At 35.7% G+C, this 144,179-nt stretch overlaps 5 protein-coding genes across 5 annotated transcripts; 1 reads left to right on the top strand and 4 right to left on the bottom strand.

The window, feature by feature from the left end:
• Window positions 1-13,269: 13,269 nt before the first annotated feature.
• LOC144435195 (uncharacterized) lies at window positions 13,270-15,881 on the bottom strand. Its single transcript, XM_078123771.1, has 2 exons — window positions 15,701-15,881; window positions 13,270-14,983 (listed from the first exon to the last, which is right to left on the bottom strand). The coding sequence occupies exons 1-2, from the start codon at window positions 15,756-15,758 to the stop codon at window positions 14,535-14,537; spliced, it is 507 nt and encodes a 168-aa protein (XP_077979897.1). The 5' UTR covers window positions 15,759-15,881; the 3' UTR covers window positions 13,270-14,534.
• A 36,029-nt stretch (window positions 15,882-51,910) lies between these two features.
• Window positions 51,911-52,504, top strand: LOC144435877 (uncharacterized). The gene has a single exon (XM_078124516.1). The coding sequence runs from the start codon at window positions 51,911-51,913 to the stop codon at window positions 52,502-52,504; it is 594 nt and encodes a 197-aa protein (XP_077980642.1).
• Window positions 52,505-54,022: 1,518 nt separating this feature from the next.
• On the bottom strand, window positions 54,023-113,637 carry LOC144435031 (small G protein signaling modulator 3 homolog). Its single transcript, XM_078123570.1, has 21 exons — window positions 113,473-113,637; window positions 107,515-107,717; window positions 104,850-105,047; window positions 102,461-102,598; window positions 101,847-101,903; window positions 101,076-101,210; window positions 100,013-100,129; window positions 97,022-97,100; window positions 93,864-94,009; window positions 89,937-90,032; window positions 84,453-84,584; window positions 83,380-83,434; window positions 80,949-81,079; window positions 80,501-80,656; window positions 79,821-79,875; window positions 79,034-79,142; window positions 78,338-78,431; window positions 74,477-74,547; window positions 61,120-61,254; window positions 60,120-60,300; window positions 54,023-57,403 (listed from the first exon to the last, which is right to left on the bottom strand). The coding sequence occupies exons 1-21, from the start codon at window positions 113,558-113,560 to the stop codon at window positions 57,329-57,331; spliced, it is 2,451 nt and encodes an 816-aa protein (XP_077979696.1). The 5' UTR covers window positions 113,561-113,637; the 3' UTR covers window positions 54,023-57,328.
• Window positions 113,638-117,329: 3,692 nt separating this feature from the next.
• Window positions 117,330-126,207, bottom strand: LOC144435310 (cytochrome b-c1 complex subunit 2, mitochondrial-like). The gene is made up of 12 exons (XM_078123904.1): window positions 126,140-126,207; window positions 125,374-125,451; window positions 124,856-125,005; window positions 123,243-123,364; window positions 122,737-122,861; window positions 122,225-122,380; window positions 121,538-121,627; window positions 120,870-121,075; window positions 120,253-120,333; window positions 119,529-119,602; window positions 118,731-118,884; window positions 117,330-118,278 (listed from the first exon to the last, which is right to left on the bottom strand). Exons 1-12 carry the CDS (start codon window positions 126,185-126,187, stop codon window positions 118,192-118,194), a joined length of 1,371 nt encoding a protein of 456 aa, XP_077980030.1. The 5' UTR covers window positions 126,188-126,207; the 3' UTR covers window positions 117,330-118,191.
• A 1,194-nt stretch (window positions 126,208-127,401) lies between these two features.
• LOC144435052 (signal recognition particle subunit SRP68-like) lies at window positions 127,402-140,381 on the bottom strand. The gene is made up of 12 exons (XM_078123593.1): window positions 140,288-140,381; window positions 138,915-138,981; window positions 138,109-138,222; window positions 136,955-137,150; window positions 136,529-136,611; window positions 135,634-135,823; window positions 134,931-135,170; window positions 134,251-134,460; window positions 133,845-133,939; window positions 131,273-131,411; window positions 130,465-130,543; window positions 127,402-129,353 (listed from the first exon to the last, which is right to left on the bottom strand). Exons 1-12 carry the CDS (start codon window positions 140,376-140,378, stop codon window positions 129,064-129,066), a joined length of 1,794 nt encoding a protein of 597 aa, XP_077979719.1. The 5' UTR covers window positions 140,379-140,381; the 3' UTR covers window positions 127,402-129,063.
• Between the last annotated feature and the right edge of the window lie 3,798 nt (window positions 140,382-144,179).

The following is a 144,179-nucleotide window of genomic DNA, read 5'->3' as shown; positions in this document are numbered from 1 at the left end:
GACCGGTATGAGGGTATGAGTCACTGCACAGAGACATCGATGCATTCACACGGTTGGACTCGTTCTCAATTTTAAGCGTGAACACGAACACTTTTTGTCTTGTGAAAGCATTCTCAACATTGCCGTGGTTGTGTCAAGGAACGTTCCATCATTGCCACTGTGCATTGTAATCATTGTGCACAGTAGATCATGATGGATTTATTAGTTTCTAGATAACCAGACGTAATTGTGAAATGAAATATCCACAAAGTGTATCAAAATACATATCTACTAAATTAAAATACATAATAAAAAGTATGTACATCCTTTACAGTTTGGTTTAATTTGGTAACTTTTCTTGGTAAATAGTAAACAAATATAGTGCTAATTAGGTAATTTATTAGTAGGTGTGTGTGTGTGTGTGTGTGCGTGTGTGTGTGTGTGTGTGTGTGTGTGTATGTGTATGTGTATGTATATGTGTATGTGTATATGTATGGGGGGGGGTTGCAATATACCTAACATAAATATTGTTATTTACCTAATCTAATGTATGACTGAATGTGTTGTCGGAGAGGGGGGTGCGCGGTGCCAAACAAGATTACATTTTGTGAGAGATCGTTCTATAACCTGTACTTAGATATCAGCCATTCGCAACAAGACAATGGCAAGCAGAACAGTACGGAATGAGTTTATTTTAGGATAGGCGTAACCACCTCCAGAATATAACTTACATAAAAAACAAAAATGTTACTAAAAGTGGACAGGTATGGCAGAGATCATCAGGAGTGCAGTGCAACCTTAACCGGCTGCTTTATTTCACTGTCATTTTTCCTCTTGTCAAATTGTTAGCGTACTGTATCAGCACATATCAAAGCTAAGATACTTTGATGATGATCGATATCGGCTTGCGCGATGAAGTAAACACGCCAGGGGGCTGCTTTGTCAGGAGTCAAGGACACGCCGACCTTCACGAATTGACAACCACATATGTATGCCAAGAGATATATCGACCGCATCGTGAAAGTGTGTTGTCGGGTGTCAGTAATTCGTGACAAAAATAACATGTGTGAGAACTGGTAAACGCACTTGTCGAAATATGCAATGCACAGTCACTTATGAGCTATTATTAGAGTTCATTTGGATGGTCTTCGTTCGGGTCCTCGTACAAAATACGTGACAATGATTTGTCAGTGTTCTTGAAATCGCTGACTGCGGAGGAAAATTGTAATTTGTACTAGGCTCAGCCATGAACTGACACATGAACTCACAAGTGACTGTAATGCATAAATACCTCATGATGGACGTCCGGAATGGACGTTTAGGACAAGCTGAGAAATGTATGTGTACCTCAGGGACGCATATTGTAGATTGTTGTTTTCGTAAGGAAAATGTCACACGAATCTTGCTACTACAAATGTATCAATATACGCTCTATACTAGGAGATAACCATGAAGGTATTGGAAATATATTCAAGTCAAAACGTAATTATATTTAGCATGTAGACAAGGAAGAAAACAGCAATCTAAGAAATACTACGCGCCCCTGTGGCGCGTGCATGCATATTATGTATCCAACCATCCAGTAATATTGTGTGGTTTTGCTAAGGTTGTAGAACCCCGGTATTACAGAGAGGGGAAATCTGGTAGAATTTACTGACTGTCCTGTCAAGATTTCATGGGATCTTATGATAGTATCCTTCACTGAAAAAAGCTCTGAGATGTGTACATCAAATTGTCGTAGTGTAGGATACATCAGTTTACAATGACTATATTTAGTTTTATTTTTTTTCCCATGCAAATTGTTCAATTTTATGTTGCGATATAGAATGTAGAATGAAAGTAGACCAACACGACTCCGCGTAAATTTGACAGAGATACAAACAAAAACTGGCAGATTGACTTAGGCTTCAAGCTTGTATACCTGACTGTCATCCTTTTAGACGTAGAAGTCTCATTTGTACCAGTAGTTTATACTTTTTCTATCTTTATGCAAATGAGTAATTGTGATTCGTGCAAATAATGTACAGGTCAAATGTTACGAATATCTAATTTTCTCAACAGCTCAAAATATCCTCTGATAACCTTAAGGCAAAAAAAAAGAATTGTTTCTGGTCAGGGCATTTTGTCCAAAGTGGTGCGACGACACGATTTTTTTTTATTCTCAATAAACCTGTCACTCAATCTACTATTTATGGCAGCTTCTGTTCTTTTTATTTAGTACTTTAGAGCAAGTGCGTGTGCTTGTTCATGATTGACTCTGCAGTTGTCTTCACTGAAGTAGGGAGGGTTATTTTTGTGTTTCCCCTCGGATCTGCAGACTGCATGGGCTGGACAAACTTCTTTATACGTAAGAATGACGCTTATTGCCACTTTGTTGCTATTGTCCATTTCATCTTAAAGATTGTATAATTCATTCAAATTCAATTTCGGTCAACCATATCTACAATTTACAAACAATGATCACTTTATACAACACGTTGTTGCCACCCACTGTCAGACCTATTACAGACACTTTATTTAAATCTGATTAGTTTAAAGTGAATAGCATTGTAAATAACAATTAAAGACACACTTCAATTCTGCACAATTCCATTCCTTAGTGATTGTAGTGGTAATGCGTCATATTTTCAAATTTTCAATGTATCTAAACATTTTATTTTTGTTTGCTCCTGCAAATAAAGTATTCATATATATATATATATATATATATATATATATATATATATATATATATATATATATATATATATATATATATATATATATATATATCAGACAACTGATGATCGCACTATGCGTGAAACTCCGAGTTACAACCAAGAAAGAGTTCCAGTACTACCAAAACTATTAGTATTACGCTCTGCCACTGCGGTATAGAGCACTGTCTTAGCAGATTGCTACTCACCGAGTTATATATATATATATATATATATATATATATATATATATATATATATATATATATATATATATATATATATATATATATATATATATATATATATATATATGTATGTATGTATATTTGAAAACGTTATTTAATAGATAAAAAATCATATAAAGTGTGTGGTGAAATTGGAAGACTGCAATATCATTATTGACAACGCAGTATGGTTGGACAAGGTGTTAAACGTAACAACATTGTTAACGATCGTTGCTGTGCCTCTCGGGTACCTTACCAAACCATTTTTCACCCGAAGAGTATTGGGGGGATGGGGTCAAAGGTATATTGCCATAAATATTGGGGCCTGGGTGGAGATTGATTCGTTGATAGTAATCACGTGTAGATAAACACGTAGATTGACAAGTTATGAGACAATGATGGATCTGATATTGAGACGACGATGATGATAGGTTACTTAAGGTCGAAAGACCTGATACTTGTCCATTAGACTGGGACGAACAGCGAGACCTCTGACCTTCTTGCTGTGGGTTCATCAACAACAGTTTAAGTAACACCTCCTTTGCGTATTGTGTTGTTCATTTCGACCATGGTGTGGTATCATGAACTGTGACACGTCCGTGATGAGGCTAATGCCAGAACATTTACAGGGTGAAGACATTAAATCTACATTGGACACAATATTACCAAAGTTCCATGGCCAACAGTCACATTCTACATTATTGATTTTTCGTCAAAGACAGTGCATCAGTGAACTTGAAATTTCACACAAAGAAATTGTGACATTCATTATGAAATGCTTACTTTTCCAAGGTTAATTAAGTACTAGTAAATCTACAGGTTAGGCAGTTTGCCAGAACTTGTTTGGGACTCCTAAACTTTATATTAGAACACAACGTTGTTCAACGTAGACTTTATAAGAGTTTTAAGTAGACAGTGATGGATAGCTTTAGTCCAGTTGAATAGACTTGGTAGTAGAATAGAAGGGGGTAGAAAGTGGCTTGTTAAAACTCGCTGCAATATTTTACCTGATGTGAAATGGTGTTCGTTAGTCGTGCGTAGAATGACTCACACTCTCCGCCTACCATGCATGCACCAGTTTCTCCTGTACAAAGTACACCAGTAGTCGTAGTAACGCTCTGTGTGTCATGCATGAAGGGAGGGTGAGATCATTCATGAATCATATAGGGGTCGGTAGTTTTCTGAAATTGTTGCTGAAAATATTGTTGTGCGTGCATGCTATACTTTCTACTGGCGTGGACGACTTTTTCTTTATGACGTCACCTGAGGTTTCTGAATCCCAGTCACGTGTAGTCCGCTGATGATGGGCCAAGCACAAAATATTCGACGTCATTTACTCGGCATTTACGAATATTCATTCACAAAGCATCGTCACCGGTTACTCTCAAGACAACGATAGTGACCAGTGATGATGCTTCGTAAATATTCGCAAATGCGGCTGACGATGCTTCGTAAATACATATATAAATGACAGGAATGTTTACAGTGTAGCATCCTCTAAGTAAATCTTACGACTGTGTATTGAACGCCGAGAGTGAACCGTGACATGATGGGTTTATTTTACACCCAGTCGGACAAAAATTGAGTCAAAATCCTGGTTTCTGGGTTGTTGAGAACAATTCCTTTTGTAATCAGTAACATAACCTAAAACGTACGTCTTACCTATTAATTTTGTTTCTAGTTCTCCCCAAGAGCGCCCACCTTGTCTATACATCTTGTAATACATTAACATGTTATAAACTTACAGAACAATTTTTTTAGTATATCAAATTTGTATTTTTTTAAAAAAAATGTTCAAACCTTTTTAATGAAATAATTACGTGACGTCACATTATTATTTTAGGCATTGGCAGTATACGATAACAAAAGGAGCTAAATGTAAATAACAAAAATGCACTGCAATTTGTATTTGAGTTAATGATAATACACACCAATACAGGCACTTCATCAACCACCATTCTTATTATGGTATGTTTCTTCTTAACACAACAATTACAAGGTCGGTTTCTTCGTCAACAAAATCCTTGGTAAACACGATTCATGACATAGGCTCTGAATTTTCACCTGGGGGACATATGTAAGCTACAGGGAGTCTTTAGACTCGCCATAAATGTATGTGACAGCTATTCTTATGGATGAGACCCGTGCCCTCTGACAACAAAAGACTGTGAGCTTGAGTTTTATTTCACTCCATAAAACTTTTACTTCCCCTCAATACACAGTGTCCTTCAAGACAATGTTTGCAACCATTATCCAAGCAAAGTTATTTTTTTACAGCTTTGAGAAAATTTGTAGTAAGCCTGTTAAATTTACGTCTAGGGAGGCAATAATTTAGTTTGAGTGTTTTCAAAACTGGACTGGAGTCGTCTTCCTGCATAGGGAAAGACGCCCCCCGCCAAGCCCACTGAACAAAGTGGTATTATTATCAAATAATATCCCGTTACAGCGTCTAGTTATACAGTGCAGGTAATTCATTGACGTTCCACTAATAGGTATAATCAAATTCCACTTAAGTTTGACTTTTTGTGTATTAACTGTTACTATCGGAACCAAATCTCTACTACAAGCATCTTTTGTGTTTGAAGGGGGTTCGTCATAACTTGTAACGGCTGTGTTGTTGTACTCATCTCTTCATAAGTGGGAGTGTGTAACTCGGATTGTTCGGTCGTGTATACGTACGACAATCTCCGTCAGCAAAAAGCCATGAGTTATGCTATGAAATGCGATGAAATGTGCATATTTAGATTAACACCATTTTCTGTGAGTCAATTCATAAGTATATTTTATACCATGATGTATTGAAACACTCATTTGACATTTCTCGCCCACGCAATGCACATATAATACAACACAATGAGGTTACCTGTCACAAGGAGGTTAGGAATGTGTTCCTACCTCCATGCCTGTCCTAATTACAGACAATCGGAACATCCACCCACACCGATTTACATCGATAAACTCATTTTAATGAGGAAAAAAAACAATTTGTGACCATTTGTGTCATTCAACACAGTTTATAATACAGTCAATCGTTTTCATAGCCCTACTTGTCCAGTAAATCATGGAAATGATGCCTGAAAACCACGAGAACGTCAAATTTATATAAAAAAATCTCTGTCTCTATATCTCCACCCTTCTCCCTCTACCTCCATTATCTTCTTCTCTATAGCCCACCCTTCTCTCCATACCTCTATCCTTCCCGCTCTACCTCCATTATCTTTTTCTCTATAGTCCACCCTTCTCTCTATACCTATATCCTTCTCCCTCTACCTCCATTATCTTCCTCTCTTTTATCTTCCTCCAAGTATACCGGTCATCCTTTTCTCTACCCCCAGCATCCTTCTCTCTATAGCTCTATCATGCTCTCTCTCTATCTCCACAATTCCACCGTCCTCTCTCCCTCCATGATATTCTCACTATATCTCGCCCTTTTCTCTATATCCCCTCCCTTCTCTAACTATTCCCAGTACCCCCTTTCTATATCTCCATCCTTTTCTCCCCCTATCCGTACGTCATCTTCCTTCCTATAAGAGCGATAGCAATGTATTGAACTGCTGTCCATGCTGTTGATGACACTAGATGCTCATCTCCGATTGCATGAATATCGGATGACGAGTTGGACTCTTACAGACTTGTAATATTAAAACAAAACTGAAAGCAGGTACGGCTCTGTTATAAGGTATATTTATGGTTTCTGAGTTGATCTTCGTATCGATAATTAGTATCACGTAACTGTACCAAAAACGCAATACCTTATAAATCGTGCAGTCATCGGTCGGTAACGATTGTGGAAGGGTGAGTTTTGTTTGCTCTATTTACCAAGAATCTAGGCGGTGAGTTATTTTGAATATGTGATGCTATCATGGTATTACAAACCATGACAATATATATTCTTTAGTCAAGCTATAAACTTACGATAAATATGTTATATCTGATAGTTATAGTACGTGTCAGAGGACATTTACTGTTTTTATTCGGACAGTTTTGGTTAACCCGTCTGTTATTTTGTCCGAGGCGCAGCCGAGGACAAAATAACTGATGGGTTAACCAAAACTGTCCGAATAAAAACAGTAAATGTCCGAGGACACGTACTATAACGAAGTTATACTGCGAATTTGGCGAGTTTTGTAGTTTTCAAGCGACTTCCTCCCTGGCAATGAACGCAGCAGCACGTTATGTAAATTACAATTGATGGGACTGTTTTACAACACGTTGTCATTTGCTTGAATTGAGAACACTGAGTTTAGCCAATCAAAAATAGAACATTTTAGTTTAACAGGTGGTAGTATTATAATTAGACACACGTGTGTATTCGGGTGTGGCAGCATTGTGTCTCCTAGTCAGACACCACAGTCGAACCGTCGTCGAAGTGTTCGTTCCCTCGTCTCGTATTATGTCGCTCCAAAAGTCTGTAGTCAATTGGAATAGGGAATATTTTCTATCCCAGGTCGACGTAGATGATGCTGAAGATTTTAAGTTAACTGACATACAAAAAGAATTTCGGTTTCTACCTCCGGTTGACAACACCAAAGTGGAGGAATACCAGAAAGCACGTGTTCCACCAGCCACTCGCAAGGCGACACGATGGGGTGTTACTGTATGGAAAGAAGTGCAGGTAGGATCTACCCTACGTCTTTCTGAAAGCAGTTCCAGTGAGACTGTTGAATGTAACACTGCATCGAAGGATTCGATTGTTGAATCGTCACCAGTTACAATAAATGTAGTCAAAGAGAACACGAAGATTCAAATTACATTTTGAATTGTGTATTGCATTTTCATTATGACTGGAATTAAATGCACTTCACCTGGTTTCGAGCTTCTTTGTTTTCATTGGTTGTGTACACCTGTCAGATTGTTTCTTTTTGTATTACCTCGTTAACATTGATATATTCCCAATTGTTGAGAATAACTAAACTGCGGACTCTTTCTTTCTTTGGGTTAACTTGGTGTGGACTCTTTCTTTGTTTGAGTTAACTTGTAGCGGCCTTTTTCTTTGTTGAAAGCAGTCCGATTAACTTGAATTTATAATTAATAAGTGAAAAGTGTACGGTAACAGAAAAAGAGAGCATGCTTTGAACAATAGAGACGAGCCAAAAAGTTGTATAACTAAATTTAGAAGTAAAATACCATTACGGAAACTGAACATTACCGTTATGCATGCATACATACATACATACATACATACATACATACATACATACATACATACATACATACATACGTACATACGTACATACATACATACATACATACATACATACATACATACATACATACATACATACATACACACATAATCAAAAAATAGATATACAACATAAACAAACGTGTGTTTATGTCTAAGTATGTTGTATGCTACACATCGTACTGGGTATATCCCTATATCAAACCATGTATGCTACATATCACATATCGTATAGTCCTATATCAAACCATGTATGCTACATATCACATATCGTATAGTCCTATATCAAACCATGTATGTTACATATCGCAATGGGTATATCCCTATATCAAACCATGTGTGCTAGATATCACATATCGTATAGTCCTATATCAAACCATGTATGCTACATATCACATACTGCATAGTTCTATATCATACCGTGTATGCTACATATCGCAGTGGGCATATCCATATATCAAACCATGTATGCTACATATCAGAATGGGTATATTCCTATATCAAACCATGATTGCTATGTTAAACCATGTGTGCTAAATATCACACTGGATATGTTCCTATGTAAATAAGTGGTTTATTTACCCAAATGTATAATTGATTACAAAATAATGGTAACAAACAACAAAAGAGAGAAGGGTTCACTTGTACATGAAACAAACAAAAAAAGTTGATTGGGGAAAATATACTGGTGCGTGATTAATATTTTCCAAACTTCAGTGTATTACTAAATATAGTGTCAAATTGACGCTTCGTAGAATTTGATCGATTCATGACGTTGTCTTGGTTTATGACTTCATTTACTATTTCTGTTCAAAATGAAAGCCAATATATATTCACTTGTATCAGCTATCCGTAATAGAAACAGTCACGTGGTCTGCCAAGTATAGTGGGCGTGCGATTCATTGTTGGCTGTGGAAATGTAAAGGCAATTATATGTTTATACACAGTTCCAAGATTGTTGAAGACATTTAGGATATTTCACCGTGCACATGTGTTGATAAAATGCTTCACAATTGCATTTTTCTGCCAAGGGATGCTTACGATGGGGTTGTAGAGTAGTCTTTGTGCTGAAAGGTGGGAGATAGATTTTTTTCAATAAAATTAATGGCACCAGTTTTGAACCAAACTTTGTGGTGCCCCTATCTATTTTTCGACTTCCCTAAATTAAAGTTATTCACTTACAACGACCGTATCACCATTTTTGTACCACAAGTCCATCATCACTCTCTTGAAATAACAAATTGACGAAAACTGTTCACTCCAAGACGAGAGGTGTTGGTTGGTACAAACTCACAACAAAAGTTCACAGATGCTGTAATATATATTGTTATTAGCGAAGTGGAGTGACCATGCTATAAGTGTTCAATATAATTTATGACTCATGCGTGTAGTCAGATAATAATAAACCGTAGCCATGGGATTTGTAAACAATGTACTTGGATGAAGTTCGTGCATCTTTGTCCCTGATTGCCACTTGTAATGTTATGGGCGTTGTCGAAGGTAACGGAGGTAAGATTTTGAATAATATGACGACGAGATAGACTGGATGTACAGTCATAATTATGTGTGTCTATATGTAGGTGATGGCACGCCAAGGTGAAATCGATTGTAAATCTGTGTATGGTTCTTTGCACGTATTTTAAGCGTGGGTTCATACCCCGGTCTCTTCGCCTTCCTCTCTTTGTCGTGCACGTATTCAGAAACTAAAAATAATTGATATGTCCAATTACTACAAACTGTAATTCCACGAATATCATATTTATGAAACTTTTTGGGTTTAACAGGGAATTTCCGGGTGTGTACTTAAATCGTAGTCATGAATAAATCAAACTAAGTTTTGATTCTGTCATCGTTTGAGTTTCCATTGTGGAAATTCCCCACTATTTGTGACGCTTGATTGATACAAGTACAATATGTGATAAACCATAGACCCTCCACCAACGCCTATAGATAGTAAACCTGCCAACGTCCGGTTTGAAACATACGTAGGCGGACAAAAGCGAAAGAAGATTTTGCCACGTATAAAGTGCTGTCTCGCACCGTCTGAAAATTATGCCTCCAATTCACACCTTTCTTTTTGTCACTTTTACTGCTCACTTGATAACGTATCTTCCATTAGCAGTTTCCCAATTCAATGGTCTCGCGTGTATCCTGTGAAATTTCACTACACACTTTTGTGGCGATGCTACAATATTGTGATAATGAGCTTCACTTGATCAACTCTAGTGTTTCTTAAATCAGATTATAATTTGTCAAAAGGTGTGAAATACCAAAACCTTTTATTTTCACATCAAAAAACCCCACTGACTTGTTTTTCTAACAAGCTCCTTATACATGTAGAATGGAAACTGTTAGAAGTTCTTGATTAGCAAGATTCAATTCGAATAATTTCTAAAGTGTACACGACAGTAAAAGAGCGACCTTGCGGTGGACAGGTATTGTTAGAAACAAAGAGATCCCACAGTTTGGCACTGTTGTATTCGAACAACGTTTCCCCCATTACCTATTTTAATGCTCTTTGCTGACGAGCACTTTTGTGCTGATTAGCTAGTTAAAAGCTTTGCAGGTAAAAAAAAAAGACAACCGAGCTTCGTTGTTTTCTTAGCCTAGAGTCTATGCTATCATATTTGACCACAGACAAGTAACTCTTGTTACTTGTCTGTGATTTGACCATGCTGTTTCGTTTGTAACAGTGAACACGGCAGGTCCTTTAATAGGCTAATGATAATCTACAAATAACATGTATTAAAACCCCAACCTAATTAAGAAAGTTTGGATGAGATGTGTTTTTTTTTCGGCCAAAAAATGTTTTACAGACTATATGAAAAGTCTCGTGGTATGATTCATTGGATGTAACTCGTTCAGTAATAATAGTTTGTACTTCTCTGTCTGAATTTGCAGTCCGCAATTTACAAATGTAAGCACGGACTGCAAAACTAAGATAGTTACCTGTCGATGTGATTGCAATTTTAGTAGTAGTTCACTCATCATCAACATCATCATCATCATCATCATCACCATCATCACCATTATCACCAATCATCATATTTTATCTCTTAAAGGAAACAACAACATCATCATCATCATCATCATCATCATCATCATCATCTTCTTCTTCTTCTTCTTGTATAGCAACAACGACAAAACATCCCTGACGTCTTGCACTTTTTCATTCTTTAAAAATTATATTTCATCTCACTGATTATATAGACATGTTCTAGGACAGAGTAGTTCTATATACCACAATATACCGTAGACAAAGGTATAGAACGTTCACCGAGTATTCCTTCCACCTGCACGTGATAGTGGCATGATCGTTTTGTTTCTTCATCATACTGGCACGTGTTGGAGGTCACGACACATCAAATGGCGTGATTTGGGACAGTTTAACAGGAAAGACGAACCAACAACACAATACATGCAATACGAATAATACATGTATTGATTGTGTACCACCCACTCACGCTATCATAATATTTAGTCATAAAATTTTGTTGGTGGACTTGTTGCTTTTCCTTAAATAAATTGTCAACGGTGAAAAAAAAAACACTACATCTTTTCGTGACTTAGTGTTCTTTTCGTTGTTATGGAGACAACAGTTCCACGCAACTTGACACTATACATGGTCTTGTTTTGGGCCATGCGATGCACTTGAATGGGCGTGTACACATTGAATCTTGCTGCTACTGCTGAAGTGTATTTCAAGCAAATCTGAACATGTGCCAGCAATGCGCCTACTAAAACGTCCAATATTCCAGGGTAATCTAGTACCTGGTTTCCTTGTGTGCACAGTAGAAGTGAATAACTGAAATTCTGGTTTCTCCTATGTAATATGTGTTATGTAAGCCCCTTTGGAATCCCGTATTGGCGTGTGGTTGAGCTTTGAGAAAAGAGAAATTCTCACCATGTGTTCAGTAAAGCGATTTTTTGTCAAGTTTATGGTGATAATACAGTGCGTCACAATACAGACGTGCTTATTTCGCGACATTCCATATTCTGATGCTACACTACAAGGACAGCACGTTCACATACAACGAGATACGCTCTTTCTATAGATTTTTCTATTCAGTGTTTTAATAATTCATCTCCACTTACGTTTGCCTGTTATTATGTCTATACATAGAGCTTGGTAGTTGGCAATGGGCATTTGGGAAACACATGGGATGAACATAGGGGCGTGTAATATTTCTTAGATTGTTGTTTTCCTAGTCTACAGAATAAATATAACAACCTTTTGACTATATATTCCTACCTGTAAGGAAAAAAACACATTTCTACTAGTATAGAGATTGATACATTTGTAGCAGCAGGATTCGTACGATATGTTTAAGAAAACGGCAATCCAGGGCAATCTAAGCAATAATACGTGCCCCTGTGGGGATGCCGTGATGGGATGCCCTGATACACCATCCACAGACAACAGGCTACTAGTATCATGAGTATGCACCGTCTAAGCACGGGTGTCTCAGTCAAAGCAAGGAGGTATATAAAAGGGATCTCCCCTTCTTTTAATAGTACCTCCATAGTCAAAGGCGGGAAGGTTGTGTTCAAGCCAAATGACTAGCGATTCTAAACTTTGGAATTAAAGACAGTTTAATTGTGGCCAGTAGCCAATCTGGGATCCGATGTCAGTTATCGGATACGTCAACTTCAGTGTGTAAAAAATATAAACGGGTAGTTTAAAACTGATTGCCCTGGTCAAATTTGATATGAGGTTACGACAGTGGGGGAAAAGTCGCATGTGGTACGCACATGAAACAAATTAAGAAGCCCTCGAGTTTTCATCTTCAAGATGTATGTTCTGTTACCTAGGGTTAGTAATTGACAATGGTTTACTGAAATACAACAAGGCTTTCCACAGTGGCTGTAACTATAAACCGGAATTTGTAAGGAAAGACGAGCAGTACACAACTTGACTATGGGTATTGTAGATTTCACCTTGAACAAATGCCTCTGTCAATAGTGTTAACAATAGAAACAAACATGTGAAATATACACCACAGACACACATTAATCCAGTTAAAACATTTTAATGTACGAAATGCCTGAAATATTGTACAAAACTCTGAAAATAGATATCTGTACACGTATCTTAATAAATTTACACAAATTGGGCAGAGCAACTTCGCCTTTACAGACAAATACTTTCATTCTCCTTTTCTCACAACTTCCATCCCAACCCCCTCCCCTCCCTCCCTCCCCCTCCCTCAGCTGTTTGGTTTAGCACACCAAGTAGAGTACAAAGCATATAATGAACAGTTTTTATGCATTTACAAGTTGTAGGCCTAGCCTATCATGAAACATATTTCGTAGTACTAAAGCTGATTTTGTTGAACTAACAGTGGTCATGTGTAGCGAAAGACACGTCAAATGACAACGTTTCAACAAGTTTGCGGTTTGTATAACAAAAAGAAATCTAATTTACATAACAATGTATCTATTTGTATATATTCTCTTTGCAATTTAAAGAAAAACAAAACATCTAGGACCAGTCTGGAAGGTTGCCGTAGTGTAGAAAATGAGACACTCCTATATACTTTGGTTTTCTGTTTTTACTGTCATTGATTTTTCTTAACCTTCAATCGTAGCTTTCGATTCAAAACAACAATAGGTTTTTGACATTGTACTGGCCCACCACTGAAGTCTACAACAAGTATTACTTCTTCTCTTTCTTGGGCTTCACGGTTGAGTGTTTTGATGTGCAATCTACACTATTCGCAAAGGTTGCACGAACTGAGTCTGTTTTTAGCATGTACTTTTCAATTTACGAATACATGGCCCTGCTTTACAAAACAGAATAACTAACCCCTTCGCATAACGTCCCTGGCAGTGTGCCAAAAAAATAGTCAATACAGATGCGACTTATGTTTGAAACTTTCCTCTCCCCAAAATCGAAGAGGGTATTTACAAAAAAATAGTTTATTTATATTGACAAATAAATTTCATTGCAAAAGAAACAATCAGTTAGGGGTGCTCTTCTTCAGTATATGCATGTATGGCCACTCAATGTGGTATACTGCTTGGCGGGGAAATGTTCTACAGGTTCCATGTTTCAAAACAAGACTCACGTCAACGTCACAGTTCCAGTTTCTCGTAGCAGTTATATACATGAACATTGGCATTGAACTATACGTGCAAATTAAATACCCTTGAAAAAAAATCTTATTTTACACAAAAAAGTTACACGATTCATATTATTTGTCCATCAGATTTCACATGAGTGGACTAGAATAAAAACTTATACATTTAAGAGGATATTTAAATGTCAAATTGTTCTGACTTTGGAGAAGCCCAGTCCGTTCACAACAAACCACGTTTTACGAGTCTCTGTCGTTCTGTCACGTTTCAAAAACTTAACAGTAAGTTCCTGCCAGTTAAAAACTGGTCACGTGATGAAATAAGCACCAAAAGTTCGCACTTGCAGATTGTCACTTTTTGTTTCTTTTTTTATCTTTCACGGCTTTTGACCCTTCGTCGACATTCCCGCCTTTCTTCCCTATCGGTCAGTTTTTTGCAGGATTCCAAATTCCTCTCGATCTCTGCTTGCCATTCGCAGCATTTCGAAAACATGGACCTGCTGGCTTTGCTTGGGTAACACTTTTCCACCCTCATCATCAAGTTCTTGTACGTGGTTTCAAATACAGCTGCCGGGCCATGGAATTTCATTTTCTCCTTTTGTACTGTGTTATCTTTTTTCTCAACTTGAAACAAGTCAATATTGCAGAAGAGTTTCTTTGAAGCAACACGACGTCCGACTTTGCAGCACTTTTTCGGTGTAAATGTGCGTTCGACTTTTTCAACATGAGCTACGTCGACAAAAATTGCATGTTCCAATTCATCAAGGGTGTCATCAGACTCAGCATGCATAGGCATAAGTGCGGCTGGATCAACTGAAACTGTTCGAGAGATGGAGAGAGAAAGATATGCTAGAGGTTAGAGACCCGTTTTAGTATGGCTAAAAATAGCACTCAATCGTATCACTTGTAAGTTATAGCGTGTAAATATGTATGGTGTGGCTGTTTGGTAAGTACTATTCAAACTCAAACCTTCGGCTAACCTTATAAATAAGCACATCTACCATTGCTAAATTTACGACCAACTTGCAATAATAAACTGACCCGATTGTTTAACGTCAAGACATGACGATGACAGATTTACTCTAAGACATGACATTTATAGTATTATGAATGAGGCTAGTAGCTGGGTCCTTGACTGTGGGTTTTAAGCACACGATAGTGAGTGGTGACGCCCATTGTTGTGTTCACCGTAAACATGCGCACACACAGTTGACACGGAGAATATGATTGCCAACATCTGATCACTAACACCGGGAGGGAAAAAAATTAGCAACAGTCCATAGTACAGGTTGCAATAATTGAGCCGACTGAACTATTTCCCTAGTAGGGTTCGAAATGATAACAGCTGTTATTTGCTGTACGATAACAGATGAACGGAGTTGGCACGTCCACAAACCTAACTCGCAATGTTATTGAAACTTACAGGCTATTCGAACTGTGTATACTCAATACACTATAACCGCTATGATACTCGAGGTACGTACCGGATATATTTCGAATAAAAATGATGGGAAATACACATATGAAAATACTTACCCGCTGAAATTGCAGCTATAAGAGCAAATAAGAGGAATATTAGCAGTATCCTTGCCATGCTTGTACGCTGTGGTTGACGTTCGGGAACTTTAAGAGTTGGAGTTTACTAATACACGTATCGGACAACTTTCTCAAGAGAAACTTCTATTTGGTAACGCAGGTGTTGCTCGTGTTAGCTCTGATCAAGGGACTCTGATTTGTGTGTTGTTGTCCTACTCCTATTTATACCCAAGGTTGTTTATGAGGTTTGTGGGTGAATAGTTGCCCAACCCCCTTTATCGAAATTAACTAGAGCTGTCACTCAATGTTTAAACAACCAATCAGGCGTCGTCTCGAGCGATTTAAGATGTTTACATCGAAGTGGAACGGACCTGCAGGAAATTTGGTGAACTACTGTCGATTTTTACAAGGAGGTAAAAGGCGCGAAATAACCCAAATGTCGATCGTGTTACCAAAGTAAACTGTTAGTGGAAGACTCGGGAGCAATTTTGTGAAAACTGTCAGTGAATAATACAAACACCTAGTTAGATAGGGGACAGATATACAGCATTGTTACGGCACACGTTAGTTCGTCCGTGTTTACAATGTGTTGATGAATTCTAGCATAGCATAGCAGGGCTTCCTTAGCCAAAGTCATCAATATCTGTACATCTGCTCAGTTTATTAAAGTATTTCAATTAAAAAAAATGTAGCCTGGTTGTACACACGCAATTCCTGCTAAAAGATATCCAACGAAAACATCAAGTGGGGCACATCACGACTTGTGTAGGGGAAACGCCGGTAGAATTTGTCGTGTTGTGTGCCGTGCCGTGCCCATGTTCTCTTTGACCAATTTGATTGACACCTGTCACACAATACAGGCACGTGTTAATTAGAATAATTGATTAGTAGAAGTTGAAATTCAATCCATGACATGTTGTAAGGCGCTGTATACATGTGTGTCATGTGTTAAGAATTAAACTTCAACGCATTTTGGTGTACAATGCGTGCGAGTAGTACATGTAAAGTCACAATTCGTTCGGTCCTGAAATAGAAAAAAGTACAAGACGAAAATGTGAACTATGACAATACAAGTTAAGACCAACTATCTACGGAACGATCAGCTTTTATGACAAAATGATCAGTACACCGTGTATGCCGGTGTCAATTTAACCAACCCCCTGCATAGCAAAATACCGTAGGCTCTTCGTGTGTGACAGAGAGAAACCTGGCGGGGAATTTGTTTCATTATCAACGTACCTAATTATCAAACATATTTTTTTTGTCTCTGAGGTATTAATTAAATTAGTTTTGATAGTTTTTCAAAACGTACGATGCAACATGTGCATAATGACTGGGATACGTGCAAGTTTTCTCGTATCTCCATCGAAGTGAATGTAACGCATGTTGACAGTGAAAACGACAGTGAACGTTGTATTATGGTAATAACACCGGCCCGTTTCAATCGGTCTGTTTACTCGCCTATCACAAATACACAGACGGTGGTGTTATGCAAACTTTGCGGTTTTTCTATAACATACATTAGTACGTCTCTCACGTGCCAAAGTGCCTGGCAAAATTATAATGCAAGCTATCGTAAGTAGCGTTCCAAAAAAAAGTGTGTTATCTTATCAAGCGACAGGTACGCTGTTTGAATTAATACGAACGAATCGTTGGGATTACTTGTAGCGTATATCTCAGTCGATAAACAAATAAACCATGTTAAAATTCGATATGTAGTTGACAAGATACAACCTAGACATGTGTGATCGTTTTCACGAGTTTCTATTACTGTTTGCAAAGGAGCATTGGATACAAGATAGCTGTGGCTAAAATAAGCAACTGTGAATGACAAGTAACTCTGGAAGCCAATTCTGGGTCACCACTGCTATGCATTCCTTTAACAGCGCTTCAATACACACTGTGTTATTTTTTTCACTCGTACAGTTACAAGGTCGTTTCAGCGGTGACACAGTCATTTAATTTCAGTGTCGACAAGCCAGAACTTGACGACGAAATTCTAACCATTCTTGAACTATTTCCAGACTTGTACCTTGATATTAAAATGCAATAGTTATGACCCCCTGTAGATTGTTACTCAAAAAAGGGGAGGAGGAGGTGGGGTGGGGGAACTTGAATATACGGCGGAAACAGTGGCAACGACCGTAGGAAGTTATAGAATGCATTCATGTACATTGCTGGGGTACATTGTTGGCGTGACAAAATGTTGTGGTTTTATGTATGCATTTTTTTAATGCATCAATGGAAAACAAAATGTGAATTCCAGCGGTCAAGATACTTTCCATGAAGCCGTTCCGTATACATGAGATACAGATAAAACTACATTAGATGACGTAACTGAATCATTGACAGCGTGAATGTAACTCAACCTATGTTTTGACTGTCCTAGATTTCTCTCTCACAACATTGACATCGCATCATGTTGTAGGGACCCAGTCAATCAATAACAGTGTGAGAATTTTCCGTTGTTGTGTAACACCTTCATGTTTTATTACTATCCTGTGTGATTGTCCAGTCATGTTGACTTCTTCAGTTATAAGGTCTCATCTCATCTCATAGGTGTAATTTTATATACGTAACTATAACTTAGGCTTTCTACACACAGACACAGACATGAACACACGCATATATAATATAATATAATATAATATAATATAATATAATATAATATAATATAATATATATATATATATATATATATATATATATATATATATATAATGAAAATACAGAAAATACTTGCAAATACTTAATATACCATAAGCTAACAGCATTTCGACAAATCTTTTCAACAATGTTCAGTTCCGAATGTTTGACCTATATTTGGCGTAATTTAGCGGTGTGCGATTAGGGAGAATACAATCATATATGTATATATACGATGTATGTATTTTTACCCAAAAGAAGTTGATAACTAATACTACATTTTGACCGTTTTCAACCCCCCCCCTCCGCTGCCGGTAAGAGCTGCCGGTAAGAAGTTAGGAAATAGCTACGCCTCTCAGTGTGTCTGTCTGTGCGTGTCTGTCTGTCTGTCTGTCTGTCTGTCATCATTTTTTCTAAAACTGTAGCGTCAATTCATATGAAACTTAGCACACATCTTTCTTCTGAGAAGAACTGACTAGGTTTTGGTAAACATCTATGAATATTAATGATCTTTGGCATAATTAATGATTTTAAGATTTAGGCAATAACATTAGAATTCATGCTTCAAATCTCATATAATTTGGTGTACACATTAATGTTAACAAAGCGCATGTGCCCTGTAGAGCATAATGATGTAACTTTGGAAGTTAATGAATAATTTGCATTATTTACAAATTATATTGTGTATTACATGTATGGTAGTTGAGAATTTTGCATTCTGATAATGTGTATTGGAATTCATAAAAACACGTTTTGTCCTTATGATAGGCATTCAAGTTACACCGGGTCTGCATCTTACAGGAGGCATTCAGTTTACACCCGGTCTGTCCCTTTAATACGGGAGCATTCAATTTACATCTGGTAATCACTCGTCAGAAGGAGATGTGACTGTTCCTTGTGAACATGGTCACGTTTAGTGTCATAAATCTAGACAATCTAGGGCTGTTGTTGATCATTTAATTTGAGATATTACCCACCCTGTGCTGTGGGTGATAGCCCCAATCAACTACAAGCCTTGAGTCTAGGCTCTAGGCAAGTGTATCGTAGTGTGGGTAACAGTTTGTTGGGCACGAGTCATGTACAAATAATGACAGATGAAGAGAAAGGATTTTCATCGGAAAAACACGAATATCAGAACGATAACACCTGATCTGTTTTCTACAAGGAGAAATTCCATAATATGACAGTATAATAAGATATGTATTATGGTATTTATCAACAGTGCGTAAATCATTTGGAACGTCAACGCATTCCGAGGTCGGGGGCGTCATTTCACATATCTGTATTTACCATGTGTGGTAATTGGTGGTGAGTCCATACAAACATAGCATCATAACATTTGCAATGCGAACGCTAGAGAAAGTTTTTCAAGCACTTAAAATAGATGAGGTATCACCAGACTAGAAAATAAGATAGGGTCTAATGAAACATAACGAATGACGAAGAATAACACTGTTTCTCCCCCATTTTTTTAATGATTCCTTAACATGTTAGGTAATTGGGTGATTTTCAAGCAAAGTCGCATTGTGTTGTACATCCAAATGCGCAAATGTGAATGCTAGATTATCTCATTGTAATTGTCAGACTGGAAAAATAAGAAAGGATTGAAGAGGGGAAAAGAGACGGTGTAAAATAACACCACTCCCTCCCCATTTTTTGTTTATTTAGTATGTCTTTTAATTGGCGATTTTTAAGCAAAGTTCTATTGTGTTGTACCACCAAATACACTAGTATGAATGCTAGATAATCTTATTGTATTTCCAATTCAGTAAAGTACCAGACTGGAAGACAAGAAAAGAGTGCAGAGGGGAGAAAAGACGCTGTAAAATAACATCACTCCCTCTTCATTTTTTGTTTACTCAGCATTTTTAGTAATTGGCAAATATCCAAGTAAAAATCCTACTGTGTTGTACACAAAATGCACAAGTGTGAATGCTTCATAATCTTACCATGAATTCAATGTCGTAAAGTGGTAAACCGGGAGCCAAGAAAAGGACGCAGTGACATGAAATAAAAGATAACTTAAGACAGTTAGAACAGAAAGAAGTCATTGGTGAGTGACTAATCTGCTTAGAAACTAAACCAGAGTTCGATGCAACACACTGGAATCCCTTGATTTAGACAAGTTGAGTATAGTTAATTGCGAAGAAAAATGACTACAAGTTTATCATCACAATACAAAAATAGTACAACAGTCAAGTTAGAATTACAGACAGTGCCAACTTTGAAGTTATTTGTACTGAAAAAAGGCGCCATTTTTAGAGAACACACAACTCTAAGAGTAGACGGAAAGAAGTCATATAGTAGTTACGGATCACCGTAAACCATCCTAAATTGAATAAAGTGTCCAATATAAATTTTGTAGGTTAACGTTTTCATATGTTCATGCTTTTTGACGATTTTGACAACAAATCAATTTTCTTGTACAAAGTTTACGTAGAATTTTCAATTGACTTAGTCGACAGTAATCTCTTTATCGAAAAGGGCCTACGAGATACCAATTAGCACTAAATGCATTTTGAACTGTAATTAGAGTTACAATTAAAGTAACCCTTTATGACTAAATCGACCCATAGCTTCGATCCTTAGACAAAACAAAAGAAATTAGTAAACATCTTGATCACGCCGGAAGAAAACACACATGACGTCAGCAAACCTCAGCCTGGCTCTGGCTGTCAGTTTGCATTGAGTGGAATAGCTGCTGGACTAATAGCGAGTTGTGTTCAGTCGCTGTGTTGTCACCACTCAATACACCGTATGACGTACCGATCGACCTTGCTTTCTGAAAGAACCAAATGGCATCATCACCTCATTGTGTGTAGTACATGGAAAGTTACATTTAAATATCACTGCTTCCTTCTTTTGTGTTAGGATCATTTACAACCTGCCTGTTTTATGGAAAGTTTCTTTTAACCCATGTTTTTCTCACAGAATCAAACAACAAGTTATTCTTTCGTCATCGAAACATTGTTGTTGTTTTCGTAATAAGAAATAACAACAGCACATTTTTAGAAATACACCAATGGTATCGTTTATTGAATGCAGCAGCCAAATTATTCCCACACTTAATACGTTTTGTTTTTCACTGTGACCGTGACATGTAAAGAGGGATTTTCATTGTTATCAATAGTTTCAACTCGTGCAATTTCAATAAAGCAAAATGTAGTACAATATTTGTATTTGTTACCTTGCTACCTGGGCCTTGCTATTATCCTCAAATTTGCCGCGTAGATGGCATACAAATATTTTAATACCACTGAAGTTCGCTCTATCAGATTCCAAAAGAATACAAGTCATGTTAAACTTTTGTTTGAAAGTGGTCGACTTCCTCTTCCTGCTAACAGGTTACACTTTTTTTCATTGGGCGAGGACTCTTCATTCATGTCAAACATATTTACGGTAACATTCCGCTGGAAAAGCGAAGAGAGAGGTCATTGAACCCAGTCAGCGAATCGATGTAAACATGAACTTTTGACCCCAACATTTTGAAGTGGTAACCCAACCTAGCAATAACAGTTAGTTTAAAAAAATCTCAGCGGGAACACTTTTTGTGATTGGAAATGGTCAACCCCAAGGTCGAGCTGTCAGTCTTTGTCACTAGAAGGCTAGTCACATTCCGAACACTTCAATAGTTCTAGTGTCGTTTTTGTTTTAAAAATTGATACATAATTTGAATTCTAAGTACTTTGGTTCAAGGGAACAGTCTGCAACTATACTGTCTGGCCTTGGTTATTCGTTTTTAAAGAAAAGAAACCACCACTCATATTATTCACTGGATATTCGCTCAACGTAATACAATAAGCGGTTTAAACATTAGCTGAAGTGTACATATATTCGTATATATTATAATAAGAAGAAGAATGACGTAATACTCTACGATACAAAACATGACATACCTGTATTCAACAATGCTATATTCATGATATTCTAAGTTACAAAATTACGTCACCTACTATCAAAAGTATTACTGACATCATATTGAATGACGTCATATTCTATGATATAAATGATGTCATCGACTGTCAAGCGTAAAACAAAATCATATAATTTAATGACGTAATAGTCTGGGGTACAATATGAGGTCACCGATTGTCAAAAAAATGATAAAGCATATCTAGTTCAATGACGTAATAGTCTGGGGTACAATATGATGTCATCAATTGTCATAAATTATAAAACGCAATGACGTAATGGTCTGGGTAAGACATTACATCATCGATAGTGTAATGATGTAATATTCTTGTAATGTGTGTGTGTGTGTGTATATTTAATAATAATAATAATCTTTAATGTCCATTTGTTAAAAACATATGGAAAATTTCCTTTTGGCATCACAGGTCCTAAAAACACAAGCATCACAAAGACATATATACAAAAGCATACGTCAATTTAGCATTTAGCGTATATGTCTCATATTATGCGTACTCCACACTTATGCGGCGAGCCAGGTGGAGTGAAATATTACTCATGATGGGCTAAATTATACAGACAATGTATTTCAATTATAAACTAAGCAAATTGTCAATTTCTCAGCTGTATGTCAATAAAGATGGATCTCAGAAACTCCAATATTGGGTTGGCATAATCAGTGCTATTTTAGTGCATGTTACTTGAATGATTCTTTCAGCCAAGTATTTTTCGCTCGAAAAATAATTCCCTTTCCAAGTAGATTTGCAAAGCATATCGATATGTACATATAATCGCTGTAAGCTATATCACCCATATAAGTTAAGAAGATGTATCGAATTCATCTCGTCAGGAACGGATGAGGGACTTCGAACAAACGGCGCATTCATGTAACAATATCAAAATATCGCGTATTTGATATCATAGATAGGTGCCTGTAACCACAAAACCGTGTGTGAAGGCGGATCCTTTGTTGTGTCGTTGTCATCCAGTAAGATGATTTATTTTAACGTGTTAATCCGGTATATGCCAGCCTGTCTACGTCGCAGATCGGTCATCCTGCTCAGATTCTGAAGTAGATCACAGATCCGCGATGTAAACAGTCTCCTTTCTTACTTTATTACTTCAACGATAATTTTTTAATTAATTCAACTTAAAGTACGAGTGGGGAGGGATGGAAGGTAATGGCACATTGGCCATGAAATAGAACACCTCCCTTCGATGGTACACCGGTGATTTTCAGACCAACTGACGTCGATTGTGGTGACATTCCCGCACAGTACTCGCTGGTGGTTGCTTTATGTATTTCAACACTATAACATGCCTTCCCTTTACATTCCATTACACACAGACCCACCGAGAAACCATACTCTGAAAATATCACTTAATTGTAAATAAAAGAAGCGATTGTTACTTTTGATTTAATTAGGCCAATGGTCCCAGGGTAGTACTGCCAACTAATGTAATGAACTATAATGTAGAGGTGTTAACGAAAATTTCACCTAACCTTTCCATATAATGTATGTATGTATGTATGTATGTATGTATGTATGTATGTATGTATGTATGTATGTATGTATGTATGTATGTATGTATGTATGTCTGTCTGTCTCTGTGTGTGTGTGTATGTATGTATGTATGTATATGTATGTATGCATATAGGTAGGTAGGTAGGTAGGGAGGGAGGTAGGTAGGTAGGTAGGTAGGTGGGTATCACATACACTGTTATCAACCATGAATATCAAAATAATTCAAACATACTGAAAACCAAAATCTGAAATCCACTGTTTTGATGATAACAAAATGACTGTAGAAACGTACAGTTGACCACATGTCCAGGAACAGCTGATACGGTACACTAGAAAGGAAATGACCTCCAGTAATCTAATTAACTCTTTATATATAAGCAGGTCAAGTTCAGGGGTTGACGCAAGACTAAAGACAAAAGAAAGGTAATGAGACACTTCTCTAAAGAATAAATTGATATTAATAGGGTCCACGTCAGAGATATACAGGTACATGAAGCGGATGTGAGATTTAATTCAATCAGAAGTCATGAAATTACTCAAGGCATAATGTTTTAATTTAATTATGTATTTCAATATGTTTTGCAGCTGTTTTGTATATGTGGAAACGCCCAGTTTCCATGCTGTATATGTTACATTTCATGGTGCTAGTTCATCTTATGATATCTCCGCATCTCATTATCTCTTGGTAGAGGTGGGTTTTTAGTTCTCTCCATAAAGTCTGAAGCTGCTGTCTCATCTGATATCTGATTTAAGCTACGGAATAATGCTTACATCCTGTATCGTGTTGGTCAGTGCCCAGTTATTCCGAGTTTACCTTTCGACTATTAGTGAGTATGATTTCCTGAGTGAAGTTGTTACCGGTGAGTCGTAGAAGAGCTGCTGTAACATATGTATGTATGTGTGTATACATGTATGTATGTATGTATGTATGTATGTATGTATGTATGTATGTATGTATGTATGTATGTATGTATGATAACTAATAAAAGATTGATGTTGCGTACTGTGGATTTTGTAGTTGTTTCTTGGCTCACTGTTTTCTTCAAAATGATTACAAACAGCTACAATAAAGGTTGTAGTCAACGAGTTAAACTCTTCCACAACTTATACATACTTACGCGTGGGTAATATTTAGCGAAACGAAATGCGTGATAGAGGTGCTTCCGCCGTAATGTGCATAGCCGGTAACCCCAATCCAGGTTACACTGACCACAAAGTAACTTAAGTATTATGTGTTACGCCCATCTATTTCATTTGACCTTCTGATTATAGCCCTCTGCCTCAATAAAAAAGGTAACATAATCAATGGGATATGGGGTTATTGCAACTACTACAATTCCTTGAGTGAGTCAGATTCCACAATGACGAAAATAACACTACTTGGCAATGACCTTGACCGGTAAAACTATAAATAAACCTGGGAGATGGATATTTGAACCCTTCATCTTTCACAGGGTTTAATTACACACATGTGGGTTCATTTGTTTCAGTAAATCATGGTGTCATGGCAACGATAAACAAACATGGGTAATTCGATCGATATGAACAATAAATAAACTATACGTTAGATAACAGTACCACAATCATATAACTATATAGCTATACAGAAACTGTAGTGATAACTGAAGGTGTACATTTCAACTTATTTTCATCAATCTACCACCACAGTGTACGGTCATATTAACCTTTCCCCTACTTCACTTGGCTACTTGTATTACGCAATTCGTTTTCTCTAGATGGGGTCTCTGATCCACAGCCAGAAGGTATAGGACCTCATGTTGAAAAGTTCCCAGTCAAATTTCATAAATTCTACGTCATCACAGTCTCCTCTAAAAACAGCTAATACAACACGGGTAACTACTTTTTTGTTAAGAGTGTATGCTATTTGTGCTCCCCTTCCTAACGCCAAGTTAGCCCCCCCTCCCAACGGCCAAGTCAATAAATATGTATGCTGCGATAATTTAAAAAAAAAAATATGTACGCCTTTACTTTTCTCAGAAATGTGTACATGTACAGGATAAATAACAACAATTTATATGTTTAAGTTGTAAAATATGTTCCCTGATGGCTGCTGGTTTGTTTACAAGATCATTGTGATGTATCTGGTAAATTCGAAGAGTTTAGAATGTGTTGGCCGCAGAGTTTACCCTTTACTGGGTGCATTCTTCGAAGTATCTGACTGTGCTGTAGCTCGGAACCTGGGAATTCTAATTTTACTTAAAAGAAAGACTGCAGATCGATCATCTGAAACCGTAGCCCCTTCCACATCACTGGACCCCTGCCAATCGTATCATCGTGACAATGATTCGTGCTACCAGGTGGGTGACCCTAAAACGAATGACAACCTGAATGACGGAAAACGAATGACAGCATTTCTAGGTGGTAAACAGTGGAATGACACCCTTTTCTACATTCAGTTAGTTGAATGACACCCTCTACACTGTAGAACCAGTGGAATGACAGCCGCCACTCTATAAAATAAGTGGAATGACAGCATTTTCAATGCTTTAGAACTGGAATGACAGCATTTCTAGGTGGTAAACAGTGGAATGACACCCTTTTCTACATTCAGTTAGTTGAATGACACCCTCTACACTGTAGAACCACTGGAATGACAGCCGCCACTCTATAAAATAAGTGGAATGACAGCATTTTCAATGCTTTAGAACTGGAATGACAGCATTTCTAGGTGGTAAACAGTGGAATGACACCCTTTTCTACATTCAGTTAGTTGAATGACACCCTCTGCACTGTAGAACCACTGGAATGACAGCCGCCACTCTATAAAATAAGTGGAATGACAGCACTTTCAACGCTTTAGAACTGGAATGACAGCATTTCTAGGTGGTAAACAGTGGAATGACACCCTTTTCTACATTCAGTTAGTTGAATGACACCCTCTGCACTGTAGAACCACTGGAATGACAGCCGCCACTCTATAAAATAAGTGGAATGACAGCATTTTCAATGCTTTAGAACTGGAATGACAGCATTTCTAGGTGGTAAACAGTGGAATGACACCCTTTTCTACATTCCGTTAGTTGAATGACACACTCTGCACTGTAGAACCACTGGAATGACAGCCGCCACTCTATAAAATAAGTGGAATGACAGCATTTTTAATGCTTTGGAACTGGAATGACAGCATTTCTAGGTGGTAAACAGTGGAATGACACCCTTTTCTACATTCAGTTAGTTGAATGACACCCTCTACACTGTAGAACCAGTGGAATGACAGCCGCCACTCTATAAAATAAGTGGAATGACAGCATTTTCAATGCTTTAGAACTGGAATGACAGCATTTCTAGGTGGTAAACAGTGGAATGACACCCTTTTCTACATTCAATTAGTTGAATGACACCGTCTACACTGTAGAACCACTGGAATGACAGCCGCCACTCTATAAAATAAGTGGAATGACAGCATTTTCAATGCTTTAGAACTGGAATGACAGCATTTCTAGGTGGTAAACAGTGGAATGACACCCTTTTCTACATTCAGTTAGTTGAATGACACACTCTGCACTGTAGAACCACTGGAATGACAGCCGCCACTCTATAAAATAAGTGGAATGACAGCATTTTTAATGCTTTGGAACTGGAATGACAGCATTTCTAGGTGGTAAACAGTGGAATGACACCCTTTTCTACATTCAGTTAGTTGAATGACACCCTCTACACTGTAGAACCAGTGGAATGACAGCCGCCACTCTATAAAATAAGTGGAATGACAGCATTTTCAATGCTTTAGAACTGGAATGACAGCATTTCTAGGTGGTAAACAGTGGAATGACACCCTTTTCTACATTCAGTTAGTTGAATGACACCCTCTGCACTGTAGAACCACTGGAATGACAGCCGCCACTCTATAAAATAAGTGGAATGACAGCATTTTCAATGCTTTAGAACTGGAATGACAGCATTTCTAGGTGGTAAACAGTGGAATGACACCCTTTTCTACATTCCGTTAGTTGAATGACACACTCTGCACTGTAGAACCACTGGAATGACAGCCGCCACTCTATAAAATAAGTGGAATGACAGCATTTTTAATGCTTTGGAACTGGAATGACAGCATTTCTAGGTGGTAAACAGTGGAATGACACCCTTTTCTACATTCAGTTAGTTGAATGACACCCTCTACACTGTAGAACCAGTGGAATGACAGCCGCCACTCTATAAAATAAGTGGAATGACAGCATTTTCAATGCTTTAGAACTGGAATGACAGCATTTCTAGGTGGTAAACAGTGGAATGACACCCTTTTCTACATTCAATTAGTTGAATGACACCGTCTACACTGTAGAACCACTGGAATGACAGCCGCCACTCTATAAAATAAGTGGAATGACAGCATTTTCAATGCTTTAGAACTGGAATGACAGCATTTCTAGGTGGTAAACAGTGGAATGACACCCTTTTCTACATTCAGTTAGTTGAATGACACCCTCTGCACTGTAGAACCACTGGAATGACAGCCGCCACTCTATAAAATAAGTGGAATGACAGCATTTTCAATGCTTTAGAACTGGAATGACAGCATTTCTAGGTGGTAAACAGTGGAATGACACCCTTTTCTACATTCAGTTAGTTGAATGACACCCTCTACACTGTAGAACCACTGGAATGACAGCCGCCACTCTATAAAATAAGTGGAATGACAGCATTTTCAATGCTTTAGAACTGGAATGACAGCATTTCTAGGTGGTAAACAGTGGAATGACACCCTTTTCTACATTCAGTTAGTTGAATGACACACTCTGCACTGTAGAACCACTGGAATGACAGCCGCCACTCTATAAAATAAGTGGAATGACAGCATTTTTAATGCTTTGGAACTGGAATGACAGCATTTCTAGGTGGTAAACAGTGGAATGACACCCTTTTCTACATTCAGTTAGTTGAATGACACCCTCTACACTGTAGAACCAGTGGAATGACAGCCGCCACTCTATAAAATAAGTGGAATGACAGCATTTTCAATGCTTTAGAACTGGAATGACAGCATTTCTAGGTGGTAAACAGTGGAATGACACCCTTTTCTACATTCAGTTAGTTGAATGACACCCTCTACACTGTAGAACCACTGGAATGACAGCCGCCACTCTATAAAATAAGTGGAATGACAGCATTTTCAATGCTTTAGAACTGGAATGACAGCATTTCTAGGTGGTAAACAGTGGAATGACACCCTTTTCTACATTCAGTTAGTTGAATGACACCCTCTGCACTGTAGAACCACTGGAATGACAGCAGCCACTCTATAAAATAAGTGGAATGACAGCACTTTCAACGCTTTAGAACTGGAATGACAGCATTTCTAGGTGGTAAACAGTGGAATGACACCCTAACTGAATGTAGAAAAGGGTGTCATTCCACTGTTTACCACCTAGAAATGCTGTCATTCCAGTTCTAAAGCATTGAAAGTGCTGTCATTCCACTTATTTTATAGAGTGGCGGCTGTCATTCCACTGGTTCTACAGTGCAAAGGGTGTCATTCAACTAACTGAATGTAGAAAAGGGTGTCATTCCACTGTTTACCACCTAGAAATGCTGTCATTCCAGTTCTAAAGCATTGAAAGTGCTGTCATTCCACTTATTTTATAGAGTGGCGGCTGTCATTCCAGTGGTTCTACAGTGCAGAGGGTGTCATTCAACTAACTGAATGTTGAAAAGGGTGTCATTCCACTGTTTACCACCTAGAAATGCTGTCATTCCAGTTCTAAAGCATTGAAAATGCTGTCATTCCACTTATTTTATAGAGTGGCGGCTGTCATTCCAGTGGTTCTACAGTGCAGAGGGTGTCATTCAACTAACTGATTGTAGAAAAGGGTGTCATTCCACTGTTTACCACCTAGAAATGCTGTCATTCCAGTTCTAAAGCATTGAAAATGCTGTCATTCCACTTATTTTATAGAGTGGCGGCTGTCATTCCAGTGGTTCTAAACTGCAGAGTGTGTCATTCTACTAACTGATCGTAGAAAAGGGTGTCATTCCACTGTTTACCACCTAGAAATGCTGTCATTCCAGTTCTAAAGCATTGAAAATGCTGTCATTCCACTTATTTTATAGAGTGGCGGCTGTCATTCCAGTGGTTCTACAGTGCAGAGTGTGTCATTCAACTAACTGAATGTAGAAAAGGGTGTCATTCCACTGTTTACCACCTAGAAATGCTGTCATTCCAGTTCTAAAGCATTGAAAATGCTGTCATTCCACTTATTTTATAGAGTGGCGGCTGTCATTCCAGTGGTTCTACAGTGCAGAGGGTGTCATTCAACTAACTGAATGTAGAAAAGGGTGTCATTCCACTGTTTACCACCTAGAAATGCTGTCATTCCAGTTCTAAAGCATTGAAAGTGCTGTCATTCCACTTATTTTATAGAGTGGCGGCTGTCATTCCACTGGTTTTACAGTGCAGAGGGTGTCATTCAACTAACTGGATGTAGAAAAGGGTGTCATTCCACTGTTTACCACCTAGAAATGCTGTCATTCCAGTTCTAAAGCATTGAAAGTGCTGTCATTCCACTTATTTTATAGAGTGGCGGCTGTCATTCCACTGGTTCTACAGTGCAAAGGGTGTCATTCAACTAACTGAATGTAGAAAAGGGTGTCATTCCACTGTTTACCACCTAGAAATGCTGTCATTCCAGTTCTAAAGCATTGAAAGTGCTGTCATTCCACTTATTTTATAGAGTGGCGGCTGTCATTCCAGTGGTTCTACAGTGCAGAGGGTGTCATTCAACTAACTGAATGTTGAAAAGGGTGTCATTCCACTGTTTACCACCTAGAAATGCTGTCATTCCAGTTCTAAAGCATTGAAAATGCTGTCATTCCACTTATTTTATAGAGTGGCGGCTGTCATTCCAGTGGTTCTACAGTGCAGAGGGTGTCATTCAACTAACTGATTGTAGAAAAGGGTGTCATTCCACTGTTTACCACCTAGAAATGCTGTCATTCCAGTTCTAAAGCATTGAAAATGCTGTCATTCCACTTATTTTATAGAGTGGCGGCTGTCATTCCAGTGGTTCTAAACTGCAGAGTGTGTCATTCTACTAACTGATCGTAGAAAAGGGTGTCATTCCACTGTTTACCACCTAGAAATGCTGTCATTCCAGTTCTAAAGCATTGAAAATGCTGTCATTCCACTTATTTTATAGAGTGGCGGCTGTCATTCCAGTGGTTCTACAGTGCAGAGTGTGTCATTCAACTAACTGAATGTAGAAAAGGGTGTCATTCCACTGTTTACCACCTAGAAATGCTGTCATTCCAGTTCTAAAGCATTGAAAATGCTGTCATTCCACTTATTTTATAGAGTGGCGGCTGTCATTCCAGTGGTTCTACAGTGCAGAGGGTGTCATTCAACTAACTGAATGTAGAAAAGGGTGTCATTCCACTGTTTACCACCTAGAAATGCTGTCATTCCAGTTCTAAAGCATTGAAAGTGCTGTCATTCCACTTATTTTATAGAGTGGCGGCTGTCATTCCACTGGTTTTACAGTGCAGAGGGTGTCATTCAACTAACTGGATGTAGAAAAGGGTGTCATTCCACTGTTTACCACCTAGAAATGCTGTCATTCCAGTTCTAAAGCATTGAAAGTGCTGTCATTCCACTTATTTTATAGAGTGGCGGCTGTCATTCCACTGGTTCTACAGTGCAAAGGGTGTCATTCAACTAACTGAATGTAGAAAAGGGTGTCATTCCACTGTTTACCACCTAGAAATGCTGTCATTCCAGTTCTAAAGCATTGAAAGTGCTGTCATTCCACTTATTTTATAGAGTGGCGGCTGTCATTCCAGTGGTTCTACAGTGCAGAGGGTGTCATTCAACTAACTGAATGTTGAAAAGGGTGTCATTCCACTGTTTACCACCTAGAAATGCTGTCATTCCAGTTCTAAAGCATTGAAAATGCTGTCATTCCACTTATTTTATAGAGTGGCGGCTGTCATTCCAGTGGTTCTACAGTGCAGAGGGTGTCATTCAACTAACTGATTGTAGAAAAGGGTGTCATTCCACTGTTTACCACCTAGAAATGCTGTCATTCCAGTTCTAAAGCATTGAAAATGCTGTCATTCCACTTATTTTATAGAGTGGCGGCTGTCATTCCAGTGGTTCTAAACTGCAGAGTGTGTCATTCTACTAACTGATCGTAGAAAAGGGTGTCATTCCACTGTTTACCACCTAGAAATGCTGTCATTCCAGTTCTAAAGCATTGAAAATGCTGTCATTCCACTTATTTTATAGAGTGGCGGCTGTCATTCCAGTGGTTCTACAGTGCAGAGTGTGTCATTCAACTAACTGAATGTAGAAAAGGGTGTCATTCCACTGTTTACCACCTAGAAATGCTGTCATTCCAGTTCTAAAGCATTGAAAATGCTGTCATTCCACTTATTTTATAGAGTGGCGGCTGTCATTCCAGTGGTTCTACAGTGCAGAGGGTGTCATTCAACTAACTGAATGTAGAAAAGGGTGTCATTCCACTGTTTACCACCTAGAAATGCTGTCATTCCAGTTCTAAAGCATTGAAAGTGCTGTCATTCCACTTATTTTATAGAGTGGCGGCTGTCATTCCACTGGTTTTACAGTGCAGAGGGTGTCATTCAACTAACTGGATGTAGAAAAGGGTGTCATTCCACTGTTTACCACCTAGAAATGCTGTCATTCGTTTTCCGTCATTCAGGTTGTCATTCGTTTTAGGGTCACCCCTACCAGGTTCACATGCCATGTTCTCGCTTTGGGCAGTGTGGAAAACGGGGTCACTGAGTTCACCTTTGCGGTTGACGACTTTGAATAGGAGCAGGTCTCAACACTTCAACGGATCGATAATGGATAAGGCAGTTAAGTATCTTTACATTGGTGGATATTGATTACCATTAACGGTAGAAGATTACCTCATCGTACTAGTCTCAGTGTCATTTGCATAACAATAGTTCAGGTGGTGTTGTTTTGCACAGCTACCTTCTTAATACTAGGACATGACTTTCTACTCTACCGAAGACTGAAAACTTGTCATCAGTTGATATTGGTAAAGTTAAACTAGGATACAATACGTGTGTTCTTTGTGAGACGGTGTGTTTTTTTTTCTGAAAGAAAGGCACGGAGAGGGGTGGGGAGAAGCATACTATGCTGCATGGGACTACACTATGAATCTCGGAGGAAAGGGGGGAGGGGTACCCTCGTCATCAATATACTGTGACATTGATGTACCAATGGACCATTTTGTGAGGGGGGATACCTCTATCATCAACATACTTAATGATCTTTTTGAGGGGAGGGAGACTTTATCATCAATATACATTGATATACCTTGTTTTGAGATGATGTGTCTTTATGTTAGAACATATCAGTGTGGAGGGGCGTTATTACGTAATTATTACGCCAATCATAGGGGTATGAATGATGGGCTGGTTTTTATCTTCAATAAACCGATTTCAATACATAGGCGGATTATCATATCGAGTGATGTTTCATAAAGATTTTCTGAGTTTTCCGCGTCGATATTCCAATATTTTCTCATCACCACTTACAAAACAACCTGTGTTCATTATTTACAAAACAACAACAAACACACATCAGAAGATGAGGGGTGGAACCTAATTGCGCAATATGGGGTGATGTTATGCGTCATGAGTTTTTATGCAGGTGTCTCTTTTCATTCAATATCATACGATTTTACTCCGGAGGTGACTGACATGACTATTGAGTTGTGGTTTTAAGATTTTCAGTCGTCAAATCCTAATATTCATCACCTCCGCTTTTCATGAATATTTGATGACCATCACGGCGATTTGAAGGCTACCTGTGGACTTTTCTTTTGGTTGATATTGTCAAACTCAAGTTGAAATCGATAATTGAGGACGCGTGTCGTCCATTGTCAGAATCAACCTACCGGTATGGGTACATCCATTTCAACAGGTTTCTCACCAAAAAAGCCATTGTCAACGATTCTTCTTCCTTTATGGAGAGGTTATTGAAGTAAACAACAACCCGTGATGGTGTACAAAACTAGTATTTTCGTAGTAATGAATAAATAATATTAGGAACAATCAACTACAACAAAGGTTTCCAGATTACAGACCCTAAGTAAATTGAATTTTCGATTTTCCGGTACCACTATTATTTTTTCTATTGATTTGGGAGTTGATGTTAATCGAACGATGACGTCAAACTCCTCTATTTTTCTGACAGTTCTTTGTTCAAGGTGTCAGTTTGACTATGAGGGCCATTAAAAATGAAAGAAACTTGAAAAATGGAGCCAGCTGTAATTTTGAAAGATTACAAGATTTGTACTCGCTAAATGTCTTTACTTCTAAAGGCATGAAAGGTCTATGAACCAGTTATACTTTACAGTAGTACAAGGTCATCGAACTTTACTGTGTACCAGAAAATGTGATAGTTTGTACTCTATGTGAATATAACCGTAATTCCATATGTGTATCTAATGCCACTTCAGGAGAACTACGTGTGCTTTTTTCAAAAGCCCAAACTCTCTCCGAGTCTGTGCTATAGGCCTACTTAAGAACATTACTGCGAGTCAATGAACTGCATCTTATACGCAACTCAGTAACAACCAATATAAACGTCAATCTAAATCCAAGGATGTGTTACTGAAGTTCGGTTTTAGGACTTTTGGTTATTCAATTGCAAAATGTTCAGAACATACCAATTTCCCGCAAAATTATGTGAACCAAAAATTCTGGTTTTCAGTAAATTCTGGTAATGTCCCGACTAAATTTTAGACTCACAAGTTAAAAACAAGTACTCATTGTTTATTCATACACAGATGTGCAGGTTTTAGACGGTCTACAATGGTTAACACAATAACAAAAATCTTCAAAATTCTGTTTTTTTACTAGTTCACATTGGATAGGAACATTGTGGTAGGATAGAAGGGAAAGTTTGTTTTGCAAACCGAGTACTAGTCACCGACACACCTCTAACATATATTTCATTTAGTTCTTGATATGTATAAATAACTAAGTGAAGTAATTGAGCCATTTTGGTGTTGTTATCGCAGACCAAGAGGTCTCGTAGCTGTCTTTTATCACTCCAATGACCAGTTATGCGAAACGAAATACACGTGTATATATTTAGTACATATTTCCACGTTGGAATAACGCTAAACAATCGCCAAAGGTTTTCCGTTTTTTTTTTAATCTTAGAAAAGATCACGAGGTTGGAGTCAAAATAAAGTGCAATATTAGAGAGCAAATTGCAAGGAAAAATAATTTATGTCCTGGATACAGGCGTTTTGGAGTTATTTAGACCAAAGAAGTTTTTAATGTATTTATCACCTTGTTAATCAAGTTGTTGCTACTATTAGATGAGGGCTTAAAACGGCAGAGCAAACAACTTCTGAATGGTCGGCATCTACATATATTTAGTCAGTACCAAAACAAAACTTTGACAAATCTACTTAAGTAACTTTAGGTCTTTTCAAAAGAGTCGGCCTATACTACTTGAATTCTATTCTTGACACAGAGAGGTTGGAGAAACGGGGAACTGGTGGATTAAGAGGTAGAGACACGAAATATGAAGAGGAATCAATTCAAATGCATCGGTTCGAATTTTGTCATTGAAATCGAAACCATGCATGACCAGGACATAGAGAGATCAAAGGGCTCACCGAACAGTGAAATGTCAATAGTTGCACTACCTGATGAACTGTTATTTGTGAGTAAAGATGCGGTCCCAATAAAACAATACAACATAAAATATCCTTCCCTGTACACGCCACGCTAACAACACAAATACAACATTAGCTGTAAATGTTAATTAAATGGAAGACCTAACGTCTTTCACTTCCACTCAGTTGAAACAGTGAAACAAATGCATAGCATGTACTAACAACATTCTTGTCAAACGAACACTTTTGACACAAGCATACATACTTATATATATCACTCACATGAAAACCTTGTGTGCATGTATGTATGTATGTATGTATGTATGTATGTATGTATGTATGTATGTATGTATGTATGTATGTATGTATGTATGTATGTCTATGGGGATTCTTGTACGAGAAAGAAAGCTAAGCTGCAGCGCTATGAAAAGTTCTTTGGTGACAGCTAGCTACTATTCAAAGCAAAAGGATATGACACAATATTGCGAACCACGATTAGTACGATCAACATATTTAAAATATAAGAGCGGTGAACCTCTAAAACCCAGTTTGAATGTTCGCATCATACGATATTTGTCGATCTACACGAGGAAACTACAGAAAAACGATGGTGAGTTGGAACAAGACTTGCTTAAATCCGTAAACATACCGTATATTGCATTGTACTGACTTTCATTGTCACTAAAGGTCCATACCCCTTCAAGCAATAAGTAGATAAAAACACTTTCGCGTTTTTCTATTGTAAAGTTTGAAGCAATCGTGCCAACAAGTGGTTTTCGTAGAGACACTGAATACCGTTTTGGACAAAAATTTAAGGAATTTTATATGCGGTTTGTCGGGACAAATCACCTTCTTTAGTGGTCTATAATGTGTTTAAATCTGAATGATATGTTGTATTGAGTGCTCACAGCTGACTCATTATCGTCTTTTGTATCATCTACAAATGACAAATATGTCTGGAATCCCTTGACCACAATTGTCGAAAGGGACATTGGTTTGAGGCATACCGGTTTGTTTGTTTGTGTTCTTATATTTTGCATCGCGAGAACTTAGAGTGTGGTTATTTAGCAGGTCAGCGAAAGCCGGTTAGATCATAAGATTGGTTTGATTAAATACGTTGAATAAATACATGGCCTGTGTTCTTCTTTCATGTAGACGTTTACATGACCAGAAGATCTACACGGTAAAACATCATCATGTTCTTGGAGTATTGGTGGCAAAGAAGTTCACAAGGACCTTGACACTTGACTCATAGAATATAGAAATAGCTGATAAAACACGATCAAACAATGGTTCAAAGAATGCTATGCGACGTGTTAACTTGCACGAATTACTGTTCAAGATTAAAAGTCTCCGCATGAATCGGCCTCCTAAAGGCCGGTTTTGTTTGAGAACAATTTGCAGAGACGTGCCACATTACTCGTGTGAAATACGTGTTTCTACTCTTGTATATTATATTATATTACAGTCGATAAAAGAACGCCAATGTGATGACGTCATCGTCCTTGTTACGATATTCGATCAAGGGAAGAACTTCATGACGTCATATGGGTGTGTGTACTTCGTCCATTCCCACCCAAAGAGACAAATGTTCGGCCTATAATGCTTATTTTTTCTTTTTGTTCTCTAACAACAATATTGTTGATTTCTGTACACCTAGTTTTGCACACTACTTCATTTCTGAATAATTCACGGAATGAAAAATCGCTCCATTTACACTACAAAAATTAGCATAGCCAATCAACCAACCAACTTTACAGCAATCCAATATCTAACCAATAAATGAACAAACCCATAAACACACTAATAAAAAAACAGCACCCCCCCCCCCAAATCAGTCCACTAATTATCCTACCAGATGTCCTAAACAACCATCCAATTATCTAGTCTTGTTACAAGACCTCGGATTTGCGTTCGGAAGATTGGAGAACAAAAACCGAAGTTGACATTACCACTGGTGCACAGCTCACCATCCAGACCGAGAGTTACTCTGACAACCAACCGACAGCTGAATGAAATATGAAATAAGGGATGGTCTGGGAGATTATTGCCATATCAATCTTGTTGGAGACGACCAGTACAAACATTTGATATCATCACTATTTATAGCCTCGCTGAATTATCAAACCCACTGAACAACACTCATATTTGTAATGTACATCATTGTATTTATATGCTGTTTCAAGGGTGTCATTTTACTGCATATTAAACAGATATGTAGATTATTCTCTTAGTGGATCATATTATCAAACTTGCTATTGACGTAAATATGATATTTAGGGTTATAGCGAGCTGTTTGTTTTGAAAACGTCAAAAGTTGTACCGTCACCATCAAATTAAAGTGGCACAAGCTGAATATATATTATAATCTTTTTTACTCAACTGAAAATACTGACATAAAACCTTGATTCAACTATTCTAGTATAATGTTAATCTCAGTTCACGCCTTCTATGACATTACAATAATTTAGGATAGTTGATAGCTGAGTAGAGATTTCCTCGACTTTTTTTATACGTTTAAAATTTACGTTATTGGATCGTTTTGTAAATTATATCTTAATACCAGGTTTGAGTTCAGCCAATTGCATGCAACGGTTAAAGTATGCTTCGGTATGAAGTAGGAAAGTGTGAGTAACGTTTGCATATGCAGTGAAAATTACCCCAAAAAGTATAAACCCAGCTTTAAAATCATACCATACAGTACAATACATTATGTGCGGATAAAACAAAAGGCCAATAGAAGCATTACAGGTGACCCAACAGGTGTCCGATGGATATATTATGTATATGTGTCCATACTAAGCCTACTTGATTTGCCTCGTGACTGACACCACATAGCAAGTATGAATTACAACGTGCTCCTGGCAACAAGGCAATGTCCTCCATGAAACATATGGTAGATAGATTACCTTTAATGAGGAGTAAATATCTTTTGCGGTCACAAGTATAATGTATGGTATGTGCAAACACGATAATAACGACTAATATATAGGTTAGTAACAAAGATTATATCTACGAACAGTGTATCTTGATTCTGTGTTGAAATGTGTTGGTGAACCTTATGAAATCAGCTGGGCTGTCAAGTCATTTTAACCTTTTAAATACGGGTGACGATCCCATGGTTGGCAGTGATTCAAGGTTGTTATTACACTGATCGTTGCGTAGCAGGTGGGCGACCCATATATTTTATTTTAATCGGGTTGTTATATTCAAATATGATACCAATTTGATCTGCTTCTTTCGGTGACACAGTGGACAAGTATCACACACACGGGCATACATACATACATACATACATACATACATACATGCATGCATGCATGCATGCATGCATGCATACATACATACATACATACATACATACATACATACATACATACATACATACATACATACATACATACATACATACATACACGCATGCACACCCAGACACTGACAAACAGACATGCAGGCAGGCAGGCAGGCAGGCAGGCAGACAGACAGACAGACAGACAGACAGACAGACAGACAGACAGAGCCGGGGGACGGAAGGATGAATGGACAGACAGACAGACAGACAGACAGACAGACAGACAGACAGACAGACAGACAGACAGACAGACAGACAGACAGACAGACAGACGTGCATCATGCTTCTCTAACCTTTATTTTGTTGGATAGAACTTAAGCAGGCATAATATGCAAAGAATTTGATGACGTCATTACGTATAAGTATACTAAAATATCAAGTAACCCCCTTTTGTGTCCGAAACCATATAACAGTAACAAAGGACAGTTTTACTGGCAGGTAATTGTTATTCATAAAAAGTTGATAATGTCAGCTTGTGTCTCTTTAAAAAGTACCAAATTTATAATTCAGCAAGGTATTCAACAAGTGTGTCAACCAAATGATTATTCCAGTACATCAGCCAAGTTATCCAACCAGTACATCAGCCAAGTTATCCAACCAGTACACTAGCCAATTTATCCAACCACTGAGTACATCAGCCAAGTTATTCAACCAGTACACTAGCCAAATTATTCAACCAGTACATCAGCAAAGTTATCCAAACAGTGAAAAGCCAAGTTATTCAGCCAAGTTATCCAACCAGTACACAAGCCAAGTTATTCAACCAGTACACAAGCCAAGTTATTCAGCCAAGTTATCCAACCAGTACACAAGCCAAGTTATTCGACCAGTACATTAATGGTAAAGCATAAATTATCATACAACCAGTGGAACTGTCAAATATTCCCACCAGTTAATCCATCAAGTCTCTTCAACTACTGTTACCATGGTTACTGTACCAGGACAGTATACAGAGTAGACTAAACAAGTCGTTCAAAGCAGCTGACCAAGTGGACTTGTGGAGCCCCTTCCGAATAAACTTATGGACCAATCGTGTTGTGTTCAAATCAGAAGATGCATCGGGCAACTTTAACTGATGGATAACTACAGTTTCATCATCCCGTGGACAAATCGAGCCATTTAAAATGGTGGATGCTTTGAGCTGCTTCAAGTTTTGTTGACGAGTCGAGATATTCAAACTAGTAAAGTTATTGAAACTAATGGGCGTTTAGAGCCACTTATACACGTGGACCAGTCAAGTCATTTAAACCAGTGGCCAGTAAAGTTAGTGAAACTAGTAGAACCAGCTCAGTCAGTAAACCAATCTCGCCACTTCAACCAGTGCAGGCATACAACCACTTCAACCAATGGGCAAGTTAAGCACAACCATGCAACAAGTGATGATCAGTGAACCAGTTGAGATTTTAGAACGAGTGGGCATTAGTAAGGCCATACTACTTCAACCAGTAGACAAACTTGCAGCCAATGCAGCTAGTGGACCAGTAAATGAAAATAGTGGACTAGACTCACTCTCGTTCAACAAGCTTCGCTAAATATTTTGTTGTTGTCTTTTTGCATCTGACTATAATTACTTGACAAGTCTAACTAGTTGATACTTGAATGGTCAAATGGTCCACTCACTTTCAATATGCTAGCCCTTTCTTCTCAGTATTGTACATTGGTTTCACTGAAGTGTCACCAGTTTACATAAACTTAGACAAATTTAATAGACTGTGTAGATAATGCTGAATCGACTAATTATGATGTACTGTCAATGACAACATAAGGCTTACTACTTGCGGAGGCAGAGAATGCAAAATGCCAAGTTTTGCCAGGCTGTGCCACATCCACAGTTAGCAGTAAGTTGTATGATGGCATCATGTACAGAACATCATAAAAGTGAATTCCGATACAAGGACATTTTCTGAACTCCGGACAAGTAATTTCAACCAGTTAACCGGTCCAGGCAGTTAAACCAGCTATCAAATCAAGCCAGTAAAAACATGTTGAGCCAGTAGCGGATAGGTTAAGCCATGCATTTCATAGAACCACTCAGTTAGTGAACAGGTTAAAGGTCATGGCTTCAGTCCTCGGTTTTTACACTGGTGTTATCTTATCAGTTGAACCATAACATAAGGACTCCATTAAACTCATTCTTTTGTTCTAGACCAACTTTGCTATGGCCCTGTCTTTTCTCAGTCAGATTTTGTTAACCAGCATTTAAGAAATTACTAATTTCAACCCAAATACAAATATGACTTTTCAATCTATAGACCCAAGAGTAGTCTGAAGTAGTGAACACAATATACCCTTTTGGAGAGGAATGAGTCCGATTGGCCTAGTATTTACCCATTAAGTGACTTTGAGTAGTACATTTGGCATTATATTTAGATCCCATACTTGCTGACTTACACCAAAATAATACCAGGGCAGTAAATGACATGCTACAATCGACTCTTAACTGTACAATGCTGATTAGCGAAGTATCAACTTTTAGCAGAGATAAGGAACTCCATTACGACTGATTAACCAGAGGCATATTGGTAAATCAGTTGATCCCAGATGTGTTTTAAATCACCAAGAAAGCAATTACACAATTCTACTTAAGAAGGTCATGATGACCTACAATTCTTTTGTAAAGAGCTGAAATCTTTGCTGAGATGTTTTGTCTTTGTTGTATTTGTTTGAATCAAATTAATTCATCTGATCAGAGATGGTTTGATCATAATATACGACGTCAGTGTTCTATGGTGTAATTCAATATTGTCATAATACAACAGTAACATGTCACATGAAATGATTTCACTTCATCGTCTACAGAAATAAACATCTACTATACATTTTATTCTTCGCGAGTGTATTTTATCGGTGATAAGTTTCTAGGACATAAACTATCGTGATTTACTGTATGCCCACCCTAGCCAGGACCCTGGATCCACTAATGAGGTCCCTGGATGCTAGAGAATAAAACGAAAGACCCAAAATAAATTAACGTTTGGCTTGCACAAGGAACTCCTGATTGCTATCCGTAATCGTACATTCCATGTAATTTGTAGTTGTCAAACGCAACCATATTCCAAATGTTTGAATTATTGTGAAATTATATGTACTGGTCAAATAATTTTCTAAGATTAAAACGTTCACATATTCTAGTATTTCTTCCATTAGCTGTCATGACATACACGTGAGAATTCTCCATTACATTTGCTGTTTTGTAATTGGATACGATATTGTCCGGAGTTCATCATCAAATCAAGGTCACTTTCCACCTACATGGGTCTGTTCGGCAAGAGTTTGCATATCCAATCTTCAACTTCGATTTCGTATCTTCAATCAGCAGTGCAATCGATTGCAGAGATATATATAGTTACAACATGTATCTTTTTACTGCAATTTACATACTCAATTCATTTGTTTGATTACTGAATATCGAGATTCCAGTATAAAGTCAAAGTTATATAACACGTTAGCTATCATTTGTTGTGTTATAGTTTGGAAAGTTATATTATAATCCAATACTAGTAATTACTTTTTATGTAAGGTTTCCCATACTATGCTAGAAGGAAGCCCCTTTGCGATGACTAATATGGTGGCATGGACATAAAGCAGACCTAGGGCCTTTTAAACTTTTCTTAAAGGCGCATGGGATTGTAACACAAAAGTGTTCACATAGTAATCTTGATATTACCAGGTCCATTTGTCTACAGCTGAGTTGACTGGGGTACAGTCGTGGTTTGAATCTCGCTTTGGCCAAACTGAAACAAATGGCAGCGGCGAGGCTCGAACCTCCAACTTACAGATTACACAAGCCTACCACTCAAACCATGCAATATACAACCATCATGTGACTCCACTCCAAGTTGTAATATGGTGTACTTCTACAGAAAAGAAGTATTCACTGAACATAGCCAAAGAATACAGAAGACACATTTCTGAAAGCTGTGTCAGAAACTGGAAAAAAAGGTTTGGAACCAATACTGAGTGAGACCTGATTTCCCGAGCAATTAAAAGTCAATGAATTCTGTTTCTGGTGAAAAATGGCGACGGTGTCTTTCTTTTAATAGGTCGAAATATTTCTAAAATTTATTTGCAAACATAAAATTTGCACTGTTAAGACTCACTTGAATCAGAATAAAAAGTGTATAAAGAACACATATTATTCATTTTGGAGTGACAAAATGGTTGAATTATGTAAAAATGTATTACAACTGATGTTATTTCAAGACACACAAAAATTAACAACACAGCAGTTTCACAACACTAGTACTGCATCTTGTCTACTTTAATTTACAATCACAAATGTCGTTCGTAAATTAGTAATTTATCTTTGGTCTCATAAATTCTGATTTTTATTGTGGATCACCAGAGCAGAATGTGTTTTCCGTATGTTCGATACAAAGATAAGTACGACGTAAATAATGACGACTTCTTTTATGAGGCCTTTTTCGTTTTACGATCCGTGTGTTCTGCATTTGGAATCTAACTTGCATAAATCGTTGAGATGTTGATGGCAACGATAGTGAAGAGATTTGAAACGTGTTGTGGTTTGAAAGAATTAAACCGTTAGAGCAGGGGGTAAAACAAATACAAATAATATTAACGTTGATTTTAACACACACAAAGCGCTGGACGTGTGTGGGGCAATGAGGTGATCACCTATGCATTACGTAACTAGGCTTGCTGTACGTACATATTTGAAATCTTGTAATACACACACACATACATACATACATGCATACTTGTTCTTTATTTTGAGCCATGGACCCTGGATTGAGTCTACCAGTATAACGCACTCTTGATCACCATATATCGTTGTGTAGGTAATGGTGAATTTTTCATGTATATCATATAAAACGAGTCACGATAAATTTCACGATTAATTCTCTCAACTCACATGATATTCGTTTTTCAGTTATAATTAATCTTTTATTGATCACGTTTTCTTCTTTAAAACACACTTTTGACACGAGATATGTCGATTTTAATTACCGCGTGTCATGATGTCACGTTTCATGAAAACAACAAAACAACAAATAGAAATTGATGAGGTTATCCTTTATGAGTTCCATAGATATTGCAGCCATGCCATGCCTTACAATAGTCTAGGCGCTATCCGTGGCTTTGAATCTGAATATATTTTCAGTTACGGGTAGCCTGTCTAGACTAGCCCTACAATTGTTCTTTGATCTGTCGTCTTTTCCATATTGAGTAGTCTAAGTTACGATTACTACTACGATCATCCCTACTCATAGATGACCGTAGTAATCGTAGCTCGTGTGGTATAAGAACTAGAGTAATGTTGAGTGGTTCGAGGCCACAGGCATTTGTTTCCCGATTTGTTTCCCCATAACTCGGGAAACAAATGCCTGTGTTCGAGGCACAGGTACTCGAATCAATCTGTATAATTTTTTTAAAAGATGTATAGTAAATAAGACTTATTTACTATACATTTAAAAAATCATACAGATTGATTCGACTTATTTACTATACATTAAAAAAATCATACAGATTGATTCGAGTACCTGTGGTTCAAGGTGTAACTCATCTGTCAGACAACGTTGAAGATTTTGTCACTTTGTGGCTATCTGAACGACTGAAACACAATCGCTTGTGGGCTAATATTCTATTCAAGGGTGATCATAATATAAAAATAATGATTTCATTATGTATTTACGAATATTAAAACAATACCATTACCGGTGTTTGAAAATACACTCATGTGCTAGTAATATAGTGGTCATTTTCTGAGTCCAGCTACTGACTGTCCGTCAGTTCAACAATAATGATATATTACATACAGCTTGTGTGACTAAGAGTCTATTGTTAATCAGAAGATATTAATTTATAACAAAACCGACATTTTACGACAGATTTACGAGGATGATCTGCTTTCTGAATAGCCCTTTGTAACATTTTTTGACATGGATAGCAAAGAAACGTGACAAAGATCATCAAGTAATCTTATAGTTTTATACAGCTGTTATATATCATCATATTTACCGCCTACACAAGGTCACAAATCATATTTTTTTTAACTGAAGGAGAAAGTCCCAATCGACGATAGAATTGATTTGTCAGATTGAAGTATTCGAACTCAATGTTTGACCGGATACTGTGTCGTATTGTACCCTGCGTTACTCGTGTGTACTACTACATGTACTGTGCAGAGGAAATGGAAGGTCATTGACCCTATGTGGAAAATCCTATGTATTTTCAACTAACAATATTAATGATTTTACGACATCAAACTTTCACCCACCTTCCTTCTCTTTGTTCCTTACAGATATGGTATACATTTTTCTTCGAGTCATTGTTTCATTTCATTTCATATAATTTCATTTCATTTCATTTCATTTCATTTCATTTCTGTATAACTTGACATCAAATCTATCTATTGTATTACATCATCATCGCCAGGTGACAAGATTTAATTCTTGAAAACTAGAGAAGATTTTCAGTTCACGAAACGAAAATAGTTATTTTGCGATGCCGTCTTCTAATTTGCCGTAAAGAGGTATGTGGTTTTACGATGATGGCAAGACTTTTGATTTACCTCTAGATAAAATCTTAAGATGTTTTGAAGGTGTGTTTGTCATTAATTGTGTAAATGAGCTCTTTCAGGGCTTTACATTTGGACCAAGACATGTTTAGCAAGTTCTCGACGTTTAAAATGGTTCAAAAAGTTTCAATTATTTAGTCAAGTTTTGGTAAATTCTCACGATCACGTTTAACTTTCTCCGACACTGACATTTGCCTAGGTACGAAAAACATTTTTTGTCAATTTTTTTTGGCGGGAAAAATTATAGTTCTGGAGGACGGTTGTCATGGTGACTGCAATCATTGTCTACAGCGTTTCTGCATTCAACTTAATAAAATTAATGTTATGTCAATTTCAGTCCCAAAATAAACCTGACATCATTAAACATTACTTTGATATTTTGGCATCGTGGTCGTTAGTTGACAAAAAAGTAAGCTGTATTCAAAGTGTTGGACTGAGAAGCGAACAATCTTATCACTGAACATTGAAATGATACTACCCTTTTAAAAAAATATTACATCATTTTCGTAATAAATTTCGTTCATATATGTGGGTTTTTTTTTCTCTCAAATGAATGCAGTGATATACATGGACTAAAGTCATGGACTGTAGATGGTGTAATGGACAATCATATGCTCTTTAGCGACCATGGACCTTTTTAGTACCTGGGGAGCCGTTTCATGAGCATGCGCATATGATCCTGGTTTGAATGTAAATTGTAAATGACCAAGGAGAACCTGTGTTGTTGAATATTGAACATAACGGAGATTAGAAATTTGTTCTCAGAAGAAGATTGTGATCACCCACTTCAGATTTAATTAACAGAACTGCGTAAACAAGTAAATATATTACCGCTAACACAAAGTAGAACATAGTAAACACTAAGGAACCATAAACAGTTGAGTGGAGAAATAAACAACGGTAGTGCCGAGTAAACAAGTTTACACAAGTAAAATCAGAACACCACAGACGTGTGCAGAACAATGTTATTTTGTTAGTAGAACAACAATGGTGGGCAAAATAAACAGAAGTTGGTCATCACAGAAAAACAGGCTTGAACAGAATAAATAAGAAAATATATTTTTTTTAAATAAGAAAAGGTTAGATTATAGCATGCAATAATGTTGTGTCACATCTATCACGGTAGTAGTGTCATCTACAAAAAGCTTGTAGTTATGTTTTGAAATTTCTGTGTTTTTACAACAAGTAAGATTTGGGAGTACAATTTCATAAATAGTTTTTTAGACCCCCCCCCCCCCCCCACACACACACACATAGATATACAGTATGTACTGAAAAGATTTACTATTCTCGTGGTCTTTGATGCTGTACCGGGTCCCTAATAAACTTTGCAAAATACAGATGTTGTAATTAATATCCCATACAGATGAACTAGATTATAGTTTTCATTGTTTTATCTATTCACAGTAACTGTATCATATCGGGTCCGTTTCTATCAATTTAACCTGTTGACCTGGGCTGTCAGTTGTAATGATAGAGTAAAATTATGACGCCAACTGGTCCGATCCTATCACATCTGTTTGACTTGTTAGTGTTATGAAATGGATTAACTACACAAAGATGCTCGCAAGGTGGATTAGAAGAGATGTACGCCGTGGGAATAGCTTTTAAATATTTCATGTTTTGTTTTGGAAAACGGTGGACACATTCCATAGCTGTGCATTTATCATCTTTTTGAAGTATTTTATTATTTACTTTGCCCCCCCCCCCCACCCCCTCCTCAATTTTCAGGACTACATGACATGTAGTTTTTTCGTGATACAGTTTACTAAAAAGATCGAGCTGATGTCGAACGTACAGACAGACCCCCCTCCCATCGTGTTGCTATGGATACTATGTCAGTTGGAGCAATGTTAGGTCCCAAGCGTTAAAAGGGCTAAATTCCACTTTATCAAATAAGAAGGCTAAGAGTGTGTAATTTGTCAATTTGTTGGATGACCCGTCAAAACTTTAAGTGGCTGTTATGTGTTGGTAGAGTAACCAAGTCATTGTCTGTTGTTTCTTTGTACCATGAGAGTACAGATGTCATTTCTTGCTCTTTTCAGATCATAGTGCTAAGCCTGATAACGTTTTACAGACAACTCTAGATCAGTAGATTGGACACAACAATAAATACGTTATATTTACATTCCAAGTGTTTTAAACGTCTTTAACGATAGACACCAATAGGGAATTCGCAAACCCGCCATGTTGAATGTCGCATCATGGGAAATGTGATAATAAATACTAATCGATTAGTATTGTAAACAGTGTTGATACATTGTTTGTAACCACAAATAATCAATTCATAGTCACCCTGACCACTGCACCATTGTGGGAGGTTTATTTTATCAGTAGCTACAGATTAGGTATTACGATAACCACAGATAATCCCATAATCCTTTGCGTCTGAGCATGTTCAGTCTGGATTGTAAGTTCCCTATTACAAGGCCAAAAGTGCAGTGCCATGTAGATGAGGATTTTATACCACAATTTATCTTATTAAACAACGTCCTGCTTGAAAAATCAATGTGAAACAACATAGACCAAGTAAGTGTTTGTAACTGAATACTTTGCAAAAAACTCATGTAAACTTTTTACACATATTTTAACTTTTTGCAATGTATTGAGTTACAAACACAGACTTGGCATATGCTGTTTCACATTAATTTTTCACGTAGAAATTAAAAATTAAATTAAAAATCCAAAATAAATTCCCCAATCCTCCTTCATATCCAATCTACCACACCACACCACACCACATTACACCACACCACACCACACCACACCACATCACATCACACCACACCACACCACACCACACCACACCACACCACACCACACCACACTACACCACACCACACCACACCACACCACATTACACCACACCACACCACACCATACCACACCACACCACACCACACCACACCACACCACATTACACCACACAACACTACACCACACCACACCACACCACACCACACCACATTACACCACACCACACCACACCACACTACACCACACCACACCACACCACATTACACCACACCACATCACACCACACAACACTACACCACACCACACCACACCACACCACACCACACCACACACTCCACATTACACCACACCACACCACACCACGCAACACCACACTACACTACACCACACCACACCACACCACACCACACCACACTACACCACACCACACCACACCACACCACACCACACTACACTACACTACACTACACTACACTACAGGACGTTTCAGAACCTGGAACCACATATCACAACACTTCAAGTCTTTCCTAACGTGTTAGCTTGGATATCAAGATAGGCAGTGTATTATTTTCGTACGTGAGGGAATTGACTCTGCTATAAATGTAATAACAACTGAATAAAATACTGAAATCATCATCATGATATTGTCCCAATCTGTTGATAATCTGAAAGGCTGCACGGCTAGCTGCAACTGGACTATGTTTTTGAAACTGTTTAGTTGGATATATAAACGACTTAGTTCTAAATATTGTACACTATGAGGTGTATTAAATCATATATAAACGACTTAGTTCTAAATATTGTACACTATGAGGTGTATTAAATCATATATAAACGACTTGGTTCAAATGTTGTACACTATTAGGTGCATTGAATCATATATAAACGACTTGGTTCAAATATTGTACACTATGAGGTGTATTGAATCATATATAAACGACTTAGTTCTAAATATTGTACACTATGAGGTGTATTAAATCATATATAAACGACTTAGTTCTAAATATTGTACACTATGAGGTGTATTAAATCATATATAAACGACTTGGTTCAAATGTTGTACACTATTAGGTGTATTGAATCATATATAAACGACTTGGTTCAAATATTGTACACTATGAGGTGTATTAAATCATATATAAACGACTTAGTTCAAATATTGTACACTATGAGGTGTATTGAATCATATATATGTAAACGTGTGTAGCTGTACACATAATACGGTTTATAGAAAGCGTAATGAAATTGTATTTACGGTACGGACTCGAAAATCAGTGCCTCCATTGACTAGAACACTTTCACATAATGTGCTAATCATTAAAGTTCATAAAACACGTCAAAAATGTAGGTTTAAATCTTTAGTTTTCATTTTTATTCACCTCTTTTAGTATGAGTGTTCGTGAAAAGTCAATTTCCGAAGCATTTTATGCAAAGAGCAATCAAATGTATCATATTGTATATTATTATATAATAATACATACATAGTAATCTGTGTGACGATCTAACTAAATCATCGATATTGAATATTCAATGAGCACTACCATACATAGGTGTTGAGACAAATCCTGCAAATCAAACTATTAAATTTGTAACCATGGTGACAGATACAAAACCAAGCTTTCGCTCAAGCTTTAGATATGTCACTACACTAACTACCACAGCCACTCGAATCAATCTGTATGTTGTTTTTTAAAAATGTATAGTACATCTTAATTACTATACATAAAAAAACCCATACAGATTGAGTTGAGTGCCTGTGCTAACTACATACACATGTAAGTCGATTCCTAACTAAAGAGGTACAATGTCTTTTTTTTAGATAAGTAATTAAACAATTTCTAGAAAATATCTTTGGTTGTTAGATGAAAACAAATGTTCCAGTTACAGCCAGTACAAGTTCAAACTATTATGGTCTGGATAGATGTGTTGGGTCAAAACAAATACACAATGTACCTTTAGATGTTTCATTGTTTATTGCCATCATATTTTTTTTTTCAAGTTTGTAACTTTGTACTACAGGTACTTCGAATTTGTTGTGTACTCGTAAATGCTGATATTGTGTGAGTCATTTCATGTTTACTGCTAGAAAGTAAAGGTCGTTTGAAAGTCATTGTTGCGTAAGTTATGGTATGTTTTTCATTCTGGCATGATTCCAAGTCAGTCAATTTGCAACCTCCAAAAATGCCAGAGCACTGATTTCAATACCCACAATGCCAGGCTCCAGGAAAAGGTCATGGACCTATCTGTACACAGTTCAAGCTGTCAATACTCATGGTTCATACTGAATTCCCCGTTGTTTTGAAATATTGCAACTTGAATATCCGAAGGTGCTAACAAGATCCAAGTACGAGACATGCTGTAAACGGCTGAGGATGTTCGGTGTTTGGACCATAGCAAATTTAAACATATACTACCACGATGTGAACAGAAAGATCAACGTAGCACATACATATGTAGTACCATACCATGTCATGCCATGTCATGCCAAAATTTGAAGAAGAAAAATGTGCAATATTTCTAAACATAAGTGTAAAATCAAAATATTTACCCTCTTGTCACTTATATACAGTAAAAGTGATATTCTACCAAGTTTTATCATTTGGATAAGACCCGGCGTCAAAAATACGGCACAGCTAGCTGCCTTGGCGCACTTAAGTTGAAACTTCAAAGCAATGTACGATCCATATACATGTGTACATGTTACCGCTACACGTGACTTACAGAATGCAGACGATTTCTAACTCTCAACTATAAATCAAATATTGCACACACTAACATTACATAACGCACAATTCTCCATACTCCAAAGCCCTGAGGTACATGGCAGATAATGTGTATTTATGAACTAAAAATACTTGCATCTCTGTATAATGTGTATGTGCAAGACGCCATGTTGCACGTTGCCTCACACAAAATCACGTACACATCACCCATCGAATGTGGTTCACAAAGAGAAACTATTATTTACGACGAAGTAAAATTGCTAGACTAAAACTAACAGAGCAAACTAATATGAAAAGTCGAATCATATGTTACCTATGCCGAAAAACAGAGAAAAATGGTAGTTTATCCGACCCATGATATACCATGCCGAGCGAACATAATGTATGCAGATAAATACATGCTGCAGTGTCAACAATATAGAAATAACCAAAATAAAGAAATAAAATGTCATCGAAAATGAAATATTTTTATTCTGATGTGTTTAGTGGAGTTACCCATCGTATATTCCACAGTTTTACATTGAAAATGCACAGCAAACGGTAAAGACGCGATTTACAATATTGACATGAGAACTGACCGTTGTCATGAAAGGTTGCAGCTAACATGGCCGAAGTGTGCTTATAAACTTTTTTTGAAAAACATAAAAGTTGACCGAAAAGTCTCTATTATTCGATAGAATTGTGTGTATGGACTGTTGAATATATGGATTTATTACTTCTTACAAACAAATGAGGAGCGGCATAGATTTTCATTATTTTTATTTGCTTTGTAGTAAGTATGTCAAGTTTTCTGTAACGCTTCACATGATTTTCTTGGTGCCTATCTTCAAAACTAACGGCTTAAAGCGTACACACATAACTGTTAAACAAGCTTTAAAGTCTCATTAATCGAAACAAATCCAAACTTTGATTATGAAAGGTACGGTCATGAAAGAATGAAACGTTAGAAAAAATATTGGAAGCACAAAGTTGTGGTGCGTTCAGTATGACCTTGGAAGAATAGGACAAGACTTAATAGTGTGTTTCCTCCGACGTTCGCATTTAGATGATATATATACCAAGCTATGCAGCGGGAAATTCAGAATCTCATCTGACTTCATTGCTCAACGTCTGAAACCTTCCATAACAACTCAACATGTCTGACGACGCCGCCGCTGCTCCCGACACCGCTGCTGCCCCAGCAAAATCACCGAAGAAGGCACAGAAGCCTAAAAAGCCAAGGGCACCTCCAGCACATCCCAAATCCCTGGAAATGGTAGTTGCTGCTATTACTAGTCTGAAGGAACGTAACGGTTCATCTCTGCAGGCCATCAAGAAATACGTCGCTGCCAACTACAAAGTCGACATCGAAAAGATCACCCCATTCATTCGCCGTGCTCTGAAAAATGGTGTAGCCAGCGAGAAATTGGTTCAAACCAAGGGCAAGGGTGCGTCTGGAAGCTTCAAGCTCAACCCTAAAGTGAAGGCTGAGAAACCAAAGGCAAAGAAAACCAAGAAGCCCAAGGAAAAGAAACCCAAGAAGCCAAAGGCAAAGAAACCCAAGGCAAAGAAACCTAAGGAGACCAAGAAGGTGGCCAAGAAGCCAAAGGCAAAGAAACCCAAGGCTAAGGTTGAGAAGAAACCAAAGAAAGTCGCCAAGAAGCCCAAGGCAGCAGCCAAACCAAAGAAATCCCCGAAGAAGGCTAAACCAGCAAAGAAAGCTGGCAAGGGTAAAAAGGCCAAGAAATAAGTGGTCTTCCCTATCAAACCTAAACCAAACGGCCCTTTTCAGGGCCAACACATCCTCCAAAAAGAGAAATACCGACCAACTGATTGTCTACTGGTATGTGTTAATTGTTATGTTTTATATTGTCTACTGTCTTTGTCAATTTTCGTCTCTATTGATTGTTGCTGCCTGAATGTCTTTTGTCTCTATCTCTGGTTTTGTACTGATTTGTTTACTCATAGACCCTACACGTGTATGGTCTATCTATGGTTTGCTCGTAGACAAGGTCTGTGATTTACTGCGGCCACTTGATTTGTTCCAACGACATCTGCCGTTCAGCCCGCCTAAAATATTACCATGCCAGTGTTCAGGAATACGTTTAACAATGCGAGACGGTTGTCACTCAATTTGCCCCGTAGACAAGATTTTGTAACGCTTCAAAAACATTTGAAAAATGTAGTGAAATGTGCGATGTTTTGAAATATTTAAACTTACAATAGAAAAATCGTTGCAAATACAGACATGACAAAAAAATGCTTACATGAATGTATGTAACACGATTTTCAGTCTCCATTCTTTTTGTGTTAAAACACAGTTCGTTACAATTGAGCATTTTCGATTTGTAGCTCCCATCTGATAACCAATTTGTGCAAAGTAGAATAATCTGGAAACTAGGCGGTCGTGTTCCTGACGGCTTCTGCCTATATATTGATGGCAAATATTTTTATTTCCTTAGTATAATATACAATATGGGCCCACATATACGTGTCATAGTTTCTTGGACAAAGCTTGCAATATGACAGATTTGCCATCTCGTACAAATTATTAAGGTGTCTGTCCTGACCCCTAGTCCCTCTATCTTGATTCAAATACTACTACATTATATATGAAGAATCATAGACTGGAGAAACAATTCCTCTCCACTGTCTATGGATGGATATACCATATTACATATATACTTTTCAGCATGTTACATGATGCCAATATTACATGCCCTATCAACTATTTTGTACATAATTATACAAACACTGAACATACTTGGCCACATATTTTTCAGTAATGAAAGCTCATGTATGCAACTGGTCCACAAATGTAGTTACTAGTAAATCACTGCATTGGATACTGCTTCTTTGCTCTTCTAGGTTGAAGAGCTAGGCATAAATCTGACAAGTGGTTGCTAGACTATGTTGTTGGCTACCACATGACTAAATACAGACTACCTGAATTTTTTTCCTGGGTTCTCTGCATCATGAAAACCATACAACTATGTTATTGGTACTGCATGCAATGCTCAAAATTTAGTGACATTTTTCCTAAATTTCTTTCATATATTATGCTTGCAGAGATACAGTTATATCAGCAAAGTCAGAAAATACTCATGACCTATGGGTTGTCACTACCCTTTAGGTCAATCTAAGTTTCCTTGGCTGAACAGGAAAATATTGAATAATTAGTCTTTGAAGGTCCATGTTTCTAACCAGTGTACCCATGACATGACCACTCTCTTATTAGAAATTAGAAACCACACACACCATATCTTCCTATACATAATTTATTCATCATATTTTCATTTACATCTTTTAGATAACATTACATATTTTTTAAAAGTGGACCAAGACAGTTGGCAACATTAGCTAGTCTATACAAAACTCCACATTACAAGACTCTATGGAAATAATAAATATGCTATTACAATGTTGTACTGAATTGAATTTAAATATATAATACACTGCTTCCCACTGATGTCATCATCTAAACTAGCCTTAGAATTGAGGTAATCAGGGATTTTTAAATTTTGTTTTCAGAGGGGGGAAACAAAATTTCAAATCCCTGATTACTTCAATTCTAGGGTACATCTAAACTTACACACTGAGTCTTGTAGACTCCTGGTAGTATACCTTGATTTTGCTAAGGATTGGGATCCCTCGATTATCAAGGAGAGAGATAATCTGATAAAACTGGCATAGATTTCCATACATATCAATATTGTATGGTACAATAATTATGTTCTGTACCTCTGGTATAGTGACCAGTGAACACGGGTAGATTGTCTCATGGACATATGTACATTTATAACCAATAATGGGTTATACTTCCATGATAATACCACTTACTACCCTTAGCAAAAACACATATTAAAGTAAATACTATCCAACATACATTATATTTCACATTACAAGTCTTGCAAGAATGTCAAAACACTGCTACAGTCTATCTCATAGGGAGGAAAGCACATTAAATATGGGATCCGAATTCATGAACAACTCTCTTATGCATTAGCTAAAATTTACTTTCATTTGTTTAGGGTAAATATGACCATAATTAGCGACTTTGCTATCAATGGACATATTCTGACATGGTTGAATTCTAGAACATTTTCTCATGACCACATATTATACTGGTATGTTTCACCTGCATTAAATGGCAGTACTTCATAACAACTTTAATAACCTCTTGTTTACAGAGATTGCCCACCAAGCCAACAATCACTTCTTGTTTGCAGAAATTTACCACCAAGCTAACAAATTCATCGAATGGAATATCATAACCAGAAAATTTATGAGTTTTCGAAAAAAAAAATGACGAAATAGAAAGTTACTGAACATTAAAACTTAATAATAGGTAGATAAAAAGTCAAAATTTACTAAAATTGAATTAATAAGTTATTATGCAGGGCCTCGTCTGAGAGGAGATGCTATAACTAAAGCTATGTATAGTGATATTGAAACTACATCACATAGACTAAAATAAAAAACCAAATATTTATGAGAAAAGATGTTTTAAAATGGAAATGAAATAAATTAGAAGTCCTCTGTCCACACACTACCAATCCTTATCATGGGGCTACCATAATTTGCAGCTGGTAGCCAACTTGGGCTACCACTGATTATGTGATGATTTAAGAATGGAAGATTTACAGACATAAAGTATTTTAATAACACACGTATTTCCAATAGAGGAACTCTGTTTTCAGTTCAGGAATATAAGTCTACTGGTCACCATCCTTGGGCTGACAATTTCTGAAATTGGTAGCCCACTAGGACGGCCAAAGAAAAAAGTTGATTTCAAGCCCTGATACTGGTATAGTTTATTGGACTAGGGTTCATGTGTATGTGCGTAACATTGACCACAAGTCACCAGTCAGATTAACATATGATTAAGATTTCTTAATCAGATTAATGTCAGAGTCCTTAAATGGATTAGAACAGACGACCTCTTAATCAGATCAACATAACAGTTCGTGTCTGTTATTGACATCAAATGGATTCTACCATAGATCATACACTCTTGTAGGGTCTGTGATTTACAGATTATCAAGGTAAAGGAATTTTGGTTTGTACTTTAACTTTTTTTAATCCAAAGATTGTTAAACAATGAGTCCTGTCGAGCTGTACATCAAGGTAATCATATACATAGTAAACTAGATATTACCATAAAAGTCGGAGAGAAACAAAGTCTATATCATGGTAATACACACCTGAGTAAATCATAGATAACAAACTTGGCAGTGTTTAGTGAAGTATACAGCACACACATTGTATAGTAAATATCAGAAGTACTTTTACGGTATTTTGCTAAATTTTGGAGAACCCCAGTAAAAGAGTGAGAAGGTCTAGTAAAAATTGCAAAGATTTCCATACCATATACCTTATTCTAATAGTAAACTCAGGTAGATTTTGCCTTACCACCTGGTAACAAAAACATTGATGATAAATTATAAAGACTGTGTGTAATAAAATTGTGGCTATGTGAGAGTAGATCTACAAACTTTGTAAGTTACATATTGGTGACTGCACTGGAATAGCTCTGCCAATATATAGATAATTACTACTATGGTAGGCATTCCAACTTCATGTAAATTTAAGATGCATCCTATCTACTGATCATAAAGTGGTAGAAACCCAAGATTCTCATTATTTGTTTTCATCTGCTTTTACAACAGGATACCCTGCTGGTGTGGGAGGGTAGCACTAGTTTATAGGGATAGATAGATGAAATGTTACAGTGTACTACTTTGGGATGGGAGAGATGTTTTACAGAGTATAGTAGGTCTTTCACACCAAGGTGGTATCATTAGATTGTACTACATACAGCAGCATAAAGAAGCCTTATTAACTTGATTCTCTGATAGAGACCATATTCAGTGGAAGCTCATACACAATTTTGGTCTGAATGTCAAATAAAAGATCAGTTTGGGCAAGAAAATGGCCGATAGTTTGAAGAAGATTGATAAAAAGAAAGTGTTGAACAAAGATTTTATTCTTGACAAGTTCAGTTCCTAAATTTGTTAAAAGTGTGTTCTGTATGGAGTTGGTACTAAGCCTCTGAAAGAGGTCACAATGCAATGGCATACAAGTATAATGCCACAATGTAGAAGGTATCTGCTACATAGTTTCATGTAATAACTTTGCCTACAGTTTACTATCACCCTAAATAATACCTCCAATCTGACGTTGTTTGGGAGTTTTATACTCCATGGAGAAAAGTCACCATCATCCCACTCATTTCCATGTTACAGGAAGAAGTCGTTCTCTCTCTTTATCACACCTTACAGAATGTATTACCAGAGTAGTTTGAACATGTGAACATGAAGTCATGAAAAACTAGTCATCGTTGCAGGTGCTTCTGCCTCCTCATGAATATAGATCACATGTAAAATATAATGTTTTGTAGGTGTTCCTGTTCATGCAGCCATTTACAGCTTTGAAGTCTTTACAGTTTGGATGTTAATATTCCCAGGCATGTTCACAACAATAGTTAATTTTGCATTCCCTTAGGTGACTGACAACATTAAAGTACATGATATGTATTCTGCTGGGGGCTCCGTGGTAGCTAGCATGAAGTGATTTAGTCCAGATCCCAGCTGAATAAATGGTGTTTTACAAGCATGTCTCGTACACTCTCTTTCAGTGGTGCTGACACCTGCAAGTACAAGAAGATTTGATGTCTTGAATACAGAAAACAGATAATAAAATATATCACTGACATTTTTCAACAAATGAGATTTTCAACAAATGAGACTTTCAGAAATTCAACATATACAGTTTCTGAACATGGAACACAGATTTATTATGGTAAGTATATTAGAGTTTACGTTTATCAGGAAAATTCAAAGTTTAGAAATCATGAATATGGAACATGACTTTGTTGTGATGTTAAAATAGACTCTGTATATCAATGTTTACATTCATGAACTGTATCAACATGTGAGAAAATAAAAGTGATGGGTGTGTGTGTGTGTGTGTGTGTGTGTGTGTGTGTGTGTGTGTGTGTGTGTGTTAAACTACAGCATATTCAAAGATATGCACATTTGTGAGCTATATAGACAAACTAGTTATGTTGTATTTACAGGGTTTGAAATTCACTGTTTTATGAACGTTTCGATGCTACACGTGGTATCAAATCATCTCTTCTGTATGACTAGCTCAATGAGAAATCATGCATGAAACAAACGTTATTCATGCAAATGAGTAAACCCTCAACTGTTAGAATGATGTACACACTGTGTGTATAAGTAGCATCCTCAGCTGACAAATGTACCATATTTGGACATTATGTACCTGCCCCCAATATACACTAACTTGTTATTGGGCAGAATTCTGTGATCAATCAACAAAGACATGGTATGTAATGACTGTGTCAGCGATTTTGTTTGAATTTGATATTTTATCTCAGCTGATTCCTCATTGAGCTAGGCATGAGAAGAGTCACAGATAGCATGTGTTATTATGGTAGTGAGTATATACAGTACGATAAATGATGAACTGTTCAATTTGTTTTAGAGTGTGTTTGCTAAGGCTTGGAAACCATGGTAACAGAGACAGGTTGATCACAAAAATATCACACATATCTATATCTTTTACATTGTGCTGTAATTTTAGTTGGACCCTGGAAGAATACCTGTGGAACTTGGGCAGCTTTTACTTACTTTGTACCATCCTTACCATGAATAATAATTTGAATTCAATAAATCTTGCAGTTCAGAAACTTCAATGAATCAAACCCCAACAAGTAAGCCATCTTTAACATATAGCATTCTTGATTCAAAGTCACGGTTATGTCCCTGATCAATGTTAGAATTCAATCACAAGCTTTGAATTACTTGTATGGGGTCACAAGTATACCTATTACATTTCACAGTTCTTAACTTGCAATAACTGTTATGTGCATGTACAAGTCACTGATTTACAACTTGGGATAATTGGATGGTTTCTGTCTAACAAAGACCGTGATATTCAGCAAAACAATTAGGGTATAATTTACAGATTTATCTAAACATTGTGATATCAAGTACTCTGATAATGACAGTTTGAGGATTGAACAGATAAATGTGGTTGAAGTAAATGACAACACAATCACGCTAAATACACTCAATATTGGAACTATCTCCAAATACTGCTATAATTAGTAGTCTTATCACAACAGTTTTAGGATTTGACAGATAGATTTGGTTGAAATAAATGACAACACAACCACACTAAATACACTCAACTCTGGAACTATCTCCAAATACTGCTATAATTAGTAGTCTTATCACTACTAGCCAAGGATTTGACTCATTTTGTGGTTGGAATTAAGGCTATAAAATCACTCAGCTATTTGAGATTAATCCTTATATCGCTACAATTAGCAGCCTTATCATGAGTAGTTTCATACATTATCAGGTAACTGTTGTAATAAATAACACATAAAGCAATACAATCACACACAACTCAGTGAAATGAGGTGATATGGCCAACAACAAAAAAAGAATTGTTTCTGGTCAGGACAGTTTGTGTAAAGTGGTTTTTTATTTTTATTTTTTTTTGTTCTCAACAAACCTGTCACTCAATCTATTATGTGTGGCAGTTACTGTTCTTTTTTATTTAGTACTTTAGAGCAAGAGTGTATGTGGGGCAGATGTCATTTGCTTGTTCATGATTGGCTCTGCAGTTGTCTTCACTGAAGTAGGGAAGGTTATTTTTGTGTTTCCCCTGATCCACTCACTGCATGGGCTGGACAAACATGAAAGAAAAGAGACCGACACGACGGTATCTAAGTGATGCGCGTGCTGACCAGAAACAATTTTTTTTTTGGCCTAAGATAGATGGTATAGCCATTATGTCTGGTGTACAATTTAGGAAACATGTCTCAAGAACTTGAATATTGTCAGCTAACTTTAATAAAGGGGTGCAAACTGAGTTATCTATTTATTGAAGTATACTTAACCATTACTTGCAACCGACTGAACCCAGGTATCTCAGATACAACTTACAAATGATCCGATGGCGTAATTTTTATATGTTTAAAAAATGTGGAGGAAATCCTTATTATGCAATCAACTGTTCATAAAAAGCATTCATCGATATTAACATTTTTATTTATACTAGAATTGTTTGATGGAAAAACTCCAATTTGAATTTATCCCCCCCCCCCCCCCCCCCCCCCGATACTTTATTGTACCAGTGTTGAATTGAATTGTGGTGGTCTGTGCTCTGATGGTAGGCAAGGGCAAATGACCAACGAACACTCTGTTTACATGTGTCACTTGAAACCATTGAAAATGAAATGGTTGGTCAGTTTTACCAGAACTACAGTAGTCTATGCCATGAAATATGTGTAAACTAAACCACGGACGGTAATATTAAAAGGCCTTTACCTCTTTCCTTGGAAGTTCATAGTCTTGTGACAAGTTGAAAGCAAACTTGGAAAGTATTCGTAATTCACATTTGATTTGTACCCAGCCAGGGCTCCGGAGGAAGGATGAAGGGTAATACCATTTCTCTACAATAAATTCACTTGCACACAAACTTTCCAACCATAGATGTAGTACTTGTTCACTGTGAATGAAACACATGAAAATGATTGTTTATTGTAAAGTTAGAAAGTATATGACAGTACAACCATGACACAGGAGTACCTGTATGGTGTAGTACTCAATGTATTTGTACTAGTACTTGTGGTGACTTTCTGTGGCTGAGTTAAAATACAGCAGAAGACCCAGTAAGAATGAGTTCACATACCACACTAGCACTCACATGTCATGGGGTTCTGTTATTATTACACTCAAAGACAGCAACTTCTGGAAATATGTCTTTCTTCACATGATTTCATGGAATGATTGTGTGCTCATTTGCATAGATATGCAATAATGGTTTTGGTATTGCACTGCAGTGCAAACACAAACAGCATGTGTGCACACATCAATACAAGTCGTATCATTCAATAGTGCATAACAAAAACACATAACAATACCTACCTGTAGTTCTCTCTATTATAAAAATTTAGAGCACTAACTCACTGATATTTGTTCTGAAACTGCCTGCCTATATAATAATCAGCTCAGGGCCATATTATAATGCAGATATAATTTGGAGGATTTACCCAGTTTTCTTTTGAAAGGACCTTATCACTAACCAGAAATGTTGTACATGTACATCACTAATGCTCCAACATGGAGCTGCAATGTTATGTGCTATCTACTGTTCTGTCAATTCTAATCACTGTCATGTTTTTATCTGATTTTGCTATATGATGTATCCACAATATCATATAAAGTTTATCATAAGACATTACACAAGGTTCATGGTGTCATCATTTATCATTATATTATCTACTGATCCATCTCAGCTCTATTGATATTTGATAGTATAACTTACTTAAGTCCAGCACATATTAAAGATCTGAATTTGACATCCATCTGTGCATGTGCTACATCGTGTGTTAAATTTATAGACTGTACACATCTGTACAGTATTTCTTCTGGTGTTAGAACTTTCCCATCCTCATCTAACCTAGAAATAAACAAAGACAAAACAACATAATTAAAAAAATGTACAAAGTCAATATTACTGTATAAACTGATAACCTAGTTTTAATATTGCCAACGTAAATACAAAGAGCTGTTTTGTGGGCCGTATTCATAGGCTAAGACAATGGCTAAGAAAAACACTGTAGATACACATCATTCTCTTAAACCAGAGTTATTATTTCTACCACTACATTTTGGGAGGTTCATTAAGAACGTTGCCATAAAACAGCCTGTGGTTTGCGACGATGATACACATTGACATAGCTTATCCTTATTATATAAAGACCTATGAATCCTTCCCTAATATCAAAGACCCATGGATAAAAGTTTCTTGCTATCATATCAGTAGAGCCATACAAAAAAAAGAGGAGCATTCTTTCATACATGATCAAATTTTCTATAGCTCTGCTAAAAACCTGTTCTTTTTTCTCCCAAATTTTTCTCTTAACCCAACATGACCATGGACCATGAATGAAACCTTGAAACCCTTTCCCCGAGTTTCCCCTTCCCATATAGGAAATCCTGATACACAGTGCTGAGCCTTTATAATCATATTATCAAACTCAATCTGATTAAAATCCGATGTGGTGAAAGCGGTGGTGATCACCCGGAACAAAACAAATGGCACAAAGCCATGGAAATAGAGGTAAATAAAGATATCTTTCACCACATCAGATTTTAATCTGATTGATATCAAACTCATCTTTCAAGAAATTCATCTGAGAAAACATTTTTTATCTCATACATAGCTACATATACTACTCTGTAATGTACCGCCAGTATTTCACTGTACCTGGCAAATTCAACATCACTGTATATAAACCATTTCCTGTAGTGAAAATCAATTTGTGGAATTCAATCCCAATAGACTATTGTACTTTGATGCTATCCCATGGAGAACTAAACCTACAAAATGTGTGTTTATCTTTCAAATGCTTCACCATATCTATAACTTGGTTTTGAATTTGGATCCTGAAATCAATTTCACTATAGTGGTGTAAAACTAGTCTAGAGGCTTGGCTATTTTGTTTGACAATGTTTATTCACTTTAATTTGGGCAAACAATATTGTTGAGCCAGATAGCCAAGTCTCTAGGCTAGTGGTGTACTTGATGTGGAGTTTATAGCAGAGCTTAGTCATTCAACTATAACATGTACTTTACAATAACAAAGGCAGGTTACAGTATACAACAAAAGTCTATAAATAAATCAGAATAACTTTCACAGCTACTGTAACTTTTAATGATGACGTTCAACTTTTTTTTAAAGACTAATCTTATAAAATGTCTGCTAGTATTTTATTTACTGTGATTGCCTCAAACCAAGTGTGTTTTTCATCAAGTCATTATTCCGGATATTGATTTGTAATCTGTCTCTATTTTGAACTGTTTAATGTGCTATGTAAGTGTGGACAGGAAGGGGACCGTATCAGATGGTATATTTGACAAGGAGTACTGCTTAGTTAGTCAATGATCCGGACTGGAAGTCTAAAACCTTATGACGGCTACACAGGTGTCCACTTTTACTACTGCTGTGTTGACCTTAACCGGAATACCAAGTGAACTTTCCTTTGAGAAAAGGAAATGATATTTCCAGCCTCTGTCACTTTCCATCAGTGAGATTGATGGAGACCAAAAATAGTTTGAATTAGGAAAGCAGGAAACTTTTGGTATCAGTTACAGCTTCTCTACAAGATGACCTTCTTGAACATTGAGAAGACAGGAAATGGAATAACTGAATTGACCAAACTTTATTGTTCAAAATAGTGGGCATTGACTGGCATCTAAGATTGGAACCAGGTACAACACCTGTTGTTAGGACTGACATCCAAACCACAAAATAAACACAGCAAAGCAAGACAGCGACACTGTCATAATATTGACTTTACTCTCCCTCTATCCATTCATCTATTTATTTTACTGACACCATGCTACATTGCTACTGAAACAAGTGATTATTACCGGAAAGTAAACTACTAAATATTTCCAAACACATGATCCGTACACATTCAAAACCAGAAGAAAAGAAAGCAGGGAGGGGTTGGTTATTTGATAGTTAGAGTAATTTGGTAGAGCTGCTTGTTTAATAGGCAGTGTTTTTCAGATGAATTGGTTCTCAATAACACGCCTAGCATCAGGGTGAGGAAAGGTATGTAGTATAGTAGAGATGGGTCACTAGAAATCAAGAGGACCACGTGCTGTTCTTTATACACCACATAGAATTGCCCTGGGTAGAATAGCTTGATTCCATTCACTGCCTGTCAATATACCCTCTACATGTGGCCAAAACGGTGTCCCCTTGTAACTTTTCCTAAGATGCATTGGTATTGTTGACATGACAAAAGTCTTATGTCTTATTGTATCTCATTGTAATCTGCAGTGAAAGGGGCTTTACAACACCTACAGATATTTTCAGTATCCTAACATTACTATTTCACTCTGCAAACATTATTTCTGTTCTATTTTTGGTACCAGAATGCTTCTATAGAATCACACCATATTTTCAAAGTGAGACAAAGTTGGCTTTAAAGAAAGGTGACTCATGCATGACTCTAACAAACAACAGAATGTTACCCAGAGAGCTCTCGCCCCCTCTCTTTCTCCCTCTTTCTGACTGACTGTCTGTCTGTCTGTCTGTCTGTCGAGCTATCTAACTATCTGTCTGTCTGTCTATGTTGGATTGTCATGACCTTCTTTACTAAATCTAATGTTTCATACAGAGAGCTACCGAAATACACACATACTACTAAAATGAAACATTTTCATTATCCAATATTCAGTCAAACTGAAAAAAAACTGCAACATTTGTCTTTGTGTCAATCTCATTTCATCCTCATTTTAATAGTATTGATGGAAAGACATGAGGTATAAGATAGCATATATTTCAAGTGTGTTGTGATTCATGTGATGTATTAATTTAGTTCTAACAGTTGAATAAATTATATAAGCCTGGTCTATTGTCAAACTATAGAGAAGTAATTGGGGAAAGGGAAATGAGCTACATGACAAGATTAAAATCTAACACCAACAGAAACTGAGTCCTATTTGATTACCACCAGTACATTCATTTAGTTTATGGTACAAATGCCATCACATACTATACTACAGTAGTAGCAATCAATGGCAGTATGACTTGACCAAAAAGATTACACAGCCACTGCTTTGATTTGATTTGAGGCAGTTTCTGGATTATCAAAGTTGTTTCAAAACAATTCATAAAAGTGTACAATCCACTACATAGTGTAGTCTGGAACAGATAATAGCCTGTAGAAAAGTAGTCAGCTCTGGAAAATTTTGTTTCCCCAAAATGTTGCAACAAACAGCTGTAGGGCAGTACGTCAAACTAAAAGTGATTTCATATTTTGAAAACATAATTGTTTGTTGGTTTGTTTATTGTTCTCTCCATGGAATAATCAGTACTGTGGTTTTGTTTGTTGCTTAAATTGTTCTCCCAAATACTACTTGTACAACCATTAACTGTATAGTGGGGAATATGTAAATCTATACTTGCAACTTTGCCAATGTTTTGTGTTCAACTACTCTACTCGTAGAACTCTCACGCTTTGAGCACAGATTTTTTTTTTTTTTTGCAAAAAGCACAACAAAACAGAGCATTCACAAGAGGTGAAGGTGATTGTAGGCAAAAGTTGACAGTAATTAGCAGAGTCAGGATAACAGTCCATGGATCAATGATGTCCTAGATACACCAAGTACAAAGGTAAAGAATGAATTAATAATGGTGATGGGCTACTTTGGTCAAGGCTCCCAATGTCAATGAAGACAGTAGCACAGATAATGTTTATTCATGATTTCCAAGTACCTCTTTTGTTTGTATTGTTTACACATCGCTAGACAAGTTTTCCCAGGGTATCATCGACTGACATGTCCTACATTTAATGACAACAGATAACATCTCTACTAGAACTCTTTCCATGTCCATTGATTAGAACTTGGGTATTTTACAAAACAGACACAAAGACAAAAAAAAAAGGCAAAAGAGACAGGGCCCCTGGTTACAGTTTGACAAAGGGGTAATGGCTCAAAACGTGTCAATGAAAACAAAGAAACTAATGACAACAGGTACCATCATCAAAACAATACAAGAACATCACTTGTCATTATATCTGTGGTTTCCTTTGTATATAGTACAATATATATAATAATTAAATCACTTTGTTTATTGGTACAATCAGTACAACAATTTGTCTATCATTTATGTTAAAATCTATACATAATATGACATTCATAAAAAATTTGGTTATTTTTGTTCGTCTATTCACATATGAACAGACATGCTCCAAGTGATTAAATATTGATTTACATCAACTTTGAAAACTTCAGACGCACAAAATCAAAATGATTAATGAGCACTGAAGTTGTATTTGTTCTTGTACAAGATTATTTGAATAAAACATGGTCTGATATTTGTAGTTCAACTGGACTAGTTTCTTGGTAAAGATCTCATTCTAGAAAATTGTTGAAAAAACCCCAAAACGTGAGAAAGAGTATATCATAGGCACACAGAGACTATTTTATTTTAGTATGCCTATATTGAAGGGGAATACAAATATACAGAGTGTATAAAACACTAAAATACATGATACATAGAAATAGAACATGTACGTGATATGATATTAGATACCTGGGTATAAGATCTGTTGACAACCAATGCTGTTTTTCTGTATAGTCACTATGAGTCACCCCGGGATACAACGCTGCTAATAGGAACTCTTCAATTGCTTTTTCCAACTATTGTCATCTTAACGCTAAACAATTTAGTTTGTGGTGATGGTGGTGGTAAAGAATGCGATTTCTACAGACAATCAGTTGGCCCCTCCTTCAGTTCAGCACTGGCCCTCCCCTTTGTGAGCTTCAAGCATGTAAATACCGACTACCAGCTGACAATAAGCAGTTCTGGGCACGTGGGTGACAAGGGAGAACATTGGTTCCCATGTACCAGCAACCCAAATCCAATTTTTTAATTATCTTGGCCAAGTTCCAATATCCACTCCACTGAACTCATTAGGAAATGTATATATATAAATTCATCTGGGATGGACCTTTTGACCGAAAAGTTTTATTTTCCAGAAATTCAAACCGATGTTCTTTTTCAGGTTTTTCTTTGGCTTTCAAATCATGTTACTAGGCCAGTGATAATTTTACAGTGTTTGGATCTTTCAACAAACGACTGTTTTCAGGGTTGTCATACTTCGGAAGTTGTTCGTGTGAATGACAAACATTCTTGAAAACAAAAACAGTTGATTAAAAGCTGGTGTTGATGGTGAAAGCTAAGAAGCCATAGTCACTAGTATTTCAATGAGACTCCAATGAGCCCTACTTCTGTGACAGTAAAGCTTTGATCTTTCACATGACCTCTCTCTCCCTACTCACCCACACAACACTGCCATGTTATTCACATGCTCCTGATTATTGACTCTCAATTCACTCATTCTCTGTCCTTTCATCAATTCACTCACTTTACAATTCACAACATCAATAACAAAGATGATGAAATTGGTCAACTGAGGTGACGTCATTTCAAAGCATATAATCCAAAATTTTATCTCCGATCTTCTACTTTAATATCATTATTTCCTTTTGACTCTTGATTCACTCATTCTCTCTCCTCTCTGATCAATTCACTCACTTTACGATTCACAACATCAAGGTCAAGATGACGAAATTGGCTCATTACAATGACATAATTTCAAACGATTATAAAATTTAGAACTTTATCTCGGATATTCCATTTTAATATCAAAATTTTTAACAACTCTACTCACTGTAAAAAATACTACTTTTCATGCTATATTGGGTAAACTAAGAAGGAAAACTGACATATTAGACAAGTGAGTTGTTGACATGAAATGTCCACTACTTCAAAATAACACTCTTTTACTTAGGAATGTCGTGTTTTTTAATATAAGATATCATTTTTCACTGAAAACAGTAGAAGCCTCTCCTGATATACATTAACTATAACAACAAGTCTATTGATGAATTCTTTAAAGTGAATTTTTGTTATATCAATAACATTCAGATAGCAACATGCAAGTAAACAAAACTTCCCTAAAAATTAATATATACTGAGTGTCCGAAATACTTCACTGTTCACTACATAGTCTATAGTATAACAAGTCTAATCCCTATATATACTAAGATCATCTCGACCATCTCCACCATATAGTCAAATGGGTTTCTCTACTACAACATTCTGATCTTACCACTGATAGCATCGTTAGTATGCTATTGGAGCGTTGATATAAACGTGACGATGTTATCGCATCCTCATTTCACTTATTTTCAAAGTGGGGTATTGACATCTTCCTTTAATGAATTTTTATAGCGAAGAAACAGTTTTTTTTTTATTTCTCTATCTTATACTTTGCTTTCTCCAAATTCAGAAGTTTTCGATGAGTTTGTAGCAAACTGAACAAAAGAAACCAATTACAACTGCCTGTCAGTGTGTGTTGGATTACAACTGACATGCACTGTTCGCCCTTCCCCAGCAGGAGATTTAGCTAGATTTTCATTAGAATTTGTCCGTTTGTCTACACGTGGAGAGAAAGAGATCACAGAAATTGAAAACAACTACATGTATAGTAACTAGACTATCTATAACTGGTATACTCCTTTGTTTCAACTACAATATGGAGTTGTTGCCATGGAAATAAACAAGGCAATTACATTTTTCCAAACAAGTTGGTCTCTGACTAATATTAATAAAACAATGCTGTCAGAAAAATATTAAAATTGGGTGAAAATATAGTTTTCACTTTTAATAAGGTTTTATTTCAAACTCCACTTTTACTTCAGCTTAATATTCTTAACATAATATTGACAACAAACTGGTACTTACAAGGAGCAAGTGGTGACAGAAGACTTTAGTTTTTATACAACACTAAATCAGACTTTGAATGGTAAAGATCAGCAGCTAAAGGATTTACAAAACAATCCAACAAAAAGGGTTCAACTGAAGTATGGCAATCCTATTTACTTGAGAAAGCTGATTTCTTTTTCTGATAATTAAAGCCAATACACACAATGACAGGTACAACCTACTAGGTTGCCATAGTCTTTACTTGTCAGAGGAAGAGTCTGTGAAATTGGAATATTTTGTTGGTTGTTGGTAAATTTGAAGTACTTTTAAGGAGAAAGACTAACATAGACTTGTTTACACCACACATGGATTAACAGTGGGCCAAATTACACAGTACTATTTATAAACTAGTCGGAAGTCTATAAATAGCCTTTCTTTTGTCAATAAAGGTGATCCAACTTTGATGGAATTATACTGCCTTCATCTAATTGTTATTGAATCTGGTGATAAGATTAAGGAAGCGGTTCAAATAGTAGAAAAGCACGCCTTTCGATCAACAGGGTAGATTTGAATGAGGGTGAGGAATGAATCCACATCAATGAAAAGGTCAAGGATAGGAGTATTTCTCACATCTGTTTTTTACTGTCAGGGGTGTTTATAGACGGTGGTTTTACTAGAGCATGACAGGATCACCTGGATTTCTAGATTGTGAATAACATGTGGATTTTACTTGTACCTGAAGGCTGATAGTAGGATTGAGAAAGGGTCTAAGTGTTACATCCACAAGGTTATAACAGACATCGTTACAAATTGACAATAAACAAGATACAGAAAGTAAATCTGCATATAAACATACATAAGATGACAAAACCATTTCAAAAAAAAATCAATCTAGAATGTAAACACTGCATTATACGGGAAGGACAGGTCTATCTTCTCTGGGTTTCAAGAGAGGTAAAATCACACTGGGTTGCCTTGGGAAAGGACTGTAACTTCCTTATAAATATGCATGAACTGTAAGGTTTAGTGAGCAAGAAGACTGCAGAATGGCTAATTTGTATGATCATCTACCAACAAACCTAGTAAACACAAAGACAACAATCTGAAATGACAAATTTGGTTTTAGACATCACCTAACCTCCTAGGGTGGTGTTCAAGTCCATAATCCATTGAAGTATGACATCACAGTACATGAAAAGACTCTACTTGGACTTAAGGTCTGGAGTCCTCAAACGGATGTGCTGGTTTTTGGGCTGCTGGTCAAATGTACAATCCATCTTAAATGCTGAGAATTGCATCATCAATTGGGACCAGAGTTGGTCTAAATGCCTTCACACTCAAACGATAGTCTAAAGTAAACCCTAATTCTGACTTCAACCACTGGACTAACCTGGCTTAACTCTGGGCTGACTTTACATTCACACTAATGTTTTTTCAAGTTGGCTTAAAGACCAGGGTTTCAATCCCAGGTTCTTGCATTAGTGTTATCTTATCAATACAGACATGACAATTGCATAGTATTACATTTTGTTGTGGAACAACTTTTTTTATACACTGTAGCTTTGCCAGATGACTGTTTTAAAATGTTATCCTAATCCGAACACCTGAGTCAACTCTTCATTGCCTTGAAGTGTCCAGCATGAACTCCCTGAGGGACGATCGCACAATGTCACACAAGTTCAATAAGCAAACTCCATTCATTTAGGAGGGGAGGGGGTCTGGTGTCAGTGCGATTGCTGAACTTCATTTTCACACTTCTAACCAAAATTTTGACGGAAAACTTGCATTCCTTAAATGATAACAGCTTTTGTATTTACTACTGAGATGTTGATAAGTTGATTAAAATTTACTTCTAATGTGAGATATGGTGCTGGGTTTCTGATACTATTTTAATATGTTTACAATCATATTTTTACATTACATCAATCATAGTGGTGAGACTGCTACAAGTTTTCATCATAGTTTACATCATATATAAATGTTTTGATGCTGCACGCACTTGTGAACGTTCGTTTCGGGGAGGGGGGTTTCGACCGAAACGAATGATGTTGTTTGTTGAGCGTGTACGACATTGTGCGATCCTCCCTAAAAGAGTATGTCCAGAAATAGCACTGACTACATTGTGGTCTTTCAATGCATTGGTTTACATTATCTATTATCAAAGATGACGGATGTGCCATACATGTCATTTCAACCTTGACTAGTTAGTAGGAAAACACCCTTTTTTCTCACTAAAAATGATTCTTTGGATATCTGAAGTGTTTGCAACATAATGACCACGGTGATGTAAACTAGGCGGGGGTACATATAGTATAAAGTACAGCATGAATGGGAAAACAGGATGTTTGGATGCAACAAATGTATGATGTTTTCTTTCGTTAATCAAACTCCAAACCCATAACACCTGTGCGTTGATTGTTTCGGATGAGAAAAATACTTTTCTTGTTACTAAATTTGCATCTAAAGCATTTCGAAAGTTCAAACTCATTTCATTGAAATGACAAAGTGCAGACAAAGATGATGGTAACTTGTATTTTGTTTGATACTTTTAAGATGTCTTTTATCACCAGCTTCCTAAATTTCCTGTGGAACGAAATAGCAAACTTTATAAATCTAACAGAAATTGATGCTAGATTGTGAGCTGGTTTTATCAAATTCAAAGCAAAATGGTGAAAGTTCAGACAAAATTGATTACATAGTAATATTTTACATTTCAATAAATGCTGGATACCAAAACTGTTAAGATTATCACTACTGCCTGATATTTCTGTAGAACAAAATAGCAAACACGTAATAAAAATCAATGCTAGATTCTGTTTTTATTGTGTTACTGTATAGTTATGTTCGTGAAGTCATGGAAATGTAACAAGCCTAAACTTCACAGGGGATAGAGGAGGGAGGCATGTAACCAAAACTTATCAAGACAAATGAGTCAGTCAGTCAAACCTAGGAACAAGTGGACTTTATTCACGCTATCAAATATTGCCACATTTATGACAGCAAAGTTTTGATGACTATTCTGGATCTGACGTCATTTCAAAACTGAATCCCAAACTTCCTCATAGACCAGGATGTTAACATTTATTTTAAAAAAACAGAACCAAGATGAGATCATACTGAAACCAAACTATTTTTCATGACTTTATTTGTTTGGATTTGTTGTTTTACATTATAGGACACAAATATTTTATTGAAATTATGGCATGATATGACAAATAACCCAAAATGCCAGCTTTTACATCATTACTTTTTTGGACCAGGGACATTTTGTTTTAGTCTTTTACCTTGTGTTTGTAATACACATAAGATTATGTCCACTGGAATTCAAAATATTCAATGACAACCCAAAACTGTTATCAAACTTGATTTGTTTGTGTAATAATACTTACGTTGGCCTCTTGTCTAGTTTTGTCTCTTTTCTTTAAATTCAAAATTTATTCTTATCATAAAGTTGTTTTTCAGACTTTCTCCTGTATTTTTATTCATAACATTTTGGAACAAACAATCAATGTTTTGAAAGTTAATATTTTCCTTCTTACAGCAACACCTACGGATGTGGGTCAGGTGGTATAATGAAAGACTTCCTGTAGGGGAGGAGTTTTGAAACTTGTGATCATGCTGTGTTTGGAAGTATGTCACTGGGTGTAAACCATGAATTGCTCCACCTCCTGATTTAGCCAATCAAAACCAGACATTGATGCTCCTAGGATCCATGTGTAGAGGGGGTAAAATCTCACAGAAACTGTTAGGTCTTATGATCAACTGAAGTTCCAAGTGTACTTTGATAGAATAGTTGGCAAACCCACAACTTAAGACCAAGAAATCTCAGGATAGAATACCTGGTAGTTGCCAAAACCATCCTGAGACCAATACAAGAGATCTCGGGGACAGAATAGTTGACAAAACTACAACTTGATAAGCAACAGATCTTAGCAATAAGCTGGGTATCATAAAGCACTAAAAGTGCTAAATCATAGATATACACAGACAGACTTGATTTATGACGTGTATCTAAATTCCTACAAATACTCTTATTATGATTAAATATCAAATACATCTGTAAACAATATGTAATGTTTATAAAGGAATTATGTTGCCAATTTTTATCAGAAAGGTGATGTATGGAGTACACATCCTCCAAGTACACACTATGATAACAAAATAAATAATACTGTTTTTCTAATGATAATACCGGTAATCTATGACAAAGGGACCATGTAATCAAGGTTAGTAGTAGAAAGGTGATGTATGGAGTCTTACATGTTATCTTGTAAGTGGTTTCTGCTTCATTTTGACACTGCTTCAAGCCATTACTCATAAGGGATTATATTCCAACGCACTCTCAACCTTGCCAGTATGAGGCCAAGAATGACAAAGTTCACACTTGTTTACACAGAAAACTGGATATTTCACAACATAGCCATATTACAGCAAATTTTTAATAATGTACAGACATGTGGACAAGTTCACTGTTCATATTTATTAAGTTTAATGATGTATGGGTCTATACTAAATCCAATACCTGTGGATTGCCTTCAAAACTCATCAATTTAATGTACTTATATCAACAACTTTGACAGATGCTTGACATACATGTAACATGTATGTGTGTGTGTGTGTATGTGCGTGTGTATGTGTGTATGTATGTATGTATGTATGTATGTATGTATGTATGTATGTATGTATGTATGTATGTATGTATATATGTGAGTGTGTGAACATGTGTGTATGTGAATTACTATGTATGTGTGTACGTGTATATGTATGTGTGAGTGTGTTTGTGCTAGTGGGTTGCATGTGTGTGTGTATGTATGTATGTATGTATGTATGTATGTATGTATGTATGTATGTATGTATGTAATACTATGTATGTATGTATCTATGTATCTATGTTGTAATATGAACGTGTGTATATACATCTGTCTGCCTGGATGGATGAATGAATTACCTCATAAACTAAATTTTACTAGTGGATTTCTCCAACTGAAATATCTGTGTATTCTCTAAAGTCATTATTGTTATCTCAACTGTCAGCCAGCTAACCCCAACACTTCAAATTACTTCTTATCAAAGTTTTGGAGACTCTGAGACGCTCAGCAGACTTTGTATGAATCATTGTGTGATTTGCTAAACTGAGATTGAATTCAGTATAGTGAATTGGTGGATGGCAAAAAGTCACTACTGTTATCTCAGTTGTAACTCCATTGAACTCTAACAACTCAAATGTCTTTATTTCATAGGCCTACTTGCAGCGACAGTTGACAAGCTAAATACAAACTTGATTTTCTTGTGATTTTGTATGATCATCTGACATGCATATTAAGAATGAGAAAGAGATATTTGCGGACTTGCTATCACTGCCAGAAGATCACAAATCTCAAAGTTCCATTATCATACCCCCATGTTCTCCTGTCTTGTTTTGAAAGATTTATTTTCTTACTGGTTTACTGATATCTCAGAGGCAGTGTCAATCAACTTGGGTGGATTCTGAAGTTTAATATCATTATCTCTGCCAAATTGCTACCCTCCAAATCTAACCCTATCAATCTGAACTTCACAACTCAATGTCATCACTGTGCAAGAAAGAAAACTTAATGTTTATTTACTTTCTTTAAATGTCAAAAAAACACCCCAAATTGTTTTTTCATCTTTTATTTTGGGATTATGCCATGACCTACTTGGTCAGTTAAACATCGCCTTGCTCTTTTCAAGAATTCAAACAGTTATGTAGGTTCCTTGTCAGTTACATAATTACTTTGAACTTTTCAAGAATTCTAAAGGCTAGAAGAACTACAAGAATGCTGCATAAATAACACATGACATGCTTTACGTGACTGAGCCAGAATACATGCTGTTTTCCTGAGAGTATCATTCCAATAATAATACAACCACACAAACAACAATGATTAATCAGACAGTTTTGAAAATATGTATGTAACAAACTGACTTAAACAGGAAAGCCACTCCAGGAAATAAACATATTTTCACGACGTTTGAGTTCTGGAGAGTCATGTCATGGTTTTACATTACCTACATATACACAAAATTTCAGAGAAACATCAGGTTGAAATTGTCCCCAATTTGGGGATCTTTGCTTTGTAAGCCACATTGCCTCATGACATTTTCACTGAAGGGTATTGAAGGTTATGAGTATTCATTGTTCAATCATTGCATACACATTCTGCTAAACTCCCATCAGGCAATGTGGTCCACAGCATAGATCCCCAAATGGGGACAACTGCAACTTGATATTTCTCTGAAATTCCATGTATATATAGGTGATGTAAAACAATGACATGACTCTCAAGAACTTATCGTTGAAATGAAAATGTCTTTATTTCCTGGAGAAGCACTCCACTCTAAAGGTAGCAATGACAAAACACGTACCTGTATGTTTTACATAGCACCAATCTGGAATACACTGAATCAAAGTCTCTCTCTACCTCCTTGGCTGCAGCCTGAAATATTATCCAAACAAACACAAAATTAACAAAAACTTAACATAAAATGTCCTCGGTCAAAAAAAAGAGGAAAACTAGCTAGTGTAAAGTAAACAATTTTAACAAACTAAACAATGTGCTGAAACTGAAATATCTTAATCCTGCCAAGGTCTCGGATTACTTCTATCTTGTTAGAAGAGAAATAGGGATTTCATCGGATCAGTCTTTTGTTCAGAACCAACTTTTTATGCCAGACAACTGTTTTTCACACCCAAACATTAATCCTTATCTAGACTCTGGCCTTAAAGTTTGACATCCTTTTCTTCACCAAATACCAATCCTTTTGTAATTAGGAAGGACTTTTTACTTTCTTAATGTCATCATTGAAAGTACATTAATTGGCATATATTTTCACTGCCATAGTAGCTATGAAGTAAATGGTGACCCTTGAGCGATATAGTTGTGTAACATATTAAGATCTTTAGGTTTTCAGTGAACCATACTCAACACAGAGTATCCTGTAACAGCATTCGCAAAATACTTAACAATTGACAAAACGATATCCTTGCAATTTGAAGGAGTTTTTTCACTGAGCTATGCTGCGGGCTGGTGAATGACCTCGCCAGGTGAAAATATTGACAGTGAAAGAGAGTAGAAATGGTGTGATTTTTCAAGAGTAAATGGCAGTAGCTTGGTTGATTTATTCAGGTGTTACTATCTCCTGACTGTAGTGTAGGGTATTTATGTAAGAATACACATTCTGACATGTTACACATGACTGAGTGAAATCACATTTTACACAATGTACTAATAACACAGAAAGGATGTTTGCTCTGTGCACTCTTATAGCTTGTCTATTTGTTGAAAAACAAAAGAACTTTCCAGTGTTTTCTTTAACCCTTTATCTACTTGACAGGTGTGATGACTATCCTCTCTTTACCTGACTAACACCAAAAAATTGTTCTCTTTAGTGTCTAGAATTTGTCATGCGAGTGTGACAGTATTTTGTACTTTGTACTTTATGGACTATGACATGAAAAAGGCATTCTGCCAAAACTGTTGACAAGACAGTTGACTGTGTGGATATTAAAACCTTAATACTGCATTCAAAGGAGTACCGCTTTCTGAAAAGAGACCCCAGAATGTTTGAAAAGAAAGTTTACTACAAAACACTGAACAGCTGATTTTTAAATATGTTCAAAAACTTTTTTTGAGGATTCAAACAATAATATTACAGAGAATTGCATCTTGCAGTTATTGGAGTACCTGATTAGATATTGAGTTAACATGGAAAATGTAACAAATGTTGAGACAGTTCATCTCAACTTTAAACTTGTTGAAAAACGTATTGGGTTTAACAAAAATATTAGACAGCAATGGGCACCTCATATGTGAGGGAATTGGTGATTTTAAGACTTCTCTTTTAGATCATTCTGTATTGAATTCTAACATCATTATTACAGGTACAATAGAGAGAAATTGCAACTTGCATGCATCAAAACAGCTGAACATCAGACCGGTTCAAAAACTGTTGTGAGCCAAGAATTGAATTTCAGAATTAAGGGAGCATTATCTGTTGTAACTGGTGCTTTCAACTTAGGGCAAATCTCACAGCATCTTTAACAACAGATGATATCATTTACCGAAGATGCTTGAATCATCCAAGTTTTCCATCAAAGTCCTTGCTATTTCTATGACAGCAAGCTGTCCCTTTCATGTATTGATTTGCTAGCTCTCCCCACACACAATCAATAATCTCAAAAAAACATCAGCTTGTTTTCTGTCAGTCTCTCAATGTCCTGCGATTAGCTCTCTTTAATTCTGCTTATTCTGGAGGTAAAGCTATACTTGTTATTACACTGAGTACACTGGGGTGGGCGGGGAACCATCACAAGGTCACCATTGATTTGTTTCATTTCCAATCAATGCCTATACAGATTACACTATTTGGACAAGCTATTAGATTTGGGGATTACCATTACACTACTTTATAGACTTCCTAGTCACGTACAATGATGTAACCGGAACCAGGTCAAATCTTTGTCAGTTTTTAGGGCTGGTACCAACACCACAACATTGTAGACCAAGTAATACAGGTTTATGCCTTATCAGGACATTATCATCAAAATTTCTGAAAGTCTAAGGACTAAATTAATGGTTATAGTGTTCAGACACATCATGACATGTGAATATTAACAGGATTACAAGCCCCATCAGTTATTTAAAGAATCATGTTTCAAAATAATCTATATTAAACAATGAATATTATTCCAACATGAAACTTTAATCACTGGATGTTTACAGAATACACATGATCCTCCTTCACACTATCTATATATCTCCCTCCCATCACTCACTTCCCCTCTCTCTTGCCACTAAATCCTCTATCTTTGTTCATCACCTCCTACCATTACGTCCTATTGGATTTTGGTGCTATACAAATTCTTTTGCTTGATTCCTCTGGGAGGCTAACTTGCTCCCTACCCCCTCCCTTCCCCATGGAAGCTAACTCCAGATTCAATACAAAATCTCTCTCCTACTCATCATTTGCTTCCCCTCCCCTTGCCACATTTTTCTCACCCCCCCCCCCACATTCCCAATCTTTGACCACATATCATCTCCTCACCCCTTCCCCTCCTCAGAAAGACTAACTTCAGTACTGACACAAATGACAATCTATCATAACTGTACATGCCAACAAAACTCCTCTAAGCAATCATTAAAGTTAAGTTGTCCTGAGTTGAATGAATCATTTTTCTGTGTTGCTAATACTCAAACATGAACTGAGATCAGTATCTCTCCCCCATCGGATTCACAAAACTTCCAGTTACATGTATATATACACACAGAACAATGGCATGAAGGATCCAGGTATCAACTGTGTTGATGCAGTTTAGGAGTCAACACACTTTACTAGAGTACATAGCCTGGCCTCAAGTCAACTATATTATGTATGTTTTCCTTGTACACTTGTGTAAATTTGATGTTAAGTACAAGGCACTTGGGCTTAAAAGTGAAAGTGTCACAAGCACATATTATGTATGGCATAAAACAATACAGGTCTTGTATTTGAATGGCGTCACAAGTATGATCACTTGCCCTCATGGATTTGCAAATGAGTTATGAAGGTAGTAAAAGTGAAGGCCTCCATTGTTCCTGTTTGTTCTCCTCTAGTGAACACATGGAACCAACAACTTATTAAATTTGTAATCGGGTCATTAAGAAACTAACTACTTTATGGTAAAGGTCTAGTGACCCTGGTTCTGACTGTTGGTTTGTCACCTTATGTTCCCATCCTGCAGTTACCAAAATTTAGGTCACCATGAACATGTTTACCTATCTTGTTAGTGTCAGTCAACAATTTCACTATGGTTCCCATGGAAATATTTCATTCTTTTGCAGTATAATTGCATTGTTTGAATTTTTCCTGCATGACTCATATATTTTGGAATCATACATCCCTGAATCTTTGAGGTGAAAAATGATGTTTTTTATTACTTTACCTAGTGAACAGCATTTACCATAGACACTGGATCAATAATTCAACTTGTTTACAGAACTTCTACAGATGAGACATTTAGACCTACATGGACAGTGCCCTCAACGTTTGATTTCAAAAATCTTTTGTTTCTATTTAACTTTTTCCTCTTCACTGCATTATACTGCCCTCACACAGTATTTAATGAATTTAAGCAGAAATACTCATGTCAGTTCTCAACATAAACACAATATTCAATCACGTAATTAAATAGGGCAATATGTCAGTAAGATGAAGAATGTGATAAGTATGATATGACAGATTCCTTACCTCTTCAATGAATAGCCAAGGATGACAAGGTGCACCAAGGAAGTTGGGTCGCCTCAGACCATGTTCAAAAACTGATTTTAAAGCTGGTGCCAAACTGTATTGAAAGAAAGTGATAATAATCAAATTCATACAAGTTTATTTATAGTGTGCTTATCCTCTGGAGAGCTCCAAATACTAAGAATTATTACCTCTGAGTCTGACACAGATCTCTAGCGAAACTACGGCCCTTTATGCTACGTCATCTCCCTGGAGAGCATGCAATCCATTGCAGCCTCTATAAGCGCATAGGATTCAAGCATTCACATTGCAACCTCTATCCTACAAGGTCCCCAATTATACAGCTGGGTTGACTGATGCACAGTCATGGTTCAAATCTTGCCCAAGGACTGCAGCCGTTCAGAAACAAACAGCAGCGACGAAGCTCTAAACTGCAATCTGCAGATTCCAAGCCAGCCACAAGCCACACTAACCATTCAACCATCCTGACTCCAAATACAGGATTTATACACTGGTGGTCCTATATCAAATCTTGTGATATACACAGTTATCTTACCTTTATCTATACTTAGAGTACTGGTATAAAACATCATTGGTGTTACTACTTTATAGCTACTGTATTATTTACAGCTTTAGCACATTTCAGTTTTTGTTATTCTGTTTTTACAGTTTACTCCTCGAGATCAACCAAATACTTACACTCCACGGACTAGATCTGTAATGGTTTCTGTAACGGTATCATCTCCTGCCGTTGTATACTGTTTACTACGTTCATCTAATACTTCTACAAACTTGGCAGGAAACCAACCTGAAAACAGACCAATATTCAAATTAATATTCTTTAGTTCATTCCTGACATTCCAATGTCTTTCCTTGTGATACTCATTGTCTTCGCAATTATTAACATTTTAAGAATGCCTTCCCTGTATAATCATCATATCAGTTACACACATATACACAAACATTAATTAAGTTACACCATGTGCAACCCATGTTGTACACATTCAGACAAAAAAATACAGGATTGACACCCTGGTAGTTCACTTGACAAAAAATGTACATCTATGTCAATGGTTCTGTAGTGCTCAACATTTCATACAAATCAAAATATTCAGAATTGCCAATTTTTTCTTAAATCAAGTTTGCCAGGTATAATTGCAAAACTTTTCTTTATTCTGCCACGAGATACTTGTGAAATAAAGGTTCTATATCTATTTATCTTCAACTCATTATCACAAAGCCCCTTAAGTTATTCATATTTCCTCAACTCAAATGATGAAAAAAGTTGAGGAATAATATATAATACTAGTAATCTACATGACAGATAACTTCACATGTTGTACACTCTTGTCCAAATAATAGGTCACACACAGATTAAGGTTTCATCCTGAACTGAAATCTCTTTTGAATACTGTGTCTAGTTATCTGCAAGTCCCTGTACAACATTAAACATATAAACTATCCTTCATTTTGCAAACCAACATACCTCTAAGTCCATTAAGTTCTCCTACCCAGCAATGTTCATCTTTTTGAGATATAATCTGCAAGGAATTATAAACGTGTGATTTCAATGTTTCAAAATTTACAACTCATGCAAGAAGCAAGTATTTCAGAAGCCTTAGCATTAAGTATTACATCCTTGGAGATGCCTGAATTTTTGTTGTTGCAGCTAAAGAAATATTGGTTGGAACTTTATCTTGGGTACAGAACTGATAAAATTATGTGTTTAAATCCTTATTTGAAGAATTGTAGGTAGATATACACTAAGATGGAATACTGTGACAAACCCCCAATGACACGTTAGTGCACGTGTGTGTACTTGGGGTATCTTCACAAGTGCTTGCAGTGTTCTCTGCACCTGCACTTTCACAAGCATAGCAACTGAAAGTGCAGCAGAAAACACTGCAAGCAGGAGTGCAAAAACCCCCCAGCACCCACACTGGAACTCATGCGACATGGGATTCTGTTATTATTACATATGTGTAGCTGAAATGGCAAATTTCCTTAAAAACAACACTAAGCAACCATGTACTTTTGTGTAGAACTAACAATCGCGTCATCATTTGCATGCAGGTATACAATAATATTTTGGGTACTGCACTGCAGTGAAAATACCACTAGTATGTATGTACATTGGGTATCAGTAATCTCATATGTAACACTTACTGTAATAATATCATTTTTTCTAAATCCTAATTCATCATCATCGTGTCTTTCAAAGTCTAGGAGTGCTTTGGCCCTTCGTTTCCGATGCCTTGTCACACTCACAAAGTTTTCATGATCCCTCTGGTGACTTTCTAGTGAATAGTCTGGTTGTAAACTCTGTAATCACAGAAAAATAACATGTAAGGTAAGAAAACACACTGATAACAGTTTCTCTGGTGACTTTCTAGTGAATAGTCTGGTTGTAAACTCTGCAATCACAGAAAAATAACATGTAAGGTAAGAAAACACACTGATAACAGTTTCTCTGGTGACTTTCTAGTGAATAGTCTGGTTGTAAACTCTGCAATCACAGAAAAATAACATGTAAGGTAAGAAAACACACTGATAAAAGTCTCTCTGGTACATACATAATGATAAATGGTACAGAACAATGTTCTAAGATACTTACAATTTTGGCATTCTTGGGGTCTATAGACTGGAAATGTCTTCCTACTTGTAATATGGCTTCTCTAAGATCTGACACTAATTCTGTTTGTCGGATATTTTTAGCTTTTAAGTCTTCTGCTTTTTCATCTTGACCTGTCCAATAAATATGACAATGGTAAGTCAGTTTTTAGTAAGCTAACACAGAAAAAAATTAAGACTACTTTTACAACATGTCAACGAATGAAGTAATGAATGGACATTGATGTAAGTATGCACACAGTAGGGCAGAATCTCTAATAGCAGGTTTCCATCAAGTGGCTGCCCATTCAACCTCATTCAGTGTTTACACTATCTTGAGTACAACATAAACCCTACATGAAAGAGATGTGTTTCTTTAGGTATTAACAGGGGATATCACTTGCAATCACAAATATATGTTACTGTTCTCAATTTTGTCCAGGATCTATAATTACAAGGTTATTATATCCACACCATGAATTTCAAGGCACCACTATCATCCACTTGTGTAATCTACCACATTGAACAACAAGAGTTTCATTTTGCAGTTATATCAGGTAGCTTGACTTCCTATGTAGCTGCAACTACACTATGTTTTCAATCAGACAACCAACAATATATTCACTGAAAATACTAAAAATACTGTACCAATAATCAGACACTGTACTTGTTAATAAGGGGGTTGGTTATGTCCATAAGTAGTAAAGCATCAGGTTGAAACCTAGTCTAGCTGCTAGACCTTAGATGTTCTTCGATAGAATACAACACATGACCGAACATCACTACTCTCACTGCGAACTTTGTTCGCCTAACGTCTAGCAGCCCGAACATCTCGCAGCAAGACTAGTTGAAACCATGATTGCAGAGGGGCACTGATTTTTGAGTGTGGACCCAAAAATCAGTTTGAGTGTACCATATTATGTGTACAGGTACATAATACCGTTAACCACAATACTGTTCAGGTTGTACGATATTATGAATAAGTTATTACATCTAACAAAACAGTTTCAGAATAGGTTCCAGTTATAGAGCTAAGTGTTGTCACATGGTAGCATTATCTCATTCACAGGATGATTTAGTGCAAGTAATTTATGTCAAAATGATAACATGACATAAATATGAAATTTACAAAACATGGCAACCTTCACCCCCCATCACACACCCCATTGAGTAACTATGGTAACACTATTGACAGACTGGGCAATGATTCATCGAATATCATATCGAATCTCAATTTCCAGAATGTGGAAATGGATTCATGCAATCAAGGATGAATAGAATCATCACACAAACAAGATGATAAATATATTGATGTGGCATCCTGATTCTAATATAGTTGCTGACTGTAATACACAAAATACAATAGGGATGAAATAAGCATTTTCGCAAGCAAGAGAATATTTTTCCACTGAGGCAATGTTGTCATAGACAGGCATGTGGTTTACAATGATTTAAATAAATAGATGAGACATGCATGTTTTTATCTTATTTTTCTCAAAAAAAATTCATAAGGTTTGGAGATTGAATGAATGGATAAACAAAAACTCATATTAACAAAGATTGGCTATACAACAATTTCCCTGTAAATTTGTAATGTGTAATGTAACCATTGTTTCACTGTAAACTTGTGCCAGGTTGACCGGATATGTTAAGGAGAACACACGATTATTTGAATGTGTGTATAATTGGCTACCACAGCTGTGCCTCACACATGGCATCACACTTCACAATGATATTTTGACATACCATCTAATCTATTAATGTTTCACTATATTTTAACAATTTTCCTGTCTCAGTGTAGCTTTATGTCTACCAAAAATCTCCATTCAGTTCCATGTTAGTTTTAAAATGTATTGTTTTCTGACAGCATGTTCCTGATCATTCCCAAAACTTTTCTTTTTTTGTTACTTTCTATCGTGTTACCATTTTCTTTCTATAGGTTCTCGTGTGTGTGTGTGTGTGTGTGTCTCTCTCTCTCTCTCTCTCTCTCTCTCTCTCTCTCTCTCTCTCTCTCTCTCTCTCTCTCTCTCTCTCTCTCTCTCTCTCTCTCTCTCTCTCTCTCTCTCTCTCTCTCTCTCTCTCTCTCTCTCTCTCTCTCTCTCTGGTGCAAATGAATGCAGTTTATACTTACTATAATTTGAAGTTAAGAATATTTCTGAAATCTATATAATTTTATATTCAATGCCTATTTATTTTGCTACCTATGAGAGTTAGGGAACTTAAGTTCTGACATTACAAACTAAAAGTGGTGGTGGTGGTGGTAGAAATTCTAAACACTCACACATTTTGTGGCATATTGGGTGTTAATTAAATTAACACTATTTTAGCACTGAGATAACATAAAAAATATTCACAAATACTAATCTTCTGCATTCAAGCCTTCAGTTGCCATTTCATCATGAATTAAAACAATTAAAATTTAACGATAAACTTACCAAATATTTGTCCAATGAGAGATTTCCTTCTCTGTAGTTGTCTTCGGTGTAATTGCTGTGAACATAATGAGTCATGACAAAGTAACATGTTATGAACATCCTTTTGAAATTTCATATTTCACTAATCTATATTTCTTAGTCCACACAATTCTGTGCTGCACTGTCACAGATTACAGTGAGATGAAGTCCTCCGTTTGATGAAATAATAATAGTGTTGTGACCATATGGAAGAGTATATCATTTAAATACACATCAACACCGAGACTGGAAATGTGTGAGAGGACACATAAATATCAGACAGACTGATGTATTATTATGCAGATTATTAATATACATAACAATACACACTTGATTATCTGGCAACATCATTACAGGTATAAAAAAATACATGACTAATTATGCAGTTTTGATATACACACCACACATTGATACATATATCACTGGGTTTATAATTTCAATTCCAATATTTTCTAACACACACATTTATAATACCTTCACTACAACACACACATACACAGACACCCCACAGATGGCCACACAAACACACACACACAAACACACACAGACAGACACACACACAGACACACAGACACACAAACACACACACACACACAAAAACAGAGACACACATAGACACACATAGACACAGACACACACACAAACACAAACACACACCCACACATACACACACACACACACACACATACATCCTCTTGTTTATTTTGACCACGTTTGAAAAGATGTTAAACTGATTATCTATCTACCATGGGGTATGTCTGTGTCTAGCTGATTGTCAAGTGTGTTTGTGTGTGCATGCATGTATGTCTGTGTGTGTGCATGCATGTCAAGTGAGTGTGTGTGTGTGGGGGGGGGTGTGCGTGTGCATGTGCATGTATGTCTGTGTGTGTGTGTGTGTGTGTGTTTGCGTGTGAATGCATGTATGTCTGTGTGTGTGCATGCATGTCAAGTATGTGGGTGTGTGTGTGGGTCAAATTCAGTGTCATAGAAACTTGATCTCAAGACATATAACTTTACATGGTACGTGCCCACAGTGCATGTTACATTTCACTCACCTGTTTAGGAAGATTACCAGCTGATTCAGGATTGACAATTTGTCCTTGTTCAGCCATCAAATAAGCTAAGTGTTTACGTCGATGTGTATCAATGATGACATCAGTCAGCGAGGACGACACCTTCATGGCTGCCTGTAAAAAAATACCACACAATATCATTGGATGTTAGATATCAATACTATATATGACATGACCCACATGTCATCAAATCAAGTTATTAAGTAAATACAAGCAATAATTTCATTCATTCATTCATTCATCATTCTCAATTCAGACCAATATACACCATATTGTTCCACACTCATTAGGTGAATGGTGGCAGCAGGTCAAATGTCATATCATACAGACTACTCTCAGTTTTAGACATAAATAGTTGTCCAACTAGTATCAGATAACTGATACATAATTTAGACAGTACGACATGGTATGCTGTGTCATTCCATCCGTATTACTATTAGCCAAGCTTCTCTGTGAGTGGTGGCTGATAGGGCATCAGGTCATGTCATCTGACACACTATTCTTGAGTTTTAGCTTGGTCATCTTTAAATAAACAGACGAACTGCTATCAAATACACATTCTTTCATTCATTCAATTCTTAAATTAAACCATCTTGTTACTGATGCTGTTTTCAGATAAAACAAGTCTTTGAAGAAGACACAAACCCCCCTCAGATACTTTGTGACTGAATGGTGTCATTATTTTAAAAGAAATCCGTGTCAATAAATAAATTAATACTAAAAAGTGTCTGTGATATGCAGAAATGGCCGGATTTTGATAACTGACCCTGAAGGTCATGGTCAAAGGTCAAGGTCTCAAAAGAAAGTTTACATCTAATAATATAGGGTAGACCCTTGAATGGAGTTTTTGAGTTACGCAGTAAATCAGGATTATTCACTACAAATATGGTAACCATTCAGTTAAACATTATGTGAAAACCAAAGCTAATGCATGCATTATTTATTTCTCTTCTCGTTACCTTTTAACATCATTTCAAAAGAAAGCTTGTACCTGATAATAAGGGGTTAGACACTTGAATGGAGTCTCTGTGTGCTACAGTTTTTGAGTTATGCCATTGCTGATTATTTCTTAACTATAATACGGCTGCCATTCGGTCTAATTTGGATATGTCACAAAACAAAGTGAAGTGCATATGTCCTATATGACATGTCAACTTTGTGTCAGGTTTGAAAGAAATTAGATCTTGCATGTCTGAGAAATGATGTATTATGGACGGACTTGTGATACAGGAGACAAGTTGTTATTTTTAATATACATGCAAGTATTGGACTTTCACACAAAATGACTCAACATGTTTACTAGGAGAGGCCATCATTATGGTACCCTATTACAATTCTAAATTTAGTTTTAGCTAATTTTATCCTTATAATGATGGAATTACTTTAACAATGATTGGAATTCTAAAGGCAAATGTGACTTATAATTGCATGAAAGTAAAGGTTGAGGAGGGTTATACATCATAAAACACAATTATATTTCATCAATTTTAATGAATTTTGTAATTCAATCTTTTGTTCTCGTATTAACATCTCATTTTTTTTCATCCGGGCAATTATTTATAATTCCAAATTCAATTTTGATTGACACTGACCTTAACCTTATCCTGAGTATGAACTTTTGTTCTCTAAATGGTATAAGGACACTAATTGCATGCATTGTAACATTTCAGTAAGAAAATAATTATAATTGATGGAAATCAAGTTACACTTTAATTTGTGTCTATATTACCATTGATTTTAAAATTGACAAGATCACACCGATATGGAGTTCATGTCCCATCCAGTTGATTTTTAGTTCAAAAATAACAATTTCTTTAATTACTGTAAGATGAAATTGTTTCCATTACTTTGAGCTCTACAAACTTAGAAAGGGCAAAAATATATACACTGTATATATTTGGGGATAGTATGGCTGCACTAACAGATTACAGTATCAGCTTAGTTTCAAAAACTATCATAAATATCACAAATATAAAATGCTATTTTGCAATTTGTAAACAGTATTAAAAATTTATTGTGTTATGCTGAAGTTACTTTAATCACTTTAAATACACAAAAAACAACTAAATATAATATCCACTTTGACCTCCTAGGTTTACTTCATGTTGTAACTATTATGTAGTACCATATGGTTAATATAAAGCAGACACAACAAATGTAAACTAAACAACCACTTTATTACAGTCATCTATATGCTAATATTCAGTATACTGTGTGAAAAACAGACACGACATAATTTTGAATTAGGTCATTGTCTGTTATATGTATGTGTCTTATATGTATGTGTGTGTGTGTGTGTGTGTGTGTGTGTGTGTGTGTGTGTGTGTGTGTGTGTGTGTGTGCGTGTGTTTGAAATTATCTACTTTTCATAATGTACTTTTTCTATTATCAAAATGGTCCATACTACTCATATCCTATATTTAGTAAGGTTGTTCTAAAACCAACCTTTTTGCAAGTTTTTGCCACTAGTTCTGACATTGATTTAATAACATCAAATTTATGTGTAATTAATCCCCATCCTCACCAGAGAATACTCAGACAGTACATGGATTTTGGACAATCAAATACATTACAAATATTAGAGTTTCAAGTCGGACAATATCATGGGAACTGTTGGTTTGAACCCCTTTCCTATGACACCTTATCAAACTGAGTAAGTGCAAATAGCAAATTCTATTTCAGACTCGGATACCCCTTTTTAAATGCTGTAACCCCCTTCAGTAGAACTTTAGCAATCACATCATGTTATAAATCATAGACACTGGTTTATTTCAGGGTTTATGTGTAAACTCACTCTAAATTTATATTATGGTGTAAAAGACTGATGAGATAAATATGAAATAATTTATTCTGTTGATAACTTCAACTGTGTGTGAAACAACACCCTTCAAATATAATATATGGGACATTTAGTTACCTCGATTTCCTGAGCAAATTATCTTTGAAATCATTTTCTATTCTGACATAAATATGACAGGCTGACATATGTATTAGTATGAAGTCTAACTCATTAAATATTTCTGTTTAATTTCATAACACAGACATAGTCATATAACATTTGCCTGGACTGGTAGAATAACATCTAAACTTTAATACGATCTTGATATTGTATGTGAATGATTCAGGGACAGAATACCATAGCATTTTTTTACTGAACTAAAAAAACAACAACATGGGAATGATTTCCAGCTTTGAAAGTTAATTATGACTTGAATAAAGTAAAATAGTCAATATCATGATAAAATGATATCTAGCAGGAATGGACTGACAAGTTACGAGATAACTATTTTCTGTTTTCTCATTTTTCCAAAAAGGAACCATTAGTGTTTTGATTTGTATCATTTTAATATAAATTATCTATTGAAATATTTATTCCTTACTGATAATTCTATTTTCAATCTGATTTATAAATCTTTATTATTGAGATAGGGAATCATCATCATGATAATATGATATCTCAGTTTTTTTATTTTTCCCATATTTACATCATATATAAATATAATATCAAAATGCTACATGATGCCTACAAACCGATAAAATATAAAAATACACAGTTATAATCAATGAAATATTAAATATGAAAATAATATCTATAATTTACAGTTGAAAACTCAGCTTGTCAAATTATGTATTGGTTAATTTTTTAATTTTCATGAAAATATTTCATAACGATATTATCTATTGCACAGTTCTGTATACTATATAATAAGTCTGATCATTATTATCTGAAAGATAAATATTTGTGATAAACATTTATTCAAAAATTTGATATCATTTTACATATTTAGGATATTTCACTATAAAATATGAATCCAACAGGTGTTACTGACTTTTTGTTATCCATACATACATACATACATACATACATACATACATACATACATACATACATACATACATACATACATACATACATACATACATACATACATACATACATACATACATACATACATACATACATACATACATACATACATACATACATACATACATACATACATACATACATACATACATACATACATACATACATGTACAACTTCTGTATATATTTTACACACATGTTGTAAAAACTCACCAATATGATTTCAATTCCTGTTTAATCAAAGGCCAAAACGATGGCAACATATTGTATATTGTTCTACAAGAGTTGAATACCTTTCAACATTTCTCTATGACAGGTGCCTTATAACAAAGCTAACTCAACAAGTTAAACATGTTAATACAATTTTATGATATTTCTGACGTGGTCAACATCATCTAATGAAGTTGTCAACATATATCTACTATTTAACAGAATTCTATCATTTCTGATATTTCAATTTTTTTAGATTTCATGTGTTTAGCATATAAAATGCCTAATAGCAGCATCCAACTTGATCATAATGTATTTGCCATTTATTTCTTATCCTCTAAAATGTACTCTTTCATAATATGCTGTATGTACAGTGTAAAGCATTCATTTATCACTATATAATCAAAGGACAATCAATCAATCAATACCCCACTGCATTTAACATAAACTGAAAGCATTTTAACACGTACATATATGCACATAAAAATACACTGTAAACCGAGATATTTTTGCTACTTGAAAATTTTGCAATTTTTCAGTCAAAAACTAATTTAATTTTTACTTATTACCAAACTGGAACATTGTTCATGTACAAGAAGGCATTTTAGTCACTACTTATTTCTGTTTTCTAGTGAAATAAGTGAAAATAAGTCTTTAGCGAAAATTTCCAAGTCTACAGTGTGACATTTGCAAAAATGTAGTAATCATCATCAGCTGGTGATTGAGTGAACTTGACTTCAGAGTTTTTCAAGTACATAATGAAATAACTGTAAAATCAAACCAATCAAAAGAATTTGTATAACATCAAAATCTAAAAGGACATAATGTTCTATGCCGCTGAACAGGATCAATAGTTTTTCAACAATAAATAACCCTTGCATTTACAATTTAAAACATCTTAACACATACATCCATTTTGTATAAAAACAGTTTAGATTGAATGTCAAATAAATAACATTAAAAAATATGCACTGGTCCTCAATAGGTGATAGAGTGAACTTGACCTTAGAGGGTTTTTTTAAGTATGGAATGAATTACAGAATGAACAATAAATGGAAATATGCATCAATATGTTTTAATTTCACCTGAAAATTTCTACTCAGGTTTAAAAGATTTTGTGAGCAATTTTTTTTTTTTTTAACTTTTAACTTAATTTAAATAAATTTCATTTGAATCTATGAACCAAGCATCTGAATATTCATTTTCACAGGAAATTAATAGTTTCCAGCTATTATATGAGTGAACTTGACTTAAGAAGTCAAGGTGACACCTTTTGAAATACACAACATACAAGATAAAGAACACTGAAAACATTAATAACGTAATAAAATATACTTAACAGTATAGTGGTGTGCATAAGATAAACAAAAAAAGCATACGTGTCCTACCTCAATGAGTTTATCAACATCATCAATATCACCTGGTATGTCTGATAACGCATTAAAGATCTGGGCTGAGTTCTCTAAGTCTAGTAAAGTGTCTTCCTACAAGAATAGTGGAAAAACATACAAAGTGAATAAGTATAGTGTTAGTACATACCCCATTGACAGCACACTCAGGAGGCGTCATTTGACAACAGACTAGTTCAGTGACTGCAACAACAGAATTACTGTTCTTCTTATCACTTGTACTATCTCTCTTTTTCACATCCTTCACATCCTCACAGTCACAACTGATTGTTTCAATGATAACACACCGGCAGTTGAGGTAGCCACACGGTGTTGGCCAGATTTTAAGTCGCGGCGCCAGAGTATTAGCACTGTGTTGTACAAGGAATTGTACGTGTGTTGGGTAGACCGGTTCAAGTACACTATGTCCGCATTTCACCATCATCAACGTTTACAATATACCAACAACTAAGTAACAAGTGAATTCATACACCGAATATGAAAGATAACTTTCTACAAAATACAACTTCTCAATTCCAGCAACAGATCTGTTGATGAAATAACAGTGTTGTGGTATGACCTCATAAATGAACACATGTCCTGACCATAGGAGTTCACTATAATAATCTCATTACAAATACCAATTACAGAATAGGAAGTAAATATGATTGGCATATACCATACTGACCTGAACTTACAATCATTAACACCAAATTATTTCTGATAGCATATATTTGTTTCCTCCACTGAGCTACATTGCTTCATTTTGTCAAATTAATGATATGACTGTAAATAATTCTCTGGTAAATAATCTACACACGTGGCATTCTATCAATACCTCATGACGCATCTATAAATATTGATATTTTGCTATCTGACACTTGCATATCAATGGAAAACTCACAATTTGACATTTATGAGGGTAGGTGAAATATGTGGAAGGACTATTTCTCTCTTGCATTCAGACACATCTTTTGTTTTATATCATGATACCTCGATCAACCTCCACTATTACGAGGAAAAAATTGAATTAAGTCTATTATTAACACAGTGTTTGGCACAATTTTGTAATGGATAGTACTGTTTGTGTGTTTGCAGACATCACTTCATTACTAAAGAATTTCAATTTGCTGATGTCAGGTCGTCTCATTAATAACGTTTACTTGGTTGCAGGGTACCACGCTTCCTGGGGTCATCTAAGGTCAACAGCTCTATCTCACCACATACTTTCTTTACTAAGAAGGCTCACAACATCAAAATCAGACATCAAATTCAGAGACCTTCATAGTCTGAACTCCTCCATATTATGAAATCCTTGCTGCTCACTAAAACACCTCACTGAAAGCGGCATTTAATATTTGAGACTGATGTACCCATATCAAAATGGTTAAGCCCATAACAAATTGCTAATTTACATTGCCTGTCAGTGTTAGTAGCAAAAGCAACAGGTTGTGCTATAATGTAAGACTCCCTATCTTAGTAACAAAAATCTTTTCTTGTTTATTGTTAGTCCATATATATGTAATAATATCAAAATCATAAAAAGTACTATTTACATTTTTGAAATTTCAAAATTTCAAAATTGAGAAATGATACTTTTCTACATGTTTCAAAATAAACATGAACATCACAACATGTAATAACTGAATGATGACTAGCTTAGGGGGTCATTTCCTTACTATTAAACTGGTCTGTACATGTGGCAGTTTTTCAATCAACCCTACTTCATTGACATAGCAACCAATAAATCTCTTTCACAAACACAAATTTTTCTAATTGAAGCTAAACTGTAATTCCCAGAGTAATGGTAATGAAACTAGTTTGAAATGAAAATATTGTGAGTACATATACCAGTCTTTTAACTACTAGTATACACATTTTAATTAATGAACACTTTCATTGAATTAATAAAACATTGGAACTAAATTCACTCAGTTATGGTATCTTTGAAATGTAAAATTTATAATATTTCATTATTCTCACAGCTGTTCATTTATAACAGACAATATCAATATACTGGGAGTCATATCTGTCAGGTACAAAGAACATCAAAGACAGTAAATTTTGAAGACCAGCTGAGGTATCATCAGAACCAAAATAATAACTACACAAAAATTGAACATGAAGCTAGGATAAAGACATTTGAATTATCTAAATCATTTTATCAATTTGAAAAAAACAAACATAAGTTTATACAGAACATAATACATGCAACAGAGTTCCTGTATACAATATTATGCACCATTGATTCAGTCATAATTATATGTTTGCCATCTAAATAGTTTCTTTTATCATGACATGAATGGGGACGTAACAGCTGGCGCCCTCTGTTGTCAGAGATTAGATTAAATATGGAGGTCAAAGGTCAGTCTTTGATAACCATTCACTGTACATATTATCACATGAATCATCAATTTTAATAATATGGTGATACTAACAAAATGAAAAATTTGTTTTAGATAGCAAAAAAGATATAAGAGTGAAGGCATTTAAGTCTTTTTTATTTTTAAATTCATATTGTCAGGATTCCAATATTTTACCATTATAGTAAGTAATGCACACGTTGACTGGATAAACATTGAACTTGTATTGATGTGTATATATGTAAATCAGGTAGTATAGTATGGGAATAGTATGGTATATTTTATTTGACACAACACTATGTATGAAATATACATAATTTATGATCAAAAGAACACAAACACAACAAAATAATACTAGTATACAATAAATAAGATATGTGAGTCATATGTCTGTGGTGGTGGTGGTGATGGTGAGGGTGGGGGTGCGAGGGGGGGGGGGGTTACCTGTGATCAGTCTAGGTAAGGATGTACCACCTGGGTGACACACCCTAGACCTCATTAAGATCTATTTCAACTAAAAAATACTAGTATGCATTTTTTAGTAGGACTGATCTGGAACAGTACAACACATACACAATTAATTTCTGGCTGACATAATTCATACAGAACTGAATTTACAATAGATTCTGAAATTGGTACAAACAGGTAAATATTTTCCTCTAATGTTCAATTAAAATGAAAAAGTCAAATGGATTCAACAAACTTTTACCCAAAACACATCAAATTTTTGACTGGGTACAATACGAAAATTTCCAAGTTGCAATACTGTCCTCTAGAGGGCGCTATACAAATGGAGCTTTCATAGACTCTAGAAACATACATACATACATATAGGTTTATAAATACTTGAATCACACCTGGCAACTTGTTTTAACAAATTGGCTCCTTTCATTTGAAGAATTTCATGTTTGTACTAGCTTTATCAAATTTATAAAATCAAGAATAGGTCATAGTAGTTTGCGTACAATTGGAAAGATGAAATTTTCAACACAAGATATAAAGATTAGCACAAATCAGTACAAGTTACCAACTAAGATCCTGGGTGTCGGCATCATGTGATGAACCTAATATCTTTAACAAAGATGATCCAAAATACAACTTAGTACAAGGTCAAAATTCTCACTTTAAGGGGATCGCCACTTCAGGATATAAAGGTATTCTCATAAACTCTGGGTTCTGGAGAGTCATTTCATGATTTCACCACATAAATTTTGCATGATTACTATAGGAACACCAAATTAAATCTCTAGTTCACATCTATCGTTCTCACACTGGTTCATGGTTGCTTATGGGACTTAGCTGACATACATATGTATTAGATGCACACTGAATATTCATGACTCCATAGTGCTTATTAACTTCAGATAAAGTCATGAATATTCAGTGTGCATCTAATAAATATGTATGTCTGCTAAGTCCCATTTGGCAACAGAACATGGAAAAAAAATCACATAATAGCAACATGAAACTTCTCACAGTAGCAGCTTGACAAACTTATAGTATTTCAACATTCATATCCACTGTTAGTAGGAAGTCAAGTGGTCAATAATTCAGTAAATCTTACCTTCATTTTTAACATGCCTAGAGTGATTTGGAATAAAATGACAGATGCTTCATAGAAGAAGAGATCCCATAGTCTTAGTAACACCTTCATATGTACCACGTTGGCAAATGCAGTCAGGAACCAATGTAGACTAATTAAGGATAACTCTGTCACACAAAAAAACAATATTTTTTAATTATTATTTGCAATGCAAATATATTCATTTCCTTTATAAATGGAAAATTCTAGCTGCTGAAATATACCAATTTTTGAATTCTAGCCAAGTCTTGTTCAGTATGATCTATTTCAGGTACACATCTATCAAACTCTTACACTCCTGTCAATATCATCTATAATATCCTCATTTTCTATCACTGCATGTTGAAATTAAGAATCACAAAAAAAAAATAAAACTATTATCTTACAAAGATGATAATATCTTTGCTTCAAGTTCTAAATCTTAACCAGGTTTGAGTTCTCTCAATTTACCAAATAAATGGTTAAATATGCCTTGGTTAGTAGAACACTACTTATACTTTTTTAATATGTTAGAGAAGTTATCCCAAGATGCGTATATACCCCTTTGAAAGCAACAAAAAAGGCACGTTGATACCTAGTATACATACTGACAACCATACAGAACATATCAACAAATGTCAACAAAAGCACAGGCCAATCTGTTCATCATAAGATCAATGATATAATGTGTCTTCAATTAAATGTTGAAAATTATAATTTCCATTCAGAATGGATGTACAAAATTCAACAATTGATTTACATATATATACATATTGTGTCCTTCTTGGTACAATACCATTTGGTACCTATCTTTGCTTAATTCCTGTTAAGATTTGAATTCAAATGATTAATCACTTGATTTTTATGAAACCATGTGATTGTTCACTGGATTGGTTATTCATGGGATCAATTGCAAGATTTTAATCACGTGACTGACTTTCACCCATGTAATCTTTACCAAAATGTGTGCGATAATGCATTGGATAGCCCAGAGACTTAACTTTATGTTAATACCTCAAGAATCTCTCTAGAGTCTCTGGGCTATGCAATGGATTGATCATGAATTCTTTTATACAGATTTTAATCTTAATTACACATTTTTTCATGATTTGAATTTAAATTTAGATTTAAATTATGTCCTAGTACCTATCACTGTATAGTGAAGTCAAAGAGCCAGTCTGCCTTGAACTTTGAGAGTGTCTGACCATCCAGAGTTTCACACGCATTCACTGGCCACATGATATATATCATAAATCAACAACATATATACAAAACTATGTGACACTAGACTATTAGTACAGGATATCACTGACACTCAATCCCTGCAATACAAATATTCCGTACTCTAATACCAACATATGGTTCACTTTACAATTTCTTCTCATGAGAATGTGTGGAATTCCTGTCACTTTTTATTTCCCTTCAATCTAATTTTATAAGACCCAGATCTTTCATTACAAATATGATATTTTTATCACAGATGAGAAATATTTTGTTCCTTTTATAAATGTTGCTGTGGTATCAGTGGGGCAAAGACAGGAAAACTATGATGAATTCTATGGAAGTGTTTTTTTTATCTCTGAACAGTGACCCTGTATCTCTGACCTTAATTGTTATATCAACCCCTAACATGGTTAGTGGATATCCATATGACCCTGTCTTTTCACAAACAGCTGATGTCTTTAACCTGCACTAGCTATAAGTGTAACTGGGGTATCATTTTTTCAGTCAGACAACTAACAATATATTCACTGAAAAATTGTTAAAATACAAGGAATCAGACATTGTACATGTCAATTAGGTCTATTTTATCTATAAGCAGTATAGTAATAAGTTGAAATTCTGATTCATTGGGTGCACATTTTTTAGCGTAAACCCCAAAATCAATCTGAATTAATTAATTGCACCATACACTATGTCTTTCCACAGGTGATTCAATACTGTTCAAGGTGTACAAAATTAGGAGTTTAAAGTTATGTAACGTTTCCAATGCAGCTAGTGCAGACTCTCTCATTTCCTATTTCTCTTCTTCTGAAACATATGTTCTTGAATACTTTGAAGTGTACTCACTATGTGTCTTTTTATTCCCATATACAGTACTTAATCCAAATCTTACATCCTTTTAAATACATTCTAAGATAGTACAAGTGCTGCAAACAATTTCACTATCAATTCCATATATTTTGTGGTGTAAGTTTTTTATTAATATATCTATATCCCCAGGAGCAGTTTTGCACTTACATACAGTTATAGTCATACTAAGTTTCGATGTATCTATTTCAACTATCATATTTGTTTTAAAGATTTGAATTTCAAGAAGCAGTTTTGTAGTTATACACCAACATCAACACAGTGGTGGACATAGTTTCCATGTATCTCTTGCAACTATCCAATGTCTTCTTTTTTTTTTTTTTTGCAGATTTGAATTTTGAGGATCTGTTTTTGTCTGCAGTTTATTCACACCACCAACATCTACACATTTGTGGAGATGCATAGTTTAATTTTAGGTGTCTATTGCAACTATCATATTTGTACATGTTGTATGTCAAGGAAGAGCAGTTTTGTCACAGTATATATATACACCAACATCGACAAAGTTGCATGTGGACATAGTTTTCATGTATCCATTGCAACTACGTTACTTTTAACAGATTTGTATTTCAAGGTACAGTTTTGTCTGTAATTTATAAATGCTGCACAGTTGGAGAAATTTTTTTTCATGTATTGATTGCAACTATCCTCTTTTTTTACAGGTTTGCACGATGCAGTTTTGTCACAGTCTAGTACTGTCAAATGCTGAAGAGTTGTAGACATGGGTGATATTGTGTCAACAGTTGTAGACATGGGTGATATTATGTCAATTGCAAGTTGCAACTATCCTAATATTCATATAGTAACAGGTTTGTATTTCAAGACATAGTTTTTCTGTAGCTTTTAAACCAACATCTACACAGTTGATATATTGTATCTACTGTGAACAGAAAAGGTCAAAATGATATTCAGTCTTTATTAAGAACAATGTAGAAATTAAATAAGAATTTACAGTCATTCAAAACTGTTCCATATGTATAACATAAGTCATATAACATTGATGCTATATCATTCACCTATGTGCCATATTGCTGGTGACTCTATATGTATGCTCATAAACCTTTACTCACCAATATCATGTTCTTTGAGTTGGACATCAAGGTCTGGTATATAACTTACAATGAGCTGTCGTAAAACTCTTTGATCAGCCTGTCAATAGAAAATATGGTTTGTTTTAATGTGAGAGTATGTAGTCTGTTTTCATCGCAATATGTGTTTTTGCTTTACTGTCTCACCAACCACTTGTATTGCTAACAATGTGGTTTGAAAATTATACACTCAAACTGATTGGTTTGAAAAATACATTTAAACTGATTGGTCACAGTGGGGAGTGATAACGTACATCAGTCCAATTGACTATATTCAAATGAAGTCAATATGTATATATGCCCTCGTTGAGATGAGCATATTCAAATGAAGTCAATATGCATATATGCCCTCTTCGAGATGAGCACAGGCTAGAGTTTATGAAAGCACAGATCTGAAATAATCCAAAACATACAGTTTATAAAGACCTGTCTTTTATATTTTTACTTTCTTATTTAAAGGAATAAATAATTTGATACTGGTTCTGGCAAGGGAAAGCTCTTTTTGCTATATATGTCACTCTGAGTTTTGAGTGATGGGCAGTTAGTGGGCGAAATCAGCCACACTTCCAGGTGTTTCACTGATCGAGGTCCCCCACAGAGAAATGATGGTCAAATACACTATACATTACAACCTTGCATCTTTCTATTCCTATGGTTCCACATCCTCCACAATCAACACTGAACTTTAACCTTTACAACATCTTGCCTACATTGAAGGGATTAAATATATCTTAGATTTTTCCCCATTTATGATGAAATACTACTGTAGGCTATCAACTTTCATAACCTGTTCTTTCCTGTCATCTCTGTTCAGTCTGATTTGTAATCACCTCTAGATTTATACATCATAAATCACTCTATTTCCTTTCCTTTCACTTGTGTTCAGTTTTAATTTGTTATCTGATACGTGTCTCTAGATTTACACAGGTTACTATAAAATCACTCACCTCATATTCTACAATTTCTGCCAGCATGGCAGTCTACGTTTTTATCTAGAGTCTATATTGACTCAACCCTTACTAGGTTTGAGTGTGTGTCATTGTCAACCCATGATTGATTCAATGTTTGTATATCCCATTCAAATACCGGTAATAGCAAGATCATATCATCACAAAATTAGAAAAAAAGTGTTTTGAAGGATTGACAACCACATATCATTTAATTGATGGATGAAGAGATATGATATTGATAACATATAAAATGTCTCATTATTTCATAATACCAATGGATTACTTTAATTTCATAACTTAATTTCTGTTTCTTTGTTAGCTATCAAATTCAGACTTTGCCAGCACAGCCACACTGAGTGTACCACTACCAGCCTTGATATTGGGTTACACTGGCACGTATACAGAGGGACTTTTATTACCAAAACAGATGTGACCTTAAAAGCTGTCAGGTCATGGGAGTCAGGTCAACTTGAAGTAAACTATTCTCTAACCTTGTTATGTGCAGAATGACATGGCCACAAAAAAAACGTGTCTAGCTAGCATGATCTCCTAGGATTTCTTTGATGTGTAGGCTTGAGAACAACAACTACTTCACCACACATTGGTTGACCCCCCCCCCCTTCCCCCCACTCTCCATCCCATTTATCACTGCCTAGATGAGCTCAGATTCAGAAATTAAAGTGACTGTTTTGGATACATTTAGATTTGTCTGTTATACATCAATTTGAAAAAAAATATGTTTCCACTTCCATAACGTCAGGGTTTCTCACTGTACAAAAACAGGGAGTGTCCTAAAACAGTGGTCCAGACATAACAATGTCTGCCTGTACAAGGAATAGGAATACATTTACTGGGTGTCCATGGCAACCAACTTGGGTGGGATGAGAAAGTAGTAATGTGTAATGGATCAACCACCTACACACTGTCAGCAAGTAAGATTGTCAGTAGGAATGGATATTATACATGGCATTTCATTGATATTATAATTACTGTTATCCTGAGTATACTTATTGGCATCTTTCAACTCTTTGATATAAATTCGATCTTCTCAATATTTTAAATCAGGTCTGTATTCTACATACTGTAATACAAGGTTTAACTTTAAGCTTGGTTTTATCTCAATTTCATATTCTATCAAATTATATTCTATCTCGCATGTAGTATATATAGTGTACATTGAATTATGACAAGCTGTATCATGAATTTCTGATTGAAACTTCTTGAAATTAAGGAGTCATCAAATCATGAGATATGTTATGTTGTCAGTGGAAAGCAATGAATGATTTATGTGGGAAGACTGATTAATGGTCTGTGACTTATTCCTGGTGTTGATTACACAGTCACTTATGCCTGTCTTCCATTAGATACTAATTCCTGGTTTTGAGAGAGAAAAGTTTAGCCTAGATAGAAACTAGGCTATGACTTGGTACACTGGCTTGACAGTATAGCTTTAGTATAGTCATGGCAAACAGACATTTTCAAGTCATAGAACCAAGTCTCTGGGCTATGAAATGTTCCATATATATTGTAAGGATGTCGAACTGTCACTTCGGATTAACTGATTTGGTAATTTCAGTAACATTGTTTTCACCCTGCACAGTACCGGTAGTTTCTTAATTTTTTATTATCATAACTACAGACACAGTCTGTACAATATGGCATTTCTGGTTTAGAAGTCTGATAGGGCTGAACAACACAAGATACAGTCTACTACAGACAGTACCCCATGAAGTATATTTCATAACTATATCACTATAAACTAGACTTTTGGAAGACAAAACATTGAAGCATATATAGAACAAATTACCTCTGTTGAATTTAAAACATAGAAACTGCATTTTTTTCTCAAAATAAATAAAAACAGCAAAAAATACTTATTATCCTTGGAACATAAAAACACCTATAAATATAACGATACATATGGTGTTTGTTTGTTTGTTTGTTATAATTGTTTTGTTTTTTATAAATTTACACATAAGAGATAAGTTGCATATGTGAAACAAGTTTCAATTGTCAGCCTCACCTGTACTCCAATCAATGTATTTGAATAATATGACGCAGGCACTAAATCTTCTACAATCGTACACATTACCCAGAATGCATCCTCCTCTTCTAAAAATAGTAACAGTGGAGCAGCCATCTTGAAAAAATAAGATCAGTCAATTCAATCATTTTTTTGTGTCAAGATACAAGAATTGTCACGTTTTTCATATCTCTAGAGTTTAACTTAAAGAAAGTGTACTGCTATTGCTAGTCAAATCTGCAATATTGAAAACACGACAAAACTTCAATGATTGACAGTAAAACCTACATACAGACAACCATCTTTGAACTCAGAACACTGATTTACTGATTCAAGTCATAGGTTCACGCTGCAATTTTACAGTACAAATCTATTAGTCAACATGAGAAGTGGAGGTGACTAGTCACTCATGATGGATATTTTTGGATCAATTTGATTACTTCTATTTCCCATGAGAAAGGTATGACATTTTAGTGGATAGTATGCTTATTTTGTAGAAACTGAAGTACAGCTCCAGACTGTCTATACCACTTAATGAGACCTAAATTGTCAGTCACAACATTGCTAGCTTGGTGGCTAACTTCTCCTAAATTGTCAGTCACAACATTGCTAGCTTGGTGGCTAACTTCTCCTGTTAATATGACAAAGACCATGTATTGAAATAGAGTATGGTCCTAGGCACTGGTAGAACCAAGTAAGCTAAAGGGCCATGTTTCAATACCTGGTCATCACATTAGTGTTATCTTAATATAAGGATTACCCCGGTACATGGGATTATTCTTCTGTTCTGGACCAACTCTATAGCTGTCCATACCTCTGCCAAAACAATCGTTTTTCACACCGAGATTAAATCTTAATCCGAAGTGGACCTTTGAAGTACATATGGTCATATTGAAATCAAAGGTTACCATTGTGTTGCTTTCACTAATTTACAAGAGTGGCTTTCATTCCAAATGTTGACAATATAATTCCAGTTTTTGAGTAAAAACACCATAGTACAGATACTGGGTCAATGATTGATACATTTCAAATACTAGTTAGAAATCCAAATGTTGATGTTTACCATGCCTGTTCCTTGACAGTATCCTATCTCTGGATATAACCATGCTATGGCTCGGAGTATTCTTCGAAGTCTGGGCACACCTGTACTACTTAGTGTGGAAAAACATGCATTGCTTGGCATTGTACGAAGCAAGTCCTATAAGAAAATAAAATTGTACAAAGAAATTGAGTAAACTTGCATTGCTTGGCATCATATAAAGTAATTTCTACAGAAAATAAAATTGTATGACGTACAAAATAGTTATCCCAAGTGAAATTGAAATCCTACGACACCCCCTCCTCCACCCATACACACACAGTTACACAATTAGACCACAGTGATGACTTCAAAAATTATGTAATTTTGTTGAGAAGTCACTCAAAATATCTCAAACTCAATTACTTCTTTTTGCACTGGTCAAACATCTCACATGGAAGTTTTGCAAACAACTAAGCGTTATTTGTAAAAGTCACGTTGGATGGTTAAAGTTTCTTGTACATGAACATCTATATAAACTATGAACTAATTACATAACTACTAATTCTATTAATCTAATTCATTCCTTTTTTAATTTTTATTTCAACTTTTCATTTTTTTCAGTGATACAAACACAAAGGTATGAAACACTTTAGTGAGGGTTGTTTTTTAAGCTATAAAATACTAGCTAAATCAGGTTTGGTTTGAGATGTACATTTCTAACAAAAAAGATAATTGCAGCAATTCACATTTGTACATCATTGTGTATGAACACATGACTAGTAAAAGCAATTTATGACTAAAATTACACATTACCTTTTCTATTTGCTTTGCTGTCATAGAGTGCTCATTGGAACTTGCTTTAATAACTTCCTGTTAGTGAGAAAAAACAGAGCAATTAAAGATGAAATCATAGTGCATACATGCTACACTATTCAGTACACTCACTTTACTGGATGAAAACAGGACAAAATTACATGGCATAATTTCAAATATTTTTACCTCCAGTAAGGGGAGGTTATATTATGCTTGTGTGTGTGTGTGTGTGTGTGTGTGTGTGTGTGTGTGTGTGTGTGTGTGTGTGTGTGTGTGTGTGTGTGTGTGTCTGTGCCAGTCTGTTGCCACGGTATCTCAAAAACTACAGCATTGATTCTAATGAAACTTGTTACATGTCTTCCATGAACTGATTAGATTTTGGTAAAAACTAATCAACTGTAATTAAGTCATTTGCATAATTAATTGTTTTTGGTAATTAGGTTATATCTTTGGAAAGCACTACCACGGGCTAGCATTTCAATACAGTGTCAGCCAGCCTATTTAGTCAAGTTTCTAGGTTACAAAACATTTAATTATGAGGCATTTTGTCTTATTTTAGGACTATCAAAAAACACACACCACAGCAGATAAAATCTTGTTGTATGTTGACTTACTTTGTAAGAGATATCAGATGATTCTCTCTTCTTCATTGCACCAGATATCCTCATCCAAATCTGTCCCCTCATACTGTGTGGGATCCCAGTCTGTATTAAACCACGTAGTTTGTCGGATCTATTTAAAACAGGGTCCACCTGTATGACACAAACACCAAATATGATAAATCAACATCCTTATATTACTTACACACAACGATCTTGACAAGATACATAGGAAAAAGACTGTCTACCTTTAAAATACAAACATCACTATTATCAGAATGATAGAATTACCATCCATGTAAGACACAGATGTTTGTATCATAACAATCATAGAATAAACACCCCTGTATGATAGAGACATTATAGGAATTATAGAATTAACACCCCAGTAAAAGGCAAAATTTACATTTCATATAATGCACGCTTTTCTACAAATTTGTATCTTAAAACCTTAATTTCCATGTACATACTAATACTAGTACATAATTTACACCAAATTACATATTCAACATTTCCTTAGGCTGTATTTATCATAGTTGGACCATGTTCAGTTTTCAGACACGAGCCATGAAAGGTGACATGGCTCTTTCTTTTCATACAATAAATACTGAACAACACTACATTTGACAATCCTGCAAGTTGGAAAACCTGGGGCGAATACTGAAAAGACACTGCATACACACAGAAGCAATATCTGAATAATGCAGTGTTTAAAAAACCATACACTGTTGCAGTGTATGTCATCATTCTGATATTTATACTATGTGCAATCGAAATTGTATATATTAATAAAAAACTACAAACTTTATTTTTTGTGGTCATTCCTTCCCTCACAAGTACATATTTGTTTCATCTGTTTTGGTATGTTTGAAATGATCAAAATGAGTCAACTATTCAAAACCATCATTATCTTACTCAATATTTCATAACTAAAACTTGTGAAGGTATATTTATATTATTCCACGATATTTTTCTTTATTCAGCCTCAAACATAACTAATACTTTTTTTTGCTGAATGAAGACAAATATTGTGAAAATACTATATAACAATTTGGGGTACATGTAAATCTTGTTGTCAGAACATATGATTTACTTGTACAAGTGTATGTCATTCTACAACATAAGCTGAGGCTTATAACTTGTAAAATCACTTTAAAATGAAAACACCCTCTGCTGAGATGCAAGATATATCTTCTGAAATTACACACATAAGAATTAATACTTTATTCAAATGCCTTAAAATATGGCTAATTTTTACTATTTAGTTGTTTGTTTGTTTGTTTGTAAGACTTCAGCTAATGAAATGGCTCTATTGTTAGGCACTGTTATGTTTTTATAAATGATATTGGGGGACCAACTACTTGATAATGGGTCATATGGAAAACTAAGACAGAAATGAATACATGTATTAAACATGTATAAATCTGATGTCGCACAATTGATAGTATTATAGAAAGACAGTTTTAAGCTAGCTAAATACATGAAATATATATGTCTGACATTTCCTTAGGCAAGTAAGACAGCTAATCCTTTTAAAAATGAATACATTTATATATCGACTATTTGCATAATTGAGACCGAAGGTAATGTTCCATCCTTTCATTTTTAACATATAGGTTTTAATAGTCAAAACACTTTTAGGCATACATACACCGGCAGATGTGTACCCATTTGTGAAAATTTGCAAATCTAAATAAAATATTTCACTGTTTGATAATTCTACGGTACACCCTAATGGCAGCTATATCTATAGCCAAGAAACTTGGCTACAGGGTTTGAAAATGGTATTCACCAGAGTACAGATCTATAAAACATTGCACCATCAAATGGTTCACTATACAACGTATGTTCTTGTAATTAATAAAGTTGTTCTGGTGTAGGCAGTTTACTTCTCCCTGTTTTGTGAATCAAATAGCAATGTACATTTAATAAGTAGTGCACCTCAGGGACAATTTGTTTAAAAATCAAAGTACACATATAGTTTTGAATCACTCAAACACCGACATTATGACAGCATGTTCCTGGTGCTTTTGTAATAATTCCAGAAATTCCATTATTCACAGTCTTGTTTTCAAGGAAACTGTCTATTAATTTTTTTTTCTAGTACCACAGTGTTAGTGGCCATGTTGAAGGACAATAAGAATACAATTTAGATCATATTGTTTTCTATTTTTTTTAAAAAACAACAGCATGGTGACCTTCTATTGTTCTTCTTGACTTTAACTGAGGATGGGTTTGTGTTTTCTTGAATTCAGTAACAGCAAACCCTCTTCAGGTCATGATGTCAAGTCCATGTAAAAACCAGTGGCCATGGTACGTTTGGGGTTTTTAAAGACTTTTATTTGTACAACATAAACCACATTAAATTACACCTTCAAACTTTGCCACACTCTAATAAACTCACCTTATCCCATGTAAGACTACCAACATTGTGATTATGCGTAAATTCTAAATAAGCCGTCCATTTCAATCTGTGTTGTGGATCTTCTACCAATGGCTGACTTAACAATTTATTGGAGTTAGGTTCCGCGCCATCTTCTTCATCCACTCGGAAACCAAACTCATCATACCTAAATTCTGGGGGATTACTTGAATCTTCAGTCTAGTTAAACAAAATGGGAAAAAAAGACCATCTGTCATACAACCTGCTCTTCGTTATGACAAAAAAAACATATTTTTATTATTCACAACGATCCTATAAGTATGATTCAGAGAGTAGCAGGTCAATTTACAACTCACAGGGGTACAATTGTTGACGGTACTCAACAATTCTACATGTATTTCCCTACAGAGTGAACATAGAAAATCTATAAAACTGTCTGTCATCAAGTGAATCATAATCTGCTACTAAGTAGAATACACATGAATTATAATTAATGTTTTAAATGTCAAAGAGACAGTGTACCATTCTGGTAAACATGTTGGCTTTATTTAATGACTTCTTTTTGATATTAAAACTATAATGACTGTCTTCATCATGGTATCATGTTACTTTTTAACATGACCCTTTTTTTTAAATCTTATTTTACACAGACACTAATAACATTCTGCGTTGTGGTTTGGTTGCTTTGTTAAGGCAAAATGAAGGGATTCAAAAGTTAACAAGGCGACCATATGGTGACTGTACATCGGTAAACTGTAATAAAATACTATACAGTCTTATTTTTACATGAAACTATGAGTCATTTTGACAATTCAAAAGTGTTTTATATTTCAATATCTGCCTCAGTTTGTAGAGTACGATACTGTTCATATATGTAGTATATATAGTTTTCAAGGTTCAATCTTGATCAGAATAGTCTAAATGACAAGTGAATGTTCTTCATTGGTTTCACATCATCATCATTCAAGACTGTGACTGGCATACTGATTTACAGAATATACTAAGGTCCTGGAATCATACCATGCACAAACCAAGTTATTTTCTTTGAACATAAAATAGTTTAAATATACCCTGGTTATCCTACATCATACTAACCTGTGTACATCACTAGTTCTGAGGTACTCAAAATATGATCTGAAACATTTAAAATCGCTATTACTTTCCCCAGTTTTTCATAAATTATGTTTCAGGAAGTATAATTAATCATTTCTAATATTTTTCTTCATTCACTGGAATTTACTGATGACCTAAGAGTTTTTCAATACTCGTCTAGCAACTCGTAGTGACAAGGCCCCTTAGGTCACTCACATTTTCCTTGGCTGAAAGAATATCTAAAGCACAATACTTGAACAGAAACCAATATTTTTAAATTGATTATAAATATAAGCACTTTGTTAGACTGTAACTTGGGTATGATCATACATCCTGTTGTTCACCCCTATCAGGCTTCCCAAACGGTCTCTTTCTAGATGATTGGGTAACATGACACATGCCCTTATCTTACAAACATAAATTAATTATCAAATTGTACATCAGTCACTAATCTGAATCTTCATCATACGAGACATTTTAGATAACAAACACAAGTGATCACAACCTGTGCAGTTTACTTATATCCTAATTGCAAGTTTTCATTTAACCATAGACAGTATAGCATACATAAATATCCCGATGCCCCCTTGACCTTTCCATTAATTGAAATGTGTGGGCTGCAATACTATACAATTTCAGTGACTTATTACAGTTTCCTTCTGATAACTTGACCTCCAATCTTTGTTTATTAGTCTATTTATAATATATTCTGTACAATAGTGTATTCATCTAGTAACATTTTCAATAACCAATTCAAGGCAACGACAACTGTCATCTTCTGGACTCCGATAACTGTTGTATTCTAGGAGATGACAGCTATTAGAACCACAGTCAGTGCCGTGAACTGACTACATCTTCAATTAACTTACAACTATATGTTGTACCTTTTTTAATACATGGTACACAGTAGACCATAGCACTCTCAGACTAATTTTTCATCGAAGAATTTAATTTGGATAATTAGCTATAAATCAACTAAATTAATCTGTTAAGCTAAAATTAAAGACAGTCATATTAAATGTGATGTTACAGTAAATTGGCTAATACACGGTATGATTTCCAATATTGTAGCTATACTTGAACAGAATGCCAGTGGGGGTAACATCAAAACTTACACTTATACACATGGTATAAATCCTCTTTCTACAGGGGAGGGGGGGGGCATTTGCTTGTACACAAAAAACTACTAGTTAGGAAAACGAGACTTTTAACAGGACATTCTTAGTATATCAACTTGTTTTATGTTAAACTGTTAGTTCAACTTGGTTAACTTGCTGGTAAAACACACAGGGGTTAAAATCTGCAATTTTTGAGAAAACCGTAGCAATTAATGGTTGTTGGCAAGGATAAAAGTCATACATGTTGTACACATGGATAAACATCAAATCTAAGCAATCCTTCTCAATGAAAAGGTACACAAGGATGTAAGTTGAATCTGGGAAAGTCTTCTCCAGAAAACTGAATCTGAGCATTCTCAATGGATATATAAGTGGGATGAAAGTATGCAGTCTAAGCAAATGAAAATGCACAGGCCGGAGAAGAGATTGTGCACCACAAGAGAATTATCTAGTGATCAATAATAAGAGTTTCTTACCTGTGATAACTTAGCTAGTATGTCCTGTGGCCACATACTGGGTGTTAAAGCCGAGAACGGCCCTCCAGGTGTTGGGTGGTATGATCCTGATGGTTGACCACTCATTTTCAATAATGGTGTTGGACTACTAGTGATGCTGGATGTTATACTGTCTGGGTTGCCATCAGAGAGATAATCGTCCTCATCTTCTGACAAGGTCTCAGCTGTAAAAGTAATTAAACACACAAGCTTAGCTTTTGTATTGACAGGTTCAGAAAACAACAACCATGTAATGAAGTTTACAAAAAGTTACTGAGGCTGATGGTGCCACCACCCCCACCCCCACCCCCACATTCCCCCAATTTAAAAAAAAATAAAACAAACTGAAACTTACCGGGGTATATCATTATTATATCATATGGTTGATGCATTTCATTTTATTATCACACACCTCAGAGCTTTACTCTTCATGTGCTATTTTGTTATTTTACTCATTGGAAAGAAACGACACCCTTACATCTAACTATGTATCATACAAAAAACTGTTTCTTTTGATGAGCTTTTATGTACATTCATATTTATCAATTCCTGTGTATATATATATTCACCAGTTCATTTTTCATCTCTATACTCTTTGCATGGCCTTGTACTGTCTGAATATTTCCTGTATTCAATACTGCTATATTATTCAACATTGTCTGAAGTGAGTACAACATATACCATAAATATTGCATGAGGCTCACATCAGGATGCGCACACTAATACAGGTATTTGTATAGTTGTAACACAATAGGTCAGGTCAGAAAGATCCTCTCTCTTTTGTTGATCACTTACAATTTCATAGTAAACCCTTTATCCACATTTTTTCATCCTACATCTTTCAATTTGATATTGTTTTTGCTACCTTTGATTGTCTCTGCTATGTAAAGACCAGAATCCCTTTTGATGGTTATTTATATCAACTATTAAAGCTTCCTTTAACATATTTGATCAGAAATACCCAAGTTGTTAAATGTATGAATAATTGTAAAAAAAAAAACACAAAAAAACCCCACACACACAACAACAAAACTGCAACGTTAAATACTTTTGGATAATTCCAATTTTTATGATCAATTTCCAACAGTGTATGTGAATATCTCAGACTCTTTGTGTATTTATGTTATAATAAATGAAACTAAAATCTAAGTCAAACTCAATCAGCCAACTATCAATGTTTTCAGTAAAAATCAAATCCTTTCAAATAAAATAAAATAAAATGTATTCAATCGTAATAATTTTACGAGTTAATAACCACTTCTTTCTTGTAGGTAAAATCATCACTGATGTAAATGAGAACACTCCATGGTATCACCTCACTTAGTAGAGATCAACATTATCATCAACATCACAATAGAATATAAATACCATCACTACTAGGGTTAACCTCAACAGTTACCATGGCAACATGGAATGGTATCCATGGCAACAGCCACTTAATGATATGAATGACGTCCAACACTATTATACCTACATATCCTGTTTAACAACAGCAACTGCCACATGTCTGTTTTTCATGTACGTTAGATGTTATTTTAGATATACCCTTTTATCTATCTGAAAACCTTTCAAAGAAAACACGTCAAAGTGGTTCATATTATGTCATATTGTGCAATTTACAAATATACTAATATTTAGTTTAAAATCACCTACATATAATTGCTTTCTTATATGTTATCAGTGGATAGAAAACTTTCTAAGAAAATTCCACTTAAACTTATTTTTTAACAAAAATCCCTAACACGTGAATAAACCTTAACTTGTGTACAGCTTTGTATCAATATTTTCCTATGTGATTTTTTTATAAATATGATTGGTATTAAATTTCCACCTTATCCCCATTATCAAACCCTGAATATACTGGTAAAATAGAAGGAAAAATGGACACTTTCTAGATAAAAACAGCTGGAACCATTAGTGTGCTTGAATGCTTTCTTTTACTACCCATGGATTCCACTTTTTGTTGTATTCCTGAATTTCACTCCGTGACATGAAGTAAAAACCTTTTTATTAAAAATTCCTACAAATCTTTTATCAACAAACCTGTATTCCAAACTATATAGCTTACATAGAAATGTAGTCAGTGACATTATATATAGAATTTCTACAGTATTAGGATGGTAGATCCAGACCACATTGTCAGACAACATCTGTCTATGTTTATGTTATGTAACCAGTGACATCACAACCTATAGTAAACATAAGATGAATAGACAAACTAAACACACAATTCTTAGGTATAACTATTATTCTGGTGTTATAATATTTGCATGTTTACAATGATTGCAGCAACTGGTGTACATTTTATACCCTCCAGTTATATGGCCAGGACCTGGGTAAATCCCATGTGACAGTGACACATAACAGCAGGGTAAAGGAGAATGACTGGAGTCAAACCTGCTTTTACACTTACCAAGTACCTTAACCAACTTTTTTCAAATCATTTTGTATCAAAGGACTGGAGTAATCCCACTTTTAACATTATTACAAGTATTTTCACCAACTTGGATTTCCATTTTTTTCAAATCACGGGTTTGTATTTAAAGTGGCCATATGGATGACAAATGGGTATTTGTATTTATTTTGGATTTTTTTAAACAATTCTACTATATTTTCCTACTTGAAAAAGAATGTGAAACAACATTTTCTTCTGTTTTGTATCTGGTGAATAAATAATTCAATTCAATTCATTTCAATTCAATATACTTTGAGTCCTTGTTTGTAACTCAATAAATTGCGAAAAAGCTAGAAAGTGTCTGAAAAGTTTGTTATTGTACATACAATAACAAACATTATACACATTTTTATTTTTTAGCAATTTATTGAGTTACAAACAAGGACTTGGTATATGTTGTTTCACACTGTATTTCCAAGTAGGACAACATACTAGAGTTGTTTTATGAATAAAAAATCCAAAATAAATACCCCATTTGTTATCCATATGGCCACGTTAAGGGCTGGAATAATCCCCTGTAAAAAGCACTTTGCATTTTTATCATGTTTCACCAGCATTTTCACCTAATAGGCTTCCTTTCTTCAAACCATGATCTTGTGCAAATAAACCATCTGTTGATTCAAATGTCCTTTGATTTCAGCACCAAATACTTCTCTGAATGAGGGATCTGTCATTTGATCAAGACATCTTTTCTTCAAATAATGGACTTGTTTTTGAAGATATGGTTATACAAATTGGACTCTATAAGTTCTGACTGAGGACTGTGGAACACACATATATGTAAGTGTACATGACAAAGTGGTGCAAAATCAACAAGACAATATATGACAATATTTGACTTTTAGTTTCACTATAAAGCATGTCACTTTCACCAAACAAACAAACATGTCTCATAACACATTTCAATACAGTGGTACAAATACGTGGCCAGAGTCTTGGCTATGTGTGTGTATGCATTACAAAATTTCCATAGCCTGGAACCATAATCCCAGACTGTGCTTGCCCAAGACATTACTACAGGACATTTCATGTCACTACTGAACAGTAAAATACGAAAGCTAGCCAGGATGCAGGCTACTTTTTTAACTAATCAAAATACCGCACTAGTGTTCACAAACTTGACAATAGTAGCCTTGCCAATTCAACCTGCCACAAGAAATCAAATGTTCCTGGGATATGTATATCATATCCCCTCCCTTTGTGTAGGGTCTATGATATACATATGCCTCCATATACAAGTATTCTATTACTGCATGAGGACATGAAATGTGAACAAAATTCACACCAAGTTCTGCAAAGGGTGTATAATCATATACTGTAAACATAGATATTTTTGCCATTAAATAATTATGCCATTTTAAAGTCTTCAAATAGTTTCTGAAGACTAACGTTTACACATGACATTTCCAAACCTGATGCACTGTTGAACACTTGCCTTGTTATCAGTCAGTCATTCAGCTCTAGGTGCACTGTGTTTATATACAAGAAGGCATTTTACCCACTACTTATTCAGGTTTTGTTTTCCAGTAAAACAAGCAAAAATAAAGTCTTTAGTGAAAGTTTCCAGCTTTACAGTATACTCTGTTATCAATGAAAACTAAAACCATGTCCTAGAATTATAAGAATACAATTATACCATGCACAAACCAAGATGCTCAAAGAAATATGGAATATATACCCTGGTCATTCTACATCACAGCAACATAAAATGTATGTTTATGTTATGAAAACATGTGTCTACATGTACGTCACTGGTTCTGCTGTGTTCAAAATATGAGTCAAAACATTCAAACTTCCCAAATATTTCTTTGATATTACTGGTGCTGATATAATTGTTATTCTCCAATATTTTTCTTCATTCAGCTGGAAAATACTTGACCTATTTATTTATTTATTTATTTATTTTATTTATTGCATCCCTTTTGTATCAGGGGCTCACTAAGAGTGTTAGGAGCAGCACTAAGAAAAAATTAAAATACATACTACTAAAAAGATGATTAAAAAAAAGAAACATATACCTATGGGTTGTCACTGCTTCTCTGGTGACGAAAAGTGACACCCAACCCCCCACCCCCACCCCCACCCCGGTCATTTGTATCTTCCACAGCTGAACAAACGCAAATAGTGGGGAATAACATCTAATTACACATCTTATTAAAAATTTTATTGGAAAGAACAATTTTATCATGTATTATGTAATACCACCACCTGACTGGCCAATTTACAGCAATAACTACTACTCAAAACTAATTACTATACATTTAACTTTCATTGTTTATTTTGATGAGTTAAAGTGAAGGCCAAACTAATGTAAAAAATGGCCAGTTTGAAACCTCATCTCAAAAAGAAATTGAAATTCAAGAAAATATTTGAATAACTTTTACATTAAATTAAAGTTAAATTATTTAGCCGACAGACTTCAATTAACAGGTGGTTGTAAGAATTTGACCTATAGCCCTATCAAAGAGGAGTATCTCCTAAGAAATGCAGTATTATACAGTATTTATATTTGTAAAATTGTTTAGCATAATAACAATCTATGATATAATCACTAAATAATGCAACAAGTAGGGTTAGGGATTATGCTGAGAACATACAATCATATATTGACATGTGATGTTTACTTTAACATTTAACTGGTACTGAACTTGTATACTGCTATTCAAGTGACAAAATAGTTTCTGAATCAAAATAAAACACCCCTTTACACTTGATTTTCTCTACAAAAAAAAATATTGAAGGTGAGTATCTTTTGCATTCTAAACCAACCGATATCAAATTATTGTATTTTTAAAATATATATATTATATACTAGTATATATATATATATTAATATTTAGATTTGTTAAAGATAGAAAGATTTTAAAATATTTAAGTCGTATCATAAATCATCACAGTAATATATCCATTTATGATTTCAATTAATGTAAATGTCATTAATAACAATATAAAAAATTAGTAGTGATATTTTACTATATTCATGGATGTGAACTCTGTGATGCTGCTATGACGTCAAATGTTATGCAAATGAGGACAGTATGGCTGTGTCGGATATGTACTGAACACATAGATCCCAGTACATGTGTGTTAAGTACATTAAAAACCTTAAATTTTAAAGGTTAAAATTCCAAAACACAAACAGGCTAGGTAGGGAAGCGAACTGTTATTTTGACCGTCATTTCTAATTCGGTTCTAAAAATAGACATCAGATATAATCGGTAAATATGAAAAAAGCTAGTAATGTAACATGTCATGTCGCTGAAACAAGCACGTCCTGAATTTAGAACATTTGTTCATCCATAAACTCAATTATGATGTTCTGTCTGTTCTCGTTACACTATCTGTTAAAACAAAGGTGTGAATGTCATGTCATAAAATATGGTATACCCTTTTATAATGTATGAACCGGTGTATCGCAGCATCGCTTACACCGGCAGTTACACGACACACGGTTCCAAATGGTACAAAAAATATATAAAGCTTACGTGCTCTGAAATTTTGTACTGGAATCATTCCAGGACAAGGTATTTGAAGACCAGTTGCCGGTAATTTCCTCGGAATAGAAAGACTCATGTTTACAGTACCGCGAGACGAGTACCAGAAAGCTATTACCACTCGCTAACGTTCAAACATCAACATGTACCGAACACGATCGAGAGACAGCCTGTGAAATATCATGTGCGTTATACGTCACAGTTCAATACTGGGCATAATCAGTCACCAGGTGGGCTAGTTCCCTGTCTACAGTGATTTTTATCAACACATAACATTATCGTAAATTCTTTATTTCAAGAAACTGCGAATATATTATGCATCTTTCCTGGCAAATCCTAAGACGTGAATACAGGTTGGTTGTCGACCTGCCTCGTCCCTCCGTCGTCAAATACGGGATTATAACATGAATTTGACACTTACCGTACACTTTGTCACCCGCAGTGTAGTTTGCTTGTGTCTTCCCATGGAAGGCCCGTCGTAAAGCCATTGTAAACGAGTGTTTTTATGACGTATACGAAGAAAATTTGGACGGACTTCCGCGTAGGCCGTCCTTACCTACTTTCGTGTCAGCAAGCCATACTACATATGCAAATTAGTTTAATACAACAAACGCTTCACTCAGTGGTCTGCGGAGACTTATAGTATATACGTAAAAGCCTAACGAGAACGGGGGCTTTTCTTAATATTCGAACAGCGTCTTACAATCAGTCTGATATGTCAAATGTTTTTATTTTATTAGTATTCATATACATGGACAACATAGAAATTTTTTTGGTTATTTATCATGAACTACTTTCTCTCCCAGTGGAAGTGAAAGTGTGTTAGCAGGCTTAATCACTCTCATTGAACATGTATTGTAGATGACAGTGACAACTGAATACTTCCTGAATGTATTGATTGACCAATGCGTACCACAAATTTGAACCCCGGACATCACAAGATTTCTTCACTCTTGCAGTCGCGTTTTTTAGCTCTTAATAAAAAATAAAGCCAGATGAAAATTGTTCCGTAAAAATGTAATCAAATATTATTTCGGTGTACGAAGACACCAAAGTTCTCAAGAATACTATAGTACTAATAGCCCTAGTGATTAAAAATTATCATTGTCAATATGCGTAAGTATAGTTTCGTAAATTTGTCGATATTGGCATTTGTTCCTCACACAAAGCGATAAATGCCGCTTTAGTACGGGACAAATACTCTGCTGACAAGTTGCGTTCTGTATCATATAGAAACCCCTTCTCCGACATATACATGCACAGCGATACATGTAACTGGAGTGGATTGGAGGAAGGCAAATCAAACTGATGTATGAATACGGCTCAATTGCTATATTTATATCGAGTATGTTTCTTTCACTATTATACTGCCATTTATTTACATAGGGAAAGGCGCTCACTACCGGAGGTATTTAATAAAATAAAATAAAATGATCGAATCGTATTCCCACATCAAATTTTAATCATATTTCAGATATAAATATGTTTAAACTTCGATACTAAGGGTGTTGTGTAGTGAAATCTTAATGGCGAATAGTTAGACCATTCAGAATTGACCAATCAGAAGGCAATAATATACATATATAGTTGTCATAGTTGTTGTCGTGAAACCACAAGGCACTTTACGGCCCGCGGCATCAAGGCGCACCGTGATTAAACGCAAAAAACAACTTCGCTTACAAGCCTCGCTCACCAAATCCTCTATCTATTCACGTAACAATATTGTCAAAGATATGTATGATCAACAACAACAGTGTTTTTTGTTGTTGTTTTTTTTGTTGGGGGGGGGGGCGTTTTATTCCCATGGGAGATTATAAGATTTTAACATTCTAGGCATACACGACGTCGCACTGGGAACGTGGTAATCACAAATTAAGACCTGATAAAATGTTCTGTCAAATAAAAAGTGATGACAAATGTACAGTTCGGAATTAACCCTTCATTTAAAGTCTGTTTACATGTGTATTTTACTGGAACAAAAAAGGCATATGCCTGATAATTTCTCTAAAATTGCAACACTATAAAACCCGAGTTGGGATTAGTGTAATGCATTCCATCACACCATGCAACCTTTGATCTTATTGGTTCGCATGAATTGTTCTAATCAAATATTGACAATTTTTTCTATCCACGTAATTTTGTTTATTTTGATGGTGTATCGCGAAATCTCTGCATGTCCGACTTTTTAACGTTTTAATGACCGTTCTCATAAAAAGGTTGCATTGAAAAGATTTTATATCCCCGGGGTAAATACCATATGTTTCACATTCATTTTTTTTAAAATGAAAAATGAAAAAAAAAAGTAAGAAGCAATACCATTGCATTCCATCACTTACCCTTAAAATTATCAAAATCAAAATCCTGTGTGTACATGTTGTCAGATATTTTCTCGATCTTTGTACAACCTATCTTCAACATTTTGGAAACGGTCTTGTCCATTATTGTGAACTTCGTCACACTCATGTGATTCTGATCCGAAATAAACGCAGTGCCTGGTACACGAGGCGTATAGTGGCACAAATTATCCTCACTGTCGTCGTGGCTTTACTATATACTAGTACATGTAGTTTTCCCCCGATTAGCATAAACGGTTTAATATGTGCACATATGTTCTCTGAAAGGAGGTTCGCACGTATGAATAGGGTGAATGAAGTAGAGACTCAATCAAACCAGGGTAAACACTGTGACGTGGACAGGTGACATGGATGTCATGTAAAAGAAATAATGTATACATTGTGTGACGCTATCATCACATGCAGCGTATGACATACAAACGACAAAACGTAATATCGACCACAGGAACTCAAAAACCTTGACCACTATTTTGCTATCAGTGTGCTAAAAAGATTAAAAATTCAAAATAAGGTTGAAAATTCAATAACCGGGTGAAATGTGAATCCAACAGGTGTCACCGAGCTGTTTCAAGTCTTATTATGTAGAGATAGAGGTAATGATAACAATTGATTGCATTAATTCATGGACCTCATATTGCTATTTCCCTGTTTAGGAGTGAGTACCTGTACTATGCATCATTGGTATGTACCTTTCTCAACAACTGAATCGGTGATGCATGATTGATCAAAGTTCAATTCAGGATTGTTGTTTTTCAGTCAGCTGTGGGCATTATCATGATTATTCTGCTATGCAGTTTATTTTGGAATAGATTGCAGACACAATCACGTATCAATCTAAACCGTTCCCGGATATTCATTTATATCCTTGTTAGAATACGACATAATGGAGATTTAAGATAATCTGTACAGATTGACAGCAAGGCACAGATTAAGGATGACGAAAAAAGTGTCACAATTGAACACTGAGGGCGTTATACTATGTGCTAGTTGAAATGGCTCACTGCAATGAACGAGAAATTCACTAGCACACACATACACATGCACTCTCCTCTCCGATCTTTATGAAATCGCTTTAAAAAGAAATTATTTTATATGACACATTTGTGATTTGTTATCTTGTGCTAAAACTAAATCCAACATTGGAATATTACTGTATGAGTCGTTTACGCAAGGAGGCACCACGGTAGCAGATCAATGGGGTCTACAATTTGATATTTGGGTTCTGTAGTTAGAACAAACTGCTTTTTGTGGACTTTTTCTGTTGTCTTTATGCATGTTTCATCATGCCAGCAAATTTGAGCCACGATTTTGTAAGTGCTACCAAGAATACATTGCTGACCAAATAAATCTTCCTGCATGCACGTCAAACACCTCATCCCAAAAAATGCAACAGAATGGAATGCAACACAACACAACTATTCTGGTTTTCTGTAAACTGCCACATCTCTTGCAGTCCATTTCTTAATAAACATAACCACACGCATTCTTGGTCTCATAAACTGTATATTTTATTTGATATAATTATAAAGTGTGATAAGTTGAGTATAACAACTTGTGACACGAATGTTGTATCAGCACACTATTATCTGCTGACCCCTACCATACCACAGGGTTACCAGTGAAGATAGCTATGAGTCATCAGAAAACCACTCTTGGTACTCAAAGCATTACATCTCTGACCGCTAGATTAGTACATTCTGGGCACTACAATGGTATAAACAAGAGGGGTTGGTCCTGGACTAAGATTAAATGACATTATTTTGTTTTGCTGATTTGGTTGTAATTGTTGAACAGATGAAATGATAAATATAGGCAGTTGAATGTATCAGTTTTGCATACTTTTATCTTGATAGATTTTCTTTGTTTTTTTTTCAGGAAAGAAAGCTTCACCAGGTTCACTTCTGTACTTTGATACTTGCTATACTTTGTAGACAGTATCGTAAATGAAATTGACAAAAAGATATGATTTCTGTTCACAAAGAAATGAACATGGTGATGCATTCTTGCTTGTTCAAAAAAAAAAAAACTTGTTGCTGGTTTCAAGCTTGCATTTGCTGAATTGCAAAACAAGAGATGAGTTTTCAGTTGTGCCTTAGTATTTTTTGTCCACTCGGTGTATGGTTGCTGGTGAGAATTGCATTTCTACTAGCACCCAGAATGAGACAACAAAGGGTTAGAAAGCAGTAATCATTGGGAAAACTCACACAATTTACATTTATAGAAAGGAAAACAAATACATCGCAAAGTCTTTGGGGAAAATATCGATTTAGTGTAAATCGTTAGAACACAGAATGTCATCAACAGTTAGCAATGATGCAATTCAATTTAATTACATAATACACAGCAGTCTTAGGTTTCAAAGAAGTTGTTCTAGATAGGGTGTATTGATAAGATTGCCCACAGCAGCCATGCTGGACTTCTTACTGAATAACCGCTTTGCAAGCTGTGAAAGACAAAAAAATATTTCTGTTAAATGTAACTTGTTTGGATTTTATACAATGAGTAATAAATGCAGTCTGCAATATATTCTATAAGTTGTAACTGTAGAGATGGGGGGTGCTATCCATTCAGTGAAATCATTAGATCACGGAATGCCACATACATTGGCCCGAAATTAACTTCTATGCTTGGTATTCAGATTTAGCCATGTGAACTGTTTCAGCTAGTTTTCTATTGTGTTCCATTGGTCTGACAAACTACTACCTTACCACTTTGGTAGTCAAGCTACATACAATGTTTGGCAGTCTAAGTGCCATGGATTACTGCTAATTTGAAAACCTGCAACAATTAGCAATAATACAATAAGCCCACGATCGGTGCTGCCTAGTGGTGGTGATTAATCCTTCATGTAAAAAAAATTGTCCTTCAAGGTACCCATTTGAACTATAGACTTACATTAGCGACATCCTCAGCTGTGACAGCATCAATCTGTTGTGCAACTTCTGCAGGTGATACATAACTACCAGTGTTGATGGCTTGTAGAGCCAAGTCTTCAAAGCTGTTATCCAGATTCTCATTGGACATCAATAAACTTGCCTTGAATTGGTTCCTGAAAGTAAATCATGTAAAGAAAATTGAAAAGACTGGAAAAATAGACTTACGTAGAAGTAGTCAAACCTACATTTCAGTTTGGTATATGATATACTTTTTTGGTTTATCTTGGTGATTTAAAAAGTCATACAAGTACAGGTTTAGCAACTCTTTGTATGAAATAAGATTGGTTGGAACATAGCAAAGCTCTAAGCCTTAAGGAAACGTAAGTTTGGTGACAGAGCTTTGAGTTTATTGTGACCTATATCAAAGTAATACATGTTGTATACTTCTCTACTGATATGTCCATAATAATGACAGAATGATGTATTCAATTGAAAATATTCTATTATACAGTCATATTAGCAAATATCAAATCCATCAATGAATGTGGTGGTAGTGGTAATGTATTACAGCGAAGAGTCTAGTGTTGTAGACAGCAATAGTCATATAATTTGGGATATGGTAGGGAAAAGATTTCATGGCATCTGTAACCCTAGTCTGGATGCCAACTGTGGCATTGTGAGTGAATGGACATTTAATGGTACCAATACTGTATGGGAACTGGACTACTATAAGTATAACCTGAGAAAAGTCACTTTGTCAGTTTATGGATTTCAATGATTCTACTAACATAGTCTAATTACAAAGACTCAAACTTACTTGGCACGTAGGAGGTCCTGGCTGTCAACACCCTTGGCTGCTGCACCAGCTGTGGCTAGCATAGCCTTGACAACCTAGGAATAGATATAGTACAGTTTTGGAATTATGGTTGTTACACCTTTCAGATAAAAAGACTAGAATGTTTGTACTTAGCAAAAGGAATGACATGTTGAGAATGTTGCCAAGTCGATTACTGATAAAAGAGTCATTGTTGTATTTGGTAACATGATCACTGATGTTGTAGAAACTGTCCTACAATAAATATAGTATGTTATGACTTGGGAATTTGCTGTCTCCTTATTTATAGAGTTATACATACAATTACTTCTTAACTTCTTTCTACACACAACCATAGTTACCTTAGACTGACACTGCTTCCTTGAAGCCACCTTTCTTACCCTTACCCATGCCTACCTTGCTACCCCTAACCCACTTTGCTCCCATCAAACCTGCCTTGCTACACCTAACCCAACTTGCTTCTCTTAAACCTACTTTGTTTCCTTAACCCACTTGTTGAACCCATCTTTTCTTCCCTAGAAATTCATTGTTTCCTTGTACCCACCTTGTTGAACAACCTAGCTTCCAAGAATTCTTCTTACTTCCCTGAACCCACCTTCCATCTCCCTAACTCACTCACTTCTACATTTCGTAAAATCTAACGTCTATTGATATATGAACATAGTACAAAGACATAGTCTGAATACATGACAACAATATTACTAACCGAGTCCACTTGATCTGCCTGTGTAACTGCATAGACACCAAACAGTCCAGAATCAGTATAGTTAATGTTGATACAATTTGCCTGAAATAAATAAATAATAAAAACAACATAAATAAACAAATATCATGTACCGGTAGGGGTTGAACAGTTTAGTATCTCTCAGACAGTGAGTCCTCTAAGTCAATTTGATTCACAAATGACACACATCAGTTTCATGTGGCAACCAACATTTTGTGTTCCCCTATCCCCCACTACTTGGTGACTCACAAGCAGTGTGCTCTCTCAGCCAATTGATGAACCACTGACTCCAAGCAATTTCTCATAGCACATGAACATTTGGATTTCTCTTACTCTGTGGTGACCAGTGTGCCCTCTATAAAGACAATTTGATGTGTCATTGACACCCAACAATGTCCCTGCTCTTTAATGAGATGACTCATACAAAAACCTTTTTTTATCATTTTAACACAGATAAAAAATGTCTGTCTTTTAGTAGTCTAAGAGCACATGCTGCTCCAAGGCAGATAGTACCTGCAAATAACTCATTACAAAAAGCTGTACATATCAATATATCATGAAACCAACACTATTAAATAAAGAAACCGACACTGACTTACAGCAAAAGGTAATTGTGTAGCTTTGGCAACAGCTTGGTTCAACTTAGACGTAGACAGTGATGTTCCACGTTTGATATTTGGTGAACCATTGAGGTAAGACTGTAAAACTCCAGATGCAACAAGATCTTTGCTTCCCAGTGAGACGCCCTCAGTGGCCACAATGACATGAGTTAGAGGCTCTCCATTCTCACATCTGTTATGTTCACCTAGGTAGTGACAACAACAGGGTTATATGCTTATTTGAGAATGACGCATAGAGGTAGGTACATCAAGTTCAATGTTGGCCACATACAATTCATTCTATTATGAAAGTACACAAATTGTTGCACTGGTTATTGCACCAAGGCAAATACTGTAAACCAAGATATTTTCGCTACTAGAAAAGTTTGTGACTTTCAGCTTTTGGCTAGTTCTCATGACGATTTTTTTATGAATTACTAGACTACTAGTAATTCTTATACTAAATATATTGTGTTCATTAGTTTTCCTGTGAAATAAGTGAAATCAAAATAACTCTTTAACAAAAATTTCCTGTATAGAGTACACAGCATTATGGTAATAAGAATTCTGGTATGTATTCATATCTACCACAATCATTTACATCTTATTCTTAGCTACTTGTGAACAACCAAATGAAAATGCAAATATGATGATTAGATTCAACCTACCTCCAGCATATTTTGCAGCAACCTTTTCGGAAGATCCCATTGCTAGTTCTAGTTTCTGGCCATACTCTACAAGGTTGGCATGGTCAACACCTATACAAAAAACAAAAAAAAATTCAAATTTATCCCTTGTTGTCATACTTTTGAACCTGTTAAGCAAAGTGCTCCTCTCCCCAGCCCCATCAACTTTGACAAAATATTTCAAAAGAACCTATGTATGTATGTATGTATGTATGTATGTATGTATGTATGTATGTATGTATGTATGTATGTATGTATGTATGTATGTATGTATGTATGTATGTATGTATGTATGTATGTATATGTGTGTGTGTGTGTGTGTGTGTGTGTGTGTGTGTATGTGTGTATGCATGCATGTATGGTACTGGTGTCCATACGTTCATTCTACAAAGCTCATTTGTTAATAAAGAAAATTGTATGCATAGTGAGAAGATAGACAGCTAAATGACAAGGCTATACTTTCTTGTTGATGAATGTCCTTCAAGAAGGCATTACTGACAACTTTTAATCAATGTTTGTCAATTATTCAGAGTGCAAAGCAAGGTAAAAATAAATCAGAAATCACTGATATATTAAACAATAATCAAAAGGACACATAAGTGATAAACAATTTTTTACATGTCTGTACATTTGTTAAAGATGAAAGTACAGTAGATGATAAATACTTACCAAGGCCAACTAATGCCATGTTACCAGCAGTATACTTTTTCTGCACAAACTCAGTCAGCATAGCTGATGTGATTTTACCTATGTTATAATCTGGACAGTATAAGGATTGACCCAGTGAATTCCTGAAAGCTGCTGCATGTATACGTTCTATCAAATCTGAAAACAAGAAATGGATACATGTAGTTACTAAATTAGTGATATGTTCACCTCAATCGTACAGTAGTGTCGTCAGTAAAAACAATGAGTGATTAACTCACTGCCACTAGTCTAACCTCACACCGAGTACCGGTACCCATTCCCACCCCGTGGCTTTGGCACAGAATGACATTTACATCCCCTCTGACAATGTCTGTTTTCCTGTATAGCAAGTGTGCATACTGTGTGCTTATCTCAGTTCAAATATGGAGATACATGAGTGAGAGAATCAGTTTGATGGCATTCGGAGTGATAATACACTGTGGCAATAGTCTACCCAGTGATGTTAGTCTACAGTGATGGTACTACAAACCTACCTTGTTGGGGTTCATTTCTGGCTATAGCTGTATCAATCTCTATTCTGGGTACATTGCGAGACACTTCCCATCGTTTAAATGATGGAGAGATCACAACATTACTCACATAATCCACAGCGGTGGACCTGTAGCAAACAAAACAAACAATACATGAATATCATAATTTTTTCTTTCACATGACATACTTTTTGAAGAAGAAATAAAACGAAATTCACATTTATCTTTGAAGAGAAACATTGATTTTGTCACTGTAATGGCACCAATTTTTGTCATTACCATAAAAATGATACACTTATGATCATTTTTTCCTCTGAGGGGGGTGGCATGTATCAGTAATCTCTAATTAGTAATACAGTAGATTTATATACCTTCTTGTTTCTACAGAGTTGTTGTGAAAAGTGGCATTTTACAACAACTATGAATGATGATAGCGATTATAATAGCATTGCTGAAGACATATTTTATATGGTATTAAACACTTGCTGAGTAAATTGACTTCAACTTACAAGCGATCTCTAAGTGTTTGAACTGAATAGATGGCATGTTCTCTGGTTGTTGTCACTTCTAAGCTTCCACCAAGTCGTTCAATCCCTCTTGTAATAGCAAATGTAGTGTGTCCTTGTGTTGTCTACAAAGAGATACCAAAACCAAAACATCATTCAATATTTTTGCTATTGTCAGAAAAGGCAATCATATAAAATTCTGCTTAGCTCATGTGTCATGTAATTTGTGAAATAATCTAATGAATCCACTTTTGACATGTAATACATTTTGAACTGATCATGAAATAGCTTTCCATCACACTCTTCTAAAATATACATTGCTTTGGGATTGTTTGTGGAAGCACCAATATGCACTGTGGACTGACTGCTATCAACAACATAAACATGGAGGGTGTCATTTCAGTGATGTAGAGTTCAATTTGAGGACACATAAATTACAATGAAAGAAAGGAAAAAAGGAAAAAACATGACAACATGAACTGGTGGAAAATAGTGTGAGTATATTGCTTGGAATCTTTACTCAATACTGTGCCTATGTCTTGCATAAATTTTGACGGTTTTGTAAAAAAACAACTAAGTGCTACATCTTACTGTCTGGGAACCAACTTTGGAGAGATAAAACAGGAAACATGTAAAGCAGTGTTCACTCACTGCAGATGATACAAATCATGCTATGGAGTCTAACCGTGTTTCTATTGCTAACCAAAACCTATCCCTAACTCCCTAGCTTGAACACAAATGTGTATCTAATGTACAGTCAGTCCCCTGTTCTACATTCCCCTAACTCCCTAGCTTGAACACAAATGTGTATCTAATGTAAAGTCAGTCCCCTGTTCTACATTCCCCTATCTGCCTAGCTTGAATATAAATCTATATCTACTGTACAGTCAGTCCACTGTTCTACATTCCCCTAACTCCCTAGCTAGAATACAAATCTCTATTTAATGTACAACCAGTCCCCTGTTCTACATTCCCCTAACTCCCTAGCTTGAATACAAATGTGTATCTAATGTACAACCAGTCCCCTGTTCTACATTCCCCTAACTCCCTAGCTTGAATACAAATGTGTATCTAATGTACAGTCAGTCCCCTGTTCTACATTCCCCTAACTACCTAGCTTGAATACAAATGTGTATCTAATGTACAGTCAGTCCCCTGTTCTACATTCCCCTAACTACCTAGCTTGAATACAAATCTCTATCTAATGTACAGTCAGTCCCATGTTCTACATTCCCCTAACTGCCTAGCTTGAATACAAATGTGTATCTAATGTACAGTCAGTCCCCTGTTCTACATTCCCCTAACTACCTAGCTTGAATACAAATGTGTATATTGTACATTCAGTCCACTGTTCTACATTCCCCTAACTGCCTAGCTTGAATACAAATCTCTATCTAATGTACAGTCAGTCCCCTGATCTACATTCCCCTAACTCCCTAACTTGAATACAAATGTGTATATTGTACATTCAGTCCACTGTTCTACATTCCCTCAACTGCCTAGCTTGAATGCAAATGTGTATCTAATGTACAGCCAGTCCCCTGTTCTACATTCTCCTAACTGCCTAGCTTGAATATAAATCCCTATCTAATGTACAGCCAGTCCACAAAACTTACCAGATGAGCACATGATCTGAGGTAGTGAGTAATACCAAGGTTATTACTGTCTTCATACCGACTACCAGCATTGACAATGAACCCAACTTTGGATACAGGAGAGTTATTTTCTAATGACGCTACCGTTAAACCATTGGGAAGTTTTGTGATCTGAGGATAAGAAAGACATAATCGTTATTCACTAACAAAAAGCCTTCATGGCACCTTGAGACTCCAATGAATTTATTCACCATTTCAAAGCCAATCAACTGACTTTGACAATTATTTACATCAAAAGTAATTATGGCATAAAATCATGTGATAAAAGAAGTAATTAATACATAATTTTGAGAGAGAAATATGCTTCAATTTTTTTTACACTACTACAGGGCTCACCATTTATTTAGATCTGATACATTTTCAAAGTTAAATAAATTGCAACCATTTGAAATAAGTGATTTATAAACCAAACTAGTATTTCACAAGATAAACATGAACACTCTGGACAAATCCTTAGACTTTTTGAAATATCAACATACCTTGACATCTTCCTTTTCAAGTTCTACAATTTCTTGCTTCTTTCTAGCAAAAGCTGGCCAAGCAGCAAAATGCCGCCTCTGTTCACAACAAAGCAAAGACAAATGGTAAGAAAAAGTGGTCTTACACTACTGCATAAAGAATGTTCTGAACAGACTGTGAATCTACCTGTACCTCCATGTCATGGAGAGTAATACCACCAGTGAACTGGGTCAATGCATAAATACTTATGAAACAATTTCATATACAAATAACTTCACATATCCAATTTTTTCTACTTTACTGGTTACAGTCACAACTTTAGAACGGGTCTGCTCGAAGAAAATGTGATTTTGATAATAATCAACGTTATATTTCCACGCATGGTATTGTTTAAACGTTACGTGTGTATGTCGTGATGTATGTACTATTTAGTATTTGACCTCATGGAAGGACTGACTACTTCCCAAGAGCAGTTTATATCGATAACAATTCACTGTCGATTACACTGGTAAGGCTCTTAGAGTATCAACAAACACACTGACAGACAAGTATGTAAAAAATATCAGTGTCACCATGAAATACTTTGGTTGGCCAACGTTTGTGTAACACTAACCGATGAAAGTTATTGGAGGCCACGATCGCGTGTACGTGAGCTAACGAACCAACCGGCTTTTCCTTCATGCGGCGCTTGTGAAAAAAGTATTACATCGAGAACGAGCCAGTTCGAAATAAACATTGCGAATAATATAAATCGTCAGAAATTTTAAAAGAAAGTTAAATTCTCACCGAAATATTGGCGATAACAGGTTTGGCCGCCGTGACCCTGACAGACATTTTGATAGGACGAACAGACATGGACACAAACCCAGCATGCTTTGCGACTTTGCGCCCTCTACGGACACGATAGGATTCTGTATGTAGAACTCCAGAAGATGAAGATATTTGTTTTATAGTTGTGCACTGTAATTTTGTTCTTTACACCCAGAAAAGTGACAAATAAATTTTGAGAACAATGTGACTTTCAGTTTCAGAAAATTCTTTATTTCTAATAATAACTGAAATTAAATATACTTAGATAGGTTTATTCTCTTTGTAAAAAATCATAAAATCTTGACTTCTCACTGACACTGGAAGAACGTGCTGTTCATTATTTGCATCTCTGAGGTATACTATTGTTTTGAAAAGACTGAGCTTCATGCTCTCCACAGAAATAATGATACAATAGCAAGAAATGTGCATGACAAGCAAATACATAGACTCAACTACTTTATAGACCTTGGGAAAACTATACCTACTTGATGAGTTCAAACACTGAGCAGCACTGTGATAACTTTGTCAACAATAAAAAAATCCAAAATGGACAGGTTGCTCTCATCTTTCGAAATTAGTTTGCTTTGTACACAGGAGATATAGTAAGTACACCATTACATATGGTACTTATTTCTTTGCATGAAATTACGATCACCTACATGAAACAAATTTATTAAGTTTCTCAGCTGCATCACTAGTGCAAATTAAAGAGAAGAACAATTTATTCATAACTTTGAGTTGAGAAACAACACTGTGACAGTATATTTGGGAACAGATTATATTTACACAGTACAATATGCACAGTCTTGTCAGTTACATCATGACAGGGCGCCCTCACATGTTAGTTAAGCCGTCATAGATAGATCAGGCTAATGAGAGGGAAGTGACAAGACGTATCTTAGTCTATAGAATACATAATTCCTCCAGGCTCATTATTGAACAGCCCCCCCCCCCCCCCCAGCAATATTACTTGAAATAGTGGTGCATTTTAAGTTATTGTATTATTCTTTCATTAGACATTTAGTCAAACATAAAATGTCCTTCAGTGCACAGCCCATCAGAAAAAGAACAAAATATCACATGTAATTTCATTACTCAGCTATGCTATGATTTACACAAGTTTCTTGCACCTATTTCACTACATGCCCACTAGGGGGCGCTATTCACCAGATACCAAGTCCACTATTTTTGTTGGAAATGTTGACGGTATTTCAATGATCTTGAGTATATTAAGGGAGTTCTTTTGAAGTACAGACAACCAGGAAAATGTGTTTGGATAACAAAAATGACAGAGACACAACTGCATTCTGGAGATTTATTATGGTATTTCCATCAATTTGAACATGACGAGAAAGGAACCATTCTTACTTGATCTCAGAATTGATGATTTTACTGGTGGGGGTTATAGTTCTTCTACAAAATATCAAATGGAAATCTCTTACAATTGATAGCGTAGGTGAACAAAGAAAGAAGACTATAGCATTTAATCATTGAGAGTAAAATAACTATTTTTATGATAGACCCTCACTGTAGGTGAGTGTACATCATTATATATATCTGTAATCAGTCTTAAAAAAAAAAAGAGTCAATTTATTGTCACCTTTCACTTGCACAGTTTTGTACAGCAATAAAGAAAGAGATTTCTAATCAAGTTTACAACTGAATGAAGAAAGAATTTTGTAGGTTTGGTTGATGCTTCATACCAAATAATACATTTCATAGTCTCAGCAAGACTGCTGATAAAGTAAGCCAACATTTCTGTGTTCTTGTTGGAAATATTAGTCTGGAATCCTTGTGAATGGTGGTTTTGAATTCCTTATTTCTCCATCAAGAGACAGGGAAATCAAAAATTCAAAATCCCCATTCGCCTGAAATCTAGGCTTTAGAAATACAAACATTCAGTCTTACTTTCCCTATGATGGGTAATGTGGGTTCAATCTCTTCAAAGTAATCAGTTCAAAATTTACTATGTGCCTATACCCTAAGGGTCTTGAAATGCCACATCATTGATATGACCCCGAGGCAAGAGTAGTTTCAACAAGAAAAGACAAGATAATTAAAACTTTTACAGCATGTAGTAAATCAACCAATGCATGGTAGCAATGCCTTGGTGATGGTAATCTAACCACAGTGTAAACAGAGATAGTGTAAACACTACAAGTTGACAATAATGTACACAAAGTCTACAAAAATAATAAAAAACTGCATGGGTCTTCCCATACATTGATCCATTCTTTCACAGCTGATAAGCCTAGAAATTGTGCACGTCTCCACACATGTGATAAGCTATTAGAAACACTGACCGACTGTGAGTGTTATCATCATCATTCATAGAATGTCAAAATGTGTTATACAATGTTGGTTTTAAATGAAAATTCATGTGTTGGTAATCCATTATCAAAATTAAAGTTCTGTTCCAAACACAAACTTGAAAATTGTACCCGATATTTATCAGGCTCCTGTGTCTGTAAGGTCACATGTTTTGAATAGTGGTTATCTGTTGACGAATGTTGGTTTTAGTGTGTGACTTGTCTTGGATTGTCGAAACCTACCCTGCCACTGTAGTATCTCTACACAGTACATAGCTATACAGTTTCTCAATTGTAATTTGTTGTACACTGTTTAGAAAGGTAGTGATTCATTTTCTGGAAGAAGGATGCCCTACAAGCAGCCATCTTGAGTCAAAGGTCACAGTCATTTGAAATCATACTGATAGAGTGTCCTATTCAACAAGAGTACCAGTAGTAGCAGTGACAAATAAAATGTAGTTCAATCACTGACATGGTTCAGCAAACTAAAAACTGTGCATTTCACATCTTCCAGTTTTTATAGTGTTTATGATTACACAGATCAGAGAGAAAGAGAGAGAGAGTGAAGCAAAAGAACTTTTGGCATGCACATCACTTCTTGCCACCCCATAGCCATCCTTTAACAAAGCCAGTAATACCGCCACTGGCTGCCTTCTTCTGTTCAACTTTATCTTCCAGTGATGGGAAATCAACGTGATTGAAGGCAATATCAAAGAATAATGGTTTACTTGGTACAGGTTGGAACTCAGGGGGAAATGTTACTAGGTTGGCATGACGACTATACAATGAAGGATCTTCTCTATATTCCTCTAACCTATCAACCAAAGGTTTGTTATTTGAAATGCTGAGTTGGGACACTTCTGTGGTGATGTCTTCGGTGTCTGAAACAAAAGGAAACACAAAGATTAGAACTGACTGAAAGATTAAATTGTATGTCTCATTACAGCTGAATGTCATTAAAGACCCATGATTCAATCCTAGGTTCTTGCATTAGAGCTACCTCATCAGTGGAGCCACAAGGATGACATAGGATCATTCTTTTGTTATCCAGGACCAAGTTTTTCTGTGTCTCTACTAGACAACTATTTTATACACTTGAATTTTAAACCTAATCTGATGTTGGCATTTCAGTAGAAATGCCTGAGTGATCCATTTACAAGATTATGAGCAGAAAAGTCCCAATACTAGGATTTTTGTCAGCTACATTCACTTATTGAAAGTACACTTACAAATGTACTTCTCATACATCTAATTGAAACAAAATACATCTGTTGAAACAATATTTTTTAATTTTTACAGATTTGTGAAGATGATTGTTCTCAATGTTCAACTGAAGAAATCTGTAGCAGATATCAGAATATGAGCATTAAAATTTCTTATCAAATGACAAAATCAATTTTCTCTGTAAAACTACTAAACATCAGCAGCATTCATTCAACAAAGTACACATCAGATACATCTCAAAGCAATACACACATGAAACATCTAGAAGTAACAAAGTCAGTGTACAGTATGCTGAATATGAAAGATATTTATTTTGGTCAAATATACTTTACTCTTTATTTTTTTAATTTTAATGCTGGGAATTGCGCCCAGCAACTTTTTTTATACTGACACATACACACAATTCTACAGAACTCCATTCAGGTTTGGAACTACATAACAGGGCTATGTTGCACACTCTTTATCATGTCACTGATCACTGTGAAACTGTCAAGGCTTTCCCAGTCAGTCCACAGTCTCGTAGTCACCCAGGTCCAGCAAGACATAGCACCTGCAGGGACCTTGTGAGTAATTGCTTCTGACTGTTTGAGTTCCCCCCAAAATTCACACTTATCTTGTGATGAGACACAGCCAAGTGATACAGCATATTCATCAAGTCCGTAGGCACTCACCCTTGGAGTTTGGGGTCGTCACAGAAATTCAAACCCATGACCTACGAACTGCTAATTCTAACCATGCCACAGGGAGACAGTGATTTGCTTCACTTACCTAATATAGCTGATGCATGCACTGAGTACTTCAAACCTTTGACTAATTTTATAAGATCTTCTAATTTCTTTTCAAGTTCCTGAAAAGGTAATGAAGAGAAATATTTATCAATGTTCTCAGGCATCCTGAGATGAAGTTGATAATGAAGTAACTAAAGGCTAGCAGACTTGCGGTTGCTATGTGTGGCAACAGTTTCACCTTCTATCCTGGATATTTCCTTCAGGCTGACTAATGATGTGGTGACAGTTGCTTGGTGACAGAGTTGAAAAGCAATCAAAACAAAGTGTGACTTTGTGACATCCTTTTGCAAATTTGACACCGACAATTATTCCTCCCAACATCTGTTACTACTGTATTGGGTATCATGTCCCAAATAATGATACAAGTTTGTCAGATTCTACCTTGGCAGAATATGGAAGGGATGGAAATCATTTTTTCCTGTATTGTAATGAGTTCAATGATATGGCAATATAAAGAAAACAGGGGACTCAGAAATATTATTCTTTATAGAAGACATATATCAATTCTTACAGTGCAGTATGTATATAATAACTTATCCCTCTAATTTCAAATTTTCCAAACACTGATCTGTGGTTACTTTTTAAATGAAGATGACATTCAGTTGATAGGCATTTACATTTTTGCATCATACTTTTTTTAATAAAACAGATTTCAAATATGACAATAATATCAAGCCAAATCCAATTTCGAAAGATGACTATATTTTTTCAGTTATCTTTTTATGATTTTCAACATTTTTCTCTTATATAATTAAGCCATGCAATATGGTTTATTGTCCAATTCTCACCTTGTTATTTGATGATTTACTCGAAGACATCTTCAACTGGTCTTCAGCTATATCACCATAGAATAAAACTCTCTCATATAATGCTGATGCCTCCACCCATTTCTTGGCTACAGTAAATGACTGTGCTACATAGAAACATCTGGTGAAGGAGGAAAAGAGAAGAATCTCATGTCAGACACAAAGGAATAATCCACCAATGCAAAATTTAATCCAAAACATGTGTCCAACACAGTACCATCTATAAATCTCTAAAATCACTTAGTATAAATTTTATGCTTTTGACCTTTGTACTCTATTAATCACACTTTATGATACATAAATTTGAAAGGTCATGGGTCAAAGGTCAACCCCCTCCTCATGTTTCAGTGATGACTAAAGTTACCGGAAAACACATTTTTTGGTGAACAGCAAAGTGTTTATCAAATGACACTGCAGTAACAAAGTCAACAATTTTTCATAACACTTGTTTCGTACTCCGAGTAAAAACTGGGAAAACAGTGATTTGGCAGTCTTCAATTCATTTTGCAAAATCTTAGAGTACTTTACAGAGAATTTGACAGGTTTATTTTGGATCCAGTTTTTCAACTTTTTCCAATTATTGTTCAACTATGCCTTTTCTTCTCATGTTCTCATCTAAACCTTATCCTACAGCGTTGTGCCAAAAATATTCACATTTTAAACATTTTTGAACTTTGTGTCATAATCAGTAAAAGTACACTCCTACAGTTATTCATTATGATTTATTGAGTAGTTACAAAAGTCATCACCCTAGTATCACAAGTTGTGACCCTAGTGTCAAAGGTCATGACCCTGCTGTGTTATACAAGGTCATGGCACAGACAGTCACCTCACAGTTGTGATAATGATCTAAATAACAGTAAACAGACAAACTTCCCACACTTTATTTTATCACGACAGAGTCAATAACCTCAGACTGGGAAGTAGCCGCCCACACCACACAGATGTGCTCATGAGAAGGCTTAGTCGGGTGGCTTAGCCACTTTTCTTAAACAGCCGATGCCATTAATTTATAAATGTATTTTCGTACAACTGCAGTAAAGAAGTTCCAAATCTATACACTGGATACTGTTTCTAACACCTTGTATGGCATAGTGTGACATAGCATGGCAAATGATACTTCTTGTTAAGTATTGGGTTGTTAATTTCTTGTTGTACTTGTGAATCTGGTGAACTTCATACAACTAACAAATTTGTTTGTCTGAGGTTGAATTTATTCATTTATTTATTTATTTATTTATTAACCATCAAACAGGCATTGCCCAATAACAGGAGGAAAGTTCAGTGTTAATGCAGGAGGAAACCGGAGTACCTGGCGAAAACCTGCATTGTTCGGTAGAGTCAAACTGAACGACACTCTTCTTACTTACAACGTGGTAAATTTAATCAAACCCAGTCGATACCAGGCGGGTTCAAACCCAGGCTGCAGAGGTAAGAGGCGTACGAGCTAACCGCTCGGCCACCGACATGTTATACTTCAATTATAAAAGAATGTTATTCTTCAATTATGATTTTTAAGTTTTGGATAATGAGAGTCAATGGGATGGGGATGCTAACAAGACAAATCACTGCCATAAATCTGGAAGGACGTCAAAAGCCTGTCTTGTTTTATCATATACCCAGTATTACTTCCTATGTAATTCAATGGAGAGTGCAAACAATCTTTGTTTTTGCATACAAAATGATGTTTCATAATTAAATTATGCAATCATATGATTCAAATGAATGTTTCCGTATACTGTATATGATAAAACCTTTACAGCCCAGATAAGGGTTTTGCGGACCTTGGTAGTACGTCTTACGGGCCTTTCTAACACCAGGCCCTTCCGCTGTACAACCTCAGTCCACAAACCCATATCTCGGTCATATCAACCTTCTGAAGAAAAATTGACTATTCTGTCTATTTCAACTGACTATCATTTCTAATTCATTATGACCAGGTACATTAAAATTTAGGTGTGGAAAGTTTTCTGACTGAAGTCTAGAATAAATTGGTCCTGAACAAAAGAAAGCTACTACGCAATCTGTATGGATCCATTGATAGCACTAATGTGATAACCTGGGATTGAATTATGGGCCTTTAGCAGTAGGTCTTTGAACAGTGGACAAAACACAGTGAGGTGACCCTAACTTCTGTGTACATTGAACATGCTGTGAATTGTATCAGTGTTTTTGCTAAGGGCAGTAAGTAGGTAAAATCTACCTGGGTTCCCAAACCAAATTAACATAGACTCTATGGGGAAACACTGCCATTTTTACCCCTCTCAGCTTTCTGTTACCAGGGTTCCCCAACCTTAGCAAAATCACTGAGTATGTTTACCCTTTGGAAATCAAGCAAAATAAAAGACATGACATTAGGAGTTTGGGTTGTAAGAGATACGTTGACAAAACAGGTTTATAAGTACCACACTAAATAGTGCTGAGTCAACTTTCTTTTTAGACGATGTGTCTTCTAACTATCAGGTCTCTCCATTGTCCCCATATTAGCAATATATCATGATTACCATGCAAATTTAACTTCAGACTTTCTTTTCTGGTTAATTCTAACACTTACCTGAATGCCTTGTATACTATTATTTGATTGTCAATATCTTCTTTCAATGAGTCATCATCTTCTAGTCCTGGCAGTTGTGGAATGTCTGTCAAATTCTGTCAAATATATGGAAATTTATCCTTATATAATGAGATAAAATGAGTTGGTTTCTTTCACTTTCACTTATACATACACAGCTTTCATTGATCAAAACTCTAGAATTGAACAAAACTTAGGTAGAAGTGGCATACAGGCCTTTCTTGGCAACGCAAACAGTGACTTTACAAGGTATCCCTCATACATGAATGATGTCATGTTTTTTTAATCCAGCAATGGGTTTATTTACATGCATGTCTTGATGGATGAAGTCGATATGTTAGCTTCATGCAAATGACCTATTCATAGAAGCACATTGATGATGTCGTACCTGGATAATGATGTCATACAGTCGAATCAAATCCTGTGGTTTGGTATGCCTCTTTCCTTCCTGAACTTCACCAGTTTGTAAATTCTCCTTCATACTCTCTGCCATCAACATGTTTCTTTCTATAGTTTTAGTTAGTTTGATGTAGGTAACATAGGAATGCAAATATTCAACACTACTGACTTTACCGTCTGCTTTTTGAGCTTTGAGTTTCTAAAAAAAACAATGAAAAGACACATAACGTTAAATACACTATCAGTAGATCTCCTTTGGACAATTGCACTATGTCATACAAACTCTAATAAACGAACTTTGTTCATTTTGGGGGAAGTGAAATCTAAACCTTTGAAAAAATACTTTGTTGTACTTCACTTTTGTATTTCGTGACATAGTGTAGTTGAAATTTCTAAGAAATACAGAGGAAAACAAAGAACCAAACAACATACACATTTAATGAAAGTCACAACAATGCCTGGTACTCGTGATTCTTCTATCTTGATAATGTCTTTTAACATTGACAATACTAGTGAAAAAATGGCAAACTGTTTACGTAAAGATACCAACATGTGTAATTTTTTTCCTTTTAAATCTTACAATTTTTTTCTGTTTTACTACATTTGTTGGCCATTGTCAAATGTAAGACTGATTTAATATTTTTAATAATTGATATAGCAAATACATACTGGATCTGTCTTAAGCTCGTCCCGTAGTACTTGTAGTGCATCTCGACATTCCATGAGTAAACTATCATAAATTGACACTTTGCTTTCTATATCTGCTGCTGTACTCATCTCATCTTCACTTTCTTGCACATTCAGTAAAAACACTCGCACAACCTCCTGTTTGACCCCTACATTGCGCCCTCTCCAGGTGACCTCACTTAGAGTTGCAGCTTGTTTCTCTCGGGTTTGTTGAATCAAAGTCTGAGAAATAAAAACAAAGATGTTTATCTCAAATAGAAGAAAAAGATAAATAAAAACACAAAAGACCGGAATATGATAAGAGAGAAATTAAAATTGTTGCGATTTCAAGTGATGCTGAAGTATATATTAAAAAGTCAAAATCTAACAAACCATTGACAATCAAACTAAAATAGTTTCTTTGTTTCTAATTTTCAGAAATATTTGTGTACAGCAATAATAACAGCTTGCCACACAACAATGGAATTCAAAATTAGACTATATCATGACTTTCAATGGACCTAAAATAGTCAGGGGTGATGCTCCGATAGACTATGTATGTATTACTGTCAGATTTCAGGGGTGATGCTCCGATAGACTATGTATTACTGTCACATTTCCATCCAAGACTGTGTTTTACATTTGATGCATAATTATGAAAGTTGTTGTCATGGAAACTGCTGGAAGTGATGAGGTGTATACTCACATCGAGATTGGAAGACAAATCTCCAGTAGCTCCTGACTTCAACCTCATTTGTACAAGGTCATTTATGGCACTTTCATCTCCAATATTATACGCACAATATCGTATATTTGGTGCTATTTCTTCTACTCTTTGTCTATACAAGACCTGTTGTTCATCATCAAGAGCTCCAGCTAATTTCTCATAGATGGTCCTATAACATCAATACAGCACCAACGGTAAACTCAAATCAACTAAACAAGTCTATGACCATGAAGCCTACATAGCAACCATACAGTAAGACCATAGCAACTACAAACTAAGACCATGGAAAATGTGAAACTGAGATTTTTCCAAGATAAACTTTCAAGGTCATACACATAATTTTTGGGGGGACAGATTTCATAATTCTGCATTCCTAGGTATTTTTGTCATAATTCTGGTGACCTAACCATTTGATATTCCAATCATGTAAAGCAATGCTTCTCCACTATGTTTCTCATAAATTTACAAATCTAAGGCTTAATTAAAATTGAGATCTAACAATTTTACAGTGACTGTAATAGTTTGAAGAAAATTGTGATATTTTTCATTAAATTCTTACTAAAACTGTCACTTGCTTTGACTGTAAGATACATCGCGTTGCTCTGCCCTCACCGGCATCCTCCCTTGATCGATGTGTGAGGGCGCCACGTCACGACATCACAAATCTAAGGCTTAATTAAAATTGAGATCTAACAATTTTACAGTGACTGTAATAGTTTGAAGAAAATTGTGATATTTTTCATTAAATTCTTACTAAAACTGTCACTTGCTTTGACTGTAAGATACATCGCGTTGCTCTGCCCTCACCGGCATCCTCCCTTGACCGATGTGTGAGGGCGCCACGTCACGACATACCTTGCAGATGATAACTTACTTTGCAGTACTAAACAATTCTATTGCTTTCTCCCATTCACCAGACTCAAAATGTAGTGATCCCTTCATCCATGCTTTGTATGCCTGAAAGCAAAATAAGCAGAGAGCAATATTATTCACTAAAAATAAATCTAACATATTTCATTGACAATCATCACTGAATTTGGTTTTAGATTTCACATGGAAAACACTTGTGAAAAAAGTTTTTGTTTTCACAGACAGAAAACCAAGCATCAGCATCATAGTAATAACTTGAAAAATAGTTTCACACAGCAAACCAATCAAGTACAAGTATAATGGTCAGAGGTCATTTTAACAAAGCAACAGCCAATCAAATTAGTTGTATATATAGGTCAAAGGTCATGTTATCCATTACTCCAATCACTCTAAAAGTAGGCTTGTCTAAGATGTATATAATCTGATTTACCTGGGCTTCTAGTTTGGACCTTGCATCACATTTAACACTGCTACATAAAGTCTCTAAATCTTCTGTGTATTTGACAGCTTTTCTAAGTCTCCTCATTAAATGGAATTTCTTCCTTGGTTCTGTGTTGGCTTCCTGTTTGAGTTGCATGGCATAGCTCCATGCTCTCTCAGCACTGAACAGTGGTATATGTAGAAACCTGATAAAACATACAAATGGTAAAAGAACATCATTTTACTGAAATCTTAATGACATTGTGTCTTTCATCTTATACTTTAATACATTTAGAATCTGCGTATCTAGTCACTTTAAATCCAATTTGTGGTGTTAACACTGTGAAACCTACCATAACACAAAACACAACCATATCGTTTTAGTAAGTGAAAACATAACATAACACAAACCACAACCTTGCCATTTTACTTTGTGAAAACCTAACATAACACAAAACACAACCTTGAGATTTTACTTTGTGAAAACATTACTTCATACAACAAACAATCACTTTAAAGGGGCAAGTCAGAAACAGTGAGATGAAGTTTCTTTTAAGAAGACATGGGGTAGACAGAGACTATTCTATTATTTGAATAAGTATATAAGCTAGGTATTTATCGCAATCCTGTGTCTGGGCTGCCTCGACCGCTGTCATCCCCCCCCCCCCCCCCATCCCCATGAATCGAAAAAGTATGACAATATGTATATAAAGATTCAAAGTCCTTGCAATAATACTATAGTATAATGGATATGTGATGGGCTTCTAGTGTCCAAGAATGAAATCTAACTAACAATACATTCTTACTTTTGTTATACACAATGCTTACAAGTGAACAATAGATGGGGACAATCACTATAATTTGTTTATAAATACATACATATCATATGAAAGTACATTATTGTATATGTAGTAATGAACACTACAGAGGTACATGACAACATATTTTAAATGTACAAACTTGAAAACTGAAGAAGTCTCTCTTTCTAGCTTCCTTTGTCATTGTATTGTCTACTAAGGTGACAATAGCTGTGAATACTGCGAACAAATCTAAACTCAGTAGTACGATGTCACTCACATTCTTTCACCTAACTGTAATTATCAAAAAATGTTGGATCCAGTTTTATTTTGTTATGTTTCATTTCCAACACTATCATTTACTTACTTGTAATCAGACATTATTTCTTCACGTATCTTTTTATTTTGAAATTTGTTTCTATGTCCAAGGACAAACTTGACTGATTTCCGTATCCTTCGCAGTCTCCGAGTACAGTAGCTCCTACAGAAAACAACAATAGTTAAGATAAAACAAGGGTTAACTATTACTGATGTTTCCATGTTTCCAGTTCTGTTTAAGTGATGGCCTAGCCTCACTTCTTTATGATTTCAAAACTGGGTCACCTAGGATATATAAACGTAGGGATGATTTATCGACATACTTTCACATGATTTACTTTCTTGCTAAAGTACTTTTACCATAGAAAAGTTGGTTCTTTTTGCAAATTGTCTCAATCATGGCCAACACTTGATTCTTGCAACCTTACAGTAGCTCTGTTACTTTCAGTTTTACAGTCAACTCTTACGAATGAAATAGACATGTGAACTTGAAGATACTGATAGAAAACGTACTGTACTTTTTTGACACTGAGTAAAATCGTAGGTAGGTCAATGCCTTCTTGTTGTATCTGAACAAACTATTTCATTCTTTCTGAACACCCTGAATAAAAATTGCACATCAACTCCATCAGGATATGTCTAAATTGATGAACACAGTCGCCACTATACAGTAGTTAACGTAGTCTAATGAATCGTGTCTGACATCTTTTGATATCTAGATCTGCCTATCCTGTGCAGAGTGGTAGGCTACATTTAGAGACATGTCTCCACTGCCAAGAGTAGAGAAGTGGGACCAAATCAACACCTCTATAAAGGGTTGTTAAAATGAACACTTCAGTAAGTAAACTACTGTACCTGTAACGTTGATGGTCACCATGTCGTAATCCATGCTGCTGCTGTGCTTCCTTTATAACATGTAGAACTGAAATCAACAAAACAACACATAGTTATTCCTCTTTCTCCCTACATTTTGTGTAGCTCTATGCTACTGAAATCAACAAAACAACACATAGTTATTTCTCTTTCTCCCTACATTTTGTGTAGCTCTATGCTTGTACTTAGTTATGTAAAAACAAATACCCCTAGGGAGAAAGAGGGTCAATTAAATGAATTAAACTAATTACTTATAATCACATAATAAATTGTGTTATATTATTTTTATACAGTTACCCTTACATGTGCATCATACAGGTAATTAAGACAACTTTGTCTATTTATATTAGTTTAATTGGGCCATGAAACTGACTCACCGTCAGACTGTCACTTGTTCCCAGATGAGACAATTTTTTTTAAATATTTTCTAAAATTCAAAATTGTGCACACGTAATTTAATTAACCCCAAAATAAGCAAACAACAGTGAAACTCAAACCACGTGTAAAAAGCCTTGATTAACAGAAAGGGTATTCTTGACCACTGATGAAATCCAGATTATGGTATTTTTATGCAAAACATAGTTAAAATACATGTTATAAATCTTTGAATACTCCCACCAGGATTTCACTTTCGTGCACGGAACTATTTCATAATTTTTGATCTTTGTCAGTTCTATGTTAATCACACTGCTGCCAAAGTACTATCTGACCGCCATGATTTCTAGTATAGATTTACCTGTGGTATAGAATCATCTCTTCAGAGAGATCAAGATTTGATGCCACGGACAGCACTAGAGTACATGTTTGTACCACTAAGCATAATATACTTTCTTATGCCATGGGTTTGGAACATTCTATTGCTTTGGTAATAGTGTTAATAAAGTAGATAAACACGGTTACAAAGTTTGTTGTTTTATTTAAGGATACATGGCCAACATCGTACTAGGCAATAATGTGTGCACCAGGATTTTTTCAATGTCCACATTGGCTTGTTGTATTCCATATGGTAGGTAGTAATTGTTGCAATGGAATTACTCCCCCAAGGGGCCATATGACGATATTGTCAAGGAAGAATTGAACAATTTGCTAGCAGTAACACACACAGTAATATCAGTAGTGGTCTGCAATACTTATATTTATACAGGGCCTAATGCTTAGTCAACTGAGCACCCCCTACACCCCAGTGGAGAGAATACACATCTGTTTTCATACTGCATTTGCATTGTGATTTGTTCCGGTGAAACCCCATCGTATGCTTCAATATTATATTTATGTCGTTTGCTAAATATTCTTTCAGTTGGCGAGCTCCATCTTTTAGGAGCAATTGAATGGAGATCAAACATTTGTTCTCTTACCTTCGACAGTATAAGTGTCACTTGGGGTCGAAGTTTCTAACGTTTGTTCTTCTGATACCCCATCAGCCACGTTTTGTTCGTCATCCGCCATCTTGATACATTGCCTGATGGGAAATTTGAGGAGCTGAGCAGGCTGAGGGCGCTGACAGAAGCCATTTGACCACTCGACAGTACAGAGCATCAGCATGCATTGCTGCATGGATCCAACAATATTTCCATGTATATGATGTACCATGAAGCACAAAGAAAAAGTGTGCATGAAGGTATACACGCACAGAGATAATGTATATGTATGACTGGTGTGTATTTCCAAACTATCTTTTTTGTACACAATTAATTACCTTTATCAAATAGGACCATTCATTTGTATGCTTAATAATGATAACTTTATTGCCAGAAATTATAGGCTTACAACAGAAGAGGGAAGGGATAATGTACGAGTTTGCATTTGCTAAGATACATGTACTTTTATAGAGTTTACATTGACCCTGTACTGTGGCTAAGTAAGCTTATGAACGTCAATATCTGAATGTGAAACATGAGATACAAACCGTACAACCGTATGTAGAGAGTGACAAGCCAGTGACGTATTTGTGTGTGAGCTATACCGGTTGAAGTATGGATAGTAGATAGGTACAGTTAAAAACCCATTTAGTGATTTGAGACGAAACCAGTTCATTTCGAGTAGGGGTGACAACAGAATACAGAATTAAATGGACCGTAAACAAGACGTAGATTGGTACTGCCAAGTTGTCAGGGTTTTTTAAATCATTTTTTTTTATCCGATCAATCAGTTAATAATACTGCCCTGTCATCTTTGACCTATACTTGTCCCTGACCTAATCGGGAACTGTGATCACCGTGACAAACGTCACAGTATCAATTGTATTGCAAGTGGTAACTCATGACCTGGACAATGACACGGTGATCTAACACCAAACACCACGATATATATATTACAGCCTGTATCGGCGCCGAAACTCGTGGGCTGCGACTGTCTCGTTTGAGGAATTCAAGTTGTCAAGGTTTAATAGATTGTAATAGTAATTCTAACAGCCCTAGATTCTTCAGTCATAATTATTAATAGACTGCAAGGCGGGAATCAGTGGCTGTGATGTTTTATTCACTTTCGAAAGAGAAAATGTTGGTGTAGCGGTACTTTCGGGTTTATGTGGCAAGAAAGGGGAACATAATTTAACGAGCTTTACTTCTCCCAGTATCCCATTACTTGATGATCAGCAATCACGTGTATACATGGTGATGGTGGGTGAATGAGAGAGAGAGAGAGAGAGAGAGAGAGAGAGAGAGAGAGAGAGAGAGAGAGAGAGAGAGAGAGAGAGAGAGAGAGAGAGAGAGAGAGAGAGAGAGAGAGAGATACCGATACCTATATAAACTCATATTTAGAAACCAAATATTTTAATAGTTCGTTGATAGAATATGCATAAAATACATGCACATAAATGAAGAACCTCGAAGTAACTTTATTCCACAGAGAAGAGTATTTCCACAAGATTGGGATCATGTTGCAACGATCTCCAGATGTCCTGTGTTTTACCGAGCATGGAACTCGTTGAACATGTGATGATTAGCTCAATACACAGACACTTGTGTTTCAGAATCTAATAAAATAGCGATAATATTGACACATTTGGCCGATGTGTGGAAGGTTTAAAATACATTGTAACTGTTACTTGACTAATAGGATCGCCCAAGTCCACTTACAGCGAAATCAAGCGGAGTGTGTACTGATTACGCGATCCTAGAAACCCGTGTTATTTTGCTTCTTTCAAATATTATCGGCCAAACATGTAAATATTATCAATATTTTATTATATTCTGAAAACCCATCCCAGGACACAAGTGTCTGTGGCTCAGTACCTTGGCGATAACCTCCCGATGCAATTATGCTACACGCGTACTGTTGGCATATTTTATTATACTATCATCAACAAATTTCCACAAGTGCTGACATCTTAGAACCCAAACGTTACACACACAAACATACACATCAAATGAGAAACTTGTATATTTTCATTGTTTTCATTCCGTTTATTTACATGACATCATAGTTAAACGTTGGCTTACCATACACAAGAAAATCGTCACCAATGGTCACAGTTCCGCAGTGACCTACCGGCACTGTCGACAACGACGGGGTGAGTCTGGTCGAAGATCTAGACCGGTTATGAGAGTGTTACATGGACATTCTAGTCAACACATTATTGATATTATATGATTTAGTATTGACTAAATTTACATAACTCGAGGACGGTTTAGTATATTTTCCATGGTATAAATGAGTACATTTAAAATTGGAGTATCAGAAGAGCGCATGCCGTGAATGAAATGTCCTTCACACCATGGATGTCTGGAATCTCTGTTGCAACATCCATGTCGGAACATATGCGGAAATAGTTACTAAAATTATTACATAATCTAACTTCTTTCACTAAAATCACTGTAGATCATTTAAAATCAATTTTACTATCACTTTATACACAATTCTTAATATCTAGGTATCATTTTCCCAACGAATTGTAACAGAGACCATATAATCTCAGCATGTCTGTCTGACATAGTCTAATTCCTGTACGGTATCGTTACGATTTACACCAGTACATTGGTTTAGTTAGAGACCACGTTGGCATCCAGACTAGTTGAGTCTGACACAACTCCACAACAGAATCGAATCAGCAGTTATTGCTGTGTGCATGGTATGGGGACAACACACATACCATTCAGTGCACCATTCATCATATTCAATGAAGACAAGCAAAACGAATTCTAAGTTATAAGAATTCAATTACAAGGATCAACACTTGATATGGTTGCTATCATTCCTGTAAACTTACACTGTACTTCCTCAAGTTCCTCATGCCACAATATTCTACACCATAAATTTGATGACTTTAATAAAACAATGCTGATTATGATATCATGGCATCAGTCCTGAATACAAAGTTCCTCTATACATGTAAAAATGCACATCTAAAAAAATAGTCACCCTCAATGCAAGATGTGTTGATATAATTTTCCTGTGCATTATTTAATTCAGTATTGAGCCGTATCACACATTTTCTACTCCTTTGACAACTTTTGGCAGTCTTAGTTCTTGGTTTATGTAGCTTGTACCCCCATTTTTCGTACATAAATAAATTCGTAAAATATGAAAAAAAAGTTCCTCTGTACATTGTTAGTTTCGCTATGTCGCAACAACAAACTTTACTGTAGTATATATGTCACATAATTGTCAACACAACAATGATAGCATTTTTATAGTCCAATAAGTTTTCATAAACTTGTTGGGTGGGATAATATATGCATGAATATTTGAAGGTAAAACTCTGGCCTAGGTCTTTGAAATTGGAACCTCAATAATTTTGATTTGAAAAAACATGGGCAGCATCCCCTAGCTGATATCAATGAACTCAGAGTAGAGTTCATAACAACTCCTTTACGTGGGTGACAAGAGGAAAAGAGCATGTGTGTCATACAACACTGTACTTCAATTACTGGAAACCTGGAAGTCATATGTGTTATCTTCGTATTGGAAGTTTACATCGCTCGATTTACTTACTCTTTGCTAAAATTCATCAGATTCGTTACTATATTCAAAGAAATAAAATTTTACAAATTTATTTTCTGTTTTGATATGTATGAGTAAAGGAAATCACCTGATTTTTCACAAATCGTAACATGTAGCAAGGGATCATCTGATACACTAAATGTGGAACCATTCACAATAATTTGCAATTCGCCGGAACAGAAACTAAATTCTCTTTATTATTAAAACAAAGTATAAACGATTTGTATATGGAAGCGTAGTTTCGTTCGTTTCCCTGGCTGATAAGGATTCATATAGAGTATCTATTAAGTCGATGAACTTCCACAG

The sequence above is a fragment of the Glandiceps talaboti genome, chromosome 5, assembly GCF_964340395.1.
Source record: "Glandiceps talaboti chromosome 5, keGlaTala1.1, whole genome shotgun sequence".
In the NCBI taxonomy this organism is placed as follows: Eukaryota; Metazoa; Hemichordata; class Enteropneusta; family Spengelidae; genus Glandiceps; species Glandiceps talaboti.
The sequence above is the reverse complement of the archived record's forward strand: the minus strand, read 5'-3'. Positions and strand labels throughout refer to the sequence as shown.

Bases quoted from the DNA above. Each gene is read 5' to 3' on its own strand.
- LOC144435877 (XM_078124516.1), top strand. From the start codon at position 51,911: ATGTCTGACGACGCCGCCGCTGCTCCCGACACCGCTGCTGCCCCAGCA.
- LOC144435052 (XM_078123593.1), bottom strand. From the start codon at position 140,378: ATGGCGGATGACGAACAAAACGTGGCTGATGGGGTATCAGAAGAACAA. The intron at 138,223-138,914 runs GTACAGTAGTTT...TGTTTTCTGTAG, and splicing joins GGTGACCATCAACGTTACAG to GAGCTACTGTACTCGGAGAC. The intron at 129,354-130,464 runs GTAAGTGAAGCA...CTTTTGTTTCAG, and splicing joins GCATGCATCAGCTATATTAG to ACACCGAAGACATCACCACA.
- LOC144435195 (XM_078123771.1), bottom strand. From the start codon at position 15,758: ATGGCAAGGATACTGCTAATATTCCTCTTATTTGCTCTTATAGCTGCA. The intron at 14,984-15,700 runs GTAAGTATTTTC...TCTCTCGAACAG, and splicing joins TATAGCTGCAATTTCAGCGG to TTTCAGTTGATCCAGCCGCA.
- LOC144435031 (XM_078123570.1), bottom strand. From the start codon at position 113,560: ATGAGTCTTTCTATTCCGAGGAAATTACCGGCAACTGGTCTTCAAATA. The intron at 79,876-80,500 runs GTAAGTGTTACA...AATTCCTTGCAG, and splicing joins GAAAAAATGATATTATTACA to ATTATATCTCAAAAAGATGA. The intron at 57,404-60,119 runs GTAAAGGCCTTT...TTGTACTTGCAG, and splicing joins ATGAACTTCCAAGGAAAGAG to GTGTCAGCACCACTGAAAGA.
- LOC144435310 (XM_078123904.1), bottom strand. From the start codon at position 126,187: ATGTCTGTCAGGGTCACGGCGGCCAAACCTGTTATCGCCAATATTTCG. The intron at 122,381-122,736 runs GTAGGTTTGTAG...TCTTGTTTTCAG, and splicing joins CAGAAATGAACCCCAACAAG to ATTTGATAGAACGTATACAT. The intron at 118,279-118,730 runs GTAAGTCTATAG...TGTCTTTCACAG, and splicing joins CAGCTGAGGATGTCGCTAAT to CTTGCAAAGCGGTTATTCAG.